Here is a 144,179-nt window from a genome sequence, read left to right on the forward strand (position 1 = left end):
AATTTTCAATGATAACTTTTACCCTTCAAAGGAGAATGTAGTTCTGAACACTCTAAAATTGTTAAGGTCAAGCTACAGAAACTAAACCTTAATTCTTATGTTATACATTCTAGGTTCACAAAGTAACCATATTTTGTACATCTGCAGGAATACTCTGAGTGCCCATGGACATTCAGTGGTGATTCACATATTTATTGTATCACATCCATAATCTGAATTTTCCTAGGAGACTCATCCAGGAAAACAGTAAGTCAAATTTAGAGAAGAATTTTTCAAGTTGGAGTTGAATCACATAAGCAAAGAAGAGCATCAATTAAGCTCATACAATTCAAAATGGAGAATTTACTAAGTTCCTTTGGAGAAACAAAAACAGTACATGTTTTAGTAGCAAAAACTAGAAACAAAGAAAATGTCTCTATAGTTCTGTGCTAGCTTCCAGATCCCAAATAAATATTGAATTGTCTGTTTTATATTTGGCACAAATGTCTAGGGGTGGTTGGCAAGGACCCCTGGAGTGCTCAGAAGTCAGTATAGAAGGGTGAAAACCTGCAAGGTTTTCAATATGGATTTGTCTCATCACCGAACATCTTCTGAAGTAGTCAAATTTATTTACTTTCTTACACTTTGTATCATTGTATTACTTCTCTCATGATAATGAAATTATTTAAAAATACCAATACCTTTCTTCTTTCCAAAACTTCAGCATCTAAAACACCTGTAGCCATATTTTTATCATTGGTAAACACTGGTTGACAAATTACTGCTTTAAAGAGAGCTGACTTTGCAAGTGCACAGGCCCCTGGGCTTGCATGACCTCACAGCATCCTGCACTGCATGTGCTACATCAGTGTGGAGGGGGCAGAGCCTGCTTGAAAGCTCATTATCTATGAATAAGTAGAGTACAGAAAGCCAGTGAAGGTGAGTAGTCAGTGAACAAAGTCACCAGGAATTAGTTCACTAACCACTGGGCAGGAAGTCATGCACTTGCTACTAAAAGGAGAAAAGTGTGAATGATACAATGTTCAAAGTCAAGGAATTTGTACTAGTGTTTTGACTGATGAATACATACTTATTTAGTGAAGGGTAGTATGATGCACTGTTTCTAACATTACGTAAAAGTGGGAAAAATTTAAATTGTACAGAGTTCCCAGAGAAAAATCATCATTTGAGTCTCCTTTCTAGCCCAATACATAGTCATGGAGAAAATCAAATCAGCATGTCAAGTAGAAAACAGGCTGAGTCCCAAAGTCCAAGGAGCATGCTGTGAACAAGGATGTCACTCAGGTGTGAGCTTCAGGTTTGTGTCAGGGAGGAATCAGGCTGGGGAGAAACAGATTGCAGGTAGACTGAATGGGACCACTGGAAATTCACCCCCACTGTGAAATTAACACCAACTTACCTGTGTCCGCACACCAACCCTTTAACCTTGGGGACACATTTATTACCAGTGGAGCCCAAGCAGGCTCAACAGGAAGATGGCTTTTCTAAGGGTGAGTGTAGTTAAACTGGCAAGTTGCTGAGGAGAACCCAGGTTTTCAGAGGTCAGAGGAAATTACAATGTAGGAGACTCAATATTGAACTGTTGGAGCTACTGAAGAAGTGTTTTAACTACGAGCAAAAACTTCCTTTAGGAAATGTAGTCAGTATAATTGTGTACAATTATGATGTCTTTGAGAAGAAAGGAATATAATGGAAGGTGTTAAGAAGAAGTAAGCAAACTATTATATAGGAAAAGAAATCTTTAACTTCATGGTACTGAACACAGAGTAAAAACATATTAAGGTAAAAAATGGAAGTTTAGGAGAATGTAGGCTGGGCTGGAACCAGGAGACTTTAAAGACATCACACTGATGTGTTGACAAAGAAAAGAGAGCCCCAGTGGGAGCTGGGACAGGTCCTTGTCTGAAGGCATGAGGCTGTGAGACAGCCCTGTCCATGTCCTGGGGAAGCAGCAGGGAGAGTGGGGAACAGCAGGAGAGTACAAGGTCAGTCAGGTCACCCCAGTTTTCCACAAAATGGTCCAGTGAGCCTGAGGGGAAAGTTTGAATTCTTGAGATGGTTTTCCGTGAGTAAATGTTTTTCATGTTCCTGGTGTTAAGTACTTCAATGTTATGGTCATGTTCCAATGTAGAAATGTTAAAAAATAATTATAATTTGAATAGTTATTCATGATTTGAATTGTTAAAAATTGATAAAATGGCAAAATAATGTTAGAAATGTGTTTATGGAAGAGAATGAAAGCAACTAATTTATTAAAGAGAACATTAAATAACACATGGTCACACAGATGGCCATGCAGGAGAGGAGTTGGGCAACCCAAGAAGTGCTCTGCATGGAGTCTCAGGAGGTCAGGGAAGGCCTGATGGGGAGCTGAGGACAAGCCCTGCAGGTCACACCCAGACCCTGGGCTGCAGACCTCCACACCTGCACTTGGAGGTGCACTCTGCTCAGAAATGAGTAAACATATCAGAAAACCAAGAGTTACCTTCCTCTCCAGGAAAAGCTACTACAAAATACAAGAAAACACTCTGGACATGAATATTATTGTATTATTCATTATAATTGTATTATTCATGCTTTTCCGTTCCTCCATCTTCTCTCTTTATCTTCTCAGACAACCATAATTTCCAGTAAATGGCCAATGCTACCATGGTAACTGAATTTCTCCTCCTGGGCTATCCTGATGGCTGGAATCTGAGTTTCCTCTATTTCACAATATTCTTGATGACCTACCTGGGGACCTTGTTAGGGAACCTTCTCATCATCACTGTCACCACTGCTGACCAGCACCTGCACACACCCATGTACTTCTTCCTCAGGAACCTGTCCATCTTGGACATGTGCTACATTTCCATCACTGTCCCCAATGCCTGTGTCAACTCTCTCACTGGCAACTGGGTCATTTCAGTGGCTGGCTGTGCAACCCAGATCTTCTTGGTCATTTTCTGCGCATGTGTTGAATATCTGTTTCTCACCATCATGGCCTGGGACCGCTATGTGGCCATCTGCCAGCCACTCCAGTAGCCCCTCATCATGGACGCCCAGTTTTGTGTCCGCATGACTCTAGCTTCCCTGCTCAGTGGTCTGCTGTATGCATGTATGCACACTGGGAATACATTCCGGCTGTCCTTCTGCCAATCAAACGTTGTCCACCAGTTCTTCTGTGATGTCCCCTCTCTGCTGAGGCTCTCTTGCTCTGACACCACCAGCAACATGGTCCTCCTTCTTTTCTCTGCTGTGGTTGTTTGTGGTGGCTGCTTCCTTTTTATTGCTGTGTCATACATTCGCATATTTTCTGCTGTGCTGAAATTTCCCACCAGAGCCCCAGGGAAGGCCTTCTCCAACTGCATCCCTCACATCCTCGTGTTTTCCTTGTTCTTCAGTTCTGGCACAGCTGTGTACCTGAGGTCCTCAGCAACCTCTGACACCCTCCAGGACCTGGTTCTTTCTGCCTTTTACACCATGGTTCCTCCCTTCCTGAATCCTCTCATCTATAGTCTCAGGAACAAGCAGGTAAAGGACGCTGTGAGGAGAGTAATGGTTAGACAATTGTTCTCAGCGAAATGATAAAGCTGTCTTTCAGCATCATCCTAATTTCTCTGAGGTAAGTTCAAGATTAGGCCAAATGCTCTTCATATCTGGGTGACACAAGTTAAACTGCCTACTCTAATGTCACTTTATTTGAATATGAGATTTCTTTATTAATTGATTTTTCATTTACCTATTATTTCATGAATCCTTTATAAAATGTGTAATTTAATCAATGTGTCTTTTAATGAGTAAATATAATTTAATATATTTGTTGAAATCATTTGTGGAAAAATGCATTAAAGATTCACCAAATACATTGCAGTACCTGTATCAAGTACTGTCTCAGAGGAAATATTTACCAATCAAATCTGAAGTAAACTTACACTCACATAATATGCTCTTATTCAGAGAAACATCAAGCAAATTACTAAGCACCATGGTACATAACTGTATCAATTTAACTACTTTGAATATATGCAATAATTAAATCCTATAGAAGTTATAACCAATCTATTTGGAACATGAGAACAGTAATTCCTTGTCCATGAATACATAGAGGGCCATGTTTACCACACCCTGTGTCCCAACAGTCATATACATCCACCAGGAAGAGCACCCAGTGCTTCCTTGGCAGTGGCAGCTGCCAGTCTTTGATTATGTCCATGAGTGACTAGTGTGGGGGACAAAGCCTGGAGCATGAGTTGCAGGTCAGCTCTGATGTTTTACCTCCTATACATGTTACTTCTGTGACATCTATGCTAATGTGTCATGCCTCAAAATTATGACATGGTGAACCATAATATTTTTGCCTAAATTTCTGACTTGGGTCAACTCTTAAATTTCCCCCAGTTTACTGTACTTCTTAAAGTACGTCTGTCTATACTTGTTCACTAAAACTTTATGGCAGTGTATGTTCTCTCTGATTATTATTATTATTATTATTATTATTATTATTATTATTATTATATCATCATAATCATCATCATCATCATCATCATCATTTTCATTCTTATTCTTTTTTTAACCAAAGATTGAACTTAAGGTATCATTCTCAGTCCTTTTTTGTGTGTGTTTTACTTAGAATGGAGACTTGCTAAGTGGCTTCAGGCCTTGCTCCATTACTAATGTTGTCTTGGAACCTCTGATCCTCCTGCCTTAGCCTCCTGAGGCAGTGTGATTGCAGGCTTGCTACACCACACCTGTCTTGTGGCAGTCTTTTATCACCTCCTAAAAGTTATTTCTCCCCAATATTCTAGTGCCCTCACTGGCATATACTTCAATAATTGTCAATAATAACTGACATATGCTGAAGGACAAGTTTATCTAGGTTTACTTATATAAAACAATGAGAAAAAATATTTATATGATATTACATTCAAGATTTTAAATTACAAATTCAGAAAAACAATTTGTTCAACATTACAATAATATGAAAATATGGAGAAAAACATAAATGTACTTATTACATAAGAAAATACAAAATAATAAACATATATGATTAATTGATGAATACACTTATTAAAGATTTTAGGCAAGGGAATTCTTGTGGTAAGAGCAAAAGAGCACCCCAGCACTGACCGCTATAGGAAACCTTAAATTTCTTAACAGGATCCAACCATCCCCTCACTGTGTCCCATGGCTTCCGATTCTCACTGCTTCAATGTTCCTTACTAGAACAGAAAGACCTTCAAAGAACCCCAGATAAGTTCTGTAAATTCTAACTTTATATGCATTTCCTCTACAACTGTAGCTTACTGAATGCTAGTGAGTAGACATTTTACATGGATGAGAGGGCTAGTTAAATTAATTTTAAATTTAATGTAAAAAGTTGGAAAGGTATTAAATTATACACATCAGTTCTTTTTTGTATAGATGGTAATTTTTTTATTTGTCCTAATTAATTAGTTTTACATGGCAGCAGAAGGCATTTTGACACATTGTACATAATTAGAGCACAACTTCTCATCCTCTGGCTGTGCATGAGGCAGAGTCATGTGTGGTGCAATCACACGTGTATATAGAATAAAAATGTCCTCATTCCACTGTCTTCCCACCTCACACTCCCCTACCCTCACTCCCCTCTGTCCAATTTAAAGTTTGTCCATTCTTCCCTAGCCCTCCCACCATTACAGATCAGCATCTGTGTATCAGAGAAAATGGTGGGCCTTTGGTTTTAGGAATTGGCTTATTTCCATCAGCAGGATATCCTGCAGCTTTGTCCAGTTACGTGCAAATTCCATAATTTCATTCTTCTTTAATGCTGAGTCATATTCCATTTATTTATACCACATTTCCTTTATCAATTCTGTTGAAGGGCACCTAGGTTGGTTCCATAGTTTAGCTATTGTGAATTGAGCTGCCATAAATATTGATGTAGCTGTGTCACAATAGTTTGCTGACATTGTCTTTTGGATACAAACCAAAGAGTGGGATAGCTGGGTCAAGTGGTGGTTTGTAGGAGTTCTGTGTTTGAGATTGGGTCTCTGATAACCTTCATGACTGTGGCACTTTGGTGGCTAGAAAGTTTCTGTGCAAAGGTGCAGAATGCCTGGCTGCTGGAAAACTTCCATGTTAAAGACACAGGATGCCTGGCCACTGTAATAATGCTCTTCATGAGGGTTTCCATCTTGATCTTAGGCGCATAGCTCCTGGGAATAGAAAAATTTGTTGGCTAGATAACTACCATGTTTCATCAAGCTTTGGTGCTCCTGGAGCTGCCCACCTAATAGTAACTTCAGAAAATGGACTTTCTTGAGAACTGCACAAAGCTCCTTACGTCGCATATTGTAACTGTGAAATGAAACTACAGAATAAGCAACTTTCCTGATACTCTAAACAATAATGTGGTTATGGTACTAATGACCTAATGTAACCTATTGTTATAAATAAATGTGGCTGCTTGGAAAAGGAGCCACTCTGCCTCCTTCCCTGCTTCTGCACCTTGTTTCTATGTCTCCTTTCTTTGAGATTATTTACAGTGGTTCCATTCTAATTTTTCTGTGGAATCTCCATACTGTTTTCTAGAATGTTTGCACCAATTTTCAGTCCTACCTGCAATGTATGAGTGCATCTTTTTACCCACCTTCTTGCCAATGCTTATTTGTATTCTTGATAATTTCCATTCTGATTGGAGTAAGATAAAATCTTAGAGTAATTTTAATTTACATTTCTCTAATAGCTGCAGTTGTTGAACATTTTTCATATATTTGTTGATCAATTGTATTTCTTCTTCTTTACAGTGTCTGTTCAGATAATTAGCCTATTTGTTGATTGGGTTATTTGGGGGATTTTTCCTCTCATTTTTTAAAGTTTTTTGAGTTTTTTATATATCCTGGAGATTAGTGCTCTACCTGAGTTGCATGTGGTAAAGATTATCTCTCGTTCTATAGGATGTCTCTTCATGTTATACTTTGTTTCTTTTCTGAGAAAAAGCTTTTTAGTTTGACTCCATTCTAAAAGTCTGACCAAATTTTTATCATGTCAGCTTAGCACTGGACTTACTTAACAAGACTCATAAAGCTCAAAAAAGAAAATGAAGAATCAACAATTGGCATGGATTCAAACTAAGAAGCAAACACTTGTTGTATTGAAAGGTGTCCGTCTTGATAAAAACTGTTGGATATTTAACACCTATTTTAAGATATTTTGTATCATAAGATCTGGTAGCAAAAGATACGAAAAATGGAAACATTGGTATAAGAACTTTGTGACATCTCAAATCTTTTGTCAAATAACACAAAACCCTGCAGGTGCATGAGAATGCTATAAAATTTCTGCAGAATTTACAAAACCATTTTCTTTGTGTATTAGTCATGAACAAAGAAATAGGTTTTTTATAGTAATATAAATTATGTGAAAGATATCTACTGAAAAGTGAGCTCTTCTGAAATATTAACTCTACCCTTTAAGGAAACAATATTTAAGAGTACTTGTTACAAACTTTATTGTGATTATGTTTTTCAGTGCTTTGTAGAATCAAAACTTCAGAAGACAAAAGACTTGGAACAACACATAGTTAGAAATTTGATGAGAGTTTAGCAACCAATAAGAAGATGTAGTAACTTATTCTATAGTGTGTCTTATGGTAATATTCATGACGAGACTATTATGCCAGAATATTCAGACTTTTCTAAGTTTTATAAAGACTTTAGAATTATTTAAATTAATACCAGAGATATATTGAATTGTAAAAAAAACAGTTGTTATATTAGTAGAGTTAAAAAACAAATTGGATCAGAGTTTTAAAGGGATTGTTTAACAAACTAGGGCCAAGGAAGATGTAATTGTAATAGATACCAGCACCTAAAGAGATGCTAAGCATTTCACACAGAGACATCAGGAAAGTGGCTGAGAGCATCTAAGGAATTTTATTTTTCTTTTTGCAGTACTGGGGATTGAACTGAGGATCATTCAACCACCAAGGCATATCCCCAGCCCTATTTTGTATTTTAGTTAGAGATAGGGTCTCTGAGTTTCTTAGTACTTTGCTGTTGCTGAGACTGGCTTTGAACTCGCAAATCACCTGCCTCAGCCTCAGGAGCTGTTGGGATGATATTCATGTGCCACAGTGCCTGGCTGTTTTTTGTTTTTGTTCAGGTATTTTTGTCACAGCAATGCAAAGCTCACCAAAAGGTTCTAAACATAATCGGAGAGAGTGTAGAGTGTTTACCAGAGAAGTCAAATACAGCAAAATATAAGATAACCAAACATTCAGTCAAATTATACTAGAGAATGAAAAATATGTCCACAAATAGATATATTGATTAAAATATTTCTGGCATATGCAAATAATTATTTGTCATTCATCTTTCAGAAATGAACAAATGATACATGCTACAAGTGGACTAATTTCAATGATGTTACGCTCACTTCAGCCAGAATACACATCATATACTGAGTGACTTATTTATATGCAATTTCACAAATATGTAAATTCAAAGATACAGAATACATTTAGTGTTCTCCAGTGACTGAAGTCAGGGATAATATGGAAAATGTGTGGAATGGATAAGGTGGCCAATTTAAAGTAAAAAAGTATTTTGGAAAAACATGCAGCTGGAAATTGTACAATTATTCAGTGTGGTAACTCACACTGACTTGAGAACCATAAACTATTACAAAGGTTAATTTTAAATCATGTGGATTTCATCTTAATGATAAGAAACTTTTGCTGCTGAACTGGAGGTAGTTTTAGATGTTTCCCTCTTAAAGTTTGGTGAATGAGTTAGAGCTGCCCACCACACTTAATGTTAACTAATCCATACAAACACCTACTGCTAATTCACACTGAGGTGAAGGAGGGCAGAGATGAAAACACACCCAATGAGCACCAACAGTCTCTCCTCAGTGTCATTAGTTTATCAATAATGACTAAAGTCAATGCCCAGCAGAGGAGTTCCCATGTGTCATCCACTGTCCATGCTGGCACGTGGCCAGGTCCTCTCTCCTGGGCTCTGCAGATTCCACTGCCTGGTGGTGGCTCAGGCCTCCTTCTGCCTCTGCAGGCTGAGCTCTGGGCTCCCTGGGGCCCTACTCCCACTGGCTAGGTACCATGCTCACATAAAACAATGGTGACTGAGCTCCACACAACCCATATGGCACTGGGTTGACTGGACAGATCCACCCTGGCTGCAGACACAGTGGATGGGAGAAGCCAAGGGGAGATGTAGTACTGCACCTATCATGGAGAACAGGTGACACTCAGGAGTGAGTACTTGGCATTTAGAGTCCAAATGCATCTAAGATTCATAATTATTCTGCTCTGCAAATTGCAATTTCATCCAAAGAGTCAGCTAGCCCAGGAAGAGTTTGGTGAATTCTGAGAAGAACACAGGTAGCACAGAGAGTCTTTATAACTGCATTATGTTGTTATGTGATTGCAACTGCTGCAATAGTAACGCAGGGATTTGGGGGACATCTGCATGGTGTATGGAAGTTAAGTGTGTAATAGTCCCTCATGTTGCTTCTTATTGGTTTAAAATTTTTTTCTTCAGATTACTTTAACTTTTACTTAGATAACACCCAGTTAGTTTGCACAGAAATTCCATAGAATACTAATAAATACATTCACATTTAGACAACAAGAATAAAATGCAAAACATGGTATAGGATATGTAGGTAGATAGGAATGATATTATATAACTGATACACATGCACATAAGTCAATTACTGTGGGAAATATATTTAATGAGGTAGGAAAGATTCATTGAAATATTTTTAATATTATCTCCTTTCTTTGTTTTGTTCAAAAATACATGTTTCAATTATTCCATTGTTTGTTTGGTGTCAGGGATTAAACCGAGGGCTGCTCAATTATTGAGCAACATTCCACCCCTTTTGAATATTTATTCTGAAATAGGGTCTTGACAGGTTGCTGAAGCTAGCTTTGAACTTGAAATCTTTCTGTCTCAGCCTCTTAAGCTGCTGGGATTATAGGCATACACCACCATGCCCAAGTTTTCAATTAAATCCTTAAGTTTTTATGCTAAATATATGTTATGTATGACTAAGAGGATGTGTGTGTCCAGTGGTGTAAATATAAAAATAAAGTTGTGCAACACTTGGAAGCATATTTTTATTTTCAGAATATATGTGCCTCAGCATTTTAATGGCTTATCAAAGACACTAATCGATAATTCCTAATATGGAAAATATAATTTAGAAAATACTTTATTTTGTGTCTTCCAAACCAAATAATATTTGCAGTTTTGAAGTGCTCTATTTATTATATAAATAATTATTTGAAACACTATCAAGAGAAATTAAAAAGAGAAAACTCTCAGCTTTTACCACTTACAAAGACTTGGGTAGTCCCTCTTCATGTTCCTGGAGTTAAAACATGCTAGTTCTCCTCACACACATTTTGCTGACACTCACTTCTACCAACCCTTTCTGTTATTTATACCTTCATCTTATTGTCTTTATGTCATCTTATTGTCTTATAGGCATTTTTGCCCCTTAAATAAGAAGGTAGTATTAAATCACACCAAAATATTAAGGTCAATCTATACAACATAAGCCATACTTTTATTTTTAAAATCCAAGTTTAGAAAGTCATCCTATCTTTAGAATTTACTGAAATAATCTGAGGCCTTCTGTAAAAAATAGGTGGTGATTTGTACATGTATTTTATTGTATTTATACATGACTTTGGATTGGTGCTCCATAAATGGAAGTATTTGAAGACTGATACATGAAAAATTAAAGTCAAATTCAGAAGAATTTATCAAACCATAGCTAAATCACACAAAGTAGGACATCAAGTAAGTTAATGTAACTCAAACTGGTTTGTGGAGAATTTGCTACATTCTATTGAAGAAGGAAAGGCAGTATTTGGCTTAGTGTAAAAAATAATAATAATGAAAGAAAATGTCTCTGTAGTCATATGTACCTTCTAGATTTGAACCCATGTTGACATCCCATCTGTATGTGACAGGATGTCCTGGGGTGATCAACAGGAGCTCCTGTAGCTCCTGGAATCCAGGTTAAAGGTTAAAAAGTCTGGCAGATTTCCTTATTAGTTAGTGTCATCATATATCACATTCAGAATTATTCATATTAATTTGAATTTTTATATATGTACAATTTTATTTTTTTCCTTCATAGTACTCAAATCATGCTTTAAAAAAAACAATCTTTTACTAAAACTCAGTATCTGTAGCAGATTTTCCCATATTATAAATCATTAGTAAATATTTGTCAAGACCTGATTTGAAACAATCTTTCTTTCTGCACAGAAGTGGGGTATGTTATTTCAAAGGAACACACACTGTATTTCTTACAGAAGTGAAGAAAGGACATCACTGACTTAGACGGTACTCACTTGTAAATTAGTGGAATCAAGAAACTTAGATCATGTTAGCAGTTAGTCAATTGTGTTACATTGCATTTTTTATTAACTACTATGCATGAAGTCAGTTACTTGCTACTAAGAGAATAAAAAGATGAATGATACAAGGTCCAAAATCAAAGAATTTCTATACCAGTGATTTGGGGTATTAGTACATATAGATTTACTAAAAGGTAAAATAACATGTCAACTTCTAACACTAACGGAAAAGTATAAGTAAAATTAGAGGCTAAGAAAGGGTTTCAGAGAAAAATTGCATTTCAGCCTCTTTAAAGTGCAGTGTATACTAATGGGAAAAATTAAATCAATTATGTCTATAGAAAAGGGGCTCTGTCAACAAGATCCAGGATATAGTGTGAACAAGGAGGTCACTGAAATGTGAGTACAGGTTCGTGTCAGGGAGGAATGGGGGATGGGGCTAGCAAAAGATTTCAGGTAGATTAAGTAGCACCCCTTAAACTTCACCCACACTGTGAAATTAACAGTAATGTTCATGAGTCTGGTGACCCAACAATGTCCTTGGGGGACATTCACATTTTCAGTGGAGCCCAGGCAGGCTCATCAGGTAGATTTCTTTTCTAAGGGTGAGTGTGTTTAACTTGGCAAGGTGCTATGGCGGACCCAGGTTGCAGAGGGCTGAGGAGATAATGATTTTGGTGACAAAGGATTGAACCAGTCTGAGGTGCTGCAGGAGTGCTATAACTATGAGCAAAACATTCCTTTTAGGGAATGCAGTCAGTATCTTTTTGTACACTTATGATAACTTTAAGAAGAATGGGATATAAGGGAAAGTGTCAAAAAGAAAAGGATCAATGATTGTCTAGACAAAGGAATCTTCAACTTCATCGTGCTGAGCACTGAATATAAACATATTAAGGTAAAAAAGTAGAAGTTTAGTAGAATCTTATTCTCTAAAGAACTTACACTGATCTGCTGGAGAGCAGAATAGCCCCTGAGGGAGCTGAATAAGGTCTGGCTGAGCATGTGTGTGTTTTTCATGTTCATGATGATAATGACTCTGACACCATTCCTACAAAAATATTTATAAATTATAATTTGAATTACTTAGTGTTTATAAAAAGGCAAAAAAGTGATGAAATTGCATTTATGGAAGACAATGAGGTAATAAAATTACAGAATTAGAGAACACACTGTCACACAGTTGCTCAAGAAGGAGAGAAGGTGAATGATGACTGCTAGTGCTCTGTATGGGAGTCTCAGGAGGTCAGATGAGGCCTAATGGGAAACTGAGGACAAGCTCTGAAGGCCACATGCAGACCATGGGCTGCAGACCTCCACACCTGCACTGGGAGGTGCACTATGCTTAAAAATGTTTAAAAATATCAGAAAAACAAGAGTGACCTTTCCTATACAGGGAAAGCTAATGCAAACTACAAGAAAACACTCTGGACATAAATATGTAAAATAATTGTATGAATTATTTTTCGCTTCCTCTCTCATCTATTTATCTTACCAGGCAACCAGAATATCCAACATATGACCAATGCCACCGTGGTAACTGAATTTCTCCTCCTGGGCTCTCCTGAGGGCTGGGATCCGAGTTTCCTCTATTTCACAGTATTCCCAATGACCTACCTGGGTACCTTGTTAGGGATCCTTCTCATCATCATTATCACCACTGCTGACCAAATTCTGCATATTCCCATGTACTTCTTCCTCAGGAACCTGTCCATCTTGGACATATGCTTCATTTCCATCACTGTCCCCAATGCCTGTGACAACTCTTTCACTCTCAACTGGGTCATTTCAGTGACGTTGTGCAACACAGATCTTCTTGGTCTCTTTGTGCATACTTAGAGATTTGATTCTCTCCATCATGGCCTGGGACCTCTATGTGGCCATCTGCCAGCCCCTCCAATACCCCCTCATCATGAACCCTCAGATTTGTGTCCGCATGACCCTGGCCATCGTGCTCAGTGGTCTGCTCTATGCAGGTGTGAACAAGGGAACACATTCTGGCTGTCTATCTGCCAGTCAAACGTGGTCCCTCAGTTCTTCTGTGATGTCCCCTCTCTGCTGGGGCTCTCCTGTTCTGACACCACCAGCAACAAAGTCCTTATTCTTGTCCCTGCTGTGGTCATTTATGGTGGTTGCTTCCTTTTTATTGCCATGTCATGTATTTGCATATTTTCTGATGTGCTGAAATTTCCCGCCAGAGCCCCAGGGAAGGCCTTCTCCACCTGCACCCCTCACATCCTCATGGTGTCCCTCTTCCTCAGTTCCGTCACAGGTATGTACCTGAGGTCCTCAGCAACCTCTGACACACTCGAAATCCTGGATCTCTCTGCCTGTTACACCATGGTTCCTCCCTTCCTGAATCCTCCCATCTACAGTCTCAGGAACAAACAGGTAAAGGAAACTGTGAAGAGAGTAACGGGAAAAGAGTTGTTCTCAGGGAAATTATGAAGATGCCTTTCAGCTTCATCCTAATTTCATGGATCATGGTTCTTAATTAGATACATACTCTTCATGTTTGAACTTTACAAGTTACACTGTCTACTTTTGTATTACATCATTAGAAGCTGAGTTATTTCATAAGATATATTTCTGTGACTTACCATATTGTTTCCATGCACCCATAATAGAATGTGTAATTTCATCAATGCATCTTTTAACAATTAAATATAATTTAATATATTTGCTGAAATCAGTCATGGTTATATATTTTAAAGAATCATCCCATATGTCAATTACCTATATCAAATACTGACACCAAAGAAAACTCTACCTATCAAATCTGGAGATAGCTTATTCTTATATTATTTGCTGTTATTCAGAACAGTGTAGAACCTACTTGTAAACACTGTGATCCATAATTGTGTCAATTTATTTACTTTAAAAATATATATAAAAATCAAATCCTAAAGAAGTTATAGCCAAAATGTAGAGAATTTAACAGTAATATTTTTCTCCATCTGGACCAGGCAAGAAGAAGAGACTCCTTTCTGTGAAGTAAAGAGAGTGCAATGGTTAATGCACCCTGTGTCCCAACCTTCACAACTTTCCACAGGGAACAGCAGCTTGTGCTTCTTTGGCCATGACAGGGACCAGTCTTTGATTATGTTCATGAATTGATGTCAGCTTTCTGATGGTTTGTCTTCCACACATATTACTCCTGTAGTGTTTGTGATAATTATTTAGTCCTAATAATCATTGGAGAAATGGACCATAGTTGTCTGGCAATGTGCCTGGGCCATACCAACGATTACATTTCTCTCACTTTTCTTAAATTTGTAATGTAAACCTCTATATTTGTGATAGTAATTTTGCTGTTTTTGTTGTTGGTAGAGTTTTATTTATATATTTTTTTAAAATTTTTGTTTGTTATATATGACAGCAGAATGCATTATGATCTATACTACACATATAGAGCACATTTTTTCATATCTCTGGTTGTATATAAAGTATATTCACACCAATTCATGTCTTCATACATGTACTTTGGATAATGATGTCCATCACATTCCACCGTCCTTGCTAACACTCTGCTCCCTCCCTTCCCCTCCCATCCATCTGTCCTATCTTTGCTAGTCCCCTGGCCCTCCCTTTTCCTCCTATCCCTCTTCCCTATCTAGAGTTCATCTATTCCTCCCATACACCCCCTCCCTACCCACTATGAGTCAGTCTCCTTATGTCAGAGAAAACATTCCACATTTTTGGGGGGCGGGGGGGATTGGCTAACTTCACTTAGCATTATCTTCTCCAATGCCATCTATTTACTTGCAAATGCCATGATTTTATTCTCATTTACTGCTGAGTTATATTCCATTGTGTGTACATGCCACTTTTTTTTTTATACCTTAATCTACTGAAGGGCATCTAGCCTGGTTCTACAGTTTTGCTATTGTGAATTGTGCTGCTATAAACATTGATGTGGCTGTTTTGCTGCAGTATACTATTTTTAAGTCCTTTGGGTATAGACTGAAAAGAAGGATAGCTGGGTCAAATGGTGGTTCCATTCCAAGTTTTCCAAAGAATCTCCATACTGCTTTCCATATTGGCTTCACCAATTTGCAGCCCCACCATCAATGTATGACTGTGCCTTTTCCCCCACATCCTCACCAATTCTTATGTGGTTTGTCTTCATAATAGATAGAGAGATGAAATCTTAGAGTAGTTGTGATTTGTATTTTTCTAATTGCTAGCAATGTTGTACATTTTTTTCATAAATGTGTTCATTGATTGTATGTCCTCTTCTGAGAAGTCTCTGTTCAGGTCCTTGGACCAATTATTGATTGGATTATTTGCTTTTTAGTGTTTAGCTTTTTGAGTTCTTTATATACGCTAGAGATTAATGCTCTATCTGATGTATGAGGGGTAAAAATTTGCTCCCAAGATGTAGTCTCTCTATTCACCTCACAGATTGTTTCTTTTGCTGAGAAGAATCTCTTTAGTTTGAATCCATCCAATTTATTGATTCTTAGTTTTAATCCTTGCACTATAGAAGTCTTACTAAGGAAATTGGGGCCTAATCCCAAGTGATGAAGATTAGGGACTACTTTTTCTTCTATTAGGCTCAGGGTCTCTGGTTTATTTCCTATTTATTTTTATCATTAGATGCTGAGTTCTTGATCCACTTTGAGTTGAAATTTTGAACATGTTGATAAATAGGGGTTTAATTTCATTTTGTTGTGTATGAATTTCCAGTTTTCCCAGCACCATTTTTTGAATAGGCTATGTTTTCTGCAATGCATGTTTTTGGCACCTTTGTCTAATAGAATTGTAATTTTGTGGGTTAGTCTTTGTGTCCTCTATTCTATACCATTGGTCTACAAGTCTGTTTTGGTGCCAATACCATTTTTTTATTACTATTGCTCTGTAGTATAGTTCAAGTTCTGCTAGAGTGATGCCACCTGCTTCACTCTTCCTGCTAAGGATTTCTCTAGCTATTCTGAGTCTCTTATTTTTCCAGATGAATTTCATGATTACTTTTTCTATTTTTATGAAGAGTACCATTGGGATTTTGATTGGAATTGCATTAAATCTGTATAGTGTTTTTGGTAGTATGGTTATTTTGATATTAATTCTGCCTATCCAAGAGCAAAGTAGATATTTCCATATTCTAAGGTCTTCGTTGATTTCTCTATTTAGGGTTCTGTAGTTTTCATTGTATAGATCTTTCACCTCTTTTGTTAAGTTGATTCCCAAGTATCTTTTTTCTTTTTTTGAGGTTATTGTGAATGGGGTAGTTTTCCTCATTTTCTTCTCAGAGGATTTTTCACTGATATACAGAAATGCCTTTGATATATGGGTGTTGATTTCATATCCTGCTACTTTTCTGAATGCATTTACTAATTCTAGAAATTTTCTGGTGGAGCTTTTTGCATCTTCTAGGTATAGAATCATATTATCAGCAAATAGTGCCAATTTGAGTTTTTATTTTCCTATGTGTATCCCTTTAATTTCTTTTATCTGTCTAATTGCTCTGGCCAGTATTTCAAGAACTATGTTAAATAGAAGTGGAGAAAGAAAACATCCCTGTCTTTTTCCAGTTTTTAGAGGGAATGCCTTCAATTTTCTCCATTTAGAATGATGTTGGCCTGGGGCTTAGTGTAGATAGCCTTTATGATGTCGAGATATGCTCCTGTTATTTCTAGTTTTCCTGGTGTTTTGAACATGAAGGAGGTGTATTTTTTTAAATTCTTTTTCTGCATCTCTTGAGATAATCCTATGATTTTTATTTTTAAGTCTATTGATGTGATGAATTACATTTATTGATTTTCGTATGTTGAACCAAACTTACATCCCTGGGATGAATCCCACTTGATCTTGGTGTATGATCTTTTTGATATGATTTTGTATTTGATCTGCCAGGATTTTACTGAGAATTTTTTCATCTATGTTCATTAGAGATATTGGTCTGAAGTTTTCTTTCTTTGATGTGTCTTTGCCTTGTTTTGGAATCAGGATGATATTGGCTTCATAGAATGAGTTTGGGAATGCTGTCTCTTTTTCTATTTACTGAAATAAATTGAAGACTATTGGTGTTACTTCTTCTTTAAAAGTCTTGTAGAATTTGGCTGTGTATCCATACAGTCCTGGGCTTTTCTTGGTTGGTAATAGAATTCTGATGGTGTCTTCCATTCATCACTTGATATTTGTTCAAATTTTGTATATCATCCTAGTTTATTCTGGGCAAATTGTATGACTTAAGAATTTGTCAATGCCTTCAAATCCTCTACTTTTTTGGAGTGTATGTTTTCAAACTTATTTCTAATTATCCTCTGTATTTCTGTAGTATCTGTTGTGATATTACCTTTTTCATCACATATACTGATAATTTGAGTTTTCTCTCTCCTTCTCTTCATTGGCATGGCTAAAGGTTTGTCAATTTTATTTATTTTTTCAAAGAACCAAATTTTTGTTTTGTCAGTTTTTTTGAGTTGTTTCTTTTGCATTGATTTCATTGAATTCAGCTCTAATTTTGGTTATTTCTTGTCTTCTATTGCTTTTGGTGTTGATTTGTTCTTCTTTTTCTAGGGCTTTGAGATGTAGTGTGAGTTCATTCATTTGTTGACTTTTTCTTCTTTTAAGGAATGAACTCCATGCAATGAAATTTCCTCTTAGTACCGCTTTCATAGTTTCCCAGAGATTTCAATATGTTGTGTCTATGTTCTCATTTACCACTAGGAATTTTTCCATTTCCTCCTTGATATCTTCTGTAACCCATTGTTCATTCAGTAGCATATTGTATAGTCTCCAGGTGTTGAAGTAATTTTTACTTTTTTATTTTGTAATTGATTTTCAATTATCATCTGATAAAATGTAGGGTATTATCTCTTTTGTATTTGCTAAGAGTTGCTTTGTGGCTTATTTTATGGTCTATTTTAGAGAAGGATGCATGTGTTGCTGAGAAGAAGGTGTATCCACTTGATGCTAGTTGAAGTATTCTCTATATGTCAGTTAAGTCAAAGTTATTAATTGTATTATTGAGATCTCTAGTTTTTTTAATTCAATTTTTGTTTGGAAGATCTATCCAGTGTGAGAGTAGTGTGCTAAGTCATCCAAGATTATTATGTTTTGGTCAATTTGACTCTTGAACTAGAGAAAAATTTGATGAACATAGCTGCTCCATTGTTTGTGAAATACATATTTATGATTGTGGGGAATATATATTTATGGTTTTTATGGCTTGTTGGTATGGTTTCCTTGAGCAGTATGTAATTTTCATCTTTTTCTCTTTTGATTAACTTTGGCTTGAAGTCTACTTTATTTGATACGAGGATGGAAACCCATGCTTACTTCCTCAGTCCATGTGAGTGGTATTATTTTTCCCAACCTTTCATCTTTAGTCTGTGTATATCTTTTTCTATCAGATGAGTCTCCTGGAGGCAGCATATTGCTGATTTTTTTAATCCAATCTGTTAGCCTAAGTCTTTTGATTTGTGAATTTAAGCCATTAACATTCAGGGTATTTAATTTTTTAGCTTAGAGTCTGTGTTTAAAAATCTGCTGTTATTCTAATTGGTTTTTCCCTATTTGTAATTTGATTCTTACTTCTCATGGCTTTTAAAATTCTCTCCTTATTCTGTATGTTGGGCATTTTTATTATAATGTGCCTTGGTGTGACTCTTTTGTGATTTTGTCCACTTCAGGGTATAGTGCTCCTTTCACTCCGTGGCCTGCACGGGGATCAGTACTGTGACCACTGGACTCCTAGAGGGCTCCAAGAAGCTGATGCCCATTTGTTAGGGTTTGAATGTGGTGTCCCCTGAGAGCTAAGTTGTGAGACAATGTAAGAAGATTCCAAGTAGAAGTGATTGGGTTGTAAGGGTCTTAACCAATCAGTGATTTAATCCTCTGATGAGGATTAACTGAGTGGTAACTGAAGTGGTGGGGTGTGGCTCGGGGAGGTGGGAATTAGACCATGGATTTGGTGTCTATATTTGTATGTGGAGAGTGGAGTCTCTCTCTGCCTCCTGATCACTGTGATGTGAGCGTCTTCCCTCCACCACACTCTCACAACATGTTTAGCCTCACCTCAGGCCCTGAGGATTGACCCTGGCCTTATATAGACTAAAAGCTCTGAACTGTGAGCCCTCAAATAAACTTTTCCTCTTCTATAATTGTGTGTGGTTTAGTCCTTTAAGCACAGCCAAAAATGAAAGAAAGAAAGAAAGAAAGAAAGAAAGAAAGAAAGAAAGAAAGAAAGAAAGAAAGAAACTGACTAAAACACTATTCTTAATTATTCATAACTTTCTTTCCTGATTCCCTAATCATTCCTTTTCATAGATATAAAAACCAGAGGTGTGCTTTTTATCTTGGATCCCTCACCTGGGAGAACACAGATAGACATGAAGGGAAGGTGACCACCCATGTCTCCCTTTCTCCATGAAACTTAAACTTTCTCCATTAAGCTGTCTCTAGACAGTTGACTTGATTTTATTTCATAACACTTTTTACATTCTTGTACGCATGCCCCAGATATTCAGAAAAGGTTATTCTAGAAGTGGAAATATAAATTTATAAATAAATAAAAGAAAAAAACAAAGACCAGTAACCATAAGATTGTTTTTTGTTTTTACAAGCTACATTGTTCTGAACACCAGTGCCAGGTCCTGCTCTCCACATATCAGGTGGGATATTCATAAGGCATGGAGGCTGCTGGCTTTGGCCCAGGTTTTGCTAAAGACCATGAATGAGACAGGGGATCGATGCTCTCTGATCACTCTCTGACTGTCCTTCAGCGGTCTTACCTCTGTGGCTCATCATACTCAGAGTTCCTTCTATGTTCTCCGTCCTCGGCCTCAGACAGTGTGGTCTGTACACCTACAATTATAATAGGTAAAACATACCTTAGTTACTTTTTAGGATATCTGTTAATCATTCCACCAGTGGCCAAGTCAAATACTGACTTCTATTCCTGGACATTTTCCATCTTTTCATAGTCCATGGGTGTTCAAGTCAAATAACCCTGTAGACATAGTAATTAATGTTGTCACCATTGCAGTGAAGTCCTTAACATTGCACTATTTTACTAGCCTGTGAACACCCTGGGTCCATCCAGTGACATGCCTGCTCATTTAGTTCTCCAATCTTACAGACATTGTGGCCTCAAGACAAGGTGAATATCATTCTTGGTGTCTGTAGAGACAGGATCTTTGTACTTTGTCTATTTGGCTTGTTTAACACACATTTTTTTTTTTCTTTAAAATAGGTACAAGGTATGGGGTTAGTAGCTAAAGACAATGAAGAAAATGCCAGAACAAGAAAAGTAGAGCTCAATACAATATTCCTGACAAGAACATAGCAAACCTTCTCAACAAAATCTAGCCAAAAAATTCCACAGGACAACAAGACCAGAATAGACCATATTCGTATGTATCAATCCCAGCATACAATAAGCATGTACAGAAAATCACCAACAAATCCTACAGTGGGTTAACAGAACAAAGGGAAATCATCTATCAATAGGTCGATATTGAAAATGCTGATGTATACATATAATGGAACCTAATTCATCCATTCAAGAAATAAAATAGTGATAAATGCTACAATGTGGACTTTCTTTGAAAACACCAGGCTGATTCAAATCATAAAAAATAGCACATATTTAATAATTCTAGTCATACAAAATAATCAGAACATATATATTCAAACATGGTGATTATACTTAGTGGTTTCCAAAGTAAAGATAAACAGGGACTATGTGTAATGGATTAGATGGTTCATTTAAAAATTTTTGGATATTTGGGAACAAGAGATAGTTGAAAGTTGTACAGTTTTGCCATGTGGTAAATAATATGGAATTGATAACCACAAACTGTTACAAATTTAACTTCATGACACATGTATTTCATCTCAATGATAAGAAATTTTGCTACTGAACTGCAGACAGCCTTAGATGTTTCCCACTTACAGGTTGAGGAGTGAGTGAGTGTTGCCCATCACCCTCAGTGTTAACTGATCACCATAAACACCCCTAACTCACACTGAGGTGAAGGAGGACAGAGATGAAAACACACAGTGAGCATCACCAGTTTCTCCTTAGTGTTACTGGATTCTCAATGTGACTAAGCATGATGTCCAGCACAGAAGTTCCACTGTGCCATCCACTGTCCATGTGGGAGAATTAGCACACATTTCCTTATTGTAAGCACTACCAAGAGAACTACCAAATGCGAAAACTCCCAGCTTCCCCACTTGCAGAGGAATGTGCTTGCGGCAGCCCTTCTTGAAATAATTGCCATTAAAAATATGATAACTCTTCCTCAAACTTATTTTTCTGAACTTCATGCTACCTGATCATGGTTTTATTTTGATTCCAAACTTTTGTTTTTATACCAAATTCTACATATGCATTTGCACTCCTTACAGGACAATGTAGTTCTGAACACTCTAAAATTATTGAGGTCAAACAATAAAAGCTAAAGCTTATTTCTTACTTTAAAAAATCCAGATTCATAAAGAAATCACATTTTGTAGATCTGCAGGAACACTCTGATGATCTATGCAAGTTAGGCCATGATTCATATATTTTATCACATCCAAAATCTGAAGTTTCATGAGACTGATCCATGAAAAAAATAAAGTCAAATTTGGAGAAGTGTTCAAGTTGTAGTTAAAGCAATAAGCAAAAATGACATAAATTAAGCTCATGTGATTAAACTCCTTACTGGAGAATTTACTAAATTCTTCTGAAGAAACTAAAACAGTACATTGTTTAGTAGGAAAAAGAGAACAGAAATGAAGGAAATATATCTGTAGTTCTATGCCAGCTTCCAGATCTTGAAAACATGTTTATTTTTCCATCTTATATTTGACACAAGTGTTTAGGGGATGATAGCAAGGACCCCTGGAGTGCCTGGAAGACAGAATTGAAGAATGAGAAGCTGCATGATTTTCCATATGGATTTGTCTCATGACCCATCACCTTCTAAATTTGTCAAATTGTATTTTTTTATAATTTCTATCATGGTAAACAAATTACCTAAAAATACCAATATATTTCTTCTTTCCAAAATGTCACCATGTGAAACAACTGTGGCCCTATTGGTGTCATCAGTAATGTTTGTTGACAGATTACTGCTGTAAATAGATCTTACCTTTCAAGTGTACAGGGCAGTGCACTTGCATGACCTCCCACCAGACTGCACTGTGTGTGCTAAGGAAGTGTAGAAAGTGCAGAGCCTGTTTGGAAGAGACTTCTTTGTAAACCAGTATTATACAGAAAGCCAGTTCACGTGAGTGGTCATTCAACAAAGCCACCAGCTTCATTTGCATCTAAAAAAATACAAATATGACTGATACAAGGTCCCAGCTTAACAAATTTCCACAGACTGATCTCTAATGCTACACAAAATGGGGGAAAAATTAAGATTATTCAGCAGTTTCCAGAGAAAAGATTGCATTTGAACCTCCTCTAAAGACCAGTACAAAGTAAATGGGTAAAATTAAACCATTATGTCACAGTAGAAAAGGGCTATGTCAGCAAGTTCCAGGATATTCTGTGAACAAGAACATCACTCAGGCTTGAGCTTCAGGTTTGTGTCATGGAGAAATGGGGGATATGACAAGAAACAGATTGCAGGTAGACTGAGTAGGACCTCTTGAACTTCACCCACACTGTGCAACTAGCTGCACCCTACCTGTGTCTGGTCACCCACCATCTCCCTGGGAGACACACTTTTCCAGAGGAGCCCAGGAAGGCTCACCAGGAAGGTCATTTTACTAAGGGTGAGTGTGTTTAACCTGTCAAGGTGCTGAGGAGGACCCAGGATGACAGAGCCCTGAGGAGATTATGGTGGAGGTGACCTGGGATTGAAGTGGTCTGAGCTGTTACAGAAGTGTTGAACTATGAGCAAAATCTTTCTTTCAGTGTATTTGTTCAGTATCTTTTTGTATAATCATGATATTGTGAAGAAAGAAATATAGGAATGGGGTTGTGATTCAGTGACAGAGTGCTTGCCTTGCACATGTGAGGCACTGGGTTCAATCTCAGCAACACATAAAAAGGAATAAACAAAATAAAAATATTGAAAATAAAAATAAAGAAAGAAATATAATAGAAGATGTCAAGAAGAGTAAGGCAAATTAATTTTTAGACAGAGTAATCTTTAACTTCATGGTGCTGAACATGAAATAAAAACACAACAGGGTAAAAGTAGAAGTTTAGGACAATGTCATCTGGAGGCTATGAGGACCTTACTCTGATCTGTTGAAGAAGAAAATAGAGTCCCTGTGGGAATAGGAACAGGTGCCTGTCTGATGGTGTGTGACCATGAGACAGCACCACTCATGTCCTGGGGAGCAGCAGGGAGAGTAGGGGACTGCAGAGAAGCCAGGTGCAGTCAGGTCACCTCAGTTTACTGTAACACCAGAGCTGAGATCTTGGAATGGGAAAGTTTGGTGGATAACTTTCCTCATGAGAATTTTTTTTCATGTTCATGAGAATAAATACTCCAACATTATGAATCATTTATTACATAAAACAATTTTTAAAAATTTTTATTTGAATTATCTATGTAGAAAAAAAATGAGAAAATACTTTGGACAGTAACATTAATGAAATAAAATGAAGGTGACTAAAATGGAGAACAAAAGAAATGCATGGTGACCCACATGGTCATGGAGAAGAGGAAGTAGGCCACTCTAGAAGTGCTCAGTGGGGAGTCTCAGGAAGTCAGGGAGGCCTGATGGGGAGGTGAGGACAAGTTCTGCAGGTCACACCCAGACCCTGGGCTGCAGACCTCCACACCTGCACTTGGAGGTACACTCTGCTCAGAAATGAGTAAACAAATCAGAAAACCAAGAGTGACCTTCCTCTGCAGGGAAAGCTACTGAAAAGTACAAAAAAAAAAAACATGTTGGACATGAATGTGTAAACTAACTGTATTATTTTTCAAATATATATTCAGTTATCCATGAACATTAATATTTTATTTATTTATTTTTTTAATTTATGTACATGCTAAGAATCGATCTCAGTGACTCACACATGCTATCCAAGTGCTCTACCACTGAGCTATAGACCCAGGACCAGGTATTTGTATTAATCATATTTTGGCTTCCCATCTCTTGTCTCTTTATCTTCACAGACAACTAGAATTTCCACTAAATGGCTAATGCCACCATGGTTGCTGAATTTCTCCCACTGGGCTCTCCTGATATCTGTAATCTGAGTTTCATTTATTTTACAGTATTCCCATTGACCAACCTGGGTATCTTGTTAGGGAAACTATTTCCATCAATGTCCCCAATGCCTGTATCAACTCTCTCAGTGCCAATAGGGATATTTCAGTGGCTGGTTGTGCAACCCAGATCTTCTTGGTAATTTTCTGTACATGTGTTGAACTTCTGTTTCTCTCCATCTTGGCCTGGGACCGCTATGTAGACATCTGCCAGCCCCTCCAATACCCCCTCATCATGAACCCTCAGTTTTGTTTCTGCATGACCCTGGCTTCCCTGCTCAGTGGTCTGCTGTATGCAGGTGTGCACAGGGAACACATTCAGGCTGTCCTTCTGCCAGTCAAATGTGGTCCACCAGTTCTTCTGTGAAATCTCCTCTCTGCTGAGGCTCTCCTGCTCTGACATTACCAGCAACATGGTCCTTCTTGTCTCTACTGCGGCAGTGGGTGGTGGTTGCTTTACTCTTATTGCCATGTCATATATTCACATATTTTCTTTTGTGCTGAAATTTCCCATAGAAGGTCGGGGAGGGCTGCTCCACCTGCACCCCTCATATCCTTGTGGTTTCAGTTTTCCTCAGTCCTATCATGTGCGTCTACAGATGGCTTTCAGTGACCTCTGACAGTCCAGGACACTGGTCTCTGCCTTTTACACCATATTTCTCTCTTCTTGAATCACCTTACATGAAGAATCCGGTACAAACAGGTAAAGGAAACTGTGAGAGAGTGATGCAAAGATAGTTGTTCTCAGGGAAATGATAAAGATACTTTTCAGCATTATCCTCATTTCACTGAGTGGAGTTAAATGAGGTCAAATACTTTTTTAATATGGGCTTCACATGTTACCCTGCCTACCCTATTATCTCCTTACTAGAATCTCAGTTATTTTATAGCATATTTTCTTTGTTATTTACCATGGATCCTTCATAAAACCTTAATTTTTTCAATCCATTTTAATATATAAATATGATACAATATATTTTCTTCAATCATTTCTGGTGATATACATTAAAGTTTCATCAGGTACTGTCACAGAGAAAATCTTTACAAATAAAACATGAAGATAATGTACAGTTACATAATCTGCTATCAAACTGTGATACAAAATTGTGTCAATTTTTGAAAATATATGAAAATCAAATCGTTAAGGCTTTATAATAATAAATGTAGAGAGAATCACAATGATACTTTTCTCCATTTAACATATACAGAGAAAGGAAGATACTCCTTTGACATGAAGAAAAGAGAGAGCAAAGGTTACATCCATCATGAACCCACAGCACAATCCATCCACTGTGGAAGAGCACCTTGGGCTCCCCTGGCTATTATGGCTGCCAATCTTTTATTAAGTCTATGAGTGGTCTAGTTTGGGGGACACAAACTCCGGGCTGAGTTGCAGATCAGCTTTCTAAGGGTTTTCCTCCAACACATGGTACTTCTGTAAAAACTATGATAATGAGTCATACCTGATCACTATGAAAAAGTGGCCAGGAATTGTCTGGCCTCACTGTATGACCTGTGTAAACTTGAAAATTTCTCTCAGGTTTTTTTTTTTTTTTGTAAAGTAAACCTCTAGGAGCATTTCTGGCCATCTTTTTGGTTGTTGCTGTTGTTGTATTTATCAGGACTGAACCAAGGCTGCATCCCTAAACCTTTTTTTTCTGTTTTTGTTGTGGGACAAATTATATATGCTTTGACCAGACAAACTCCATTTTACGCTGTGACTCCATTGCATATGAGAAATGCTTCTCACATGAGAAAACCCTGCATATGTAATCCACTTTCTGCCAAGCACACCCTGTATGGCAACATATAAGGCTAAAAAATGTTTCAATTATTCTTTCTCAGTGTATTATTAGGAACTACATATGTAAGTTGTTCTCATTTTAATTCCTATTTTTCTTGGGCTGCTTACTGTACTCTGGGTAATTCTGACCCACTCCCCATGTTACTATGGTTTTTACTTATTGGTATCTTGTAGTTTGGGGCTATAAAAATGTACCCTACCTTCTGCAAAAGGTTGAAGGATGCAGAGCCCACTATCTATTTGCCATTCCTACCCACCATCTAATAAACATAATGTCCTACTTCAAGACTCACCCATTGATTTATTTCTAATGTGCCACATTGTATCACAGAAAATAGGGTCTTGCTAAGTTGCTTAGGGACTCCAGGAGTTTCTGAGGCTGGCTTCAAACCTGTGATCAATGTTCATCAGCCTCCTCATGTGTGGGATGGCAGGTGTGCACCCCTGTGCCCAGTTTGTGGCAGCTCATCATCTCACATGAGTTATTTCTCTCCAAACATTTTAATGTCCTCATTGGCATGTGCTTTGTTAATTGTTAATTATGACTGACATAGGCTCAATATCAAGTTACCTAGGAGTACTAATATAACAAAATGAGAATAAAATATTTATACCAAAAAACAATCAGTGTATTCAATTCCAAATTCTAAACAATCAATTTTGTTCACCAAAACACTAATAGGAAAATGTGGATTAAAAATAAAAATGAATTTATTACCTAGGGCAATATAAAAGCCTATATGTATGACTGACATAGGCTCAATATCAAGTTACCTAGGAGTACTGATATAACAAAATGAGGAAAAAATACTTACACAAAAACAGTCAGCATATTCAATTGCAAAATCTAAACAATCAATTTTGTTCACCAATACACTAATAGGAAAATGGGGAGGAAAATAAAAAAATGTATTTATTACCTAGGAAAATATGAAAGCCTAAATATATGTGATTATTAATAAAGGCATTTCTTAAGTTTTCAGACCAGGGGATACTTGCAGTAGAAGCCAATGAGCACCTCAGGGCTGCCTGATGCGGAAGGCTTGACTTACTCTGACATGATCCACCACAGTTGAGGCTCCACCCAAACTATGTCCATGGCTTTTGGTTCTCACTTCTCCAATGTTTCCTGCTAGAGCAAAGAACCTTTGGAGAACCCCAGATAAATTCTGCAAACTTCACCTTTACATGCATTTCCTCTTCAATTATGGTTTACTGAATCTAAATTTATGAGTTTTTAATGAGTTGAGGTGGCCACATAAATGAAGTTTAAATTTCACAGATAAATTTCTTTGGAAAGAAATTTAATTTCAACCACCAGTACTATTGAGAGGTGTCCTTTGGGGTACATTTTTGGATATTTCACTTATATTTTATTTGAAAGACCTTGAGTCAAAGGAGATGAAGAAAGAAATATTGATATAAGGACTTCATTATAACTCACATTGTGTGTCAAATAATGAAAAGCCCTTTCAATTGGTGTGATATGGAACATATGCAGAAGTTGGCAAAACAATTACTTTGTATATTGTCATGAGCCTAGTAATGTATTTTTTATAGTAATATCAATTATGTCAAAGATATATTTTGGATAGCCAGCTTTTCTGAAATATTAGGTCTCTTTAGATATCCAGTTTTCATAAAATATTAGGTTTACTCCTATAAGGACACAATATTTAAGAGTACTTGTTAGAGCCTTTTGTGAGAATATGTCCTGCCACCTGCATAGACATTAATTCAGATACCAGACAGGGATTACCAGAGATTTAAAAAAATACACAAAAACCTTTAGATAATGCCAGGATCAGGTGGGACATTCATCTCTGATTGAGATTAGTGACCCAGAGCTGGCTCAGCACATTTATTTTATAGGTTTTGTCACCAAAAGGTTATTTGTGGGAAAGTTTCAACAAAGCAGGCAGGTGTGAAGCTCCCACCACCAATGAGACATTGTGGTTTTTGTTATCTTTCTGTGTACAGAATCCCCTATCCTTGGGAGATATTATCTCAGTTTCAAGGTTCAGACTGATAACTCTGAGCCTTTGGCCTGATTTTTCACAGGCCAGGTGTCATCATAGCAACTGGGGGATCTTCAACTGTGTATTTGCTCAGGGGGTTCCCAATGCAGCAGCACACCACAACCATGAGGCAATCACAAACCTGATACACATCACCATCACCCAAGGTTATCTCTCTCAGAGTCTGTGGGATGAAAGCTACAAAAGACAAAAACTTAGCCCAGTACAGAGTTAGAAGTATGATGAAAGTTTAGCAATCAACAAGGCAATGTAGTAACTTATTCTATAGAGACTTTTAAGATAATATTCCTGACTGAGAATATTATGCCAGAACCATCAGATTTTTCCCAGCTTCATAAAGTCGTTAGGATATTTATGTTGAATGCTTTTAGAATACTATATCAATGGCAAGAATACAGTTGTTTGTATCAGTAGAGTTAAAAGCCAGATTTGATCAGAGTTTTAAAGAGATCATTTTAAAAACTGGGTCCAAAGAATGAGTGGTTATAAACAGATGGCAGGCCCTAAAGAGTGGCTAAGTAGTTCATACCTCTTCAATAGGAAAGGAGCTGAGAGCATCTAATAAATTTGTAGGACCATACCTATTGCACACTCAAGGATGTAGAAAGGAAAATTCCCTTGAGAAGTGTCTTGTGGCCACCCTGCTTGCACAGAGGGCACAGGAAGTTGTTTTACCATGCTAAGCAAGGAAGACATTCAGAAACCACCATTGTATTAATTTGGGGGACCCAACTATGTTGTGAGGTGACATCAGACTTTAGCATCATTTACATTTTGCCATCTCTCAAGGAATTTAGAGTGCCCAAATTAATGGGTCATGATGCCTTCCACCATCCATTCAAAGAAAGGCTTGGTAGCCCAAGTGAACTGTAGCATAGTCTGAGGCCCTGAAGGCTCCCCAGGGTGAACAGGTGAAGCTGTGAATGTGAAGACAAAGTTGGCATGGAATCCCAAGAAATTAATAGTTACCAATAGCATAAACTCTCTGCCAAGGAAAGGCAAAGAGAGCCCCAGCCCCTGTGTTCTGCAACTGGCAAGGCCAAAGGGCAGGAATTACCCAGTTCTTTTGGAAATAGTGTCTTACAGTCAAGAGTCCTAGCTGCTACATGAGGAATTACAGATGGAGTTGTTTTCTCAGATGGTTTTATTTTTCCTCTACACCATCCATTCTTTCCACAGCCCTACTAAATCCTTTTGGAATAAGAAGGCTTATGTTCTACAGTGAATATTGATGCATGTAACTTGCTTTTGATTTTCATGGGGGCTCACAACCAAGATTTTACCTTCAATTTTAGGTGAGATTTTTGTCTCAAATTTTAGGATAAAGCTGGAATTTATTAGACTATCAGACACTTGGAGATGGACTAAATTTAGTTTGCATTGTGAAATGGACATGAGTTTTGGAGATCTGGGGTTGAAACATTATGAATGGGATGTGAGGTGTGTCAAAAAGTTCCTGAATTGAGGCAGGAATTTTTTATTCTTTTTTATTTCTTTTTTAATTTGCATTCCTGCGTGTTTTTATCAGAGATATAAAACCTTGATTTTTTTAATCAAATGGGGTATAATATCTCATTTTTCTAAGTGTACAGGTTGCAGAATCACATTGGTTATACAGACATGTATATACATTCAGCAATACTAGTGTCTATTTTATTCTGCTGCCCTTCCTATCAGGCAGGAATTTTCAAAGGTAGAATGGTTGAATTATGAGAGCTGCAACCTAATCAATCCATCTTCATTTGAACGAATTGACTGGGTGTTTGCTTTAGGCATTTGGGACATTGCTGAAGGAGGTGACCCACTGGGGTTAATCCCTGATCGCTTTCCTCTAACCCTAACCCTAACGCTAACCCTCTTTCCCCTTCCCTATCTTTGCCTACTTGGAGCCATATTCTGAGCATCTTCCCTCTGCTGTGGTGGTCCTCAGTGTGCCCCCACTATGGGCACAAAGTCATGAAATTGGATGAAAATAGACTAAATCTCTGAACACCTGAGACAATATGATTTCCCAAATTGGAGTTAGTTTTTGTTTATTGTGCATGTTTTTTTTTAAACCACGTATTTTGGTCACAGCAATGCATATCTGACACAGTTATTCATCATAATCAAATAGAGTGCAGAGTGTATACCAGAGATGACCAAATGGACAAAATTATGATAAACAATAAATCAGCCACATTATATTACCAGACTAAGGAGAAATAAGTCTACAGATGGATGTGCTGATTTAAAGATCTGTGGAATATACATGTAACAGAATGACATTCATCCTAAGGAATGAACATATGATGCCTGTACAAGGTGGACTGATTTTGAAAAAATTATAGTAAGTCAAGTCAGAACGTATATTGAATGATTTTATTTATATGAAATTTTAAAAATATATAATTTCAAAGGTACAAAATATACTTAGAGTTTTCTAGTGTCTGAAAGACCATGTGTAACAGATTAGATGGTTCATTTGAAGTAATAAAAGTATCTGGAAACAAGTTTAGTTGGATGTTCTACAACTTGGTAATGTAGTAAATATCACTACATTTATAAGCATGAACTGTCACAAAGGTAAACTTTTTGTCACGTGAATTTCATGTCAATGATAAGAAATTTTTCTGCTGAACTGCAGATAGTGTGAGATGTTTCTGATTTACAAGTGAGAGTTGAAAACACACAGGGAGAGCCATCAATTTTTTCAGTGTTACTCACTTCTAAGTAATGACTTACTGTCATGTGTGGCAGAGCAGTTCCACTGTCCATGCTGGCACGTGGCCAGGTCCTCTCTTCTGGGCTCTGGAGTTGCTGCTGCCTGGTGGTATGCTCAGGCCTCTTATTGTCTCTGCAGGCTGAGCTCTGGGCTCCTGGGGGCCCAGCTCACACTGGCCAGGCACCAGGTTCACATAAAGCAGAGGTGACTGAGCTCCTCACATCCGACATGGCACTAGGCTGACTGGACAGATTCACCCTGGCTGCAGACACCATTGATTGGAGAAGCAAGGGGAAACACGGTTCTGTTCCATGTTGACAACAAGTGAGACTCAGGAGTAAGTAATAAGCAGTTAGAATTTAAATGCATCTGAGCTTCACTTTTATTCTGTTCAGAAAATTACAGTGTCATCCAAAGAGTCAGCTAGAACAGGAAAAGGATTCTTAATTCTGAGAAGAACACAGCAAGCACGGAGTGTCCTTAAAACTGCACTGGTTTTTGGGGTGATTGCCACTGCTGCAATAAAAAGGGACCTTGGGGAGGTCTGTACTGTATATGCTAGTATAGTGTGTGAAAAATTTTTATGCTGATTCTGGATAGTTTAAAATTCTTTTCTTCAGATTACTATTACTTATAATATACTTGCAAAATTCTCAAAATTCCAGAGAAAAATAAACACATTCACATTAACAAAACAAGAACAAAATGCAAAATATGGTATTGGATACGTAGGTAGACAGGAATGTTTTTATACAACTGATAAACATGCACATATGTCAATATCTGTGGGAAATAAGATATTTAATGTAGAATAGAATTTTCATTGGAATATCTTGAACATGAATCTCACCCCTTTATTTTGATCACAAATACATTTTTTCATATTTTCAGTTTGATACTTTTTGTTTTTTGGGTTTCAGGGATTGAACCCAGGGGTACTTAACCACTGAGCCATATCGCAGCACATTTGATTATTTATTCTGAGATACAGTCTTGACAAGTTGGGAGGCTAGCTTTGAATTTACCATCCTCCTCTTTCAGCCTCCTGAGCTGCTGGATTACAAGCATGTGTCACTGTGCCCAAATTTTCAATTGTATTCTTAACATTTTACTGAGTATGTATTAAGTATGACTATAAGGATGTGTGTGTCTAGTGGTATCAATATAAGTATCAAGTTGTGCATCATTTTGGAAGTATATTTTGATTTTCAGATTATATGTACCTCAGCATTCCTCAATGGTTTACAAAGACACTAATCAATTTCCTAACATGGGAAATGTATTTTAGAAATAATTAATTATTGGATCTTTCAAACCAAATAATTTTTAGCAGTTTTGAAATGATCTATTTATCATATACTTAATTATTTAAAACACTATCAAGATAATTGCAAAAAAATAAAAAAAAACTCCTGGCTTTTCACTTCCAGAGAAACCACCTGGGCAGTTCCACTTTATGTTCCTGGAGTTGAAACATGCTAGCTTTTCCTCACACACACTGTCCTGACTCTCACTTCTACCAACCCTTTCTGTTATTTATACCTTCATCTTATTGTCTTTAAGAGGGAATTTTCTATAGGTATTTTTTGCCCCTTAAATGAGGATGTCATACTGAACCATACTAAAATTTTAAGGCCAGTCTATGCAATTTAAAGCCATATTTTTATTTTAAAAATCCAGGTTCAAAAAGTCACCATATCTTTAGAATCTACTGAAATTGTGTCAGGGCCTATGTGAAAATAGGTGGTGCTTTGAACATTTATCTTATTGTATTTATAAATGACTTTACATCAATTCTCCATAATTGGAAGTTTCCTAATATTGACTAGCATATGAAAAAAGCAAGTTGAATTCTGAAGAAGTTATCAAACTATAACAAAATCACACAAGGAAAAGAGGAAATGAAGTAAGTTCATATAATTCAAACTAGTTGTGGAGAATTTTCTAAGTTCTATTGGAGAAAGAAAAGCAGGAAGTGGTTTTGTGTTAAAAACTATAGTAAAGAAAGAGCACTAGGGACATATCACAGTTGATGGAGTGCTGGCCTCGCATGCACCAGACTCTGGGTTCAACACTCAGCTCCACATACACAAAAAATTAAAACATTTTTAAAAAGAAAGAAAATGTCTCTATAGTTCTATGCAACTTTTAGATTTAAACCCATGTTTATATCCCATCTGTATGTGACAGGATGTTTTGCGGTGGTCAACAAAAACTCCTGGAGATCCCAGAATCCAGGATAAAAGGTGAAAAACCTGGCAGATTTCCATAGAGAAACCTGATTAGTCTCATATCACTTTCAAAAATTCATGTTTATTTGACTTTTTACATATGTACCACTTTATTTTTCCTTCACAGCACTCAAATTATGTTTTAAAGATGATAATTTACTTCTTTTAGTAAAACCCAGTATCTATAGCAGATTTTGCCATGTTATGAATCATTAATAAATAATTTTGGAAAGATTACCTAATTTGAAAAGATCTTATGCTCACAGGCAAGGGTGAGTTATTTCAAAAGAAGGTACACTGTATTTCTTATAGATGTGAAGAAAGGGCTTCACCAATTTAGGAATTACTCATTTTTAAAAAAGTCAAATAAAAAGTTAGTTCATGTTAGCAGATAGATTATTATGCTACATTGCATTTTTTATTAACTATTATGCATGAAGTCATGCACTTGCTACAAAGAGAATAAAAATATTGAGCAATACATGGCCAAAAATCAAGGAATTTGCAACAGTAATTTGGGGGATAAATGCATCCTGATTTACTGAAAGGTAGAATAACATGTCGATTTCTAATATTACAGAGAAATAGAAGAATAATTAGAAGCTATGAAGAGGGTTTCTGAGGAAAAGTTGCATTTGAGCCTCCTTTAAAGCTGAGTACGTAGTAATGGGAAAGGGGAATCATTATGTCACAGTAGAAAAGGGCCTCAGTCAGCAAGTTGTAGGGCATGCTGTGAACAAGGGGGTCACTGAGGTGTGAGATTCAGGTTGTGTCAGTGAGAAATGGGGAATAGGGCTAGCAAGAGATTGCAGCTAGACTGAGTAGGGGTCCTTGAAATTAACTGTGAAATTAACACCAACATACCTGTGTCTAGACACACACCCTTGACACTGGAGGACACAAATTTTAAGTAAAGGCCAGACAAACTCATGAGGGAGATCACTTTTCTAAGGGTGAGTGTGGTTAATCTGGCAAAGTGCTGAGGTGGACCCAGGTTTTCAGAGGGCTGAAGAAATGACAATTTTGGTGATTTGGGATTGAACCAGTCTGAGATGCTTCAGAAGTGCTATAAGTATGAGTAAAATCTTCCTTTTAGGGTAGACAGCCAGGATCACTTTGTATAATCATGACATTTGGAGGAAAGGATTAAAATGGAAGGTGTCAACAAGAAAATGATAAATTATTGTCTAGACAAAGGAATCTTCAACTTCATGGTTCTGAACACAGAGTAAAAACACATTAAGGCAAAAAATAAAAGTTTAAAAGAATGTCATCTGGGCTAGAATCTGGAGCTTTAAACAACTCACACTGATCTGTTGGAGAGAAAAAGAGTCCCAGTGGGAAAAGGAACATATTCCTATCTGAGATTCTGTGGCCTGCATACAGTATCACCCCATCCTGAGGAGCAGCAGGGAGAGTGGGGGATGGCAGGAGAGTCTAGGTCTAGTCCAGTTAGATCCCCTCATTTTACCACAGCACTGGACCTGCAGCCTGGTATGGAAAAGTTTGAATTCTTGAGAGGCTTTCCTCGTGAGTAAAAATTTTCGTGTTCATGGAGATAAATACTCCTATATTATGAATAGTTTCCTATTTAAAAATATTTGAAAATTAATTAAAATTGGAATTATTAATAATACTTTGAATTATTTAGTGTGGAAAAATGGCAAAATAATGTTGCAATTATATTCATGGAAGAGAGTGAATGTAACTATATTATAGATCATTTAAAAAAACCACATTGTCACATGCTCTGCATGGAGTTTCAGTAGGTGAGGGGAGGCCTGATGAGAACCTGAGGACAAGCCTTGCATGTCACGCCCAGACCCTGTGCTGCAGACCTCCACACCTGAACTGGTGTGGAGGTGCACTCTGCTCAGAAATGAGTAAACATTTGAGAAAAACAAGAGTGACTTTCCTCTACAGGGAAAGCAACTGCAAAATACAAGTAAACATGGTGCATACGAATATATAAAATAATTGCATTAACTCTGTTTTCTTTCCACTTTTATCTCTTTATCATCCCAGTCAACCTGAATTTTCAATAAATGGATAATTCCACCATGGTAACTGAATTTCTCCTCCTGGGCTCTCCTGATGGCTGGGATCTGAGTTTCCTCTATTTCACAGTATTCCCAATGACCTACCTGGGTACCTTGTTAGGGAACCTTCTCATCGTCACTGTCACCACTGCTGACCAGAACCTGCACACACCCATGTACTTCTTCCTCAGGAATCTGTCCATCTTGGACATGTGCTTCATTTCCATCACTGTCCCCAATGCCTGTGTCAACTCTCTCACTGGCAACAGGGCCATTTCAGTGGCTGGTTGTGCAACCCAGATCTTCCTGGTCATTTTTTGTGCAAGTGTTGAATTTCTGTTTCTCACCATCATGGCCTGGGACCGCTATGTGGCCATCTGCCAGCCCCTCCAGTACCCCCTCATCATGAACCCTCAATTTTGTGTCCGCATGACCCTGGCTTCCCTGCTCAGTGGTCTGCTGTATGCAGGTGCACACAGGGAACACATTTCGGCTGTCCTTCTGCCAGTCAAATGTGGTCCATCAGTTCTTCTGTGATGTCCCCTCTCTGCTGAGGCTCTCCTGCTCTGACACCACCAGCAACAAGGTCCTTATTCTTGTCTCTGCTGTGGTCATTTGTGGTGGTTGCTTCCTTCTTATTGTCGTGTCATATTTTCGCATATTTTCTGCTGTGCTGAAATTTCCCACCAGAGCCCCAGGGAAGGCCTTCTCCACCTGCACCCCTCACATCCTTGTGGTGTCCGTCTTCCTATCACAGGTGTGTACCTGAGGTCCTCAGCAACCTCTGACACCCTCCAGGACATGGTTCTCTCTGCCTTTTACACCATGGTTCCTCCCTTCCTGAATCCTCTCCTCTACAGTCTCAGGAACACACAGGTAAAGGACTCTGTGAGGAGATTAATGGGAAGACAGTTGTTCTCAGGGAAATGATAAAGATGCTTTTCAGTACTATTCTTATTTTACTGTTTGAGGTTCTTAATTAGAGATCATGCTCTTCATAGCTGGGGTTCAGAAGTCATACTGCTTACTCTAATGTCACCTTATTGGGTCCTGGGTTCTTCAACTTGTAAAATAATTTTTGTTTCAATTTTTTTACCATCATTTCTATTTATTCTTCATAAAATGTATAATGTTAGCAAATGCATCTTTAATTAATGAATATAATTCAAGTTGTGTGCTATAATCATTTGAGATTATATCTGTTTATGATTCACCAAATACTTTGTAGTTCTTCTATCAAGTAAAGTCACAGATGCAAACCTTACAAATCAATCATGAGAACAACCTGATATCATTTGATCATATTTTGTGATCTCATTTAGTGATGTGTGAAATAAATCTGGAAGGTCTCTGGTACACAATTGTGTCAATTTAAATACATTGGAAATACACAAAAATCAAATCCTAAAGAAGTTATAACCCAAAGTGTAGAGGGAATCATAGTAACATTTCTCTCCTTCTGGAACATAGAAAAATAGGATAATCCTTGTCCATGAAGTAAACAGAGGGCCATGGTTACCAACCCCTGTGTCCTGACAGTCAAATCCATCCCCTGGGGAAGCCACATTGCCTTCCTAGGCCGTGTTGGATGCCAGTCTTTTTATGTTCATGATTGACCCAGAGATGGGGACCAAACCCTGGGGCTAAGTTGCAAGTGAGCATTCAGATGGTTGTCTCCCTCATGAAACTTAATGTAATATTTAAGATATCTGTCATGTCTTATAATAATGAAATGACAGACAATAATAATCTGACCTAAGTGTCTTCCCTATGTCAACTGTAAGTATGTAATGTAAGCCTGTATCTGCACCTGTCCTTTAATGCCTTTTGCAGGCTTTCATCCTCTCACACAGGTTATCTGTTTCATATTTTGGTGGCCTAACTGGTATGTGTTTTGCTACTTATTAATTGCAACTCACATATTCTCACTGTCAATGTATCTAGAAATTTTAATATAACAAAATAAGAAGAAAACAGTTCATACAAATTGCAGGCAATGCATCAAACTTCAAATTCTGAGAACAGTTTTTTTTTTTTTTTTTTACCAGTTCACTAATAAGAAAATAATGGACAAAAATATAAATGTACATATTACCTAGGAAAACACAGAAGTCTAAATATAGGTGATTAATGAATAACAGCATCTCTTAATGTTTGCAGACAAGGGAATACTTGTAGTGGGAATCAATGAGCACCCAGATAATCAGCAGGAAGCCTTGAACTGCTGTCACATGTTCCAACCAAAACACAGGCTCCATCCACTGTGTCCATGAGGACTGGGTATCACTGCTACAATATCCTTGCTAGAGCAGAATGACCTTCAGAGCACCACAGATGAATTCTGCGACCTCCAACTTTTCATGCATTTCCTCGCCAACTATAACCATGAATCCTAATGAGTGGCATTCAAAATGTTGCATGATTTGAGGTGACAAGCAAATTAAGTTTAACTTTAATATATAAAGTTGGGAAAAAGTAAATAGCATACACCAGTCCTATTGAGATACATCCATCTTGGTGAAAGTCATTAGATTTTTAACTTGTGTTTTAAGATGTTTTATACCCAAAAATCTTGGTTGCAGAGGAGATGCAAATAACTAAATATTGGTACAAAGACTATATGGAATCCCATATCTGATTTCAAATTATTCAAAGCCCTGAAGATAACTTCCTGAGAACAAAAAAAGGAGAACATCAATTAAAAATAGATAATAGCAGCAGCTAATTATTAAGATATTTCTTTCACACATAAAATAAGGTATTGTTTTAATCTATTTTCTGTGGTTATTCTCTGGGATTACAAAACTATTCAGAATACATTAAAGAAGATGAAAATATGAAATATTATTTTGTGCTCAAATTCAGTCTAATGTTCTGAAAAGGGACCATGCCATGAAATATGAATTCCAATTTCAGTATCTGCACATCATATTTCAACCTAGTTATGTTAATTTTAACAGAATAAAACATTTGTGTGTACATATCTAAATCTGTATCAGAGTTTTCTCAGGTATATTAAACAGCTTATACTTTATTGCTTCATTTAATACCTAGGTTAAATCTGATATTAAAATAATCAATGTTAATGAAAAGATTTTCACTTTTAAATTAATCTTTTTAAAAATCATTTCTCTCTCATATACATGGCCTGTGAATTAAAAACAAAAACATAGCATTTCTCAGGGCAACTCCTTTAAAATTCTTTTAGTTCACTGTCAATAGCCTTGCATCACTATGCATTAAATACGGATGGGCGTTAATGATTCATTATCAATTTACTACTTCTTAAGAAACATGCTGTCTTACCTCACAAGTCAGCAGGTAGTCACATGTGATCATGTTATTTATTAAATTATCTGCATCAAGAGACAATATCACCTTTACAGACATGGATATGGAAGAAGTTCCTAACTATGTGATTTAGTGGAGTCTACCGTTAAATGATTTAAAATAGAATGATAAGTAACGTCATTGTGACTTGGTGAAATTGGCTATGTGAAGGCTCAGACTGGAGATGAAGGAGGCACAGGTACTGAGTTTGGACTCTTAGGTGCAAGGGGGAAGTCTCAGCAGCATGGCTTGATGAGCCAGTTCCTAGGAGCAGACTGACAACTGATGAGCTCACAATGGGCCTCAACTTACTGGATCTTATGAGTTTCCTTAGAAAATGCTCAAGTTACTCTGGTTTTTTGATTCTGCTTTCTTTCTTTTTTTAAATATTTATTTATTTATTTATTTATTAGAATTGTAGTTGCACTCAATACCGTTATTTATATGTGGCCCTGTGGATCGAAACCAGGGCCTCCGCTCATGCTAGACGAGCGCTCTTCCACTGAGCCCCAGCCCCAGACCTTTGATTCTGCTTTCTCAGTAAGAACTTACAGGACCCCGTGGATTGTTAGTGCATCTGGTGATGCAAAACTGGAGTGTAGAATATACCCAGGGATGGAAGGGACCAATTAGATGTGCACCAGTATTGGCTGAATCATCTGTGCAGATCGATAATTACATCAAGATCAATTCAAAGTTTTAGATGTTCTTCTAATTTTTGTAATTTTATGGATGCAAACATAGTTGTTCAACATTTTAAAGATCAGAGATTCACACCAAAAGCAGAGAAGTAGAATCAGAGTCTGTGGTGCATCTCTACCTGGTCCAGCAGCCAATCATGCTTGCTTCAAAGACAGAAAAGTTCCTTTCTAATGTACCAACAAAAAATGGATTTCCTATGAGGAAAATTGCTTCCACTTTGATTTCAAGATACTGGTTCCAATGCAATGGCACAAAAGGCCACAGACTTCTGTAGGACATAAGATTCCCATTAAGACAGGATGTTCTTCCATCTTAGGAATCCTGTGTCATGTCCAGATTTGTGCTGTCAAACTAACATGTGTCCAGCTCAGTCTACTCATCAGGGTGCATATTTTATGGTGTTTGGGGCATCAGTAGCACTTTCCCCCAATTTAGCAAGCCTTATTTAAACTTGGAATTGTATAGGATCTAGGATAAAAGGTGGGGTGCAGAACTTCCTTTCAGAAGTTAAATTGTTGATTTTTAAACTGGAAGTGAGCTTTTATCCTACCTTAGTCACATCTCTTATGATAACAGTGGAAAATGCAGACAGTATCAGTCCTGCATGTTTTAAGGGTTGATGTGAATGTAAGAAGCAATCCCTGCAAACAACCCTGCCTGGCCCAGGAGCAGGAAGCAACATTTTCTCAGTGGCTGGGACCACATACCAGTCCCTGTGGAAATGCAAATAATTTATTTTTGGTAAAATACCTCTTTGGAATTGTCTATTAGCACAGTATGGGCCTCACTTCTCAGCACTGGTGTATTACTAGGTGGAGAGACCTCAAGAAGAAAGATCAGCAAACTGAACTAAAGATAAGCAGTAAACTCCAACTAATGAGGTTACTGTGAGGTTCTCAGATGGAAGATTTGAATTTTGTACACTGACATCCACAGTCCTTCCCTAAGCTCCATTTTTGTGAAAATCTGGAGAAGTGCTTCTATCCTGCGACTCACGCTAGCTTCATGAAAAAAGGTTTGAGTTGTGAGAAAATGCTGGGAAGTTTTAAATTAAAGAGACAAGACTCTAATTACCTTTAAAACCAGCTCCAGGATGGCTCCTCCCAGCTCCAGCCTCAAGCCATCGAATGTGGTAATGAGGTTTACTGAAGAGGCTAGTGAGAGAGAGAACACACCAGGTAGTGGACTTTTATTGGGGAACAAGAAATTCTGGGGAAAATTCCATTCAATAAAAAATAAAGAAAAGAAAAAAAAGATTAAAGGGGGAAGCATCCCAACATCAGGGGTGATGATTGGGTCTTCAGGGCAGTTGCCAGACATGCCTCTGCATGGACTAGCCCTCAGACCTGGAGAAGGGTGGGGAAAGCTCTGACACAGCTATGTCTAAGTGCCTCTCACCCAGCCAGAGAGCTACTCAAATCAAGTGCAAGGATCGCCTCCCACAATGGCTAAAGTCTACAAAAGGCCCACATCTTATTTCAGCAGTCACAATCCATTCTGGCTTTTACTTACTGGGCCTCATGGATTTTTGGTCCCTTCCACTTGGGGTATTTTCATCTAAAATGCTATCTCATGTTTGAATGGAGTCAGTTAGGAAAATAAATAAATCACCACCAAATCTTAGTAACAAGTGGATCTTGGTGGTACTCAAAGAGAAATATGGACCAGCACAACATTGGCTTGACAGTTTTAGGCAGATCCTGAGTCAAATCAAACCACATGTGTCTTTTTCATGGAGAAAGTAGGAACATTAAGAATAAGATGACAAGAGTGACAAGAAAGAAGAGCTCCAGTTGGTAAAAACACTGTAATGCATCCAGAGTCTTAAAGAGGAGGGCAGCAAAGCAAAGAACTCAGACATGAGAAAGAGCAATCAGCCAAGGAACTGTGATGGGCAACTTCAGCTGGACAGGGGCTGCCTGGTGTCCCAGGAACCTGGGAAGGCTTCCCTCTGCATGACAGTGAACACTGGCTCTGCAATGTCCTTTACAGAGTCCAGATTTAATTCTCCTCTTTGGCAGCCTGTAGTCATTTCCAGGATGACTGCTTAGTTTTAAGTCTGAAGGAGGAGTCCACAGGGCACACTGTCAGGATCTCACTGACAGGCTAGCTAACCACAATTGATGAAGGCTCTTTTCAAATGGATGCAAAGTCCATGTTTCTCTGTAGCCTCTTCTAAAACTCTATAGTCTCTTATCTGTGGGGAGCATTTGTCATTGTCAACAGGTTTAAAACCATCATATCTGAGCTCCTTAATGTCTAATAGCCATTCACTCTAAGAGCCATTCACTCTCTTCTTTTTGGTGCTAACTATGAGCAAGCAAAAAAAAAAATAAGTGCCATCTTGAACAGTGATGTGGGAGACTCCCTGGGAGGATCCCCTGTTCCACTTTCCATGTCACTTCAGGAAACACATGGCCAAGCTCACGGCCACAGCAGAAGTACCATCCACCTTGTGTCTTCATATACCTGGGTGGCATCCTCACGGGGAAGCAGGAGGCTGTGTCAATGAACCCACCTTCACTCACAGGCTGCACCCAACAAACTCTGACCTCAGAAACACTGCCCTGTGTTAGGTTGGCTCCTGCTGTCCTTGTGTCAGTATCCGCCCATCAGTACCAACTCACAATCATGAGCCCTGACTGAGGGAACAAGTCTCCATGGAACCATGAAACCCCAGAGTCCCAGCTTTCCAGCACATTCCTCAACTGAGCGAGGGTGAAAACCTTAACTCCCAGTGAATCTTAAGATGGGTTTTATTAGAAAAAGCCATTGAAGTCCTGCTAAAGCTGCACAGGAACTGTTAAATGTTGGTAGCCATCTGGGAAAGACTACAGTCTTCTCCCAGAGTGACTGTGCACCAAGAAAAATAAAATAATGAGAACTTTTTGGGCTCTCTGACACGGGCAGTTGATTTTTCCCAGTATAATTTAGTACAGGCTACTGGAAGCACACTTCTTTCACCGGGTAAGTCCAAAAACACACCCTCAGTGTCCTAATCAGGTACATATCCACATTTTAGCCTTACATCATGATTTTTAGCAGAGACTTTGACAACCTGCACCATCTCCAGGAGTAGCAATGGGTCGATTGTGCAATACTGATTGGACAAACCAAGCAAGAAGCAGAAACTGCTCTTGGCTGGCTTGCAATAATTTGTGTGTCAGAAACTGGATAAAAACAATAAAAGCTCAGGGGTCTCACATGTCAGCAAAACAGCTGAAATATCATGGTCTGGGTCATGAGATTTGCCCTATTATGTGAAGTATAAGTCATTCTATCTTGTCTCTTCTACAACTGAAGAGTCACGCTGGATAGAGAACTTCTCTGAATTTTCAAGACATCCTACTAGTTGCATGGGTGTGCTACTGCAGCCCATTGATCAGGTGGCCATGAAGCCTCTGACTCTCAGTGGGAAAGAGAAGAAGAGATGGCTCTGTGGCAAGTCCAACCTGGCATGCAAAGTTCTCAGTCACTTGAGCCCTAGGCTCCAGCAGAACCAGACATATCTGAAATGACAGTGCCTTCCAGTGACACTGCTCAGAGCATTTGATAGGTCCCTATAGGTTATGCACAATTCAGACACTTCAGATTTTGTAGCAGATTCTTGCCATATTCTGTGAATACATTTCTTCATTTTAATTGGTATATATTAATTAATTTAAAATGGAGCTTTGTAGAGACACAAAGCACTACAGGAAACCAGCATGAAGAAATGCATGCTGAGCAGCAGAGGAGTAGTCCTGGAATGAGGAAAAGAATCTTAAGTTCATGCACCTTCCACAGGCCAGGGGAGAAGAACTACAACCTCTGTTCAGACCAGTAATGTACAAAGTGAAGGTATCTGTGGGAAGTTATGAAACAGGCATGAAAGCATCTTCCTGAAACTTCTACTCAGCAAGGAAGACTTCAGGACAAGCAGGTGAGATAGAGCAAGAGCATGCATCCAATAGAATAGGAAGAAGAGAAATTGTCATTGTCATTGTCTGTTACATAGAATTCACATGCGCATGTGCAAAGATACACAGATAAATAATAATAGCAAAATTGATAGCATATTTGAAATAAAATTTTATTTTATTTACTCTGGATTGGGGTGGTGTGATATCTTTTAACCACTATTGTCAGTCACATGTATCCCTGGTGCAGAAAGAAAGTTAAATATAGATGGAGACCTTCATCATCTTTAGATCTGCATCATAAGTAAACATAATGTTTGAATTGCTTAAGTTTAGGAAGATAAATTTAATAGATAGCATCTGCTTTTTATCTCCAATATTTTACCAGGAGAAATTTTTCAAAATTATAGTTGTATACAAGAGTAACTTTATTGATCAATGTAGACTTTAGATATTTTAAAGAATATGAAGAAAGAATTAAAGTTGAAGAAAATATGCTTCCTCCTTACTAATCATTTCCTGTCTAGTGTAAACTTCTGGTGCCACTCATTGGCATCATCAGTGTGGCCCATCCTGGCCAGCAGCTGGTCTCATGATGCATGGTCCAAGACATCTCCTTTCTATCTTCTTTCTCTAAAAATCTGAAAAATTTCCTCTAAATAATCTATAAAAAATTCCATTTATAACACATTGCATAATCCTCATTCTTTTTGAATCAATCCATTTCATGACACCAATATGAAACTTTGATTTTGCATGCATCTCAACACTGATTTTGATATAGACTATCATGTTAATTTGAAGTCTACTCATGAAAAGTCAGATGAAAAAATAGACACTTGATCTTTTGATTTGTTATACTAACATCTTTTCCCATGTTGCAAAAATTTCTCTTAAATGACTGGAATTTCATTTGCTTTTTGGAAATCATTTTTAATATTAATGCATGCTATAATTTAACTACCTACACAATGTCTAGCATATAAAGATTGCAGTGAATATGTTGATCTAAGAAAATGAAACAGATAAATGCTTTTAACTTCAAATTTAATTTTGACTCATTTTTATTTTTATTTTTTAGTTGAGATGTAGTGTCTGTGTTAGACAGAACACCATGTTAATGTGATACCCCTCTCAAACATGTGACAATCAAAGCTGAGCAACCTCCTTAGACCTTGGCCTTCCTGTGTGCTGGGCATGTCATCCTCCTCTTCTCCAGTCCTTCTGAGATCTCGCCCCACCTGCTCTCTCCAGTACCTTCCAACTGCCCTAGAGCAGGGCCAGTGCCCAGTTCCCTCCTCTCCCTGGTGGGGTGGCCACCCTGACACTTCTTTATGTCCTCACTTTCCCTGGCCTTCCATTTCTTTAATGACACCATCCCATTCTCTTCTTCCCTCAGACATGCTTTTCAGCTTTCACAAATGAGTGAGAGTATGCAGAGCAGGAATAAAATAACAGCCAACTTGGAGATTGTGAGAAAGAGAAATTTTTAGATATGATTATATCCCTAAAATTTATGTTTTTAAGAAACCAAAAAGATTTAAAAACTATAGGATAGTTTGAGGGATGTCTCCCATAGCTAAGCTTTCCTGGAAATTCTGTTGAAACTGAGGTGTGTTGTCATATGAAGGCACGTGGGGACTGCAAGGAGGGCAGGATTTGAAAATCATCTGTTTGTGAATTAAGACTTATTAAGAGGGTTTGGAAGAAACACATTGTATTAAGTTTTTGTTAAGGTCAGGGGAAGGTGTTTGCTGCCTGAGCCTGTCCTACAGCACACATCTGGGAAATGGCATGGAGACACACATGACCTGAAAACAAGTGGCTTCAATAAAGCAAAGTTAATCAGGAAATGGTTAATGATCATGTGTGGAATAGGAGATACAAGGAAGTACCTTTCTTCTATAGGGATAGTGTAAACACTCTGGGTTTGCATTGATTGTCAGAAAGAAGAACATGCACACTTGCTAGTGTTACAGTAGTGAAAATAATGTCTTCATATATTTCTACATTAATCAGTCATAACTTTTGTGGTTAACTTGAATGTGCTAACACATAGATATTTTCCATCTTCAGATAGCCATTTGTTTTAATTCTCTTTTTTTACTAGATTCAAATTTTAAGCAATTAAGGAATTATATCTGTCAATTAATTCATTGTGGTGTTTATTTTGTTAAGCAGACCATGTTAACGTCACATAATACACATTCTGCATCACTGTCATTTTATAAATAATGATGAGCATGTGTATCCTGAATTCAAATGATTTAGAATTGGTTTGCCTAGAAAATTTGAAGAAAAGCAGAAGACCTATCCCGGAATATTCTCAAACTTGCATCAACCAAGGTCTCGCAACCCACTGACAAGGATGAGGAGCTGCCCCTTTCCATGGGAAAGCGCACACCCTGACGGTGAACACAAGAGGGCGCAATCACTTGGCATTGGCCTCGACATTCCCCTGCCCCATCCCTTTCCCTCTGACCCCTCTTCTCTATCTACAGTTCATCTATTCCTCCCATGCTCTCCCTCCCTACCCACTATGAGTCAGCCTCCTTATATCACAGAAAACATTAGGTATTTTGGTGGGAAGATTGGCTAACTTCACTTAGAATTATCTTCTCCAACACCATCCATTTACCTGTAAATGCCATGATTTTATTCTCTTTGAATGCTGAGTAAAATTCCACTGTGTATATATGCCACATTTTTTATCCATTCATCCACTGAAGGGCATCTAGGTTGGCACAGTTTAGCCTTTGTGAATTGTGCTGCTATAATCATCAAAGTGGCTCCACCAGAAAACTTCTAGAACTAGTAAATGAATTCAGAAAAGTAGAAGAATATAAAATCAACACCCATAAATCAAAGGCATTTCTGTAAATCAGTGACAAATTCTCTGAGAAGGAAATGACGAAAACTATCTCATTCACAATAACCTAAAAAATAATAATAAGATACTTGGGAATCAATTTAACAAAAGAAGTGAAATATCTATACCATGAAAACTAGAGAACCCTAAGGAGAGAACTCATAGAAGACCTTAGAAGATGGAAAGATCTACCTTGCTCTTGGATAGGCAGAATTAATATTATCAAAACAACCATACTACCAAAAGCACTAAACTGATTTAATGCAAATCTGATCAAAATCTCAATGGCATTCCTCATAGAAATAGAAAAAAAGCAATAAGAAAATTCATCTGGAAAAATAAGATACCTAGAATAGCTAAAGCCATCCTTGGGAGGAAGAGTGAAGCATGTGGCATTGGTATATCAGACCTTCAAATATACTATAGAGCCATAGTAAAAAAAAAAAAAAGAACATGCTATTGGCACCAAAACAGACTGGTAGACCAATGGTACAGAATAGAGGACACAGAGACTAACACCAAAAATTACAATTATCCTATATTAGACAAAGGTGCCAAAAACATGCACTGGAAAAGAGAGAGCATCTTCAACAAATGGTGGTGGGAAAAATGGATATCCATATGCAACAAAATGAAATTAAACCTCTATCTCTCACCATGCACAAAACTTCACTCAAAAATGGATCAAGGACCTAGGAATTAATAGGAGAAAAAGTAGATCCTAATCTCTATCATGCGAGACTAGGACCCAACTTCCTTAATAAGACACCTATAGCACAAGAATTAAAACCAAGAATCAATAAATGGGATGGAATCAAACTAAAAAGTTTCTTCTCAGCAAAAGAAACAATCTGTGAGGTGAACAGAAAGCCTACATCCTGGGAGAAAATTTTTACCCCTCACACATCAGATAGAGCACTAATCTCTAGGATATATAAGGAACTCAAACAGCTAAGCACTGATAAAACAAATAACCCAATCAATAAATGGGCCAAGGACCTGAACAGACACTTCTCAGAAGATGATGTACAAGTATATGAAAAAATGGCCTAGACCCTCTTGACTGTCCAAATCTCCACTGAGCAAGTTTCTAAGCAGTGACTTGAGACTGTGCAGGTTACTTGATTTTATAGGTGTCACCACTTATCTTTGGCCTCTCATTTTACCCAGAGGACCAAGTGACCAGTTCATGCCCCAGTGTTTAGAAAAGAGCAAGCACAGTGTCTCTATAAATCTTATATCAAAAAATGCAAATGCCAGGAAGGGGCCCCCAGCAAATGCTGTTGGTCACCCCTCAACTGTCACTGATGGAGGACCTTCTGCTGTGCAGACACTGCAGCTGAAGCCATCATCACACTGAATAGTTTTATGCAGATTCTACTCTGGGTGCTCAGTGTGATTTTAACTAATGTCTTCCCACATAATCTTCCTGAGCAGAAAATAATAACTAAAGAAAAGTAGGAGCCCCTGGAGCACTCCTGTGAGAAAGCATGGTCCCAGCGAGCAGAGGAAGGTGAGGCCCAATGCTGGGTGTCGTGCCCTCTACAGGCTGGCCTTAAGCAGGCTGGCTTCCTGTGCCTGAGTGATCAGGACTCTATTTTCACATATGGCCCAATCGTTAACTATATATTCCACTTGACATTTATGTTTATATTTTCAAACAGTGAAATAAATATGGAAAAATCAAATATTTCAAATGACAGAATTTTATACACTTAAAGAATGTGCAATTATATTAAATATTACCTTTGCAAAAATACAAAGGACTAATGGAAAATTATAGGACTGATGGAAAATAAATGAAGAAAACATGTAACCAAAGAGTAGAGATAATAATTCATAGAAGAAAACTACAAAAATATTCAGGCAAACACATTTTTGTAAACTATATTTTTATTGGAAAAATCCATCTGTGCAACAACAAATGTAAACAGGAGAAACAGCAACTGAAAATGATGACTGATAGCCAGAAGTATCCCACATCCTAAGTCCATGGCTCCATTCCAGCAATGATAGAGCTTCATCAAATGCTTTTCCTTCAAAATACAGGCACTAGATGAGTTTTTGCACATGACAGTAAATTGAAAGCTTTCTTCACACATTAAATGTGACTATAAAACCTTGATATCCAAATGAGACCAGATGACATCCAATATAAAAAAAGTATACAGGGAAGAAACTCACGAGCATCAGTAAAACATTCTACCATATACAGACAAATGACTCATATACAGACAAACACACACACACACATACAACACAACACAGCATATTGGAGATTAATCTGCAAAAATAAGAGGTGGTTGAATACAGAGCCCAATACAATGTGTGTCTTGGCTTTGAAGAAAGTGCCTGCCGTCTACATGCCCGGTGTCCCAGGACTGGAACAGCAATCTCTCTTTATCCCGAGAATGGCATCACCAGGAATTACTAAGGGCAAATACTGAGAGAGGTACAATCTCAATTGAACTTCCAGCTCCTTTAAACATATATGTATGAATTCCAGAAAAAAAAACATTTAGATATTGCATTCAGAAGATGTGTTTCAGGAAGTTGTGGGAACAACCAGGAAGCAGAATCAAAGCTCAGACTACAGTCTCAGGTTAACTTCTTCATATTCACTTGCTTTACCTGCTACACACCACAATGACCCTTGTTTAATATTCAATAATGCATAAGTAAAACTCTTGTGTGGAATTTAATGTTTTTTTTAATGAAAGATGATGGGTTTGACTGGTGCATATAAAATATCATCTACATTGCTGTTACTTTTCATTCATTTCCATATTATAATTAAAAACAAATAATGCTCTGTTTTGAATGTATTTTTAGTATTTCCTTTAAGGTTTTATGTGCCAGAGAAGGTCCCCAGTTTAACAGTATGGGTGGTGCTTACCCAAAATCATTAAAGTCAGCATACTGTACTGATACATGCATACCCATGTTCATAGCAGCACAATTCACATTAGCCAAACTATGCAAACAGCCCAGATGTCTGTCCTTGGATGAATGGAAACAGAGTATGTGGTAATATACATTTTTTTTTACTCAGCCATAAAGAAGCATGAAATTATGTCATCTGTTGGAAAATGAACGGAGTTTGAGAAAATTAGATGGAGCAAAATAAGCCAAACTCATAAAGTCCAGGGTCATATATATGATCTCAGATGTGGAAGCTAGAAAGGACAAAAATGAGTGTGGAGTGGACCTCAGGAAATCACAGGGAGATAGTAGAGTATAAGAAAGTGTCCAGTGGAGAGAGGAGGACAGGGGAAGTGGAAAAGTGGGGAGCGATGGGGGTGAATTACATTGTCATATGTGCACAGGTATGAATATGTAACAATGAGTCTCATTATTTGCCACTCTAATGCACCAACAAAAATTATGGGACAAGAACAGTCCTGAGGTGATGAGGCCTGGAGTGATTCCACCCGGGAGCAGCACCATCTGAGAGACTAGTGCAGCTCTGATAGGACTAGATCTGTTCCTGTCACACCTGGTTGTTGCAAAGTGTGACCAAGGATTTTCTCCCTGTCCTCATGGCTCCTGGCTCACGTGGTGCCCCTTCTTCAAAAGGCCAGTTCTCTTTTTGATTCTCCATTGTTTTCCCATATTCAGTGGTGGTACCATGATGTTTGCACTTTCCAGCCATCAAAATGGTCAGACAACTCTTCTTCTTTCTTTAGACATTACACAAAATTAGGTATTCTTTTATGGCAACATAAACACCAGGAAAATTCTCTTTTAGGTAAAATTATAGGAAGTCCGCATGATTGTTGGCTAGGCAGTAACAAACCATCAATCCCCATGGATATATTGAAAATCTATAGATTGGCTAAAATAGCCTTTTAAGAACTGTTGACACTCTTCAATGACCCATATGAACCCTCTGGATGTCCAATCCTCAAAAACTCACATCCAGTTAGTAGGGAAATTTGTAGTCTTTTCATATTCTTTTTTTTCTTTTAAATATTTATCACATTTATACATCATGACATACAAGAGGAAGTAGTAATAATCTCAGTTTCCTCCCTTGGGATGGAGGGAAAGGACAGAATTTGTTGCAGTCTGTCCTATCTGTGGGACATCATAGTAGCTATTTCTGTATCACTTGACTCATATTTCAAAGACAATAGCAGCAAAACTATTTCCCAAAGTTGGAAATTGCCAATTTCTGTGGCAGACACCATGGGAATGGAAGATCAAAAGAGGGAGACCTGCAGGTATGTGGGGGCAAGATATTTTAGGCCAAAGAACATAAAAGAACATTCAGTCACTAAGAACTTCAGTCACTAAGAAAAAGAATAGATAAGAATCACAGAAAAGTGAAGACATATAAAAGCATCCATGACTTTGGGAGGATTGTGGGGAGACACATGCACAGGGAAGGGAAGAAACAGGCTGAGAAAAGATGCCTCTCAGTGAGCCTTCAGATCAATGATGTTTCTAGCACACACAGAATCAGCCTTGAATGACAGAATATAGTTGATGTCTTATAAAAATCCCCCTTGTCAATAAAAGATCATACAACGCATAAAGAAACACGGAAGTGTCTAGTTAAAGGAACAATATGAATCTACAAATACTAAAGACACCAGCTCCAGATTTACTAGACAAAGATTTAATATCCATTGTTTTAAATACATTCAAAAAGCTAAAGGAAAATACTAAGAAAGAGTAAAAGCAAAACAGAAAATTATACCTGAAAAAAGTGAAATTACCAATAATTTCATTAAAATTGTAAAGTAAAAGATATGGAAAAATTCTGGAGCCACAAGTCAGAAATGAATTGAAAAATGTACTTAAATGTTCAATATCAAATTCAAACTCACCAAAAGAAGAATCAAGAAACTGTAAGACATTTAAATTGCAATTATCATGTCTGAAAAAAGAAAATGAAAAAAAGTAAATATTCTTAGATACTTACAAGATGATATCAGATTGTAGAGAAAGATTTGGGACCTTTGGTAAAAACATACAAAAACTATATATACTTAAATAAATATATATGTAAATATATCTGCAAATCCAAGATGTTCAATGTACTCCCAATAAAATAAATCCAAAGAGTTGAAGACCAAGTGTCATTATTATCAAAGCGTCTAAATCAAAGGCAAAGAAAATATTAAAAAGCACAAGAGAAAAGAAACTCATCACATAAAACTAATCCTCTAGAATATTATTGGTCACTCTCTCAGTAGAAACTTTGCATGCTACAGAACATTGGTTTGATATATTTAGCACTGGGAAAGAAAAACTAACAGCTGAGAATTTTATATATGGCAAAACTACTCTTTAAAATAAGAGAGAAATAATGATATTCCAGAAACAATAAAAAGTAAGCAAGTTAATTAGCAATATACATGTCCCACAAGAAATGGTTAAATTAAAATAAAAATGACACTAGAGAGTAATATGTCTTCATACAAAAGTAAAGTTCTCTGATAAAGGAAAATATAAAAGCTATTACTATTGTTATTTCAGTTGACTTCTCCACATTTAATTTTTCTTAGTTTAGGAAAAAAAAAAACATCCAAATCATTTTAGGTTTGTTATTTGGTAGATAACATATTAATATGTCATTTGTGAAATTGTTAATGTAGTAACATCAAATCTAAGAAAGTAGAAATTTTGTTTATGATCAAAATTAAGTTAATGACTTTTTAAAACAGAGTGTTATGAACCAAGATAAACTTAGATTGATAGATATCATTCCCAAGTTAACCAGACATGCACACACTCACACACACACACACACACTATATATATATATATATATATATATATATTAATGCAAAGGAGAAGTGAATCAAAACATACCACTACAGATAACAATCAAACACAAAGGACATCAATAAATAAATGAATAAAAATGAAGAGGTCCAAGACACATAGAAAACAACAAGTGACAAGAAGAAGTCCTCTGACATTAACATCATTAAATGTAACTGGATTCAATTTTCCAATCAAAATGCACACATCAGCAAATTGAATTTTTAAATTTTTATTTTGGTCCTGAGGATTGAGCACAGGGGGACTCAACACTGAGCCACATCCCTAGCCCAATTTTGTATGTGATTTAGAAACAGGGTCAGAGTGAGTTGCATAGTGCTTCACTTTTGCTGAAGCTAGTTTTGATCTCGAGATCCTCCTGTCTCTATCTATCAAACAGCTGGAATTACAGGAGAGTGTCACTGCACTTGGTGAGCAAATTGGATCTTAAAAATCATATAAACATTTTATGTCTCTTGGAGTATCAACTCAGATTTTAGTACACACAAAGGCTATAATAAACAAGATAAAGAAATGCATTCCATTTAAGAAGCAACTGAAAGAGACCAGGGTGCTATAATAATATCATAAAGCAAATTAATTCAAAGTCAAAAACTTGTAAAAACACAATGGCCATTATATAATGATAAAATATTATGCACATGTGGGATTAACAATCATGAGCATATATTCACCACATATCAGAGCTTCATAACAATTTGAGAAAAAAATGGCAGAAATGAAAGGGAGAGACAGCTCTGAACTCCTATTCATATACTACAATATCCAACTGAATTTAACTAGTAGCTACAACAGAGAACAGCTAGGAATATAGAACACTAAAACAATACCACATGTCACCTGGACCTAACAGACCTCTATATAGCACTCCACTCAGTGATAGGAAAGGGATAAACTGGAAATACGCCTTGCAACTACATAGCAAAGACAGAAGAAAAATGATAAATACATAAATGTATGTAAATTAACTTTGTCTCATGAGAAAACAGGCAGTCAAAGAAGAAATTGCCATCCCTATCAGAAAATTTCTGTATAAAAATGAAAATAAAAGCACAACACACAAAAACTGGAAGGATGCCAAGAGACCAGTGGGAAAAGGCAATTTGAATTTGAAAATACTCAGATTCAAAAAAGAAAGACTTCACAACAGTCACTTAACTTTGCACATTGAATATGCAGCACAAGCAAAACAAATTAGACGCAACCTTAGGAAAGAATATAGTAATAGAGATTGAAAAAAAAAAAGGAAAAACTAAATAGAACATCACAAAGAAAAATCAATGCAACTTGTACTTCTTTCTTCAAATTTTTAAAAGATTGATGCTAAACTCAGCAAAACAGCAAGACTTTGTTTCAAAATAAAATGAAAATTACAGACCTGGGGATGGAGCTCAGAGATAAAGTTCCTGGGTTCAAATCCCAGTACCACAAAAAATAACTTTTACAAAACTCTTATATGATAAAAGGCTGAAAGTATACCCTAACTCATTTTTTTTGAGACTAGCATTACTTCACAAAACCAAAGATAAAAATAGAATATTAAACACAAAACAGATATCCCTGGTGAGTATTTTTAAACTCATACTCCTTGGTATTGATCAGCATACTACAGGGAAGTGGACTCATCAATGTTTACAGCAGAGCAATTCACTCTGGCCAGTCATCTTCTAGCCCAGAAGCCTGTTAGTAGATGATGGACTAAGAAAATGTGGTACAAAAACACATTGGGGTTTGACTCAGCCATAAAGAGGAATGAAATCATGGCCCTTTCAGGTAAATGGATAGAACTGGTGAACATCATGCTAAGTGAAGAAGACAGACTCAGAAATCAAGGATTGAGTGCTTTCCCTCATGTGTGGAAGAGCAAAATTAGAAAAAAGGGGGAAATCCCATCAAAAAAGCAGGGAAGTCTGTGGAATAGAGGAAGGGAACTGAGAAAAAGGGAATAAGGATGGGAGAAGAGAGGAATGGTGGAATGAATTTATCAAATTGTGCTATCTACATATTGAGTATATCACAGAGTTTGTACCTTTATGGGTATCTATGGAGATCAATTTAAAAGATTTATAAACAGAAGGAGCATCAGAAGAGCAGAGGAAGTGGAACTAGGGAGGGAGGAGAGGAGGGAAAGAGGAGGCACTGGGGACTGGATTAGAGTAAATTATGTTCCATGCTTGTACGACTATGTCATAATAAACCCCAACATATGAATAACTGGATTGTACTAATAAAACATTGAAATGTACTATCTAACAGAGTTTAACAGCACACTGAAAGTGTTACACAGCATAAATAACTGGCACTTATCCCAAAAAGCAAGAGAGTTTCAATGCCCACACACAAACATAATCTATCATGTCACAATACACAATAGCAGGAATAAGGGAGAAAAATCACTGATGATCCTCTCCCCTGGTGGAGAAGAGGCACTCTGTAAAACTCAGTATAGTTTCATGATAGGTTATTAAACTGGAAATTGAAGGAAATGGGAATCCACTTAGGGAAACCGTAGGAACAGGGACAGAATTTGAATAGCAAGAATAATAAGAAGGATACTACTTCTGAACAGTCAGAGTCTTACAGTAAATTTCAAAGCAAAGATAATGACCAATGATGAATGTCTGAAATTTCCTTTCTAAGATCAGAACAAGAAAAATTTCCTACTTTAACAACTTTCATTTAATGAAGAACTGTATGTCACAGCCAGAATAATGAATTAAATAAAAATAAATAAAATACCTCTAACAAAATAACTGACAAAATTATCTTAATTTTCCAATAGCATGATCTTATCTGTTTAAAAAATCCTGAAGTTCTTCCAATAAACTGCTATAATTAATAAATGAGTGCAGCTAAGATGCAGAATACAAACCATAGAAAAAGACAGTGATTTCTATAACATAACCATGAGTAATTGGAAGAAATAAAGAAAAAATTCTTAATAGTAGCAACAAAAAGAATAAACATGATTGTCTTTTGCCTTGATTTCCTTCCAATATGGATTTCAGGTCTCTCTCTTGACAGTGGCCAGAGGCCAAGGTGGGCACTCCCTGGAGGAGCTCTAACTGGAGAACATCATGTTTAGGTGTGTCAGAGCGCAGAGGAGGAGAAATGTACTTCCCTCCTTTGCTCATGTTCCATGGGTGTCAGAGGTGACAACTGAGAGTCGGAGGTGACAGGGAGAAAGAGTTAAGTTTGGGGAGAGAAACCATGGGACTATTCCTTCATCTAGATCCACGAGCATTATCTGTATGCTTTCTCAGGGAACTAGCTAATGTAAAGAAAACACAGCAAAGGGGGCACTTGTATACTTCACCGTGGTGCTAGACAGCTGGCCAGCAGCTGCAGGGTTGTTGGATTTGTGCTCAGTGAGATGGGAAACCAGCTGCCTCATCTCCAAAGTGACATGAGAAAGGCTCACTTCATTGAGGCCAAAGGCAGTGGGTACAGCTGGGCTTCAAAACACTTAGGTGTGTTCTGTAAATGGACCCCAAGGAAGCAACACTATTAATCAAGGGCACAACAATAAAACATTCAGGAATTAACTAGGAAAAGGAGGTGATAGGCTCATGTACAGAAAATTACAAAATATGGCAGAAAGAAGTCACAGTAGGCACGGATGAATGGAAAGGTATTCCACACATAGGCAGTTGAAGACTTGAGCATTCAGAAACCAGATAGAGATGTTCAAGTGACCTAAAGACATTCCTGTAGGTGAGATACACAGAGGAATCATGCAGAGTTCAAATAATAATAAATGTTGGAGAGGAAGTGGGGAAAGGAACACTTTTACACTGTTGTTGGGACTGTAAATTAGTACAACAAATATGGGAGTCAGAATGGAGGTTCCATGAAAGACTGGGCATGGAGCCACCATTTGACCCAGCTATACCACTCCTCAGGATTTATAAAGAATTAAAGTCCTCAGACTACAGGGATACATGCAGACCCATGTTTATAGCAGCACAATTCAAAACAGCTTCCAACTATGAAACCAGCCTAGGTGTCCATCCATAGATGAACAGATAAAGAAAATGTGTTGTATGTATACAATGAGGTTTTAGTCAGCCAGGAAGAACAATGAAATTGTGTCATTTGCAGGAAAATGAATGAAACTTGAGATCATTATGTTAAGTAAAATAAGTCAAACTCAGAAGGTCAAGTGTATAAGTGGAAGTAGACAGAAAAAAAGAAAGAAAAGATGGAAAGTCTCCTAAAAATAGAAATGAGATCAGTAAAGTTTTTATGAGGAGGGAGGAGGGGAGGAAAAAGGGAAGTACTGAGGAATGATATTGGCCAATTACATTGTTATAGTGTGTGCATGTGTGAATATGTAACAGAGTCCCACTAGTACACAAAACTATAATGCACAAAAATATACATACAAAAGAAGAATAAATAATATATTATAAAGTATAACATATATATTATAAAGTCAAACACAATCCTAATATAAAAAAGCATATTTAAAACCCCTTATAAACAAATGGATTAATATATTATTTTAAATATAAAATATTCTTTGGTCTTATTTGAGAGAAGACATATATCATAAGGAAATAGGTAAAGAGGACATCAGGGCTACACAAGCCTAAAGTGAATGAACATTAAAAAAACAGAATAATATTATACATGTAGAAATATGTGAAAGGACACATTTTGTATTAATAGAAAGTGAAATGCATGTCAGCATTCAAAACATTTTTTTTTCTTTCAGGGACTGTGGTATAGCTCTGTAGATTAAGTGTTTGCCTTACATGCACAAGGCCCTTGGTTCAATCCCCAGCACCACTATAAACAAAACAAAACAAACAAACAAACCAAAACCCCTTTTAAAAATGCAGTTATAATACACAGAAGTTCTGAAATATTAGTATGAGGATTAAGAGTGGTATATGGACAACCAGATTTCTACATGCAGAATAGCACTGAAAACTCCCAGCACTTCCTTGATGTACCAACTCAAATGTGTTAAAGACTTTAACATAAGGCTGAATTCTGCATTACAGCACAGGGAATCCCACTCTCACAGCTCTACCTCCCAGTACTGGAAGTACAAGGAAGAAAAGAAAAAGGAAAAGGAACTTTTATCAGAAAAGAAAAAGGAATCAAAGTCATCCCAAACAAAAAGGAAGATATAAAATGATTTCTGTTTGTGGATAACATAATTTATATGTAGAACATTTCAAAGGCACCACAAAGATTTAGAACTAATAAATAAATTAAGGAAAGTGCATGATACAAAATCAACATACCATGGTAGAATGAGATGGACATCATTACCCTAGGTACATGTATGAAGACATGAATGGTGTGACTTTATGTACCATCAAAGAAATGAAGAATTGTGCTCCATTTGTGGACTATGAACTGATATGCATTCTGCTGTTATGTGTAACAATTTAGAACATATTAATTAATTAATTTTAAAAATCTAGAAAAAATCAGCATACAAAATTCAGTAGTACTTCTCTGCACAAATAATTACCTAGGAGAAAAGGAAATCAAGAGAATAACCGCACTTCTGATTGCATAAAAATAACTCTATAATTCAATTAAGCAAGAAGTGAATGATTTATACACTCAAAACTAAGCATTGGTGAAAAAAAGTAAAGAAGAAATAAATAAATGGAAATATATCATATGTTCATGGATATTATATGGAATTTATATGGTTAAAATATCCAAGCTACCTGAATAAATGTAGATTTGATGGAGTCTTTATTAAATCTCAGAAACATTCTTCACACAAAAAATGGAAAAAAAATTATGGAGACACAAAAATTTGAAATGTTCATAGAGACGCTGAGAAAGAAAAACAAATTTGGAGGCATTACACTTTCTAATTTAAGATATTTTTACAAAGCCATAGCAATCTACAGTACAACACAGGCACAAAAATAGAAACCTAAATAAATGGAACAGAGTAGAGAGCTAAGAAATAAGCCAAATATATGTGGTCAGGTAGAAAAAATTTCAACAAGGGCACCAAGAAGACACATTGTGAAAGAGGAGTCTCTTCCAGACATTGCTGAGGAAAAAAGGAATACCCACAGTGAAAGAATGACACCGTCCTCTTTTCTTACATCACATGTATAATCATCTTGAAATGCATCAGTGACATAAAACTAAGGCCTGAAACTATCAAACTTCTGGAGAGGAGCTTAAGGGAAAATATTTTCAACACTGGTCTTCATGGTGAGATTTTTGAATTGCAGGCCTGGAAAGTTGCAGATATCCTTCACTCAGAGCAAGCACTTCTAACCCCTCTGGGTATAGTTAGAGGGCCACACAGGACAGAAGCACAATAATGAGCAAAACACAGAGACAAGCAAAGGCTGGAATAATGAGGGAAAGTTTTAGAATCTGGTAAATGAAGTTTTTGAAGGATACTCATGAGACTCATTAAGCTAAGGAGATGGCAGATAACCTCTGGGAGCTCATCTTCAGAGTTCTGCCTACTGAGCATCCCCCCCCCCACACACATGAACCCTGGTGCACCTAGCAGGCAACACCCAGAGGAATCTGATGTAAGCCTCAGGTGTCTGATGCAGGCAGTATCTTTGGAGAAATTAAGTGGCCAAAAGAACTGAGAAAATTAGTGCCCCAAAGCATGTTGCAAGAGCAATGTGCCAAGAAAGAAGAGAGAGTACTGAAGATGTTGGGCTAATTGTGCTGCCAGAGGGAGAACTCAGCTCCTGGCATGAAGAGGCAGCACTTCACATGCTTCTGTGAGAGAATTCTGCTTACCTTAACATGATTTTTTTTTCAAATCATGTGAAACTAAAACTTTGATAGTTTGATCTTTTAGAAAGATGTTTTTGATTGGCAAATCTTCCCTTTGAAAAATTAAACTAGAGAGATGACTTATTAGATAATTCTAGAAAACATTTCAAGAGTTTAAAGCAATCTTTCTCAAACTCTTTTGAAGAACTGAAGAGAAAGTAGCCCTCCCAAAATTCATTCTGAGAGGGCAATCATTACCCTGAAACCACAAGGAAGGACATAACAAGAAAATAAAAATTAAAGAGCCATATCCCCAAGGAACTAGTAATACAAAAATCCTGGAAAAAATAAAGCAAATTGAATTGGACAGCACATTTTTAAAAAGTCATACTCCTGAGCCAGTGGGCTTTATAAATTGGATGCAAGGGTGGTTCAACTTACATCAATCAATCAGTGTAATACATCAAATTAACCAAATGAAGTACAAATTACATGATCAATGGAGAGACTGAAATCAGTGCATCTAAGATCAGGAATAAGGCAAGGTACCCTCTCTCAGCACTACTGCTCAACAGAACACTCGGACATTCCATTCTATCCAGAGGACAGAGATATGAAGAAGCAGCAGGAGACATTCAGACACATTAGCACGTTTACAACTTCACATATTTATCATTATTTTTTTATGTCTGTGGTGAGAAAATTTAGGATCTGCCTTCTGCAGCCATCAAGTATATAATGCCCTGGAGTGCAATCTTCATGCTGGGCAGTAGCTGACCAGAAGTTATTTACCCCAGCCAACCTCACTCCATTTATGTTCCACTTAATTCTGTGGGCTCAAAATTTCCAGAGTTCACATTCTAAGAGCTTTATTATGATTATCATTTTGTTTGTAGTACACATATTCCTCCTATATACCTGAAATATATATATTTATATATATATATTATTTATATATATTAAATATATATATATGTATATCATCATACAAAGTAAATGTAAACAAATTTTGTTGTTTCATTATACCTCTATAATATGGAAATAAATACCACTCTGAATATTCTTTTTAATAGAACTCTTTGTTTTTCTTTATTTCTGCTTATTGAACCCAGGGAATTTAACTAAACTATGTTCATAGCTATTTTAATTTTTTAACTTGAGGCATGGTCTTTCTACATTGCCCAGGCTGGCTTAGAACTTGAGATTCTTCTGCCTTGGACTCCTTGTGATGAATCCAGCCTAATTCCATGTTAAGATTGGGAGCCATCTCGTCACAAAGTCATGAAAAGTTAATTTTTGTTTTACTATAAATTACTGCAATTTCTAAACTTATGTGGAATTTCTGCCTGTGCCTTGAACTCACCCATGCCTGGCTTTCCCTGACCAGATAACAACCCTCTTTGAAACATCAGTGGTACCTCATAAATTCTGATGTTGGGATCTAAACTTATTCCCTACCTTTAAATGTTAAGCCATGTAGATCATTAACTTTCTATCTTCTTTTGTATTATGCTTGTGAAAATCCTGTTATGTGTAAGTTCTCACAACCCACCTTTGAAACTTTTTGTGCTATAAAACTGTGTTCCTAGAGAACTAGGGTGCTACTTTCTAGCCGGGGTTTTTGGGAGAGATAGTCCTGGCCACTTCCTGTATATACAAAGATAAGCTTGCTTTAATTTGATTCACAATTTGAATTGATGGTCTTTTCTTTGCATCATGGTTTAACACTGGGTCCCTGGGATTATAGGTGTACACCACCAAACCAGGCCTCAACTACACCCTCAAAGAGAAACAAACTATTGTAACTCCTCACAGTTGATATGTTCTCTAATGAAACTGCAAATGCTGAATTAGGAAATACTGTCTCTTTGCTCTCATGAGAAATGCAGTTAGGCCCCAACAACCCTGATCAAAACTGATCACAGCCTTTTCACAAACCACACAGACCTTGTTCTGGGAACAGAGGTATTATTCAATGCACCCTGTGGGTTCATTCAACAGCACTGAGATCATCACCATCAACACTGTGACACAAGCCACTCAAAGCTCCTCACACATGTGTATTCTCCTAGTAAGATATTTCAGAACTCAAGGCTTGTCAGGTACACTGGACAGCACCTAACACCTCACCTAGGTGGCATTTTGAACAGCAAAGCACCAAGAGCAGAATAATGACAGCATTGAGACAGGACCTTGACAGAGAAAAGGACATTAGTGTATGAACTGAGAGCCCAAACAAGAAGGCAGAGTCTTGCTCCATCCTTCCTAAACTAGGAGTGTGCACTGCGGGGTAACTCAGATAGTTCACTGTTCTTGCATTTAGGAGTGGTCCTTAAGGGCTGCAAGTACAGAGTCTGGAGTCACATTTGTGGGAAAATCACAATGAGCAAGCTCACAAACGCAGAATCTGAGGAGAAGAAAATTCACCTGTATGTGGTCTGATTTAAAGGAGTCTGATAAATAAAATTACGAATCTATGACAGGAAATTGTCTCAAATGAACTAACAGGATAAATTAGGGAAATTACATACACCACAAATGTGCCATTAAAAATTCACCTTTAATTTAAAAATAAATAAAACAGAGATTGAAATAAAAAAAGAATTTATACAGCACAGTATTTTACATGTAAAGTACCCTAAAACTCACCAAAACATCTGTTAGAACTAACAGCTAATTTAAAGAAGTTGGAGGATACAAAATCAACACTCAAATTTTATCATTTGCACTAACAATGACTAATCAAAAATGGAAACCAAGAAAGTGATTTCACTGAATTTTGTATTGTTACAGTTAAAGTGTCGTCCCAGGTTTTCATGAACTGACTTCCAGACCACTCACATATAATCGAATCAAGGCTTTATTGCAGCACACCTGTGGTGGCTGACCAGAACATAAAGTTGTTCCCCTGATCAGCCCCGAACAATTGCAAGGGCACTCCTTATAAGCCTGAAAACTGCAAAAGGGATATTTGGGGGATCTAGCCAATGCAAGCAAGCCAGATTACAATTGCAAGGGCACTCCTTATATGCCTGAAAACTGCAAAAGGGATGTTTGTGGGGTCTAGCCAATGTAAGCAAGCCAGGTTACAATTGCAAGGGCACTCCTTATAAGCCTGAAAACTGCAAAAGGGATGTTCGGGGGGTCTAGCCAATGCAAGCAAGCCAGGTTACAGAAGCAGGACAGTGCAGTCAAGCAGAGGGAAGCCTAACCAATCACAGTTAGCCCAGTCACCCAAGTTACAGAAACAGAGCCCCGTTACCCTAGTTACAGAAACAATGCCCCATTAGGTAGTTCCGTGTTCTTAAAGGTTTCTATAGAAAAAGGAAAAGAACATCTTGCTCCAGTCATGACTCTTCTACTTGGAATGGTTGTTTTACAGGATGAAGTCATAAAACAAAATGGAGTCACATTTGCTCCTACTACCACATTCCCCACTGGTTTTAGTAGGTTTGATGTCAATCTTGCACATCATTAGGCCTCAGGTTTTTGTTTTTGTTTTTGTTTTTGTTGTTGTTGTTGTTGTTTTTTCATCCTTCTGTGTCTAAGGGACTATACTGGGCTCCCAAGACCATAAGCCTGACCTCACCTACATTCTTTTGTATATGGTTTAGGAGGGTTTTTAAGAAGCTGGGTCCTAATCCCAATCAGGAGAAGGACTAGGGGCCCAACTATGGCTGAAATGATGGTAGTCAACCAAGGGGACCATGAGAATAGGTTTTGAAACCAATTGCCTGAAGTTTCTAGTGCTTCATCTCTTTCCTTTAACCTGTTTCTCACAAGCGCCAAACTGTTCTTTATTATCCCAGAATGGTTTGCAGAGAAACAGGTTTCTCCTGGAGCCATACAAAGTCCTCCTTGTTTTAGAAAGAGACAATCTAGACCTCATCTGTTTTGTAAGACTATTTCTGTCAGAGAATCTAGTGAAACCTTTACTTTGGAGATTGACCGTTCTAGTTTTTTTCTAAATTTATATCTATTTGATGGCTGAAGGACTTCCCAAACCAGCCAGGAGGGGAACTAAAATAGGGGCATGTCAGACAGTCTATGTTGATAAATCAGTGGGCCCTGGCCTTTTAATAAGTCCAGGTGTTCTGTTCCTTTTACTCCATCAAAATAGTAGGTTATATAGTTCAGAGTTATTGACAGTTTGGAGATATAGGCAGGGAGTTCAAAGTGGGACCTGGGAAACACAATTTTTGGTGAATGGGGAGTTGTCCCACTTATAAGTTGGGTTGTGGAAGCAAGTGTCTCTTTATGGGAGATCACCCAGGGTGATCTTGGGAATGGTTTCCCAGGTACATCTTCCTGAGCTAGATATATTGGCGAATATCTATGTTGACCGTAATTTTTCCTCTAATATTAGGGACCTCCAACTGCCGTAAAGGAAAAGGGCGATGACCGTTCTTGCTACTTCCAGCTGAAAGGGGGTGATGTGCAGTGGGCAAGCAATTTGGAGTCCCTTTTTAGAAACTGAGTGGGTCAAGGAGTCCATGGTAAAAGTATGGTGTGAGGGTAGGGAAGAAATGGATCCAGGGTGAGCCCTCAAATGTTATGGTTAAAGCTTCGTCCCAGGGTTTCATGAACTGACTTCCAGACCACTCATGTATAATCGAATCAAACCTTTATTGAAGCACACCCGTGGTGGCTGACCAGAACATAAAGCTGTTCCCCTGATCAGCCCAGAACAATTGCAAGGGCACTCCTTAGAAGCCTGAAAACCACAAAAGGGATGTTTGGGGGGTCTAGCCAATGCAAGCAAGCCAGGTTACAGAAGCGGGACAGTGCAGTCAAGCAGAGGGAAGCCTAACCATCACAGTTAGCCCAGTACCCCAGTTACAGAAACAATGCCCCATTATGTAGTTCTGTGTTCTTAACGGTTTCTATAGCAAAAGGAAAAGAACATCTTGCTCCAGTCATGACTCTTCTACTTGGCATAGTTGTTTTACAGCATGAAGTCATAAAACAAAAGGGAGTCACATTTGCTCCTACTACCACAGTATCAAAAAATATAAAATACATTTAATCAAAAGCTTATAGATTCTTACATGAAAATATAACAAAAATAATGTCAAAATAAAAAAAAATATGATAAGTAAGCAGAATGATGTTTTGTGTCTAGCATAAGAAGTCTTAATATTATTAAAAATATAGATCTTTAAATGTTCTATAGCTTCAATGCAATCATTGTCAAAAATTTTAGCCTTCTTTTCCTTTCAGAAAAAAAGTATTGTAAAATTTATTTAGAATGAAGCTGTGCTGAAAAGCTAAAAATAGTCTTGAAAAGAACTGACCAAAATTAAAGGCCTCACACTCTGTTTTCCAAGACAGGACCTTGACAGAGAAGAGGACACTAGGTTATAAATTGAGTGTATAATTGAGGTTCTGGAATTGGCTGAATTGTTTAGACCTAAAGTTACCAATTCTCCTACTGGTACTATGGAGAGTACTGATAATCCTTGGTGTGAATGGTTTAAAGAGATTTGTGAAGTAAATGAATTTGATGTACCCAATTTGCCAGTTGTAAAAATCAAGGCGTGGGGCTGAGGATGTGGCTCAAGTGGTAGCGTCCTCATCTGGCATGCGAGGGGCACGGGGTTCGATCCTCAGCGCCACATAAAAATAAAGATGTTGTGTCAACCAAAAACTAAAAAATAAATATTAAAAATTTCTCTCTCTCTCTCTCTCTCTCTCTCTAAAAAAAAAATCAAGGTGTTCAGTGACTCTATATGTGATACCTTTGAACAGTTCTGAAAACCTAAGAAATATGATGATGTAGATTGGTTGATTCTGGCTTCCCTGGGCGAACTAAGAAGAAGAATTATCATCTCAAAAATTCAGTTTCTTAGCTGCAGTCATGTGTAAATGATCTGAAAGCTGCTAAGTGTTTTCTGAAGGAGACTCTCTGTCTTGTAGTCATAGGGCTGAGGTTGCTGAAAACCAAACACAAACCCTAATCCTGCAATTGGCTGAATTAAGCAGAAGTTTAACTCTCAGCCTTGGAAGGTGTCTGCAGTTAAAGTGAGGGCACTGCTTGGAAAAGAATGGGACCCTGCAAATTTAGATGGTGATATATGGGAGGAGGCTGAAGTGGCTGGGGTTACTCATCTCCCATACTCTGATGGGTTTACTTTACCAGAAGTTGTTGAGCCCCCACTTTAGCCATGACTGAGACATCCCTACCCACACCCTGTGTGGCATTGGTTTCTCCACCCTTACTGGAGGGAACTAGACCTGCTTTGCTTCTGGAAACAGTAAAAACCTTCTGTGATTTAGTTGCTCAGCATGAAGATATTCATACTCCTTAGGACCCACATTCACCACCCACTTTTGCCTCATGGCCTATAACTGGATCCAAATCTAAGCAGCCCCTAGAGGTGAGGTACAGAGTGTGACCCCCAAGGAGGTACCCCACGCTCTGAAGGAACTTCTTGGGTTTTCTAATTCATACAAGTAGGGGTCTGGGGAACATGTGTGGGAATGGATTATAAGAGTGTGGGATAATGGTGGGAGGAACATAAACTTTGGTCAGGATGAGTCTATTGATATTGGCCCATTAAGCAGAGATTCTAGATTTAATGTAATAGCTTGCATTGTTTAAAAGGGTACTATTATTTTTTTGGATGATCAGCTGATGTATGTGTCCAAAGATGACCTACTATAAATGATCTGGAAATGACTGACATCCTTGTATTGGCATCAGATCAATATTGGCATTGGAATAACCATTTTAGGTCAGGAGCCATTTTATCTAGAGGTTCCAAAGTTCTGATTCTGAGGCAATGCTGCTTAACTTTCCATAAGAACATGTACCTATGTTGTGATGGAAAAAACGTGAGAGTTAAGCAGTCCAAGGGGAGAAATAAAGAATGTCCACATGCTTCTGCCCTAGTCAATGCTTTATTTACTCAAATCACTCAATAAAATTTTTCTCTATAGGTTCTTAATCAAGAAAACCACAACTCTTAATGCTAAGCACACCAATAGACATAATCAATTCAGAACAAACAGTTCTAGATTAATTCTAAGCACTGCAAACACACTTAATCATGACAGGCTCATGACAGATATTCCCTCTGCATGCTAAGCTCAGATGTCAGATCAAAAGTCTCCAGCCTTAGGTTTTAAGTCCAGGAGATGCACACTCTCTCAGACCATGGTGATCAGGTCAGGAACCAAGGCAGGCTTCTCTTGGGATGGTGCTGATAGTCGGTGGAGAAAATGAAGGAGAGGGTCATAGGGGAGAAGTTGTGGCTCTCAGTAGGTTCAAGATGTTGCAGTAGAGTCTGAGAGTGGCGAGGAAAATGCAGAGGATCAGCAAATGGTGAAAAGTTTTGGGATGTCTGTCCAGGTCCTCATCACGCTCTCAGAGTGAGGGCATCAGCTGACTGAATATCTGTTCATTTGCTCCATTATTTATACCAAATTTTAGGGCTTTTGACTCCCCTTTAATGCCACCAGGGCCTCTCAGTGACATCACTTACCCTGGGTTAGAACATCTGGTCGGTGGTCAGAGCCTGAACTTTTCATCTTTCCCTCTTATTAAGTGAGGACAGCCTGCCAGAGGCTTCACTCTGAGTTTGTCAGGGTGGAGGAAGTGACTTGTTGGTGCCTGAGGGACACACTGCAGGGCTCCATAGGTGTGCCTGGTGAGACTGCAAGTTTCAAACTGGAGTTTTTAAAATGGAGTTGCTTAGACTCAGACCTGAGGCCATCCTCACAGCCTGCAAAAGGATCAACCCCAATCCATCTTGGAAGACAACTCCTACATAGCATATGAAATTCTTCTTGTGGGCTGTAAAGCTGCTCTGTGAATGCAGACAGGCTGCTATTCTCCTCAGAGGAACAACCTTGTTGGTGTGCTACTGACAATAAATCTCTTGTGTGAGATTCCAGTGAGAGGCATGTTCTTTAGACTTTGTGTCAACTCTGCAAATATCCTTTCTCCTTGTTTTTTCTATTGATGAGGGAATTCAGAGTCTCAAAGAGATTGGAATGCTGGAGGGGATCAGTCATGTGCCACCTTCTCCTCCATACCTGAGCAGTTCAGAACATGTGTGCTTCACCAAAAGTATAAGAAACACATTTATGAGGGGAGCAACAGCATCCCTGAAGGGCTCTGTCATTGCTCTTCTCTGCATGCCAGTCTTTACTGTGGGAGCTGGGGTCAATCAATGGAAGACTTCAATGTGATGGGCATGATTGAATCTCAGGTAGAAAGAGGTCAAGTGGCCTTCTTCGTGACAAAGTGCCTCTTTGGTGACAAAGATGGTGTGGTAATAGTTATCATAATGGGCAGCAAACGGTAAGAAATGAACACAATGGCCTGACACTCGTGATCTCTGGTGTTGGATAATTAATCATGGTGTTTCTAGAAGCCAAATAAATGGGAAACCCACCAAATTCTTACTTGACTTATATTAACAGAAAATTTCCAGGACAAATTGTACAAAAGTCTGCCCCAAATCATAACACCATAGAATCACAGCTCCTCAATCACTTCCCAATTTTGAGACAATTTACAGATCTAGAACCCGTTGAATGAAGGTGAGGACAGGTCCCATTGAGGGAGGACCTGGGTACAATATCAAAAATCTTTATTGTTAATCTTTCTCCCATCCTTCCCCAAAGGGACCTAAGTCCTTTTACCAGAGTAACTGTACACTGGGGAAAAGGCAATGATCAGACTTTTGTGGACAACTAGACACACTCTCTGAACTGATATTGATTCTGGGAGGTCCGAAACGTCATTATACCCTTCCAGTAAGTATAGGGGCTTATGGAGGTCAGGTGATTAGTGAAGTTTTGGCCAAGGTCCAACTCACAGTGGGTCCAGTGGGCCCCCCAATATATCCTGTAGTTATTTCTGAGTTTCAAAACATATAATCAGAATAGATAGACTTCACACTTTGGAAATCTCACACATTGGCTCTGTAATCTGTGGAGTGAGGGCTATTATGATGGGAAAGTCTAAAGGGAAGACTCTGGAATTGCCTATACCTGGGAAAACAGTGAATCAACAGCAATAGCGCATCCCTGGAGGGATTGTAGAGATTTATGCCAACATCAAGGACTTGAAGGATGCAGGGGTGGTGATTCCCATGACAGCCCCATTTAACTCTCCTATCTGGTCTGAGCAGAAGACAGATGGTTCTTGGAGAATGGAAGTTTATTATCATAAGATTATTCAGGTGGTGACTCCTGGTACTTGGTATGTGGCTATTGATTTGGCAAATGCTTTTTTTTTCCTATCCAGAAACAATTTGCTCTCAACTGACAAGGCCAGCAGTGTACCTTCATTGTCCTTCCTCAGAGGTACAAAAACTTTCCAGGTTCTGTCAATTTTGGACATGTGCTTTATTTCCATCACTGTCCCCAATGCCTTTGTCAACTCTCTCACTATCAACTGGGTCATTTCAGTGACTGGTTGTGCAACACAGATCTTCTTGGTCCTTTTTTGTGCATATGTAGAGATTTTGATTCTCTCTATCATGGCCTGGGTCCGCTATGTGGCTATCTGCCAGCCCCTCCAGTACCCCCTCATCATGAACCCTCAATTTTGTGTCCGCATGACCCTGGCTTCCCTTCTCAGTGGTCTGCTGTATGCAGGGGTGCACACTGGGAACACATTCCGGCTGTCTTTCTGCCAGTCAAACGTGGTACACCAGTTCTTCTGTGACATCCCCTCTCTGCTGAGGCTCTCCTGCTCTGACATCACCAGCAACATGGTCCTTCTTCTTGTCTCTGTTGTGGTCATTTGCGGTGGCTGCTTCCTTTTTATTGCCCTGTCATACATTCACATATTTTCTGCTGTGCTGAAATTTCCCACCAGAGCTCCAGGGAAGGCCTTCTCCACCTGCACACCTCACATCCTCGTGGTGTCCGTCTTCATCAGTTCTGGCTCAGGTGTGTACCTGAGGTCCTCAGCAACCTCTGACACCCTCCAGGACATGGTTCTCTCTGCCTTTTACACCATGATTCCTCCCTTCCTGAATCCTCTTATCTACAGTCTCAGGAATAAACAGGTAAAGGAAGCTGTGAGCAGAGTAATTCAAAGACAGTTATTGTCAGGGAAATAATAAAGATAACATTTCAACATCATGCTAATTTCATTGATCTTGGTTCTTAATTAGATACAATACTCTTCATATTTATGCTTTACAAGTTACATTGTCTACCTTTCTATTACCTTATTAGAAGCTGAGTTATTTCATAAGCTATTTTTCTGTGTCTTACCATATCATTTCCATGAACATATTATAGAAGGTGTAATTTCATCAATGCATCTTTTAATGATTAAATATAATTCAATATATTTGCTGAAATCATTTGTGGTTATGTATTTTAAAGAATTATCCCATATGTCAATTACCTATATCAAATTCTGACACCAACGAAAACTCTAGGAGAGAATTTATTCTCATATAATTTGCTCTTATTCCAAACAATGTAGAACCTACTTGTAAACACTGTAATACATAATTTGTCAATTTATTTAGTCATAAAATATATAAAAAATCAAATCCTAAAGAAATTGTAGCCAAAATGTAAAGAATTTTTTTTTTGTATGTTCAAACAGCAACTCTTTATTCCCAAACTCTCACTGGCACTCTACACACACTTCCCGGGAATCCACTCCCTCTACCGGGCTCCATGCACCAATTCTCAAAATGTAAATAATTTAACAGTAATATTTTTCTCCATCTGTACCAGGCATAAGAAGAGACTCCTTTCTGTGAAGTAAAGAGAGGGCAATGGTTAATGCACCCTGTGTCCCAACAATCACATCTTTCCACAGGGAACAGAAGCCTGTGATTCTTTGGACATGACAGGGGCCAGTCTTTGATTATGTCCATGAATTGATGTCAGTTTTCTGATGGTTTGTCTTCCACATGTCTTACTCCTGTAGTGTTGTGCTAATGACTTAGTCCTAATAATAATGTAGAAATGGACCATAGTTGTCTGGCACATATGTCTGGGCCATGCCAACTCTTACATTTCCCCTCACTTTTCTTGAATTTGTAATGTAAACTTATATCTTTTATTGTGATAGTCATTGTGTTGTTTTTGTTGCTGGTAGTGTTTTATTTATTTATTTTTTAAATTTTAATTTGTTATATACGACAGCAGAATTCATTATAATTTATACTGCACATATAGAGCAAATTTTTTTTTTATTTTTTTTTAAATAAATGACAGCAGAATGCATTTTCTTTCTTATTACACATATAGAGCACATTTTTTTATATCTCTTTGTATATAAAGTATGTTTGCACCAATTCATGTTTTCATACATGTACTTTGGATACTGATGTCCTTCATATTCTGCCAACATTGCTAACATCCTCCTCCCTCCCTTCCCCTCCCATCCCTCTGTCCTATCCTTGCTAATCCCCTGCCCCCTCCCTTCCCCTCATATCCCTCTTCCCTATGTAGAGTACATCTATTCCTCCCATGCTCTCCCTCCCTACCCACTATGATTCAGTCTCCTTATGTCAGAGAAAACATTTGGCATTTGTTTTTTGGGATTGGCTAACTTCACTTAGCATTATCTTCTCCAATGCCATCCATTTACTTGCAAATGCCATGATTTTGTTCTCATTTACTGCTGAGTTATATTCCATTGTGTGTACATGCCACTTTTTTTTTTTTATACCTTAATCTACTGAAGGGCATCTAGCCTGGTTCCACAGTTTTGCTATTGTGAACTGTGCTGCTATAAACAATGATGTGGCTGTTTCTCTGCAGTATGCTATTTTTAAGTCCTTTGGGTATAGACTGAAAAGAAGGATAGCTGGGTCAAATGGTGGTTCCATTCCAAGTTTTCCAAAGAATCTCCATACTGCTTTCCATATTGGCTGCACCAATTTTCAGTACCACCATCCATGTATGAGTGTGCCTTTTTCCTCACATTTTTGCCAACTCTTATTGTTGTTTGTCTTCATAATAGCTCGCATTCTTAAAGGAGAGAGATGAAATCTTAGAGTAGTTTTTATTTGATTTTCTATAATTGCTAGCGTGATGAACTTTTTTTTTCATAAATGTGTTCATTGATTGTATATCCTTTTCTGAGAAGTGTCTGTTCAGGTCCTTGGCCTAAATATTGATTGGATTATTTCAATTTTGGTGTTTAACTTTTTGAGTTCTTTATATGCCCTAGAGATTAGTGCTCTATCTGATGTATGAGGGGTGAAAATTTGCTCCCAAGATGTAGGCTCTCTATTCACCTCACAGATTGTTTCTTTTACTGAGAAGAAACTCTTCATTTTGAATCCATCCCATTTATTGATTCTTAGTTTTAATTCTTGCACTATAGGAGTCTTATTAAGGAAGTTGGGGCCTAATCCCACGTGATGAAGATTAGGGCCTACTTTTTCTTCTATTAGGCTCAGGGTCTCTGGTTTAATTCCTAGGTCCTTGATCCACTTTGAGTTGAAGTTTTCTGCATGGTGAGAGATAGAATTTTAGTTTAATTTTGTTGTGTATGAATTTCCAGTTTTCCCAGCACCATTTTTTGAAGAGGCTATCTTTTTTTCAATGCATGGTTTTGGTAACTTTGTCTAACATAATTGTAATTTTGTGGGTTACTCTCTATGTCCTCTATTTTGTACCATTGTTCTCCCAGTCTGTTTTGGTGCCAATACCATGCTGTTTTTTGTTACTATTGTTTAAATTTACATTCTAGTACAGTGATGCCACCTGCTTCACTCTTCCTGCTAAGGATTGCTTTAGCTATTCTGGGTCTCTTTATTTCAGATTAATTTCATGAACGTTTTTTAAATTTTTATGAGGAATACCATTGGGATGTTGATTGGAATTTCATTAAATCTGTATAGTGCTTTTGGTAATATGGTTATTTTGATATTAATTCTGCCTATCAAAGAGCAAGTTAGAAGTTTCCATATTCTAATATCTTCTTTGATTGCTCATTTTAAGGTTCTGTCATTTTCATTGTATAGTTGTTTCACCTTTTTCATTAAGTTGACTCCCAAGTATCTTTTTTTTTTTTTTGAGGTTATCATGTATGGGGTAATTTTTCTCATTCCCTTCTCAGAGGATTTGTCACGGATATACAGAAATTCCTTTGATTTATGGGTGTTGATTTTATATCCTGCTACTTTTCTGAATTCATTTACTAGTTCTAGAAATTTTCTGGTGGAGCTTTTTGTATCTTCTAGGTATAGAATCATATTGTCAGCCAATAGTGCCAATTTGAGTTTTTGTTTTCCCATGTATCTCTTTAATTTCTTTCATCTGTCTAATTGCTCTGGCCGGTGCTTCAAGAACAATGTTAAATAGAAGTGGTGAAAGAGGGCATCCCTGTCTCCTTCCAGTTTTTAGAGGGAATGCCTTAAATTTCCTCCATTTAGAATGATGTTGGCCTGGGGCTTAGCATTGATAGCCTTTATGATGTTGAGATATGTTCCTGTTATCCCTAGTTTTCCTGGTGTTTTGAACATGAAGGAGGTGTATTTTGTCAAATGCTTTTTCTGCATCTATTGAGATGATCATATGATTTTTGTCTTTAAGTCTATTGATGTGATGAATTACATTTATTGATTTTCATATGTTGAACCAACCTTACATCTCTGGGATGAATCCCACTTGATTTTGGTGCATGATCTTTTTGATATGTTTATGTATTTTATTTGCCAGAATTTTATTGAGAAATTTTGTATCTATGTTCATTAGAGATATTGGTCTGAAGTTTTCTTTCTTTGATGTGTCTCTGCCTGTTTTTCAGGATGATATTGACCTCATAGAATAAGTTTGGGAGTGCTCTCTCTTTTTCTATTTACTGAAATAAATTGAAGACTATTGGTGTTACTTCTTCTTTAAAGGTCTTATAGAATTTGGATTTGTATCCATCCGGTCCTGAGCTTTTCTTGTTTGGTAGTAGACTTCTGATGGTGTCTTCCATTTCATCACTTGATATTGGTCTGTTCAAATTGTATATATCATCCTACTTCATCCTGGGAAAATTGTATGACTTAAGCATTTGTCAATGCCTTCAATATCCTCTACTTTATTGGAGTGTATGTTTTCAAAATAATTTCTAATTATCCTCTGTATTTTTGTAGTATCTCTTTTGATAGTACCTTTTTTATCACATATGCTGATAATTTGATTTTTCTCTCTCCTTTTCCTCATTAGCATGGCTAAGTATCTGTCAATTTTTTTAAATTTTTCAAAGAACCAATTTTTGTTTTGTCAGATTTTGCAGTTTTTTTTTTTTGCTTCAATGTCACCTCTAATTTTGATTATTTCTTGTCTTCTACTGCTGTTGGTATTGATTTGTTCTTCTTTTTCTAGAGCTTTCAGATGTAGTGTGAGGTCATTCATTTGTTGACTTTTTCTTCTTTTAAGTAATGAACTCCATGCAATGAACTTTCCTCTTAGTACCACTGTCATAGTTTCCCAGAGATTTCAATATGTTGTGTCTATGTTCTCATTTACCTCTAGGAATTTTTCAATTTCCTCCTTGATATCTTCTGAAACCCATTGTTCATTCAGTAACATATTCTTCAGTCTCCAGGTGTTGGAGTAATTTTTATTTTTTATTTTGTCATTGATTTCAAATTTCATTCCATTATGATCTGATGAAATGCAGGGTAGTATCTCTACTCTTTTGTATTTGCTAAGAATTGCTCTGTGGCAATTTATATGGTCTATTTTAGAGAAGGATCCATGTGCTGCTGAAAAGAAGGTGTAGCCACTTGATGCTGGTTGTTATATTCTATATATGTCTGTTAAGTCAAAGTTATTAATTGCATTATTGAGATCTATAGTTCTTTTTTTTTATTCAATTTTTGCTTGGAAGATCTATCAAGGTGTGAGAGAGGTATGTTAAAGTCATCCAAGATTATTGTGTTTTGGTCTATTTAACTGTTGAACATGAGAAAAATTTGATTAACATAGCTGCTCAATTGTTTGGGGAATATATATATATATATATATATATATGATTGTTATAGCTTGTTGGTATGGTTCCCTTGAGCAGTATATAATTTCCATCTTTTTCCCTTTTGATTAACTTTGGCTTGAAGTCTACTTTACTGACATGAGGATCGAAACCCCTGCTTACTTCCACAGTCCATGTGAGTGGAATGATTTTTCCCAACCTTTCATTATCAGTCTGTGTATGTCTTTTACTAACAGATGAGTCTCCTGGAGGCAGCATATTGCTGATTTTTTAATCCAATCTGCTGGCTTATGTTTTTTGATATATGAGTTTAAGCCATTGATATTCAGGGTTATTATTGAGACATGTTTTGCATGTCCAGTCATATTTATTTACTTTTGTTATTTAACTTGACTTGATTTTCTTCTTTGATTAGTTTTTTTAGGGTACTACCTCCCTCTGCTGATTTCATTGTTGTTTTTTGTTTCCTCTTCATGGAATATGTTTCCAAGGATGTATTGTAGTGCCAGTTGTCTAGCTAAAAATTCTTCTAACTTTTGTTTATCATGAAATGTTTTTATCTCTTCATCAAATCTAAAGCTTAACTTTTTTAAAGAGAGAGTGAGAGACACACACAGAGAGAGAGAGAGAGAGAGAGAGAGAATTTTTTAATATTTATTTTTTATTTTTCTGCGGACACAACATCTTTGTTTGTATGTGGTGCTACGGATCGAACCCAGGGTGCACATATGCCAGGCAAGCACGCTACCACTTGAGCCACATCCCCAGCCCCTAAAGAGGAGACTAAAGAGGACCCAGGATGACAGAGGCCTGAGGAGATTATGATGGAGGTGACCTGGGATTGAAGTGGTCTGAGCTGTTATGGAAGTATTCAACCATGAAAAAATCTTCCTTTCAGTGTATTCAGTCAGTATTTTTTTGTACGATTATGAAACTGTGAAGAAAAAATATAGGGCTGTGGTTGTGACTCTGTGGAAGTGTGTTTGCCTCACATATGTGAGGCACTGGGTTCAATCTCAGCAACACATGAAAATGAATAAACAAAATGAAGATATTGAAATTAAAAAGAAAGAAAGAAACACAATAGAAGATGTCAAGAAGACTAAAGCAATTTAATTTTTAGGCAAAGGAATCTTTAACTTCATGGTGCTTTTTGGGAGTTGCCCCAGCTCAAAAGACTAACTTCCCCATCCCCCAAGAAGAGCCATCCAATGGTGAGCCCTGCTGGCTCACATGATCCTGCCATCCAATGGTGAGCCCTGCTGGCTCACATGATCCTGCTATCTAATGGTGAGTGCTGCTTGCTCACATGATCCTTACCCACCAATCAGACTAGCCCTGCTGGTTCACATGATCCTTATTCACTAATCAGACCAACCCTTCTGGCTCACATGATCCTTACCCACCAATTAGATTAGCCCTGCTGGCTCGCATGATCCTTACTCACCAATCAAACTAGCCCTGCTGACACATATGATCCTTACCGCCCCAATCAGAAAGCACCCCATGTCAATTGTAAAACCCTTCAGCCATGAATCTGTCATAACTGTCAAACCACCCCCAGCTCTATAAATATGGAGAGCTGTTCCTCAATAAATGGGCATTTTCTCCGACAATGAGCCTTGTTCTTTCTTTCAGTGCTGAACATGAAATATAAACACAACAGGGTAAAAATAGAAGTTTAGGAGAATGTCAGCTGTGTGTATGAAGACCTTACTCTGATCTGTTGAAGAAGAAAAGAGAGCCCCAGTGAGAACAGGAAAAGATGCCTGTTTGATGGTGTGTGACCATGAGACAGCACCGCTCATGTCCTGGGGAGCAGCAGGAGAGTAGCCAAGTGTAGTTAGGACACCTCAGTTTACTGTAACACCAGATGCTCTCTGACTGTCCTTCAGTGGTCTTACCTCTGTGTTCCTTCTATGTTCTGGGTCCTCGGCCTCAGACAGTGTGGTCTGTACACCTACAATTATAATAGGTAAAATATACCTTAGTTAATTTTTAGGATATCCGTTATTCTATCCACCAGTGGCCAAGTCAAATACTGACTTCTATTCCTGGACATTTTCCATCTTTTCACAGTCCATGAGAGTTCAAGTCAAATAACCCTGTTGAAATAGTCATTAATGTTGTCTCCATTGCAGTGAAGTAGTTCCCATTGCACTCTTTTACTAGCATGTGAACACCCTGGGTCCATCCAGTGACATGCCTGCTCATTTAGTTCTCCAATCTTACAGACATTGTGGCCTCAAGACAAGGTGAGTATCATTCTTGGTGACTGTAGAGACAGGGTCTTCGTACTTTGTATATTTGGCTGCTTTAATACACATTTTTTTTCTTTAAACTAGGTACAAGGTATGGGGTTAGTAGCTAAAGACAATGAAGAAAATTCCAGAACAAGAAAAGAAGACCTCAATACAATATCCCTGACAAGAACATAGCAAACCTTCTCAACAAAATGTAGCCAAAAAATTCCACAGAACACCAAAATCAGAATACACCATATTCATATGGTATCAATCCCAGCATGCAATAAAGCACCTACAGAAAATCACCAACAAATCCTACAGTGGGTTAACAGAACAAAGGGCAATTCATCCATCAATAGGTCGATTTTGAAAATGTTGGTGTATACATGTAATGGAGCTTAATTCATCCATTCAAGAAATAAAATAGTGATAAATGCTACAATGTGGACTTTCTTTGAAAATATCAGGCTGATTCAAATCATGAAAAATAGCACATATTTAATAATTTTAGTCATACAAAATAATCAGAACATATATATTCAAACATGGTGATTACACTTAGTGGTTTCCAAAGTAAAGATAAACAGGGACTATGTGCAATGGATTAGATGGTTCATTTAAAAAATTACAAATACTTGGGAACAAGAGGTAGTTGAAAGTCATACAGTTTTGTCATGTGGTAAATAATATGGAATTGGTAACCACAAACTGTTACAAATTTAACTTCATGACACATGAATTTCATCTCAATGATAAGAAATTTTGCTGCTGAACTGCAGACAGCCTTAGATGTTTCCCACTTACAGGTTGAGGTGTGAGTGAGAGTTGCCCCTAACCCTCAGTGTTAACTGATCACCATAAACAACCCTAACTCACACTGAGGTGAAGGAGGGCAGAGATGAAAACACACTGTGAGCAACACCAGTCTTTCCTCAGTGTTACTAGATTCTCAACGTGACTAAGCATGATGTCCAGCACAGAAGTTCCACTTTGCCATACACTGTCCACGTGGAAAAATTAGCACACATTTCCTTATTTTAAGTACTACCAAGAGAACTACCAAATGTGAAAACTCCCAGCTTCCCCACTTCCAGAGGAAAGTACTTGTGGCAGCCCTTCTTCAAATAATTTCCATTAAAAATATGATAACTCTTCCTCATACTTGTTTTTCTGAACTTCATGCTACCTGATTGTGGTTTTATTTTGGTTCCAAATTTTTGTTTTTATACCAAATTCTACATATGCATTTGCACTCCTTAAAGGACAATGTAGTTCTGAACACTCTAAAGTTATTGAGGTCAAACAATAGAAGCTAAAGCTTATTTCTTACTTTACAAAAATCCAGGTTCCTAAAGTAATCATATTTTGTAAATCTGCAGGAACACTCTGAGGATCTATGCAAGTTAGGTGGTGATTCATATATTTTATCACATCCAAAATTTAAAGTTTCATGAGACTAATCCATGAAAAAAATCAAGTCAAATTTGGAGAAGTGTTCAAGTTGTAGTTAAAGCAATATGCAAAAATGAAATAAATTAAGCTCATGTAATTTAAACTACTTACTGGAGAATTTACTAAATTCTTCTGAAGAAACTAAAAGAGTACATTGTTTAGTAGGAAAAAGAGAACAGAAATGAAGAAAATATATCTGTAGTTCTATGCCAGCTTCCAGATCTTGAACACATGTTTATTTTTCCATCTTATATTTGACACAAGTGTTTAAGGGTTGTCAGCAAGGACCCCTGGAGTGGCTGGAAGACAGAATTGAAGAGTGAGAAGCTGCATGATTTTCCATATGGATTTGTCTCATGACCCATCACCTTCTAAATTTGTCAAATTGTATTATTTTATGATTTCTATCATGGTAAACTGATTACTTAAAATACCAATATATTTCTTCTTTCCAAAACATCACCATCTGAAACAACTGAGGCCCTATTGGTGTCATCAGTAATGTTTGTTGACAGATTACTGCTGCAAAGAGATCTTACCTTTCAAGTGCACAGGGCAGTGGGCTTGCATGACCTCCCACCAGACTGCATTGTGTGTGCTAAGGAAGTGTAGAAAGGGCAGTGACTGTTTGGGAGCGACTTCTTTGTAAACCAGTATTAAAAAGAAAGCCAGTTCATGTGAGTGTTCAGTCAACAAAGCCACCAGGTTTATTAACCATTGTGCAGGAAGTCATGCATTTGCACATAAAAAATACAAAGATGAATGATACAAGGTCCCAAATTAACAAATTTCCACAGACTGATCTCCATTCTACACAAAAGTAGGGAAAAAATTAAGATTATTCAGCAGTTTCCAGAGAAAAGATTGCATTTGAACCTCCTCTAAAGACCAGTACAAAGTAAATGGATAAAATTAAACCATTATGTCACAGTAGAAAAGGGCTCTATCAACAAGTTCCAGGATATATTGTGAACAAGAACATCACTCAGGCTTGAGCTTTAGGTTTGTGTCATGGAGAAATGGGGGATATGACAAGAAACAGATTGCAGGTAGACTGAGTAGGACCTCTTGAACTTCACCCACACTGTGAAATTAGCTGCACCTTACCTGTGTCTGGCCACCCACCATCTCTCTGGGAGACACACAAATTTCCAGAGGAGCCCAGGAAGGCTCAGCAGGATGGTCATTTTACTAAGGGTGTGTTTAACTTGTCAAGGTGCTGAGGAGGACCCAGGATGACAGAACCCTGAGGAGATTATGATGGAGGTGACCTTGGATTGAAGTGTTCTGAGCTCTTACAGAAATGTTGAACTATGAGCAAAATCTTTCTTTCAGTGTATTTGTTCAGTATCTTTTTGTGTAATCATGATATTGTGAAGAAAAAATATAGGACTGGATTTGTGATTCAGTGACAGAGTGCTTGCCTTGCACATGTGAGGCACTGGGTTAAATCTCAGCAAAACATAAAAAGGAATAAACAAAATAAAAATATTGAAAATAAAAGGAAGTAAGAAATATAATAGAAGATGTCAACAAGACTAAGGCAAATTTATTTTTAGAGAGAGTAATCTTTAACTTCATGGTTAACGATTACAACGGTAAAAATAGAAGTTTAGGACAATGTCATCTGGAGGCTATGAGGACCTTACTCTCATCTGTTGAAGAAGAAAATAGAGTCCCTGTGGGAATAGGAACAGGTGCCTGTCTGATGGTGTGTGACCATGAGACAGCACCACTCATGTTCTGGGGAGTGAGCAGGGAGAGAAGGGGACAGCAGAGAAGCCAGGTGCAGTCAGGTCACATCAGTTTACTGTAACTCCAGACCTGAGATCTCAGAATGGGAAAGTTTGGTGGATAACTTTCCTCATGAGAAATTGTTTTTTTCATGTTCATGAGAATAAATACTCCAACATTATGAATCATTTCCTACCTAATTTTTAAAATTTTGATTTGAGTTATTAATGTAGAAAAAATGAGAAAATACTTTGGACGGTAACATTAATTAAATAAAATGAAGGTGACTAAAATGGAGAACAAAAGGAATGCATGGTGACCCACATGGTCATGGAGAAGAGGAGGTAGGCCACCCTAGAAGTGCTCTGCATGGAGTAAAGAGAGCCCCTGTGTTCTGCAACTGGCAAGGCCAAAGGGAAGGAATTACTAGTCCTTTTGGAAATATTGTTTTACAGTCAAGAGTCCTAGCTGCTACATGAGGAATTCCAGATGGAGTTGTTTTCTCAGCTAGTTTTATATTTCCTCTACACCATCCATTCTTTCGACAGCCCTACTAAGTCCTTTTAGAATAAGAAGGTTTATGATTATACAGTTGATATTGATGCATGTAACTTGCTTTTGATTTTTATGGGGGCTCACAATGAAGATTTTACCCTCAGTTTTAGGTGAGATTTTTGGCTCAAACTTTAGGATAAAGCTGGAATTTATTAGACTATCAGACACTTGGAGATGGGCTAAATTCATTTTGCATTGTGAAATGAACATGAGTTTTGGAGATCTGTGGTTGAAACATTATGAATGGTATGTGAGGTGTCTAATGTTCCTGAATTGAGGCAGGAATTTTCTTTCTTTCTTTCTTTCTTTCTTTCTTTCTTTCTTTCTTTCTTTCTTTCTTTCTTTCTTTCTCTTTCTTTCTTTTGTTTTTTCTTCCTTCCTTCCTTCCTTCTTTTCTTTCTTTCTTTGACTTTTTGCATTCCTGAGTGTTTTTATCAGAGATATAAAATCTTGTTTTCACACAAGATTTTTTTAAACAAATGGGGTATAATATCTCCTTTTTCCAAGTGTACAGAATCACATTGATTATATAGACATGTATATACATTCAGCAATACTAGGGTCTATTTATTCTGCTGCCCTTTCTATCAGGCAGGAATTTTTAAAGGTAGAATGATTGGATTATGAGAGCTGCAACCTAATCAACCCACCTTAATTTGAACAAATTGACTGGGTGTTAGCTTTAGGCATTCGGACATTGTTAGAGGAGGTGGACAACTGGGATTAATCCCTGATAGCTTTTGTATAACCCTAACCCTAACCCTCTTTCCTCTTCCCTGTCTTTGCCTACCTGGAGCCATATTCTGAGCATCTTTCCTCTGCTGTGGTGGTCCTCAGTGTGCCCCCACCATGGGCACAAAATCATGAAATTGGACAAAGATAGACTAGATCTCTGAACCCCTGAGAAAAAATATGCTTTCCCAAATCTGGGAAAGATTTTCTTTTATTGTGGGTGTGTTGTTTTTAAAACCACATATTTTGGTCACAGCCATGCAAATCTGACACAGTTATTCATCATAATCACATAGAGTGCAGAGTGTACACCAGAGATGACCAAATGGCCAAAATTATGATAAACAATAAATCAGCCACATTATATTACCAGAATGAGGAGACAGATGGACTTTCCGATTTAAAGATCTGTGGAATATACATGTAATAGAATGACGTTCATCCTAAGGAATGAACATATGATGCCTGTACACGGTGGAATGATTTTGAAAAAGTTAGGGTAAGTCAAGTCAGAACATATATTGAACGATTTTATTTATATGAAATTTCACAAATATATAATTTCAAAAGTACAGAATATACTTAGAGTTTTCTAGTGTCTGAAAGACCATGTGTAACAGATTAGATGGTTCATTTGAAGTAATAAAAGTATCTGGGAACAAATTTAGTTGGATGTTCTACAACTTGGTAATGTAGTAAATATCACTACATCTATAAGCATGAACTGTCACAAAGGTAAACTTTGTGTCATATGAATTTCATGTCAATGACAAGAAACTTTTCTGCTGAACTGCAGATAGTGTGAGATGTTTCCGACTTACAAGTGAGAGTTGCTCAATTGCCTTAAAGTTGCCTGTTCCATACAAGCACCCTTAATTCATAATGAGGAGAGGAGGGCAGATGAAAACACACAGGGAGAACCATCAGTCTTTTCAGTGTTACTCACTTCTCAGTAATGACTTACTGTCATGTGTGGCAGAGCAGTTCCACTGTCCATGCTGGCACGTGGCCAGGTCCTCTCTCCTGGGCTCTGGAGGTGCTGTTACCTGGTGGTGTGCTCAGGTCTCCTGCTGTCTCTGCAGGCTGAGCTCTGTGCTCCTGGGGGCCCCGTTCTCACTGGCCATGCCCCAGATTCACATAAAGCAGAGGTGACTGAGCTCCCCACCTCCCACATGGCACTGTGCTGACTGGACCGATGCACCCTGGCTGCAGACACCATTGATGGGGGAAGCAAAGGGAGACACTGTTCTGTTCCATGTTGACAAGTGACACTCAGAAGTGAGTAATAAGCAGTTAGAGTTTAAAGGCATCTGAACTTCACTTTTATTCTGTTCAGCAAATTATAATGTTATCCAAAGTGTCAGCTAGTCCAGGAAAAGGTTTCTTAATTCTGAGAAGAACACAGCAAGTGTGGAGAGTCCTTAAGACTGCACTGTGGTTTTGGGTGATTGCCACTGCTCCAATAGGAACACAGGGATCTTGGGGACATCTGAACTGTGTATGCTAATATAGTGTGTGAAAATTTTTCATCTGATTCTGGATGGTTTAAAATTCATTTCTTCAGATTACTATTACTTATAGTATACTTGCAAAGTTCACAAAATTTCAGAGAAAAACAAACACATTGACATTAAGATAACAAGAACAAAATGCAAAATATGGTATAGGATATGTAGGTAGATAGGAATGCTTTTATACAACTGATAAACATGCACATATGTCAATAACTGTGGGAAATAAGATATTTAATGTATAATACAATTTCATTGGAATATTCTAAACATTAATCTCACCCCTTTCTTTTGATCACAAATACATTTTTTTCACTTATTCAGTTTGTTACATTTGTTTTTTTGGGTTTAAGGGATTGAACCCAGGGGTGCTTAACCACTGAACCACATCCCAGCACTTTTGATTATTTATTCTGAGACACAGTCTTGACAAGTTAGGAGGCTAGCTTTGAGTTTACCATCCTCCTCTCTCAGCCTCCTGAGCTGCTGGATTGCAAGCATGTGTCACTGTGCCCAAATTTTAAGTTGTAGTCTTAATATTTTTTTATTGATTATATATTAAGTATGACTATAAGGATGTGCATGTCTAGTGATATCAATATAAATATTAAGTTGTGCAACATTTTGGAAGCATATTGTGATTTTCATATTATATATACCTCAGCATTCCTCAATGGTTTATGAAAGACATTAATCAATTTCCTAATATGGAAATGTAATTTAGAAATAATTAATTCTTGGATCTTTCAAACCAAATGATTTTTAGCAGTTTTGAAATGATCTATTTATCATATATTTAATTATTTGAAACACTATCAAGAGAAATGCAAAAAATAAAAACTCCTGACTTTTCACTTCCAGAGAAAGCACTTGGGCAGTCCCTCTTCATGTTCCTGGAGTTAAAACATGCTAGTTCTCTTCACACACATTGTCCTGATTCTCACTTCTACCAACCCTTTCTGTTATTTATACCTTCATCTTATTGTCTTTAAGAGAGAATTTTCTATGGGTATTTTTTCCCTTTCTTAAAAAAGGAAGTCATACTGAACCATACTAAAATTTTAAGGTAAGTCTATGCAATTTGAAGCCATATTTTTATTTTAAAAATCCAGGTTCAAAAAGTCACCATATCTTTATAATCCACTGAAATTGTCTCAGGCCCTATGTAAAAAATACATGGTGCTTTGTACATTTGTTTTATTGTATTTATACATGAATTTGCATCAGTTCTCCATAATTTGAAGTTTCCTGATATTTACTGGCATAAGAAAAAATAAAGTTGAAATGAGAAGAATTTATCAAACTACACCTAAATCAAACAAGGAAAAGAGGACATGAAGTAAGTTCCTATAATTCAAAATAGTTGTGGAGAATTTTCTAAGTTCTATTGGAGAAAGAAAAACAGGAGGTGGTTTAGTGTTAAAAACTATAATAAAGAAAGAGCACTAGGAACATATCACGGTTGATGGAATGCTTGCCTCCGATGCACCAGACTCTGGGTTCAAAACTCAGCACCATACACACAAAAAAATTAAAACATTTTTAAAAAGAAAGAAAATGTCTCCATAGTTCTGTGCAACTTCTAGATTTAAACCCATGTTTATATCCCATCTGTATGTGACAGGATGTCCTGGGATGATCAACCAAAACTCCTGAAGATCCCAGAATCCAGGATAAAAGGTGAAAAACCTGGCAGATTTCCATAAAGAAACCTGATTAGTCTCATCATACATCCTTTCAGAATTTTTCATGTTTATTTGAATTTTTACATATGTACCATTTTATTTTTCCTTCACAGTACTCAAAGTATGTTTTAAAGATGATAATTTACTTCTTTTAGTAAAACCCAGTATCCGGAGCAGATTTTGCAATGTTATGAATCATTAGTAAATATTTGTGGAAAGATTACCTAATTTGAAAATATTTTTCTTTATGCCCACAGGCAAGGGTGAGTTATGGCAAAAGAAGGTACACTGTATTTCTTATAGATGTGAAGAGAGGGCTTCACGAATTTAGGAGTTACTCATTTGTAAATAAGTCAAATAAAAACTGATTTCATGTTAGTAGTTAGTCGATTATGATACATTGCATTTTTTACTAACTACTACACATGAAGTCATGCACTTCCTACTAACAGAATAAAAACATGAAGGAATACATGGTCAAAAATCAAGGAATTTGCAAGAGCAAATAAATATATATTGATTTCCTGAAAGGTAGAATAACATGTTGATTTCTTTTTTTTAACTACTTATTTTTTAGTTGGACACAATATCCTCTTTCTTTCTTTCTTTCTTCTTTCTTTCTGTCTTTCTTTCTTTCTTTAATGCAGTGGTAAGGATTGAACCCAGGGCCTCACACATGCTAGATGAGTGCTCTTCCGCTGAGCTACAACCTCAGCCCTAACATGTTGATTTCTAACACTAGAGAGAAATAGAAGAATAATTAGAAGCTACAAAGAGGGTTTCTGAGGAAAAGTTACATTTGTGCCTCCTTTAAAGCTGAGTACATAGTAATGAGGAAAATGGAATCATTATGTCACAGTAGAAAAGGCCCTCTGTCAGCAAGTTCTAGGGCATGCTGTGAACAAGGGGGTCACTGAGGCATGAGATTCAGATTTGTGTCAGGGAGAAATGGGGAATAGGACAAGCAAGAGATTGCAGTTAGACTGAGTAGGGGTCCTTGAAATTAACTGTGAAATTAACACCAACCTACCTGTGTCTGGGCACACACCCCTGACCCTGGGGGACACAAATTTTAAGTAAAGGCCAGACAAACTCATGAGGAAGATTGCTCTTCTAAGGGTGAGTGTGGTTAACCTGGCATAGTGCTGAGGTGGACCCAGGTTTTCAGAAAGCTGAAGAAATGACAATTTTGGTGATTTGAGGTTGAACCAGCCTGAGCTGCTTCAGAAGGTGCTATAAATATGAGTAAAATCTTTCTTTTAGGGTATACAGTCAGTATCACTTTGTATAATCATGACATTTGGAGGAAAGGATTAAAATGGAAGGTGTCAACAAGAAAATGACAAATTATTGTATAGACAAAGGAATCTTCAAATTCATGGTGCTGAACACAAAGTAAAAACACATTGAGGTAAAAAAAATAAAAGTTTAGGAGAATGTCACTGGGGTGGAATCTGGAGCTTTAAACACCTCACACTGATGTGTTGGAGAGAAAAAGAGAGCCCCCGTGGGAACAGGACCAGATCCCTATCTGAGATTGTGTGGCCTGCATACAGCACCACCCCACCCTGGGGAGCACCAGGGAGAGTGGGGGACTTCAGGAGAGTCCAGGTGCAGTCAGATCCCCTCAGTTTAACACAGCACTCGACCTGCAGCCCTGGAATAGGAAAGTTTGAATACTTGAAATGCTTTTTTCATGAATATATTTTTCATGTTCATGGAGATAAATGCTCCTATATAATGAAGAGTTTCCTTTGAAAAATATTAGAAAATTGGTCTGGGGATGTAGCTCAAGTGGTAGCACGCTCGCCTGGCATGCACAGGGCCCCAGGTTAGATCCTCAGCTCCACATACAAATAAAATAAAGATGGTGTGTACACCAAAATGAAAAAATAAATATTAAAAAAATTCTCTCTCTCTCTTTAAAAAATTGGTAAGTTGTAAATCTTGAGAGACAACACAACAAATATTAGAAAATTAATGACAATAGGAATTATTAATTATACTTTTAATAAATTGTATTCATGGAAGAGAATAAAGGTAACTATATTATAGATCATTAAAAAAAGAAAAAAATTGTCACATGCTCTGCATGGAGTCTCAGTAGGTCAGGGGAGGCCTGATGAGGAGCTCCTGCAGGTCAGGCCCAGACCCTGGGCTGCAGACCTCCACACATGCACTGGTAAGTGCACTCTGCTCAAAAATAAGTAACCATATCAGAAAAATAAGATTGACCTTCCTCTGAAGGGAAACCCACTGCAAAATACAAGAAAACATGGTGTATATCAATATATAAAGTAATTGCATTAATTCTGTTTTTTTTTCCACTTTATCTCTTTATCTTCCCAGACAACCAGAATTTACAGCAAATGACCAATGCCACCATGGTAACTGAATTTCTCCTCCTGGGCTCTCCTGATGGCTGGGATCTGAGTTTCCTCTATTTCACAGTATTCCCAATGACCTACCTGGGTACCTTGTTAGGGAACCTTCTCATCATCACTGTCACCACTGCTGACCAGAACTTGCACACACCCATGTACTTCTTCCTCAGGAACCTGTCCATCTTGGACATGTGCTACATTTCCATCACTGTCCCCAATGCCTGTGTCAATTCTCTCACTGGCAACAGGGCCATTTCAGTGGCTGGCTGTGCAACACAGGTTTTCCTGGTCATTTTCTGTGCATTTGTTGAACTTCTGTTTCTCACCATCATGGCCTGGGACCGCTATGTGGCCATCTGCCAGCCCCTCCAGTACCCCCTCATCTTGACCCCTCAGATTTGTGTCCGCATGACCCTGGCCACCCTGTTCAGTGGACTGCTGTATGCAGGTGTACACACTGGAAACACATTCTGGCAGTCCTTCTGTCACTCAAACGTGGTCCATCTGTTCTTCTGTGATGTCCCCTCTCTGCTGAGGCTGTCCTGCTCTGACACCACCAGCAACATGGTCCTTTTTTTTGTCTCTGCTGTGGCAATTGGTGGTGGCTGCTTTACTCTTATTGCCATGTCATATTTTCACATATTTTCTGCTGTGCTGAAATTTCCCACCAGAGCCTCAGGGAAGGCCTTCTCCACCTGCACCCCTCACATCCTCGTGGTGTCCGTCTTCTTCAGTTCTGGCACAGGTGTGTACCTGAGGTCCTCAGCAACCTCTGACACCCTCCAGGATATGGTTCTCTCTTCCTTTTACACCATGGTTCCTCCCTTCCTGAATCCTCTCATCTACAGTCTCAGGAACCAGCAGGTAAAGGAAGCTGTGAGGAGAGTAATGGGAACACAGTTGTTCTCAGGGAAATGATAAAGATGCATTTCAGCCTTCCCTGTGTGATGATCTTAATTGGAGATCATGCTCTTCATAGCTGGGCTTCAGAAGTCATACTGCTTACTCTAAAGTTACCTTATTGGGTCCTGGGTACCTCAAATTATAAAATAATTTTTATTTTAATTTATGTTATCATTTCTATTTATTCTTCATAAAATGTATAATGTTAGCAAATGCATCTTCAATGAATGAGTATAATTCAAGTTTTTTGCTATAAACATTTGAGATTATATTTGTTTATGATTCATCAAATACTTTCTAGTACTTCTATCAAGTAAACTCACAGATGCAAACCTTACAAGGAATTACCAGGCCTTTTGGAAATATTGTCTTAGAGTCAAGAGTCCTAGCTGCTACATGAGGATTTATAGATGGAGTTGTTTTCTCAGCTGGTTTTATATTTCCTCTATACCATCCATTCTTTCCACAGCCCTACTAAGTCCTTTTGGAATAAGAAGGTTTATGTTGTACATTCGATACTGATGCATGTAACTTGCTTTTGATTTTTATGGGGGCTCACAACCAAGATTTTTACCTTCAGTTTCAGGTGAGATTTTTGAATCAAACTTTAGGATAAAGCTAGAATTGTTTTGACTATCAGACACTTAGAGATGGGCTAAATTAATTTTGCATTGTGAAATGGACATGAGTTTTAGAGATCTGGGGTTGAAACATTATGGATGGGATGTGAGGTATCTCAAAAAGTTCCTGTATTGGGGCAGGAATTTCCTTTTTTTTCTTTTCTTTTATCCATTCCTGGGTGTTTATTTCAGATATATAAAATCTTGTTTTCACACAAGAATTTTTTTAATAAAATGGGGTATAATATCTCATTTTCCAAGTGTACAGGTTGCAGAATCACATTGGTTATACAGACATGTATATACATTCATCAATACTAGTGTCTAATTTTTTCTGTTGCCCTTCCTATCAGGGAGGAATTTTCAAAGGTAGAAAGATTGGATTATGAGAGCTGCAACCTAATCAACCCATGTTAATTTGAACAAATTGACTGGGTGGTAGCTTTAGGCATTTGGGACATTGCTGGAGGAGGTGGCCCACTGGGATTAATCCCTGATAGCTTTCCTCTAACCCTAACCTAACCCCAGTCCTCTTTCCCCTTCCCTATCTTTGCTTACCTAGAGCCATATTCTGAGCATCTTCCCTCTGCTGTGCTGGTCCTCAGTGTGCCCCCACAATGGGCATATAGTCATGAAAATGGCTGAAGATAGACTAAAACTCTGAACCCCTGAGACACAATATGCTATCCCAAATCTGGGTTGGTTTTTGTTTATTGTGGGTGTTTTTTTTTTTTAATAAACTAGTTCTTTTGGTCACAGCCATGCAAATCTGATACAGTTATTCATCATAATCACATAGACTGCAGAATGTATACCAGAGGTGACCAAATGGCCAAACTTATAATAAACAATAAATCAGTCACATCATATTACCAGATGGAGGATAAATAAGTCCACAGATGGATGTGATGATTTAAGGATCTATGGAATATACATGTAACAGAATGTCTTTCTGCTTTGTAAATTTATTTTATTTTATTTATACATGACTTTGCATCAGTTATCCATAATTGGAAGTTTCCTAATATTGACTGGCATATAAAAAAAGAAAGTTGAAGGAGAAGAATTTATCAAACTATACCAAAATCACACAAAGAAAAGAGGAAATGAAGTAAGTTCATATAATTCAAACTAGTTGTGGAGAATTTTCTAAGTTCTATTGGAGAAAGAAAAGCAGGAAGTGGTTTAGTGTTAAAAACTATAATAAAGAAAAAGCACTAGGGACATATAACAGTTGATGGATTGCTGGCCTCACATTCACCAGACTCTGGGTCCAACACTCAGCACCACAAACACAAAAAATTAAAACATTTTTAAAAAGAAAGAAAATGTCTCTATAGTTCTATGCAACTTTTAGATTTAAACCCATGTTTATGTCCCATCTGTATGTGACAGGATGTTTTGGGGTGGTGAACAAAAACTCCTGGAGATCCCAGAATCCAGGATAAAAGGTGAAAAACCTGGAAGATTTCCATAAAGAAACCTGATTAGTCTTATATCACTTTCAAAAATTGTCATGTTTATTTAACTTTTTACATATGTACCATTTTATTTTTCCTTCACAGTACTCAAATTATGTTTTAAAGATGATAATTTACTTCTTTTAGTAAAACCCAGTATCTAGAGCAGATTTTGCCATGTTATGAATCATTAACAAATAATTGTGGAAAGATTACCTAATTTGAAAATATGTTATGCCCACAGGCAAAGGTGAGTTATTTTAAAAGAAGGTACACTGTATTTCTTAGACATGTGAAGAAGGGCTTACCAATTTAGGAGTTACTCATTTGTAAATAAGTCAAATAAAAACTTAGTTCATGTTAGTGGTTAGACAATTATGCTACATTGCATTTTTATTAACTATTACGTATGAAGTCATGCACTTGCAACTAAGAGAATAAAAACTTTAAGCAATATATGGTCAAAAATCAAGGAATTTGCAACAGTAATTTGGGGGATAAATCATACGAAAGGTAGAATAACATGTCGATTTCTAACATTACAGAGAAATAGAAGGATAATTAGAAGCTATGAAGAGGGTTTCTGAGGAAAAGTTGATTTTGAGCCTCCTTTAAAGCTGAGTACATAGTAATGGGAAAAATGGAATCATTATGTCACAGTAGAAAAGGCCCTCTGTCAGCAAGTTCTAGGGCATGCTGTGAACAAGGGGGTCACTGAGGTGTGAGATTCAGGTTTGTGTCAGAGAGAAATGCGAAATAGGGCAAGGAAGAGATTGCAGCTAGACTGAGTAGGGGTCCTTGAAATTAACTGTGAAATTAACACCAACCTACCTGTGTCTGGGCACACACCCCTGACCCTGGGGGACACAAATTTTAAGTAAAGGCCAGACAAACTCATGATGAAGATCCCTTTTCTACGGGTGAGTGTGGTTAACCTGGCAAAGTGCTGAGGTGGACCCAGGTTTTCAGAGGGCTGAAGAAATGACAATTTTGGTGATTTGGGATTGAACCAGTCTGAGTTGCTTCAGAAGTGCTATAAATATGAGCAAAATCTTCCTTATAGGGTATACAGTCAGTATCATTTTGTATAATCATGACATTTGGAGGAAAGGATTAAAATGGAAGTATCAACAAGAAAATGAGAAATTATTGTCTAGACAAAGGAATCAACATCATGGTGCTGTATACACAGTAAAAATACATTAAGGTAAAAAATAAAAGTTTAGGAGAATGTCAGCTGGGCTGGAATCTGGAGCTTTAAACACCTCTTACTGATCTGTTGGAGAGAAAAAGAGAGCCCCATGGGAACAGGACCAGATCCCGATCTGAGATTGTGTGGTCTGCATTAAGCACCACCCCATTCTGGGGAGCAGCAGGGAGAGTGGGGGACTGCAGGAGAATCCAGGTGCAGTCAGATCCCCTCAGTTTACCACAGCACTGACCTGCAGCTCTGGAATGGGAAAGTTTGAATACTTGGGATGCTTTCCTCTTGAGTATAATATTTTCATGTTTATGGAGATAAATACTCCTATATAATGAAGAGTTTCCTATGTAAAAATATTAGAAAATTTGGCTGGGGATGTGACTCAAGCGGTAGCACACTCACCTGGCATGCGCAGGGTCCTGGGTTCAATCCTCAGTACCACACACAAATAAATTAAAGATGTTGTGACCACTGAATACTATAAAGTAAATATTTTTAAGAATTCTTTCTCTCTCTCTCTTTAAAAAAAAACAGTAAGTTGTAAATCTTGAGAGACAATACAAGAAAAATTAGAAAATTACAAGAGGAATTATTAATCATACTTTGAATTATTTACTGTGGAAAAATGGCAAAATAATGTTGAAATTGTATTCATCATTTTAAAAAGAAAAACATTGTCACATGCTCAGCATGGAGTCTCAGGAGGTAAGGGGAGGCCTGATGGGAATCCGAGGACAAGCCCGGCAGGTCATGCCCAGAGCCTGGGCTGAAGAACACCTGCACTGGGAGGTGCATTCTTCTCTGAAATAAGGAATCATATCAGAAAACCAAGGGTGACCTTCCTCTGCAGAGAAACCAATTGCAAAATACAAGAAAACATGGTGTATATGAATATATAAAGTAATTGCATTAATTCTGGTTTTTTTGCACTTTATCTTTTTATCTTCCCAGACAACCAGAATTTCCAGCAAGTGGCCAATCCATCATGGTAACTGAATTTCTCCTCCTGGGCTCTCCTGATGGCTAGGATCTGAGTTTCCTCTATTTCACAGTATCCCCAATGATCTACCTGGGTACCTTGTTAGGAAACCTTCTCATCATCACTGTCACCACTGCTGACCAGAACCTGCACACATGCACACACCCATGTACTTCTTCCTCAGGAAGCTGTCCATGTTGGACAGGTGCTACATTTCCATCACTGTCCCCAATGCCTGTGTCAACTCTATCACATGTAACAGGACCATTTCAGTGGCTGGCTGTGCAACACAAATTTTCCTGGTCATTTTCTGTGCATGTGTTGAACTTCTGTTTCTCACCATCATGGCCTGGGACCACTATGTGGCCATCTGCCAGCCCCTCCAGTACCCACTCATCATGAATCCTCAAATTTGCATCCGAATGACCCTGGCTTCCCTGCTCAGTGGTCTGATGTATGCAGGTGTGTACACTGGGAACACATTCCAGCTGTCCTTCTGCCAGTCAAACGTGGTCCACCAGTTCTTCTGTGATGTCCCCTCTCTGCTGAGGCTCTCCTTCTCTGACACCACAAGCAGCATGGTCCTTTTTTAATCTCTGCTGTGGCAATTGCTGGTGGTTGCTTCACTTTAATTGCCATGTCACATTTTCACATATTTTCTGCTGCGCTGAAATTTCCCACCAGAGCCCCAGGGAAGGCCTTCTCCACCTGCACCCCTCACATCCTTGTGGTGTCCGTCTTCCTCAGTTCCATCACAGGTGTGTACCTGAGGTCCTTAGCAACCTCTGACACCCTCCAGGACATGGTTCTCTCTGCCTTTTACACCATGGTTCCTCCCTTCCTGAATCCTCTCATCTACAGTCTCAGGAACCATCAGGTAAAAGACGCTGTGAGGAGAGTATTGGGAAGACAGTTGTTCTCCGGGAAATGATGCATTTCAGCATTATCCTAATTTCACTGTTCGAGGTTCTTAATCAGAGATCATGCTCTTCATAGCTGGGGTTTAGAAGTCATACTGCTTACTCTAAGGTCACCTTATTGGGTCCTGGGTACTTCAACTTATAAAATAATTTTTGTTTTAATTTATGCCATCATTTCTATTTATTCTTCATAAAATATATAATGTTAGCAAATGCATCTTTAATGAATGAGTACAATTCAATTTGTGTGGTATAATCATTTGAGAATATATCTGTTTATGATTCATCAAATAGTTTGTCATACTTCTATCAAGTAATGTCACAGATGCAAGTCTTACAAATTAATCATGAGAACAATCTGAAATCATTTGATCATATTTCATGATCTCATTTAGTGATGTGTGAAATAAATATGGAAGGTCTCTGGTACACAATTGTGTCAATTTAAATACATTGAAAATACTCAAAAATCAAATCCAAAAGAAGTTACAACTAAAGTGTAAAGGAAATCATAGTAACATTTCTCTCCTTCTGGAGCATAGAACAAGAGGAAAGTCCTTGTCCATGAAGTAAACAGAGGGCTATGTTTACCAACCCCTTTATCCTGACAGTCAAATCCATCCCCTGGGGAAGCCACATTGCCTTCCTGGGCCATGTTGGCTGCCAGTCTGTTTTATGTCCATGATTGACCCAGAGATGTGGACCAAACCTTGGGTCTAGGTTGCAGGTGAGCATTTGGATGATTGCCTCTATAATGTAACTTAATTCTGTAATGTTTAAGACTCTGCCATGTCTGATAAAAATGAAATGACAGGGGCTGGGGATGTGGCTCAAGCGGTAGCACGCTCGCCTGGCATGCGTGAGGCCCGGGTTCGATCCTCAGCACCACATACCAGCAAAGATGTTGTGTCTGCCGAGAACTAAAAAATAAATATTAAAAATTCTCTCTCTCTCTCACACTCTCTGTCCTCTCTCACTCTCTCTTTAAAAAAAAATGAAATGACAGACACTAATTATCTGACCTAAATGTCTCCCCTGTCAAAGTCAACTTTCTATAAGTACGTAATGTAGGCCTGTATCTGTGCATATACTCTAATGCCTTTGTGCAGTCTTTCATCCTGTCACACAGCTTATTTCTTTTGAAATATTTTAGTGGCCTAACTGGTATGTGTTTTGTTAGTTGTTAATTGCAACTGACATATACTCACTGTCAATGTATCTAGAAATTTTAATATAAAAATATAGAAACAAAAGAGTTCATATATATTACAGGCAACGCATCAAACTCCAAATTCTGAGAACAGTTTTTTTTTTCAGCAGTTCACTAATAAGAAAAAGAGGGAAAAATTATAAATATATGTATTACCTAGGAAAATACAAAAGTCTAAATATATATGATTAATGAATAACAGCATCTCTTAAAGTTTGCAGACAAGGGAATACTTGTAGTAGGAACCCATGAGCACCCAGACAATCAGCAGGAAGCCTTGATCTGCTGTCACATGATCCAACCAGAACACAGATTCCATTCCCATTGTCCATGATGACTTGTTCTCCCTGATCCAATGATCCCTGCTAGAGCAGAAGGCCCTTCAGAGCACCACAGATGAATTCTGCAACCTCCACCTTTATATTTTCATTTCCTCTACAACTATAACCTACTGAATATTAATGAGTGTCATTCAAAGACTTACATGAGTTGAGGTGACAAGCAAATTAAGTTTAACTTTAATGTATAAATTTAGAAAAAAATAAATAGCATACACCAGTCCTATTGAGAGACATCCATCTTGGTGAAAGTCGTTGGGTGTTTAATTTGTGTTTTAAGATGTTTTATACCAAAAAAAGCTGATTGCAAACAAGATGCAAATAACAAAATATTGGTACAAAGACTATATGGAATCCCATATCTGATGTTAAAATATGCAAAGCCCTGAAGATAAGTTCCTGGGGAGGAAAAAAAAGAGGTCAGAAGATAAAAATAGATAATAACAGCAGCTAATTGTTAAGATATTTCTTTCACATATAAAATAAGGGATTGTTTTAATCTATTTTCAATGATTCTTCTCTGGGATTACCAAATTATTCAGAATACATTAAAGAAGATGAAAATATGAAATATTATTTTGTGCTGATATTCAGTCTAATGTTCTGAAAACAGGCCATGTCATGAAACATGAATTCCAATTTCAGTATCTGCACATCATATTTCAACCTATTTATGTGAATTTTAACTGAATAAAACATTTGTGTGTACATATCTAAATCTGTATCAGAGTTGTCTCAGGTATATTAAGCAGCTTATACCTTATTGCTTCATTTAATAACTAGGTTAAATCTGATATTAAAATAATCAATGTTAATGAAAAGATTTTCACTTTTAAATTAATTTTTTAAAAAATCATTTCTCTCTCATATACATGGTCTTTAAATCAAAAACAAAAACCTAGCATTTATCACTGCACCTCCTTTAAAATTCTTTTAGTTCACTGCCAACAGCCTTGCATCACTATGCATTAAATAAAGATGGGTGCTTACTGATTCATTATCAATTTACTACTTCTTTTTTATTTAAAGAGAGAGAGAAAACGAGAGAGAGAGAGAAAAAAATTTTAATATTTATATTTAGTTTTTGGTGGACACAACATCTTTATTTTATTTTTATGTGGTGCTGAGGATCGAGCCCAGCGCCCCACATATGCCATGTGAGTGCGCTACCCCTTGAGCCACATCCTCATCCCAATTTACTACGTCTTAACAAACATGCTGTCTTACTTCACAAATCAGCAGGTAATCACATGTGATCATGTTATTTATTAAATTATCTGCATCAAGAGACAATACCACCTTTACAGACATTGATTTGAAAAAAGTTACTAAGCATGTGATTTAGTGGAGCCTACCATTAAATGATTTAAAATAGAATGATAAGTAATGTCATTGTGACTTGGTGAAATTGGCCATGTGAAGGCTCAGACTGGGGATGACAGAGGCACAGGTACTGAGTTTGGACTCTTGGGTGCAAGGGGCAAGTCTCAGCAGCATGGCTTGATGAGCCAGTTCCTAGGAACAGACTGACAGCTGATGAGCTCACAATGGGCCCGGACTTACTGGATCTAATGAGTTTCCAGAGAAAATGCTCAAGTTACTCTGGTTTTTTGATGCAGCTTTTTTTCTTTCTTTCTTTCTTTCTTTATTTTAGTTGTCGTTGCACACAATACCTTTATTTATATGTGGCGCTAAGGATCAAACCCAGAGCTTTGCTCATGCTAGTTGAGCGCTCTACCACTGAGACTCAGACCTAGTCCCTTGATTCTGCTTTCTGATTAAGAACTTACAGGACCCCACAGTTTGTTAGTGCATCTGGTGACGCAAAGCTGGAGTGTAGAATATACCCAGGGATGGAAGGGACCAGTTCAGATGTGCACCGGTGTTCGCTGAATCATCTGTGCAGGTCAATATTTACATAAAGGTCAATACAAAGTTTTAGATGTTCTTCTAATTTTTGTAATTTTATGGATGCAAACATAGTTGCTCAACATTTCAAAAAAAAGAGATACACACCAACAGCAGAGAAGTAGAATCATCTCCACCTGGTCCAGCAGCCAATCATGCTCGTGTCAAAGACAGAAAGGTTCTTTTCTAATGTACCAAACAAAGTTGATTTCCTATGAGGAAAATTGCTCCTGCTTTTTTTGAAGATACTGGTCCCAATGCAGTGGCATGAAAGGCCACAGACTTCTGTAGGACATAAGATTCTCAGTAAGACAGGATGTTCTTCCATCTTAGGAATCCTGCATCATGTCCAGATTTGCTCTGTCAAACTAACATGTGTCCAGCTCAGTCTACTCATCAGGGTAAACATTTTATGGTGTTTGGGGCATCAGTAGCACTTTCTTCCAATTTAGCAAGCCTTATTTAAACTTGAAATTGTATAGGATCTAGGATAAAAGATGGGGTGCAGAATTTCCTTTCAGAAGTCAAATTGTTGATTTTTAAGATGGAAGTGAGCTTTTCTCTTACCTTAGTCACATCTCTTATGATGGAAGTGGAAAATGCCAGGACAGTATCAGTCCTGGATATTTTATGGATTGATGTGAATCTAAGAAGCAATCACTGGGAACTACCCATGCCTGGTCTAGGAGCAGGAAGTAACATTTGCTCAGTGGCTGGGACAACATACCAGTCCCTGTGGAAATGGAAGTAATTTATTTTTGGTAAAAATACCGCTTTAGAATTGTCTAATAGCACAGTGTGAGCCTCACTTTTCAAAGCTGGTATTTAGAAGAGAGACTTCAAGTAGAAAGATCAGAAAACTGAAATAAAAATAAGCATAAAACCCCAATTAATGAGTTTACTTGAGGTTCCCAGATGGAAGATTTGAATTTTGTACACTGACATCCACAGTCCTTCCCTAAGTTCCAATTCTGTGAAAATCTGGAGAAGTGGCTAAAGTCTACAAAAGGCCCACATGTTACTTAAGCAGTCACACTCCATTCTGGCTTTTACTTACTTGGCCTTACAGAATTGTCGTTACTTCCACCTGGGGTATTTTCACCTAAAATGCTGTTTCATGTTTGAATGGAGTCAGGAAAATAAATACATCGCCACCAAATCTTAGTAAGAAGTGGATTTTAGTGGTACTCAAAGAGAAATAAGGACAAGCACAACATTGGCTTGACAGTTTTAGGCAAATCCTGAGTCAAATCAAACCACATGTGTCTTTTTCATGGAGAAAGTAGGAACATTAAGAACAAGATGACAAGAGTGACAGGAAAGAAGAGCTCCAATTGGTAAAAACACCTTGATCCATCCAAAGTATTAAATAGGAGGGCAGCAAAGCAAAGAGCTTACCCATGAGAAAGAGTACTCAGCCAAGGAACCAGGATCAGCAACTACACTTGGGGAGGGGGCCTGCCTGGTGTCCCAAGACCCTGGGAAGGCTTCCCTCTGCATGACAGTGAACACTGGCTCTGCAATGTCCTTTACAGAGTCCAGATTGAGTTTTCCTGCTTGAGCAGCCTGTAGTCTTTTCCAGGATGCCTGCTTAGGTTTAAGTCTGAAGGAGGAGTCCACAGGGCACACTGTCAGGATCTCACTGACACGCTAGCTAACCACAATTGATGAAGGCCCTTTTCAAATGGACCCAAAGTCCACATTTCTCTGCAGCCTCTTCTAAAACTGTAGTCTCTTACCTGTGGGGAACATTTGTCATTGTCAAGAGGTTTAAAACCATCATATCTGAGCTCCTGACTGTCTAACAGCCATTCACTTGGTTTGATTCTCTTCTTTTTGGTGCTAACTATGAGCAAGCAAATAAAAGAATGAGTGCCATCTTGAACAGTGATGTGGGAGTCTCCCTGGGAGGTTCTCCTGTTCCACTTTCTATGTCACTTCAGGAAACCAATGGCCAAGCTCACGGCCACAGCAGGAAAATCACCAACCACCCTCATGTCTCCATGCACCTGGGCGGCAGACTCACGAGGAAGCAGGAGGCTGTGTCAACGAGCACTCCTTCACTCATACGCTGCACCCAACACACCATGACCTCAGAAACACTGCCCTGTCTTGGGTTGGCTCCTGCTGTCCTTGGGTCAGTATCCGCCCATCAGTACCAACTCACAATCATGAGCCCTGACTGAGGGAACAAGTCTCCATGGAACCATGAAACCCCAGAGTCCCAGCTTCCCAGCACATTCCTCACCTGAGCCAAAATGCAAACTTTAACCCCCATGAATCTTAGGCTGGGTTCTGCTGAGAAAGGCCATTGCTGCCCTAACAATGGTGTACAGAAACTGTTAGGTGTTGGCAGCCATCTGGGAAAGACCTATATTCTTCTACCAGGGTGACTGTGCACCAAGGAAAATAAAATAATGAGATCTTTTTGGGCTCTCTGACATGGGAAGTTGTTTTTTCCCAGTATAATTTAGTACAGGCTACTGGAAGCAAACTTCTTTCACCTAGTAAGACCAGAAACACACCCTCAGTGTCTTATTCAAGTACATATCGACATTTCAGCCTTACATCATGATTTTTAGTAGAGACTTTGACAACGTGAACCATTTCCAGAACTAGCAATGGGTCGATTATGCAATACTGATTGGACAAAGCAAGCAAGAAACAGGAACTGCTCTTGGCTGGAAGGCAATAATTTGTGTTCCAGAAACCGAATAAAAACAATAATAGCTTAGGGGTCTCACATATCAGGAAAACAGCTGGGATATCATTGTCTGGGCCATGAGATTTGCCCTCTTATTTGAAGTATAAGTCATTCTGAATGGTCTCTTCTACAACTGAAAAGAGTCATGCTGGGTAGAGAACTGCTCTGAATTTTCAAGACATCCTACAAGTTGCATATAGTGTCGGTATGTGTTAGGCAGAACGCCATGTTAATGTGATCCCTCTGTCAAACGTGTGATGATCAAAGCTGAGAAACCTCCTTAGACCTTAGCCTTCCTGTGGCTGGGCATGTCATCCTCCTCTTCTCCAGTCCTTCTGAGACCTCGCCCCACCTGCTCTCTCCAGTAGCTTCCCACTGCCCTATGTACAGCAGGGCCAGTGCCCAGTCCCATCCTCTCACTGGCTATGGCAGGGCCAGTGCCCAGTCCCATCCTCTCACTGGCTGGGTGGCCACCCTGACACTTCTTTCAGTCCTCCTTTCCCAGGCCTCCATGTTTTTAGTGACACCACCCCATTCTCTTCTTCCCTCAGATCTGCTTTTCAAATTGCACAAATGAGTTTGAGTGTGTGGTGTCTGCTTTCTGGGTCCACTTTATCCCACACAATGACCTCCCTTCCACCAGTCTGTGTCCAGCTTCAAGCAACAGCATATCACCATTTTTCACCCTGAATAAAATTCTTTGTGACCATATTCCACATGTTTCTCCATTCATCCACTCAGGGGTATCCAGATGGAGGCCATGCTTCAGCTGCAAGGATTAGACCATCTTGAAACCCTTATTGAGATGTTTCTTGCTAGCCTTTCTCATAGTCAGACTGAATAATGTAAGTAAAACACTGTAATAAAAAGTTCATTAAAAAGTTGCCTTGGCATTTTAAGTTTTTCTAATTCGTTTTCATTATTGTTAACACATAACAATTTTGCCATTAATGAGATTCATTGTGAAAATAAATAGTCTGGTAAATATGAGGCTTACCTACAGTAGGACCCTTCTACAGCTTTCATGTCCTATGTAAATGCAGAAGCAGGAATAAAATAACAGCCGACTTGGATATTGTGAAAAAGAGAACATGCTGTTTTCTCAATCTCTTATTGAAATTTTTAGGTATGAATATATCCCTAAAGTCTATGTTAGGCAGAAACCAAAAAGATTAAAAAATCATAGGCTAGATTCAGGAATGTCGGCCATAGCTAAGCTTTCCTGAAGTCCTGTTGAAACTGAGGTGTGTTGTCATATGAAGGCATGTTGGGACTGCAGGATTTGATAGTCACTGTTTGTTAATTAAGTTTTATTAAGAGGGATGGGAAGGAACACTTTGTCTTAAGGTTTTGTTAAGGTTGGGGGAATGTGTTTGCTGCCTGAGCCTGTCCGAGAGCACACATCTCGGAAAGGGCCTGAAGACACACATGGCCTGAAATCAAATTGCTTCAATAAGGTAAAATTAATCAGGAAATGTTAATGATCATGTATGGAATAGATATACAAGGAAGTACCTTTCTTCTAAAGGGATAGTGTGAACACTCTGGGTTTGCTTTGATTCTCGCACAGAAGAACATGCACACTTACTAGTGTTTCCAGTAGTGAAAATAATGTCTGCATATATTTCTTCATTAATCAGTCATAACTTTTGTGGTTAACTTGAATGTGCTAACACATAGATATTTTTCTTCTTTAGACAGACATGTGTTTTAATTTTCTTTTATTTACCAGACACAAATTTTAAGCAATCAAGGAATTAAATCTGTCAATTAATTCATTCTGGTGTTTATTTTGTTAAGCTAACCAAGTTAACATCACATAATACATATTCTGCATCACTGTCATTTTATAATTAATGATGAGCATGTGTAACCTGAATTCAAATGACTTAGAATTGGTTTACCTAGAAAATTTGAAGAAAAGCAGAAGACCTATCCCTGAATATTCCCAAACCTGCATCAACCAAGGCCCTTCTAACCCACTGACAGGCCTGAGGAGCTGCCCCTCCCCATGGGAACGCACACCCTGATGGTCAATACAAGGGGGCGTAAGCACTTGGCATTGGCCTAGACATTCTTTTGTTTTTCTTTTAAAGTACTATTCTTTTTATTTATTTTTGTTTGTTTGTTTTTAGTTTTATTGATTTTATTTTTTAAATATACAAAAGTGGAATGCATTACAATTCTTATTACACTTATAGGGTACAATTTTTCATATCTTTGTATATAGAGTACATTCACACCAATTCATGCCTTTATACATTACTTTCTTTTTATTTTTGTATTAACATTTTAATACACATATATTCCACAATTTTTTATATCTATGTTTATATATAAAGAATGTTGCCACCCAATTTGAGTCTTCATGCATGTACTTTGGATAATGATGTCCATCACATTCCACCGCTCTTGCTAATCCCCTGCCCACTACCTTTTCCTCCCATCCATCTTCCCTATCTAGAGTGAATCTATTCCTCCCATGCTCTCTCTTCCTACCCCACTATATCAGAGAAAATATTCGGCATGTTTTGGGGGGGATTGGCTAACTTCACTTAGAATTATCTTCTCCAACGCCATCAATTTACCTGCAAATGTATTATTCTCTTCAATGCTGAGTAAAATTCCACTGTGTATATATGCCAAATGTTTTATCCATTCCTCCACTGAAGGGCATCTAGGTTGGCACAGCTTAGCTCTTATGAATAGTGCTGCTATAAACATAAATGGGCTCAACCAGAAAATTTCTAGAACTAGTAAATGAATTCAGAAACGTAGCAGGATATAAAATCAACACCCACAAATCAAAGCCATTTCTGGATATCAATGACAAATCCTCTGAGAAGAAAATGAGGAAAACTACCCCATTCACAATAAACTAAAAAAAAAGAAAATAGTTGACTCAACATGGCTGCGGGTGGGAAGGCAGCGTTTTCAGTACCTTCTCAGCCACGTGGACAGAGAGACACATCAGAACGTTCGGATTCTCCCTGCTGAGAAACTCCCAGCAAAATTCTGCTGAAGTGAGATCTAGGCTTGGAATTTGGGATTATTGGAGGTGACAGCTTGCCCCAGATGGGTGAATCTTGGCCACCCTGCGCGGAGGTGCAGGCCACAACTGTCTGGTGACCAGCACAGAAGGAGGCGTTTCAGCACTTCCAGATACCCTGTGTGGCTTACAAACTGTTTGAAGAGGTTGCTAACCACACCTTCATGAAGCAGTGGACCAAGAACTGAAACCGAGTCTGGGTCAGATCAAAGACAGGCTAGACCCACCCCTTCCATCAGACACTCCGGCAAGGAGTCTGGGGCCCGCCATAGCAGAGAGCTGATGTCACCAGAGTTTGGCGGACAGTATCCCTTCCCAGCAGATTTGGCTTCAGCAGGTGTGTGACTCCCATCCCCACCAGATACATACAGCTGATAAACCTCAAAAATCTCGCCCCAGAGCTCCATGGGTCTGAATGTAGGGGCCGAGGGAAGCAAAGGGGACCCCTGACCTCCAACTCCCCCTACCAACAGCAGTGAGAGCCAAGGCCCTCACTGCCAGCTCCCGGGGATATGGCCACGGAAGGAGTCCAGGCAAATTAAGCTGACGGTTCCCAGATCACCCACTCCACAACCTTGGGTCTGGATGAATGGCAAACAGAGAGAGTGCTCAGTCGTTCAGGAAATAGGGCACTCAGGGGGGCTGCAAGTGTAACTAGATCTGTGGATATCGCCTCTGGTGAGCCAGGCCTGGCTGGGTGGCGGGAGGAAGGGGGGAGGGGCTAGAGAAGAGAGCTCTGAACTAACAGGATTGGAAAGACGCCCAGTAGGGGAAGAGGAGCCGCCTTACAGGGATTGCTGGCAGCACATAGAGGGCAAAAGCTGGGCTCTGAGGGCACAGTTCCACCTAGTGGAAGAGAAGAAAATAAAACTCTAAGACTTCATTTATCATTTTTTTCTTTTACCTTTTCAATTTTTATTGTTCTTTCCATTCTCCTTTATTCTACCTATTTTTCTCTCCCTCTTTCTCTTTAAGGACTTCTTCCTTCCTGTTTCCCCTAACTTTTATCCCAAGGATTACGACTTTCATTAGGTGTAATTTTCTAAATACAAATAGGTGAACGTTCCAAGGCTGTCTATAGGGCTCCTAAGTACCTAGCTATTACCAAATACCCTGATCCATTCACCTGTTAATACCCCCCTTCAGTAGAGCAATCTTCCAAAGTAGCCAAGACATACTAACCTTCATACCATCATAGCACCCAACCTAAACATAAAGTCCTAAGATGAAACAACAGATCACTATATGCCTACAGAATACATAAGCCTTTTATGAAATGAATGAATCAGCTTTAAATTACAATAAAGCCCAACATCTCTAGACATAGTATCCCACGACAAAGGAGAGACCACAGAGATATACAAAACCAAAACAAATTTATAGGAGAAAACAGAAACACAGCAGTTAAACAGAGTTGGAAAGTTATGTGAACACCATAAAAAAACAAGGGATAAAAGGATTTCAAACAATGCAGGAAAACGTAAATTTACAGGAGAACCTAGAGGCATCAGAAAAATGGACAGAGAAAGAACTCAAGGCATACCTGACTCAGATGGAATGGAATCTTAAAGAAGTCATTAGACAGGAAGTCCAAACAATAGAAGAATACTTTGAAAATGAATTACATAAGCAGATTCAAGAAGCAAAAAATCAACTCTACCAGGAGATTTAGAGATTTTTTTAAAAAATCAAACAGTAATACTAGAAATGCAGGAAACCATAAACCAAACCAAAAACTCAAATGAGAATATTACAAGTAGACTACATCAAATAGAAGTCAGAACATCAGACAATGAAGACAAAGTTTATCAACTCAAAAAGAATATAGTCAATACAGAAAGGCTGGTAAGAAACCACAAGCAAAACATCCAAGAGATATGGGATGCCATAAAAATACTGAACTTAAGAGTCATTGGGATAGAGGAAGGTATATAGGTCCAAACCAAAGGAATGAGCAATCTGTTGAATGAAATAATTTTAGAAAACTTTCCAGACATGAAAGATGGAATGGATTGCCAAATCCTGGAAGCCTACAGGACCCCAAACATACAAAAGCGTAATAGACCAACTCCAAGACACATTATTATAAAGATATCCAACATACAGAACAAGTAGAGAATATTAAAAGCTACAAGAGAAAGGAGGCAGATTGCATTCAGGGGTAAACCAATTAGGTTAACGGCTGATTTTTCATCACAGACATTGAAAGCAAGAAGATCCTGGAACAATGTATTTCAATTGCTGGAAAATAATTGATTCCAACTCAGAATATTGTACCCAGCAAAATTAAACTTCAGGTTTGACAATGAAATTAAAATATTTCACGATAAACAAAAATTAAAAGAATTTGCAGCCAGAAAACCAGCACTGCAAAGAATTTTCAGCAAAACACTACAAGAAGAGGAAATGAAAAATAGCACCCAAAACCAACAGTGGGAGGTGACTCAGTAAAGGGGGGTTAAAAAAAATCAAAGAGAAAAAGCAAGCCAAATTAAAATAAATAAATAAATACATAAACATGACTGGAAGTACAAACCATATATCAATAGTAACCCCAAACGTTAATAGCTTAACCTCACCAATCAAGTGACATAGGCTAGTACTTTGGATTAAAAAAAAAAAAAAACAGATCCAACAATATGCTGCCTTCAGGAGACTCATATGATAGGAAAAAGACATACACAGGCTGAAGGTAAAATGTTGGGAAAAATCATACCACTCACATGGCCCTCAGAAGCAAGTAGGAGTGGCCATACTCATATCAAATAAAATCAAATTCAAACCTAAGTTAATCCAAAGCAATAAAGAAGGACACTACATACTGTTAAAAGGAACCATTCGCCAACAAGACATAACAATTATCAATATGTATTCACCAAATAATGGTGCTGCAACGTTCATAAAACAAACTCTCCTCAAGTTCAATAATCAAGTAGACTGCAACACAATAATTATGGATGACTTCAACACACCTCTCTCACCATTGGACAGATCCTCCAAACAAAAGTTGAATAAAAAAATTATAGAACTCAATAACACAATCAATAACCTCAATAACCTAGGCTTAACTGACATATATAGAATATGTAAACAATCATCAAGTGGATATAGGTTTTATTTTCAGCAGCACATGGATCCTTCTCAAAGATAGACCATGTATTATGCCATAGGGCAACCCTTAGTAAATATAAAGGTGTGGAGATAATACCATGCATCTTATCTGATCATAATGGAATGAAACTGGGAATCAATGATAAAAGAAGGAAGGAAAAATCCTTCATAAACTGGAAAATGACAATATGTTACTGAATGATCAATGGGTTACAGAAGACATAAAGGAGGAAATAAAAAAATTCTTAGAGATAAATGAAAATACAGACACAACATATTGGAAACTATGGGACACAATGAAAGCAGTTTTAAGAGGGAAATTCATTGCCTGGAGTTCATTACTCAAAAAAGAAAAAACAAACAAATAAATTAGCTCACACTTCATCTCAAAAACCTAGAAAAGGAAGAGCAAAACAAAAGCAAATATAGCAGAAGGCAAGAAATAATTAAAATCAGAGCGGAAATCAACGAAATTAAAACAAAAGAAACCATTGAAAAAATTGACAAAACTAAAAGTTTGTTCTTCAAAAAAATGTATAAGATCAACAGACCCTTAGCCATTCTAATGAAGAGAAAAAGAGAGAGAACTCAAATTACTAACATACGGGATGAAAAAGGCCAATATCACAACAGACACTACAGAAATACAGAAGATAATTAGAAATTATTTTGAAACTCTATATTCCAATAAAATAGAAGATAGTGAAGATATTGATAAATTTCTTAAGTCATATGATTTGCCCAGATTGAGTCAGGAAAAGCCCTGGACCAGATGGATATACAGCAGAGTTTTACAAAACCTTTAAAGAAGAATTAATACCAATACTTTTCAAGTTATTTCAGGAAATAGAAAAACAGGAGCTCTTCAAATTCATTCTATGAGGCCAACATCACCCTGATCCCGAAACCAGACAAAGACACATCAAAGAAAGAAAACTACAGACCAATATCTCTAATGAACCTAGATGCAAAAATCCTCAACAAAATTCTGGCAACTCAGATACAAAAACATATCAAAAAAATTGTGCACCATGATCAAGTAGGATTCATCCCTGGGATGCAAAACTGGTTCAATATACGGAAATCAATAAATGTTATTCACCACATCAATAGACTTAAAGATAAGAACCATATGATCATCTCAATAGACACAGAAAAAGCATTTGACAAAGTACAGCATCCCTTTATGTTCAAAACACTAGAAAAACTAGGGATAACAGGAACTGACCTCAACATTGTAAAAGCAATCTATGCTAAGCCTCAGGCTAGCATCATTCTAAATGGAGAAAAACTGAAGGCATTCCATCTAAAATCTGGAAGAAGACAGGGATGCCCTCTCTCACCACTTCTATTCAATAGTTCTCAAAATATTGGCCAGAGCAATTAGACAGATGAAAGAAATTAAAGGCATAAAAATAGGAAAAGAAGAACTTAAATTATCACTATTTGCCGATGACATGAATCTATACATAGCAGACCCAAAAGGGTCTACAAAGAAACTACTAGAGCTAATAAATGTATTCATTCAGCAAAGTGGCAGGATATAAAATCAACACGCATAAATCAAAGGCATTCCTGTATATCAGCGACAAATCTTCTGAAATGGAAATGAGGACAACCACCCCATTCACAATATCCTTAAAAAAAATACCTGGGAATCAACCTAACAAAAGAGGTGAAAGATTTATACAATGAAAACTACAGAACCCTAAAAAGAGAAATAGAAGAATATCTTATAAGATGGAAAAATATACCCTGTTCATGGATGGACAGAACTAACATCATCAAAATGGTGATTTTATCAAAAGTTCTCTATAGGTTTAATGCAATGCCAATCAAAATCCCAACGGCATTTCTTGTAGAAATAGATAAAGCAATCATGAAATTCATATGGAAAAATAAAAGACCCAGAATAGCAGAAGCCATTCTTAGAAGGAAGAGTGAATCAGGTGGTATAGCGATACCAGACTTCAAACTATACTACAGAGCAATAGTAACAAAAATAGCATGGTACTGGTACCAAAACAGGGAGGTGGACCAATGATACAGAATAGAGGACACAGAGACCAATCCACAAAATTACAACTATCAGATTTTTGACAAAGGGGCTAAATGCATGCAATGGAGGAAGGATAGCATCTTCAGCAAATGGTGCTGGGAAAACTGGAAATCCATATGCAACAAAATGAATCTGAATCCCTTTCTCTCACCATGCACAACAGTTAACTCAAAATGTATCAAGGAGCTTGATACCAAAACAGAGACTCTGCATCTGATTGAAGAAAAATGTTGGATCCAATCTACATACTGTGGGGTTGGGATCCAAATTCCTTAATAGGACACCCATAGCACAAGAGTTAAAAACAACAATCAACAAATGGGACTCACTCAAACTAAAAAGTTTTGTCTCAACAAGAGAAACAATAAGAGAGGAAAATAGGGAGCCTACATTCTGGGAACAAATTTTTACTCCTCAAACTTCAGATAGAGCCCTAATATCCAGAGTATACAAAGAACTCAAACAATTGAACAATAAGAAAACAAATAACCCAATCAATAAATGGTCCAAGGACCTGAACAGACACTTCTCAGAGGAGGACATACAAACAATCAACAAGTACATGAAAAAATGCTCACCATCTCTACCAGCCAGAGAAATGCAAATCAAAACCACCCTAAGATACCATCTCACTCCAGTAAGATTGGCAGCCATTATGAAGTCAAACAACAGCAAGTGATGGTGAGGATGTGGGGAAAAGGGTACACTTGTACATTGCTGGTGGGACTGCAAATTGGTGTGGCCTATTTGGAAAGTAGAACGGAGAGTCCATGGAAAGCCTGGAAGGGAACCACCATTTGACCCAGCAATTTCCCTTCTCGGACTATTCCCTAAAGACCTTAAAAGAGCGTACTATAGATATTGCTACATCAATGTACATAGCAGCACAATTCACAATAGCTAGTCTGTGTAACCAACCTAGATGCCCTTCAATAGATGAATGGATTAAAAAGTGGCATTTATACACAATGGAGTATTACTCAGCACTAAAAAATAACAAAATCATGGTATTTGCAGGGAAATGGCGCTAGAGCAGATTATGCTAAGTGAAGCTAGCCAATCCCTAAAAAACAAATGCCAAATGTCTTCTTTGCTATAAGGAGAGCAATTAAGAACAGAGCAGGGAGGAAGAGCATGAGAAGAAGATCAACATTAAACAGGGTCGAGAGGGGGGAGGGAAAGGGAGAGAGAAGGGAAATTGCATGGAAATAGAAGGAGACCCCCAGGGTTATACAAAATTACATATAAGAGGAATTGAGGGGAAAGGGAAAAAAACAAGGGAGAGAAATGAATTACAGTAGATGGGGTAGATAGAGAAGATGGGAGGGGAGGGGAGGGGGGATAGTAGAGGATAGGAAAGGTAGCAGAATACAACAGACACTAGTATGGCAGTATGTAAAAACATGGACGTGTAACCAATGTGATTCTGCAATCTATATATGGAGAAAAAATGGGAGTTCATAATCCACTTGAATCAAAGGTATGAAATATGATATGTCAAGAGCTTTGTAATGTTTTGAACAACCAATAAAAAAAATATTAAAAAAACTGGAAAGCACCATGAGTCACAACTACACACACACACACACACACACCACGGACACAGCTTTTGTGAGTTGTAAAGCTGTCTAGTTTCATAAACTGAGTCAATTGTGTATGTGTATATTTTTTTGGCATGGTGTGAATGGTTTTAATTATTTAGTATTTTTAATTTTTAGTTTATAATTAACATGCAAAGATTGTATATATTTATGGGGTAAGGTTGGATTGCTCAAAAACAATAAAGGGAAGAGAGAAAGTAAAAGCATTTTTAAAGTTTATTTAGAATAAAAGAAAATATATAAAAAATAACAATGAATGTATACAATACAGATTAATTAAACTACAATTATTGTGGACACATATTCATTCTGGATAAAAATGATACTTTCTGAAATTAATTACCTTTGTTTGACTCTACCAATTTTTATTTTTGAATTTAACTCAATAAAATTAACTTCTCTTAAAAAAATAGTAAGATACTTTGGAATCAACAAAAGAGGTGAAAGATCTATACAATGAAAACTATAGAACCCTAAGGAGAGAAATCAAAGAAGACCTGAGAAGATGGAAAGATCTTCCTTGCGCATGGATAGGCACAATTAATATTATCAATATAACCATACTACCAAAAGCACTATACAAATTTAATGCAATTCTGATACATATCCTAATGACATTCCTCATAGAACTAGAAAAAAAGCAATCATGAAATTCATCTGGAAAAATAAGAGACCCAGAATAGCTAAAGCAATCTTTAGCAGGAAGAGTGAAGTAGGTGGTATCACTATACCAGACCTTAAACTATACTACAGAACAACAGTAACAAAAACAGCATGTTACTGGCACCAAAACTGACTGGTAGACCAATGGTACAGAATAGAAGACACAGAGACTAACCCGAAAATTACAATTATCTTATATTAGAAAAAGGTGCCAAAATCATGCACTGGAGAAAAGAGAGCATCTTCAACAATTGATGCTGGGAAAAATGGAAATCCATATGCAACAAAATGTAATTAAACCTCTATCTCTCAAGATGCACAAAAGATAACTAAAAAATGGATCAAGGACCTAGGAATTAATAGAAGAACAAGTAGACCCTAATCTCTATCATGTGAGATTAGGCCCCAACTTCCATAATAAGATGTCTATAGCACAAGAATTAAAACCAGGAATCAATAAATGGGATGGAATCAAACTAAAACGTTTCTTCTCAGCAAAAGAAACAATTTGTGAGGTGAATAGAGAGCCTACATTCTGGGAGCAAATTTTTACTCTTCACACATCAGATAAACCAATAATCTCTAGGGTATATAAGGATCTCAAACAGCTAAGCACCAAAAAAACAAATAACGCCATCAATAAATGGGCCAAGGACCTGAACAGACACTTCTAGGAAGATGATATACAATCAACTAACAAATATATGAAAAAAATGGCCTAGACATTTTTGACTGTACAAATCTCCAAAGCATGTTCCTAAGCATCTTTGAGACTGTGCAGGTTACTTGATTTTATAAGTGTCACCACTTATTTTTGGCCTCTCATTTTACCCAGAGAATAAAGTGACAAGCTCATACCCCAGTGTTTAGAAACAAGCAAACACAGTGTCTCTGCAAAGCTCTATCAATAATGCATGTGCTGGGAAAGGGCCCTCAGCAAATGCTGTTGATCACCCCTCAACTGGCATTGACCAGGGACCTACTGCTGTGCAGACACTGCAGCTGAAGATCAATAGATTTATGCAGATTCTACTCTGGGTGCTCTGTGATTTTAACTAATGTCTTCCCACATAATCTTCCTGAGCAGAAAATGAAAACTAAAGAAAAATAGGAGCCCCTGGGGCACTACTATGAGAAAACATGGTCCCAGCGAGATGGGGAAGGTGAGGCCCTGTGCTGGGTGTCCTAGGGGGTGACATCCCTCTACAGGACTGGTCTTCAGCAGGCTGGCTTCCTGTGTGGGAGTGATAAAGGCTCTATTTTCACATATGGCCCAGTCATTAACTATATATTCCACTTGCCACTTATGTTTATATTATCAAACAGTGAAATAAATATGGAAAGATGAAATATTTCAAATGAGAGCATTTTATATATTAAAAAATGTGCAATTATATTAAATATTACCTTTGCAAATGTTCGTGAAAATTAAAGGACTAATTGAAATTCAATGGAAAAATATCATGTGTAACCAAAGAGTAGAGATAAAAATTTATAGAAGAAAACTACAAAATTGTTCAGGCAAAGATTTTTAAATAGTAAACTATATTTTCACTGGAAAAAAATCCATCTGTTGCAACAACAAATGAAAACGGGAGAAAACAGCAACTGAAGATAATGACAGATGGTCAGAAGTATCACCCATCCTAAGTCCATGGCTCAATTCCAGAGGTGATAGAGCTTCATCAAATGCATTTCCTTAAAAAAAAAGGCACTAGATGTGTTTTTGCACATGACAGTAAATTGGAAAGATTTCTTTAAACATTAAACGTGACTATAGAAACTTGATATCCCAATGAAACCAGAAGTCACTTAATATATAAAATACACAGGGAAGAAACTCACTTACAAGAATGAGTAGAACATTCTACCAAACTTCTAAATAAAGTGGGGGATCCACAATGACTCATATACATATAAATGACTACACACACACATACACACACACACACACACACACACACACACACACACTGAAGCAAGTTGGAGATTAATTGACAAAAATAAGAGGTGGCTACATTATAGAGCACAAAAATATGTGTACCATGGCTTCTAAGACAGTGCCTGCCCTTCACATGCCCAGTGTCCCTGGACTAGAACACCAATCTCTCTTGACCCTGAGGATGATATCACCAGGAATTACTGGGGGCAAAGACTGAGAAAGGTGGAATCTCAATTCAATTCCCAGTCCCTGTGAACATATATGTTAATTCCATAAAACAAAATTATTTGGATATTGCAATCAAGTAGATGTGTTGTAGGAAGCTATGGGAACATCCAGCAAGCAGAATCAAAGCTCAGACTACAGTCTTCATGTGGATTTATCTCAGGTTAACTTCCTTATATTCTCTTGCTTTACCTGCTACACACCACAATGACCATTCTTTAATATTCCACAATGAACAAGTAAAACTCTTATATGGAACTTGAGTTATTTTTTAAAAATTGAAAGAGGATTGGCATATATATGAAATATAATCTATATTGCTGCTGTTTTCATTCATTTCCATATTATAATTAAAAACAAGTAATGCTCTGTTTTGAATGTGTTTTGAATATTTACTTTAAAGTTTTATGTGCTAGAAGAATGGTCCTCAATTAAACTATACAGGTCGTGTTTATCCTAAAGAATTAAAGTCAGCAAACTGTACTGACACATGCATATCCATGTTCATAGCAGCACAATCCACAATGGCCAAACTATGAAAACAGCCTAGGTGTCTCTCCTTGGACAAATGGATAAAAAGTTTTGTGGCAATATACACAAAAATTTATTCATCCATAAAGAAGCATGGAGTTATGTCATTAGGCAAATGAATGGAGCTTGAAAAAATTACATTAAGTAAAATAACCCAAACTCAGAAAATCAAGGGCGATATATTTTCTCTCAGATGTGAAAGCTGGGAAGGACAAAAAGGTGTGTAGGGGTGGATCTCATGAAAATCAAAGGGAGATCAGTAGAGTAGAGAAAAGGTGCAGTGGAGGAAGGAGGAGAAGGAAAGGGGAAAATTGGGGCATGCTATTGACCAAATTATATTGTTGTAGGTCATATGAATCTATGACCATTTATCCCATCATTATCACTGTAATGCAACTATGAAAAATAGGAAACAAAACAGTCCTGAGGTGGTGAGGCCTTGGGTGATTCCACCGTCTGAGCAGCACCGTCTGACGAGATTGAGGCAGTCTTACAGGAATAGATTCCTTCATGTGAAACCAGGTTTTTATAAAACAGCCAGCTCAGTTCCATCCTGCCCTCATGCCTCCTGGCTCACACAGTGCCCCTTCCTGACCAATTCTCTTTGTGGTTCTTCATTGTTTTGGCATATCCAGTGTGGTACCATGATGTTTGGACCATGATATCTGGACTTCCCAGCCACCAAAATGGTGAGTCAGTTAATTTTGTTTCCTGCTGAGGGCCATTGCCAAGTAGGAATGACGCACCGAAATTTCCTTGCCAGCATACCCCATGTTGCTTAGAGGACATTCGCTGGGACATTGCATGTATGCTTTAGTAAGGTGACCTTGCTCAAGGACCAGGGCAGATCCGGGTTTAGAGCTGATCAGGTTTTAGGGAGTATCCCGTCCTTGGGTTTAGGGAAGTTCCAGGTTTAAGGCGTACCCTGCCGGGGGAATAGGGTGTATCCTGCTGCCTCAGGCACACCGGAACCTTGAGTTCCTGTTGAGTTCTCCTGAGATTCAGAAAGTATTGGAAAAGAAAGCCTCGTGGAGTAGGTGAATTGGGCGGCGGCAGAACTTGGATTTCCCCAGAACGTGTGTGTAGAGGCTGGTGTGAGTTCGGGAATAAAGAATTGCTGTTTGAATCTACAAGGTGTATGGTGGCTCATGATTCTGTGCCCAGCCAAGACTGCGGCAGTTTCCTTTAGATATTACCCAAAGCTGTATACTCTTACAGCAACACAAGCACCAAGAAAAATCTTCTTTAAACAAAATTATGAGAAGTCAGAAAGATCATGGGCTATGAAGTCAGAAACAATCAATCCGCATGGAAATATTGAATATCTATAGATTGACCAAAATAGACTTTTGAGAATTATGGATACTCTTCAATGACCCATATTAACCCAGTGGATGTCCAATCACCAAAAACACACATCAAGTAAGTTGGGAATTTTATAGAGTCTTTATTTCTTTCCTTCTTTTTATTTTTTTTAATCTTTATCACATCATGACACAGACAAGAAGAGGTAGTCCAATTCCCAGTTTCCTCCCTTGGAAGGAAAGGGACAGAATTTGATTCATCCTGTCATGTTTGTGGAATATCACAGGAGTTACTTCTGTATCACTTGGCTCACAGGTCAAATAGTAATAGTGGCAAAGATGGCTGCCAAAGCGAGAAACCTCCAATTGCTGTGACAGGTACCACAGGAATGAAAGATAAAGGACCTGCAGATATGTGAGGGCAAGAGATCTTAGGCCAAGGAACATAAAAGAACAATCAGTTACTGAGAAGAAAAATAGATAAGAATCTCAGAAAAAAAAATGAAGACATTTAAAGCATCCATGAACTTGGGAGGATTGTGGGGAGACACTTGCACAGGGAAGGGAAGACACATGCTGAGAAAAGATGCCCTCAGTGAGCCTTCAATCAAGCAGGTTTCTAGCACACAGAGAGCCAGGCTTCAATGACAGGTGATGTCTTATAGATGATGTCTTATATAAAGCCCATTTGTCAACAAAAGATCACAAGACACACAAAGAAACAGGGAAATGTGTCCCATTAAAAAAACAAAATTAATCTACAAATACTAATATAAAGACACTAACTTCAAATTTAATAGACAAAGACTAAATATCCATTGCTTTAAATAATTCAAAAAGATAAGGGAAAATACTAAGAGAGCATGAAAGCAAAAAAGAAAAATATGCATGAAAAAAATAAGAGTACTAAGAAAATTGTAGAAGTTATAAAGTAAATGGAAAAAATTCTGAAAGCAAAATTAAGAAATGAATTGAAAAGTGTAGTAAAAGTTTCAATGTCAAATTTAAACACATAGGAAGAAGAATCAAGAATTGGAAGACAGTTAAATTGAAATGATCAAGTCTAACAAACAAAAAGAAAAGAAAATGAAAACAGTAAACATTCTTAGAAACTTACAGGATAATATCAAATTGTAGAGAAAGAAGTTACGACCTTCTTTAAAAAAATAAAAAAATTACCTATTCAAAGATATGATATGTACATCTAAGACATTCATGTACTCCAATAAAGCCAGAGATGAAGACTAAGAGTCATAACTATCAAAGCATCTAAAGCCAAAGGTAAAGAGAATATTGAAAGGCATAAGACAAAGGCAGCTCATCACACAAAACTAATCTTCTATAATATTACTGGTCAGTATCTCAGTAGAAACTTTGCACACTAAAGAACAGTGGTTTGATATATTTAGCACAGGAAAATAAAACCCATCAGTATGAATTCCCCAAATGACAAAACTATCGTCTATCTCCTTAAAATAAGAGAGAAACAATGATACTCTATGAAAAAAAGCAATCAACTTAATTAGTACTATACAGATCCAACGAGATATGGTTAAAATAAAAATAAAATGACACTAGATAGTGATCTGTAGCCATATAAAAATAAAATTCTCTGGTAAAGGAAAATATAAAAACTATTAATATTGGTATTTCAGTTTATTACTCCACATTTAACTTTTCTTAGGGATTAGAACAAAAAAGCAATAAAATGATTTTAGGTCTGTTAATTGGTAGACCATATGTGACATCAATAATATAGTGTATAAGGTCAAAACTAAGAGAGTAGAACTTTTGTACATGATCAAAGTTAAGTTGGTATCTGTTTAAAACAGATAGTTATAAACCAAGATAAACTAAGATTGATAGATGTAATTCCCAAAATAAGCACACACACACACACACACACACACACACAAACACACACAAACAAACAATATCTATATGTATTGCTTCAATACAAATGAGAAGTGAATCAAATATCACTACAAAAATAATCAAACACAAAGGACATAAATAAAGGAATATTGAATAAGAATGAAAAGAGCTCCAAGACATACAGAAAACAATAAATGGCAAAAAGAAGTCCTTCCCGTCATTAATGTCATTAAAATTAACTGGATTTGATTGTCTAATCAAATCGCACACATCAGAAAATAGGATTTTAAATATCATACAACCTTGTTCTGTCTCCTAGAGTATTGACTCAGATCAGGATAAGACCAAAAGGATGAAGAATGCATAAACAGCAACCCAAAGAGTCCAGGGTGCTACAACAATAAAAGAATGAAATGAATTCAAAGTCAAAAACTTTTAAAAATATAGTGATCATTACATAATGATAAAAGTGTTAATGTACAGGTGGTATTAACAATCAAGAGAACATACATAACACATATCAGAGCTTCACAATAAATTGAGAAAGATTAGGCAGGAAGAAAAGAGAGAGACAGCTCTGAAATAATATTTATACACTTCAATATCCAAATGTATTTAACTAGTACCTACAACAGACAGAGAAGAAATAGAAACACAGAAACTAGAAGAGCACCCCAGTCCTACATACCCCACTCCACCCAGTGGTGGGGAAGGCATGGACTTTGGTTCACAATGTATTGCAACTACATAGCGAAGACAGAATGGTAAAATATGGTAAATATACAAATATGTGTAAATTAACATTGTCTCCTACGAAAATAAGAGGTCAGAAGGGAAGTTGCCTTCTCTACCAGAAAATCTCCTTATAAAAATGAAGTAAAAGCACAACACACTGAAATTGAAAGGATGCAGAGAGAACAGTGGGAAAGGGAGATTTGTATTTGAAAATACTCAGACTCATAAAAGAAAGATTTCATATCAGTCACTTAACTTTACACACTGAAGACATAGAACAAGAGAAACAAATTAGACACAAAGTTAGTAGCAAGTGGAGTAATAGAGATAAAATAAAAGGAAAATAAAATACAAAAGCCTCAAGAAAAATCAATAAAACTTAGATTATTGATTCTTCAAAACAAAGATTTAAAGGAATGACACCAATCTTAGCAAATCAGCATGATTCTCTCTCAAAAATGATAAAAAATAAAAACATTGAAAAGGCCTGTGAATGGAGCTCAGTGTTAGGGAGTCTTGGGTTCAATTCCTAGTACCACTAAAAAGAACTTTTATAAAACTCATACAAAAATAAAAGGCAGAATATATATCCTAACTCATTTTTTGAGACTAGTATTACCTCATAGAAAGCCAAAGTCAAATTAAGAAAATTAAACCCAAAACAGATAGCCCTGATGAGTATTTTTAAAATCATACACCTTGGTACTTATCCAAAATAACTAAAACCAGCATACTACAATGAAACAGGCTCATCAATGTATACAGCAGAGCAATTCACTCTGGCCAGTCAAGGACCCACCCAGAAGCCTACCAACAGATGACTGGATTAAGAAAATGTGGTACAAACACACAATGGGGTTTGACTCAGCCACAAAGAGGAAGGAGATCATGGCCCTTTCAGGTGAATGGACGGAATTGGTCAACATCATGCTAAGTGAAGAAGACAGACTCAGAAGTCAAGGGTTGAGTGCTTTCCCTAATGTGTGGAAGAGCAAAATTAGTAAAGAAGTGAGGATGCCATGAATGTAGAAGGAAATCCATGGAATAAAGGTCAGGAGTTGAGGGGAGTGAGGAAGGATGGGAAAAAGATCAAACTATTGTATGTTCATATGTGAATACATCCTAGTGGATTCCACCTTCAAAACATCAAATGAAAAAAAAAATGAATTGAAGGAATATCAGAAGAGCAGATGAAAGGGAACATGGGGAGGGAGGAGAGGAGAGGAAGAGGAGACACTAAGGACTGGATTAGAAGAAACTATGTCCCGTGCTTGTATGACTGTGCCATTATAATCCCCAATATTATGAATAACTAGACTGCACTAATAAAATATTGAAATATGATATCAAAGAGAGTTTAAAAGCACAATGAAAGTGTTACACAGCAAAAATAAGTGGTGTTTATCCCTAAATGCAAGAGAGTTTCAATACACACACACACACACACACACACACACACACACACACACACACAAATCTATCAATGTCACAAACAGGCTAGGAGTCATAAGGGAGAAAAATCACTCATGCTCCACTGGTTGAGAAGAAGCACTCTGTAAAACTCAGTATTTTCATGATCAGATATTAAACTGGAAATTGAAGGAAATAGGAATCCACAAAGAGAAACAATAGGAATAGAGAAAGAATGTGAATCCTAAGAAGTAAACACTAAGAACAAAACTACCTCCAAATAGTCAGAGTCTCATAGTAAATACCACAGCAAAGACAATGACCAACTCTGAGGATCTGGGAGGTTCTTTAACACAAGAATAAGACAAATTTCCTGTTTTCACTATTTTCACTTAATGAAGTACTGTATGTCAAAAGCAGAATTATGAATTAAATAAAAATAAATAAACGACATCAGACAAAGTAACTGACAGAGTAAAATTATCTTATTTTTCCACCATAATGTGATCTTTAGTGTTTAAAAAAAAAACAGTTTCCACAACAAACTGTAAGAATTACTAAATCAGTGCAGCTAAGATGCAGAATACAAAACTAATAGAAACAGACATTTATCTCTATAACACAACCATGAGCAATCAGAGGAAATAAAGAATCCCATTGTAGTAGCACCCAAAAGAATAAACATGATCTTCTTTTGCTCTGATTTCCTTCCAGTGTTGACTTGAGGTCTCTCCCTTGACAGTGGCCAGAGGCCAAGGTGGGCACTCCCTGGAGGCGCTCTGACTGACATCAGGTTCAAGTGTGTCAGACAGAGGGCAGAGGAGGAAGAGAAAGTCCAGCCCATGACACAGAAGAATTGTACTGCTCTCCTACACTCATGTCCCAGAGGTGTTATAGGTGCCCACTGAGAGTTGGAAATGACCGGGAGCTGGAGTCAAGTTCTGAGGGAGACACCATGGGATTCTGCCTTTACCAAGGTCAATGGGCAATATCCATAGGCTTCCCCAGGGAACTGGCTAATTAAAAAAATAATAATAATAACACATTCGAATGGCGACATTTGTTCACCTAACTGTGGTGCTGGCCAGTAGGTTGGCAGTTGCAAGAGTGTTGAGTTTGGGCTCAGTGTGATGGGAAACCAGCTGCCTCATCTCCACGACAACATGAGGAAAGCTTGTTTCACTCAGGGCAAAGGTAGGGTGCACCTGGGCTTCAAAGAGTTTAAAAAATTAAAAAAATGCACACCAAGGCAGCAACTGTACTCAGCAAGTGCACAATAATAAAACATTCAGGAATTAACTTGAACAAGGAGGTTACAGTCTCATGTACAGAAATCTCCAAAATGCTACAGAAAGTAGTCACAGTAGACCTGGATGAATGGAAATGTATTCCACACTCATGTAGTTGAAGACTTGAACAACAACTTTGATAGAAATGTTCAACTTTGATAGAAATTCAGAGAACTTTGATAGAAGTGTTCAAATGACCTAAAGATATTTTTCTAGATAGATAAACAAATGGATTATGATGAGTTCAAATTATAATAAATGCTGAAGAGGATATGGGTAAAGGGAACACTTCACACTGTTGGTGGAACTGTAATTTAGGACAACTACTATGGAAATCTGTATGGAGGTTCCACAAAAGACTGGGCATGGAATCACCATTTGACCCAGGAATACCACTCAGTATTTGCCCTAAAGAATTAAATTAATCACAATACAGGGATACATGCAGACCCATATTTATAGCAGCACAATCCATAGCAGCCAAACTATGGAACCAAGCCTAGGTGTCAAACCATGGATGAATGGATTAAAGAAAATGTGGTGCATGTACATGATGGAGATTTAGTTAACCATGAAGAAAAATGAGATTATGTCATTTGCAGGAAAATGGATGGAACTGGAGATCATTGTGCTGAAGGAAATAAGCCAAACTCAGAAGGTCAAGGGTATGTTTATCTCATGAGTGGAAGAAGAAAGAAAGAAAGAAAGAAAGAAAGAAAGAAAGAAAGAAAGAAAGAAAGAAAGAAGAGAGAAGAGAGAGAGAGAGAAAGAGAGAGAGAGAAAGAGAGAGAGAGAGAGAGGGAGGAAGGAAGGAAGGAAGGAAGGAAGGAAGGAAGGAAGGAAGGAAGGAAGAAAGAAAGAAAGAAAGAAAGAAAGAAAGAAAGAAAGAAAGAAAGAAAGAAAACAAATGTGAGGGAATCTCCTGAATATAGAAGGAAGATCAGTAGAGCAGAGCCAATGCCATGAGGGTGAGGAGGAGGAAAAGGGAAATACTGAGGAATGATATTTACCAACTTATACTGTTATATTGTGTGCATGTGTGAAAATGTAACAATGAAATCCACTAGTATGTAAAACTATAATGCACTAATAAAAACACATACAAAAGAAGATTAAATAATATATTATACAAACTCAATCCCAATTTACAAAATTATATTTAAAATTCTTTATCATGACAAAGATTGATTTATTATTTCAAAACATCAAATGTTGTTTGGTCTTATTTGAGAAGAGACATGTATCATAAGACCTTAGGGCTTCACAAGTCTAAAGTTGAAGAAGCATCAAAAACAATAATAGAAGACTGTTTCCCAATTAGCATAATACTAAGAACCTAGACAAACTGAACAGAGTAGACAGGTCAGAAATATTCTAAACATATGTAACCAGGTGGATTTCAACAAGGACACCAAGAAGACACAGTGAGGAAAGAGGAGTCTATTCCATACACATTGCTAAGAAAAATATGAATTTCCAGAAGTAAAAGAATGAAATTGGGTGCTTATCTAACTTCACATGTAAAATCAGCTTAAAATGGATAAGTGACATAAAAGTAAGGCCTGGAACTATAAAACTTCTGGACAGGAACAAAAGGGAAAAATATCTCAATGCTGATCTTCACAGTGATTTTTTTCTTATTCCAGCCCTGGAATCTTACAAACAGCCTGAACTCAGAAAAAGCACTCCCAGCCCTCTCTGGGTACAGTTAGAGGGCCACACAGGACAGAGGCAGAATAATGAGCAAAACACGGAGATAATCATTGGCTGGAATCATGAGGGGAAGTTTGGAATCGGACAAATGAAATTTTGAAGAATCGTCATGGGACTCATTAAGCTAACAAGATAGAAGATAACCTCTGGGAGCTAATCAGAGCTCTGTTTCCTAAGCATCCCTCCCACATGAACCCTGGTGCCTCTAACAGACAACACACAGAGGCATGCCATGTGACCCTCAGGTGTCTGATGCAAGCAGGGATCTTAGGGAAAACTAAGGAGTCAAAAGGACTGAGAAAATTAGTGCCCCAAAGCATGTTGAAAAGTAAATTGCCAAGAAAGAAGAGAGAGGACTGAAATGCTGGGCTAATTATGCTGTTAGAGGAGCACTCGGCTCCTAGCATGAACAGGCAGGACTTTCCATGTTTCTGTGAGAGAATAGTGTTTACCTTTCTATCATATTTTTTCAAATAATGTGAAAATAAAACATTGATAGTTTATATTTTTAGAAGGATGATTTTGATTGGCAATTCTTTCCTTTGAGAAATGAGATAGAGAGGTGAGGTGATTTACTAGATAATTCTAACAAATATTTGAAGACTTTACAGCAATCTTTCTCAAACTCTTTTGAAGAATTGAAGAGAAGGTAACACTCTCACTTCATGCTGAGAGGCAAATCATTTCCCTGAAACCACAACCAAGGAAATTACAAGAAAAGAAAACAAAAGAGCAATATCCCCAAGTGACCAGTAACTCAAAATCCTGAAGAAGAAAAAAAAACTAGCAGATTGAATTGGACAGCACATTAAAAAAAAAAAAAAAGCGATACTCCTGAGCAGATGGGATTTATACATGGCATGCAAGGATGGTTTAATCTATGTCAATCAATGTAATACAGCAAATTAACAAAATGAATACAAAAACTATGATCATTAAAATTGATGTAGAAACATTTAACAAAATTGAACAAGATAAAAATGTATATTAATTTAGGAATAGGAGGAAAATACATCAATATAGTAAAAGGCAGGCATAAAAAGCCCACAGATAACACCAAATTCAATGGCGAGATGAAATCTGTGCATCTAAGATCAGGAATAAGGCAAGGTCCCCTCTCTCAGCACTACTGCATAACAGAACATAGGATGTTACATTCTACCCAGAGGACACAGATACGAAGAAGCAGCAGGAGGCATTCAGTTTCATTAGCACACTTACCACTTCACATAGTTATCATTAATTTTGTCTGTGGTGAGAACATTTAGGATCTGCTTCAACTATCAAGTACACAGTGCCCTGAGTACAGTCGTCATGCTGGGGAGTTGCTGACCAGAACTTACTGACCCCACATAACATCACTCCATTTCAGCATCACATACTTATGTGGGCTCAAAACTTTCAGATATCACATACAAAAAGTTTTATTATAATTATCATTTTGTGCATATTACACATATGCTTCATAAGTACCTGAAACAGGTATATCTTACAAATGTCTATATGACATACACATGTAATATATGTATGTAATAAAACATAAAAAAAATTTCTGAAAATTTGTATGAAATCACAAAACTTTACATGTTCACAGACATAATGGGAAAGAAAAACAAAATTGAAGGCATTTCACTTTATCATTTAAGGTATTTTTACAAAGCCATTGCAATCTACAGGATAGCACTGGCATAAAACCAGTAATCCAAGCAAATGGAACAGAGTAGACAGGTCAGAAATAATCTAAATATATGTAATCAGGTTGGCAAATTTTCAACAAGGGCATATTTATATAGTAAATGTAAGCAAATTTTGTTGTTTCATTATACCTCTATTAGATGGAAAAAATACCACTCTGAATATTCTTTTTAGAAGTACTCTTTTTGTTTCCTTTTTCCTACAGCTCAACCCAGGTGTGTTTCACCACTGAACTACATTCACTGCCATTTTAATTTTTGAACTTGAGGCAGGGTCTTGCTCCATTGCCAGGCTGGCCTAGAACTTTTGATTGTCCTGCATTAGGCTCTCAAGTCACTGGGATCACAGGCGTGCACCACCACACCAGGCCTCAACTACACCCTCAAAGAGAAACAATCAATTCTAACTCCTCACAGTTCTACAAAATCACTGCAAATGCTGGATTCATAAACACTGCCCCTTTGCTACCATGAGAAATGCAGTTTAGGCTCTGAGAACTATGATTGCAACTGATCACAGCCTTTTCACCAACTGACTACACACATACCCTGTTCTGTGCATGTTTCCGGGAGAGGACCTGCTGTTCAATGCACCTCATCACTGTCAGCACTGTGATGCAGGCCACACAAAGCTCATCCGATTGTAAGGCACATCAGAACCTAGTGGTGCTCAGGGACACTGGAAAGTAGCTCAGCACCACACATGGGTGGTCTTCTGGACAACAAAGCACCAAGAGCATAGTAACTAGAGCAGAGAGGCAGGACCTTGACAGAGAGAGAGGACACTGGTGTACGAATTGAAAGCCCAAAAAAGAAGAAGAAGGCAGAGTCCTGCTGCATCCTTCCTAAACCAGGAGTGTGCATTGGGGTAACTAAAATAATGCACTGTGCTTGCATTTTAGGAGTGGTCCTTAAGGGCTGCAAGTACAGAGTCTGGGGTCACATTTGTGGGAAAATCACAACAAGCAAGCTCACAAACACAGAATCTGAGAAGAAAGTTCAACTGTATGTGGTTTGATATAAAGAAGTCTGATAAATAAAATTATGAACCTATGACAAGAAATTCCCTCAAATGAAGAAACAACAAAAATTAGGGAAATTGTTTGCATATATCACAAATGTGCCACTAAAAAGTTACCTTTAATTTATATATATATATATATATATATATATATATATATATATATATATATATATATATATATATATCAGGTGTAAGGATTGAAATTTAAAAAAGAACTTAAAATATGTTTAGAGATGACAACATTTTACATGTAGAAAACCCTGAAAATTTACCAAAAAATTTGTTGGAACTAACAATTAATTCCAAGAAGTCTAAAGATACAAACTCAACACTCAAAATTTTATAATTTGCATTAACAATAACAAATCACAAAAGGAAATTAAAAAAGTCATCCCATTCAATTATGTATCAAGAAGGATAAAATACATTTAATCAAAATCTTAATGATTCTTACATGAAAGTATAATAAAATCATTGTCCAAATAAATTAAAGTTATACATAAATATTTAATGTTCCATGCCTGTGGATAAGAAGTCTTAATGTTATTAAAATAACTTTAGTTTCTAAAATACTTTAAAGATTCAATGAAATCATTATCAAAATTTTTTATTCATCTTTTTCTTTCAGAAACAAAAAAAGTATCATATAATTCATATAGAATGAAACTATCCTGAAAAGATAAAATAGTCTTGAAAAGAAATGAGCAAAATTAAAGGTCTCACACTGAGGTTTCCAAACATACAAGAGGGAGATTATTTATGACAGCACCTGCATCCCTCACACAGTGCAAACAGCAGAAGGTGGAGCCTCACAGCAGCCCTTCCACTCTGGGCCTGGAGATTTTAAACAAGGGTGCTGAGATTACCCAATAGGGAGTCATGGTACAGGGTCCTCCGCAAAAGGGTGACTTGGGCCTCTATACCACACCTGATCTTAGCTCCAAATGCACAAAGGCCTAACTGTGAGCCTTAAATCCATTGAACTCCTACAAGAAAGACCTGTGATAAAGCTCCAGGACTCAGGACATGATCACAGTTTCATGAATCTGAACCTAAATGCAGAGGAAAAAAAATGAAAAATAAACAAATGAAAACTACATCAAACTTAAAAACCCTCTGCATATAAAAAATATTGTAAGATTGGAAAGGCAACCTGCCTGTGGGATGGGAAAGATAAATCTGCATCTGATACAGAATTTTATTCTAGATGTAAGTGACTTCTATATTCAATCACAATGAGCCTGATTAAAAATGGGCAAGTGACAGATATTTTCTCCAGAGATAAAGCAAAGCACATCCCTGTGTGGGTGAACATGCACATGTGTGTGAGCGTGCATGGGGATGTCCATCACTGGGACATTTCCCAGCACCACTGCTCCCTCCACATGGTTGCTTATGAAATAGAAACAACCCACCCTACTCTGCAAAGTGTAGAACACATAGCACATGGCAGTTTTGTTCACAAAAATACAAAATGAACAGGAAGTTCCTCTCCTCTCAATGACCTTTGCCTTGGTAAATAAAAAGTGTTCGAGTGAGTCAATAACTCTAATTTATTTTCTCAGAAACTTTTTTCTAAAATTACTCACCAATTCACAATTTCCCAGTTTTTATGGGGTTTTATAAAATTACAATAATAGAATACTTCTATCCCAGCTACTTACGCTATCTTTTGTGATATCTTTCCTCCAGGCTCCAGGAGGAAAGATTGTGCTGTTTACTTCTCTGTTCTAACTGGAGCAACTAGAATTGCACGTGGATGAAATACAAACATACCAAATAAAGTAATGAGTGCTCCCTCTCTTCACCCCAGAACATGGAGTGGGTGCTACCCATTGTTATCATGGTGGACAGAGTTTGGCATAGCTACTCACATGTGGGAAGTGAAACTTCCACAACCTCAGCCCCTCAACTCTGGGGTAGAATGAAGCCAGTCACAGAGGCCTTGCAGATGGAGAGGGAGGAGAACCAGCCATCTCCACATAGCATAGTAGTCACAGCTGTGACACTGCCATGCATAATGTTTCTTCACTCTTTTCCATTAGATGAAGTAACCCCGATGTAGACAACACCATTTGACCTCAGGTGGTGAGGCATGAACCAGCTAAATCCAGAGCACTGGGAGCGGTCATCTCTTCAGGGGCCTCCCTTCTTCCTGGACATTAGTGCTGCAGAACCTCACAAAAGGAAGGAAATCTCACCAACAACAAGGTAAAATTATGAACCTGAATTTTTTGATGTATTTGAGAACTTAAGGTGCATGGCACGGATTATATTTTTTTTTCCAGTACAATTTTTGAATGTCGTCCCAAATTAGCAAACCATGTAATCTTTTTAATTTTTTTAGTTTGTCCTCAAACACAATGAATTTAATTAGTTTTTTACTGAGAAACCTGTTTCATATTGACCAAAATGGTAAACAGAAGATAGGAGATAGAGAAAATATAAAGCAGCCTGCGTACATTTCTATGAACACCTCCATGTAACTAATTAGGTGTCTCCATTTCCTTCCACATGCCTAGTATACAGGTAATATGCAGATATAGCTCTTTTATCTACATGTGCACAAACTGTTATGAGGAAGACCACTCAGAAAACATAACAAGTCCATTTTGTTCAAATTGGAGAGTCTTTATTTACCTGGCCAGCCAGCAAGTGCTCCCTACAGCACCCATAAATTTTTCTGCAAGGAACAGCCCCAAGCCTGAGCATTTCAAGTTCTTTAAAGGCAAAAACTGGCAAAACTACATCTCAGTTGATGTAGCTGCAAGCAAGCAGGAGCACAGAAGGTACATTGAGCAGTTAGCAAGACAATGCAATGGGTACATTGGTATTTCCCATGGGACTTTCCAGGTTGGCATAGCAGCAAGCACAAGGGAAGTGGTTCAAAATTACCCTAGTTGAGTACAATTTAGAGAATGGTTACTAATGTCTAGACAATCAATCTCTGACAGGGTACACTGCCCATGAAAAATGGGAACCAAAGAGAGAACAATTTCAAATTGTATAAGAATTGCCAATTTATGTTGCAAACTTGCTATGCTAAGCAACTATTGATAGGTACAGAGGCATAGTATTTCCATGGGAGATGCATTTCTTACATGAAATGGAGCCTTAGGGTAAAATGGAGTCTGTTTGGTCATTTCCCATATAGCCTGACCCATAACACAAACAAAAAGACACTGAGCTCTATATTTCCTTTAGCATATTTACAAGTAAATAAAGAAACTTCTTTGTCATTTGTAATTCATTTTAAATAGTTATTACATTACAGTTTCTAAATATGCATCAACTTCATTGGAACAATTATATATCTTACTGGATCCTAACTTATCAAATTCCTCCACTGTTGATTGTTATAAAAATTACTTTCAGATTTCACTACAATAACTGCAATTTACAAAGCCCACACTTTTTACTTGTTGGTTATTTTCTAAGTTTCTAAAAGTGGAATTTAAATCAATATTGTGATAACCTACTTACACATGTTGCTTGACTTCTTAAAAATTGTGCCAACTTGTGTTCTAGCTAATATGACATGGATTGTTAATTTCATGATGTCTTAAATCCTCAATAATCTTCGTATTAACTGATTTTCAATTGAAAAGCACATGGTTTTGTTCATTATGAAACAAAAATGTAGAGCAAAATAATGACAAAAATAATAATGTCCCTGTTTTAGTACATCCTAATTCCTGGGCATTCTATATTTATGAATCAACTGATTATTTACTAGGACAGACAAGTAAGAATGCTGCTTACTATTAATTTAGTAATAAGATATATAGAATATGCATATTGAGAGTGTGATTCATCCGATTCTCCTACTCTGAAGGCACAGGCATGAACTAAGCAAGCTGAAGAAACAATGTCACCAACAAGCAGAAGCTTATTCCAAGGGCTCCCCCAGACTACCCTATATACTTTCACTCTCATATAACTATTTAATTAGACCAATATATTACATGGTATTTGTACACAGACTTCCCAAACATGGAAATGGAAGTACTGAAAACTCTAGTAACATTCTAATGCAAACTTCTAAGATAATCAAATGGTTCCTTGGGTAGTGCAATGTTCACCTGAACTTTGTGTTATCTTTTTAGCTGTTGTGAGAGATCTCTGGACCCAATGGACTCTGGAGGTTCCTGGTGTTGTCATCTAGGGCTCCTGCATTCACTGGAAGCTCTATGTCAAGTCCTGTTGACCCCATCAAAATTGATAAAGGTAAACTGAGACCAGTATAATGTAACAAAGTTTATTGCAGAGAGAAAAAGGTCCTAGCACTGGCCAGTATTCCACACAGAAGGACATTGCTAATGTGCCCCAGGCCTCACAACCAGGAAGACAGGAAATGGCATGCAGGGAATACCCAGTGGATGAAGCCTGACCTTGGCCTCATTTCCTCATCACTGGACAGGCTTCGGCCTAGGATTGGCTGAGGCTCAGTTGCTTAGATATAAGGACACACTGATGGGTCATGTTATACCCTGCTTGGAACCCAGCTAGGTGGTAGTTCACTATGTATGGAGGCTGGTACATGCTTACTCATCATGAACACAGAGGCTTCCCTGATCTCCAGTTCTGCAAGATGGGAGGTATTCCCCTGTGTTACGGCAGGAAGCTGTGAAATTATTGGATCAGGAGAGCTGAGACCTAATCAGACCATCCTAGTTTGAATGGAAAGATATATCTTCCCTGCAGACCCTTCCCCCTCACTCCCTCTGCTATCTGGCTGCCATGAGCTGAGCAGCTTTTATCCACCACACCCTGTGACCATGGCCTAAAGCATAGAACTGGTCCACCATGTACTGAAACTCTAAAACCAGAGACCAAACTGAACATTACCCTCTCTAACTTATTCTTGTTGGGTATTTTGGTCACAGCAATGAAAAACTGACTAACACACCACTTTTTGGTCATCCCCTCAAATAATGACAGATTTAACAAAACTACAGATGTGGACAGTGACAGCACCTACTGCCACCATCACAGGCAAGCTGCCTGATGCCTGTGCAGCTTATGTCACAAAGGCATTCCAATTAGGTGACTGTTATACTCTCTTTTATTATGCTAATCACAATACACCATGACACATGAGAGATAACTGCCTCCAGGTGTTCAACACCTCTGGGTGACTACAACACAACCCAATATCCAGAGAAAAAAGACTGAAAAATACACACTTCCTCATTAAGGGGAGTCTCCATGATGCAAGCCAGTCAATTTTCAAATACCTTTTCATTACAGCCTTTTCCTGTTTCAATGTTAAATTTCTCTAAAAAGGAAGAAAACTGGCATCAAAAATATCATTCCAAAAAGAGAAGAAAAGCAAATCTGCTTCCGCAGCTGGACAGTTGCTTGATGTCAACTGCACTGGCCAACCAGGCCCCTGGAGAACCTCTCAGGTTTAAGGCTCAGAATCTCTCTTCATGCCAATCCACACTCAGTCTTCAGAAATTCATCAGCATTGTCCTGTAAGTGTGCCACAGTTTATGGGCCCAGCAGCTTTGCACCAGGCAGCTGCTCTTGGCTGCCCATCTACCCTCCCCTATTGTAACCTCCATAGCCAAGGGAGGGGCAGCAGCTCTGCAGCCTTTAAACAAAAAACTCAGGAAACTCCATCAGAAGCAAGTGACAGATGTGCACACAGTTTCAGTGATTTAGCATTTGACAAAACTCTGAATAAAGACAAGGCAAGCTTCCGGTGGACACTCTCCTCACCTGCAGAAGGCTGCCTGGGTCTGTGGTGTCTCTCATGAGCACTTTTGGTTTTTCTCCTTGTCTTCTCATTGTTGATGTGTTTCTACAGGTAACTCAGAATTTGTTGGTTACAAACACCATCATTGGTCAGTGATCGGGTGGTACTGGCTCTCCATAGTCACGAAGCCATCCTTACCCTGATGTAACTTCATTTACAGTTATAATCAAAATTTGGGAGGACTTTGGGGCTCTGAAAAGAGTGGCGTTTGTGATTTTCTCTGCACAATTTCCAGATCTACTGGAGCATTTGTTAGACCAAGTTCAGGAGTCCCATCACCAGGTGGAATAGGGAGGAAGACGCCGCCAGAGCTTTTGGAAAACCTAGATGGGGAGACTTGGTTTCCTTCCCTCCAGGCCATGGCAGTCTAATATGGCCAGGATGGGGCCACACCCTCACTCCCCCCACCCCAGCACCGCCCATGCCCTTCAGGCCATGCCCACGCCCTTAGTAGGCTGGCCTCTCTGCTGTAGATACAGGGCTAGGATTCAGACCCATCTGAGCCACCTAAAGTTGTGGTTCAGTAGCTACCAAACAGTACTCTACCCAGGTGCAGCCCAATAAGGATTCTTGTGTTGTGAAAGGGAATTTTACAGTTTTTGTCAATGCCTGATCCACAACAGACTTCTGATTATGTAAGTGAGGGATTGACCGATACTGTGAACTCATGCCGAAATGGGATTGCTAGGAAGATAGGGACTGATAGGAACTCACATTATGGGTCAATAGGAGATAAATCTAATACAGAGGAGTTAGGATTAGTAAACCTGAAGGGAGGAATTTGCAAGGGAGGAGTAGCCTGGCTCATTCTGAAAAGCTAGGAGGAGGAGAAGTAGGGAGCTGGATTTTGATTGACACCGAGCTGTGTATCCATTTGTATCTCGTCAGGAAGAGAGAAATGGACTTTAAGCATTTTATCCAAGATAATTTAATATTGAGACTTGTTTCCAGGTCAATAAGGATTGCAAACAATTGAAAGAGTCCCTGGTCATTCTTCAGGTATACTTCCAGGCTCCTGTACTGTTCTCAGGAAGCCCAGGTTTCTCTGCTGTGCTGGAAGATCCATGTGGAGAATGCTGGGTCCTGACAGGGAGGAAATTAGGGGCTGGAAGTGGTTGGGACACTTTAAGTTCACAATGAAGAGATCTTGCTGCCCAGCAATACTCAAAACCCAGTCAAGTATCAGCAAATCTCACTCCACACATGAACTAGGCTCACCACAGCCTCAGAAATGCTTCCTAACATTGAATACAGCGGAAAACAACAACAATGGTCTGGGCACAAAGAAACAGAGAAGAAACGTAGGTCCAAATCCTGGACATTGACTCCTTCAGCAAAGACAGAGAGAGGTCCCTAGAACCAAAATGATAACTACTCACAAAGGACACACATTTAACAAAGGAAGGAGTCCAAGTTAACTGAAGTGCACATTCCAGACCTTCAAAATCTTGAGGAAACATGCAAGAGAACCTCCTCCCAAACTCACAACACACCAACAAAGGATCCCACAGATAAATGGAATTCCAGAGAAAGATTATAAAAATCTGATTATTAAAATATTCAATAACTTAAAAGAAGATCAAAGTAATTGGGAGGGCACCTATGAGATATAAAAGACCATTTAGGCCTTTAAAGAAGAAGCAGGATTAGTCTTTATCAAATTATTTCATGAAATTGAAGAGTGGGAAAACTCTGATTCCAAAACCAGACAAAGATATTTCAAGGAAGGAAATTTACAGACCAATGTCCCTGATGAACATAGATGCAAAAATTCCTAATCTTTTTCAGAAAACACATTTAAAAATACATGAAGAAGATAATAAACCATGATGAAGTTATTTTATCCCAGGGATACATGGGATAAATAAATAAATAAATAATAAATAATAAATACAAATTAGTAAATGCAATACATCACATAAATAGAATAAATGGATTTAGAGCTATGGTAACAAAAAGGGCATGGTTATGGCACTAAAATAGACATGAAGTCCAATGGAATTGAAAGTAGATACAGAGACAAACCCATGCACAGTCATCTGACTCTTGACAAAGGGACCAAAAATATATGTTGGAGAAATAATCGCTTTGAAAACATGGTGCTGAGAAAACTGAATATCCACATATACAAGAATAAAATTAGGTCCTTATATCCCACCCTGCACAACAGTAAGATCAAAATGGATTGAAGATGTAGAAATCCAGCCAGAAAGGGCAACTTCTAGAAGAAAGCATAGGGTCAGCATGTAGCGGTGCATCCACTGACTTCCTTAGCAAGACCCCTGAAGCTCAAGGAATAAAAACAATGATCAATGAGGTATCATTAAATTAAAAAGCTTCTGCATAGCCAAGGAAATGATAGAGAGGGTGAAGAGAGAACAAATTCAGAGTGAGAGAAAATCCGTGTCAGTTATTCTTCTGACAAGAAATTTATATCAAGAATATATAAAGAAGTAAACAATCTGAACACCAAAAATATCAAATAACCCAATAAAAATTAAAAGAACTAAACAGATATTTATTTTAAAAAGAAATACAAATGGCCACCAAATATATGAAAAAATGTTCAACATCTCTAGCAATCAAGGAAATGCAAGTCAAAATTACATAGAGATTTCATCTCATACTAGTCAGAATGGCAACTGTCAAGAATACAAATAATGAATGTGGGCAGGTATATGGGGAGGAAAGGACCCTAGTAAATTGTTGGTGGGACTGCAAATTAATACAAACATTCTAGGAAGCAGTATGGAAATTCTAGGAATGGGATCATCATATAACTCACCTTTACCATTTCTTGGTATTTATCCAAAAGAACTAAAATCAATGTACTATGGAGATACAGCCATATCAATGTTTATGGAAGCACAGTTCACAATAGGCAGTTATGGGACTAGCTCAGATGGTTGTCAACACATTCATGAATAAAGAAAATGTGATATACGTACACAGTAAATTTTATTCATTCAAAAGGAATAATTAAATTTGGCATTTTCTGGTTAATGGATGAAAGAATATAACACCATGCTAAGTAAAATAACACAGACTCAGAAAGTCAAGGATCAAAAGTTTTCTCTCAAATGCAGAATCTAGAGTAAAGTAAAGGGGAAAATGGAGTTGGATATCATAAAGATATATGGAAGACCAGTGGAATTGAGGAAGGAGATCCAGAGAAAGGGAGAGGGATCGGAAATGGTCATGTGCATGTATAAATATACAACAGTGGATTCCAACTGTATGTGGATCTATAAAGTACTAATTATTAATTTAATATAAACATTGATTAAAAATAAATAAGTATAAGGCAGACCAGTCGAACAGAAGAAGGGGAATCAGGGGAGGAAGAAGAGGAGAGAAAGGACAGGAAGCAAGAACTATAATGCACTAAATTAAGTTCAATGTATGTATGATTACGTTACAATGAGTCTTTATGGACAACTATAAACACTAATAAAAGAAAATAAGTAAATAAAATAAAAAGTGTTCCCATAAAGTAATTCTGAGATAAGCAGTTACTACCTTTGGAAATGTAGCGCATCAGATAAATGCTGGGGAAGAGGGGAGAGATGACCCCCTCAAATCTGCAGAAGAGACCTCTGAAAGAAGGGTCTGCCTAGTGAACTTGGCATTGGGGGTTCTGAGCTGGATCTAGCAGTACCAGGATGTGAACTTCTGGTAGGGAACGGTGCCTGTCCAATGTAGGTATCACAGAAGAGTTCAATGAGGCTGGTTCTCAATATGACTTGAGTTAAAGCAGTAGAACCCATGACTCATATTAACCACTGTTCATCACACACAAGGGAAACTATAGGAAGAGAATCTCAAATATAATCACTTCTCAGAAATTAATGGGGAAACATATAGAGGATTGATATTCATTGAATTACAGAAGAGGTTGAGATAGAGGAGAAATTTTTATGCTGGTGAATTTGCCTACATTGGCATTTCTGTTCATTATAATGTACTATCAAAATTCAATTAAGAAAAATCATATTTACATTAGCATCAAAATGATGTATACACTTCACAATACTGTGATCCTGATTAGAATAAGATATATTCCATGTTTGTAGAAATATGTTCTAAATATACTCTACTGAAATGTAAAATGAAAGAAAAATAAACACTTAAAATAAGCAGCAACATTTAACCTAAGAGTGAACTATCTTGGTCCTAAAACTATACAATATTGATGAGTGAAATTGAGAAAGAAAAAATAAATGGACTCAGGCCTCTGGACCAGGTGGTATGAGCTGCTGTGAGCATAGCTTGGCCAGGCACTGAGGGCAAAGGGCCACCCAGGCTTGAGTGGCAGCACCCTTGTCTATTTAGGGACACTGAGCAAGGCAGAGAAAAGTTGTAGACAGAGCAAAAGAGACAGTGGAGGAGATCAGATCCCAGAAGACATGAAACATAGTAGATTGGCTATTCCTGCCTTCATACCCATTGTGAGGACTCCCAGTGTAAGGGGAGTCTCTGAGCAACTATGAAGAGAGAGGTACATCCCCTCAAGGTTTGTGACTGAAGGTGTGGGATACATCAAATAAAAAATAAAAGACAGTAAAATGATATTGACTAGCCATATACTTAGGTCAGTTGGTGAAACTCTTGTAGCTATAGTTGAGAGAAATCAGTGTACTCACATATTGCTGACAAGAACAAAATTAACTTAACATAACATGCACAAATCTGTCCACCAAATATTGGCATAAGTGCATCCTGAAAACAACCCACATAAATGCTGCCTGAACTGGGTACTTTGTATGTATTTGGTTTGTGGAAAATATGTGTCATTTTATATATGGTCATAGTCTATTGATTGATCATTCTTCGATACTTGTGAAGTTGTGAAAATTTTTGTTTATGGACTTTTTTCCTAATGTTCAAATTCCTTTTCAAAACTAAAAAGTAAACTAACTTTAAATGAGAGATATTTGAAGACACCAGAAAACATTCCTTTTACTAAGACTATTAATGAAAATGGAACCATAACATAGCAAATCCTATGACATTCATGAAGCACTACTAAGGAAAAGGGTGTAACACTAAATGCCTACATCGAAAAAGCAGAAAGACTAAGAACAGATCCTACAATGACAGTAGAAAAGCAAACACAAACCACACTTAAAATAAGCAGTTGAAAAAGCAATGATAGATATTGGAGAAGAAATAAATTAACACTAAATAACAATACAAAAATATCAATGAAAGCAAAAGTTGTTTATGAAAATACAAACAAAATCAACAGACCTTTAGCTACCCTAACAATAAAAAAGCCAAAGGTAAATAAAATATCAGAGAATAAAAGAAACTTTATAACTGATGTCACAGAAATGCCAAAACCATTAACAAGTCTTATGAAAAACCACATCTCAACATATTGGAAAATATACAAGAAAGGGATAAATTTGGGACAAATATAACATGCTACATCTGAATTATGAGAAAATATATGACCTGGACATATATAATGACCAAGAAATTTGAATCATTAATAAAATACTTCTAAGTAAAACAAACAAACAAAAACAAAAACATAAAATCCTCCAGCAGCTCATGGCTTCACTACTGTTCTACCAAACATTCAAAGAAAGGTGAGACCACGTCTCCTGAACCCACTCCAGGGAACTGAAGTGAACTTCAACTCCTCAAGTCACATTCCACAAAAAACATCATTTCCCTAGTATAAGATCCAGAAAATTACACACAAAATAAGAGGATTACAGACCCATATCCTTCATCAAGACACATGCAAGCATTCTCAGCAAAACCTAGAAAATGAAATCCAACAGCACATCAAAAAGACAGCACCCTGTGTAAATACGGAATCTATCTCAAAAGACGAGAAGCCCAAAGACAATGACTGGCAATTCCACACTATGATAACAGAACAAAGGACCAACTGCTTATAGAAAGATATATAGGCTTTTTAAGTTGCTGGTATACATATATAAAGGAATAGTATTCATTCTCTAAAAGAATAAACTTGTGACAAATACTACAATGTGGATTAATTTGAAAAACATGTGACTGACCCAAGTCATAAAAAAGAACCCATACTGAATGATTCTACTCAACCAAACATGCAAGACATAAATTTAAACATGGAGATTATACTTAGAGTCTTCAAGTGACTTAAGTAAAGATACATAGGGACAATGTGTAGTGTTTCACTGAAAGTGATAAAAATATCTGGGAAGAAGATATATTTGGAAGTTGCACAATTTTGTAATGTGGTAGTTAACACTGAATTGATAACCATGAACTGTTATAAAGGTTAACATAATGTCATGTGAATTTTATCTCAATGATAAGAAATTTTTGCAGCAAAACTGCAGATAGTGTTAGAAGTTTCCCATTTACAGGTTGGTGAGTGAATGAGAGTTGCCCAGCACCCTTAATATTATCTGACACCAAAATACCCCTAATTCACACTGAGATGAAGGAGGGCAAGATGGAAACACACAGTGAGAACCATCAGTCTCTCCTTAGTGTTACTCATTTCTCTACAGATGTCCAGCAAAGGAATTCCACTGCTTCATCCACTGTCCATGCTGGCATGTGGCCAGGTCCTCTCTCCTGGTCTCTCTGCCTGGTGGTGTGCTCAGGCCTCTGGCTGTCTCTGCAGGCTGAGCTCTGGGCTCCCTGGGGTCCTGCTCCCACTGGCCAGGCACCAGGTTCATATAAAGCAGAGGTGACTGAGCCTCCCACATCCCACATAGCACTGTGCTGACTGCACAGATGCACCCTGGTTGCAGACAGATTTGATGGGAAAAACCAAGGAGAGACGCAGTTGTGCTCCCCCCCCCCCCTGGAGAACAGGAAACACTCAGGAGGGAGTACTTGGCAGTTAGAGTCCAGGCACTTCTGAGCCTCATTTTTATTCTGCTCAACAAACTGGAGCTTCATCCAGATTGTCAGCCACCCCAGGAAAAAATGGTTAACTGTTCAAAGAATTATAGTAACAATGAAGACTTGTAAACACGATACTATTTTCTGATTTCCAGTGCTTCAGTAGTATTATACCTGGAGCGTGGTGGATATCTGCACAGTGTTTGCAAGTAACATGTGATAATTCTTCATGTTACCTCTTATTGGTTTAAAATTCTTCTATTCAAATAGTTTTTACTTACCACACACGTAGAAAATGCACAAAATTATCTGCACAGTTTTGATGGCTGACAAAGAAATATATTCATATTAAGGCAACAGAAACAAAATGCCAAATACATTGCAGGTGGCAGGGAGGTAGATATGAATTCATTTATATAAATTACATTCATTCATATTTTTCAGTAGCTGTTGAAAATAAAAACATCCAATATGGTATACAATTTTCATAGAAGCATTTTGAATTCATCAACGTCACCTTTTTGTCCTAATCACAAATATGTTTGCATTTTCAATAATTGTTCACATTTTAGACTAAAAGCATATCATGTGTAATGAAGATGTGTGTCTAGTGGTAAAAATATAATAATAGGGTCATGCAGTCTTTAGAAGCACATTAGGGTCAGATGTGCTAAAGTATTCCTCAGCATCCCTCAATGACTGATCAATAACACTAAACCATAATTGCTAATATGTAAAAATGTAATTTAGAAAATAATTAAAACCTGTATTTTACAACATAAACAATCCACTGCATTTTTTAATGCAATCTACTTACTTGATAGTAAAGAACTGTCAGAGAAATACCAAAAGAGAAAACTCCCAGCTTTCTCCACTAACACACAAAAGTATTTGCAGAAGCCCTTCTTCAAATTACTGGCATTAAAAATATGCTAATTTCTCTTTATGATTCTATTCTTGACCTTCTTGTTACCTGAACTTTGTTTTATTTATAACACCAACTTTTGGTGTTTATGGGAATTTTCAATAAGCATTTTCATTAGAGGACAATGTAGTTGTCTACATTGCTAAAATTGTGAGGTCAAATTAGAAAATTTGAAGACTTATTTCTTATTTTTTAAAAAAATCTAGGTGAAGAAACTAATCACATTTTTGAGATCTACAAGAATACTTGGAGGACCCCAGGAAATCAGGTAGTGGTCCTATATTTATTTTGTCATATCCATAATCTGAAGTTTCCTGTGAGACTGATCCATGAAAAAAGTAAGTCAAATATAGATGAGAATTTTTCAAGAAGTAGTTAAACACATAAGCAATGAAGGACAACAATTAAATTCATATGATTCAAACTGCTTACTGGACAATTTACTAAGTTTAATTGGAAAACTAAAAATAGTACATGGTTTAGTATAAAAAGTGGAAACAAAAAAATGTCTCTGTAGTTCTGTGCCAACTTCCAGATCCTGTGTACATATATGTTTATCTTATATTTGACACAAATGTCTAGGGGTGGTAAGCAGGACTCCTGTAGTGCCTGGAAGTCAGTATAAAAAGTTGAAAACCTGCAAAGTTTTTAAAATGCATTTGTCTCATCACCCATCACCTTCTGAATTTGTCATGTGCATTTATATTTTTACATAATGTATTATTGTATTATTTCTCTCATGGTAATCAATTTACTTGAAAATATCAATATTTTTCTTCTTTCCAAAACGTAACCATCAGTAATCGTTGTAGCCATACTTGTTTCATCGTTATGCTTGTTGAGCAATTACTGCTATAAAGTGGAAATGTACACATTTGCAAGTGCACAGGGCACCTGCGCTTGCATGACCTCCCACCATCCTGCACTGTGTGTGCTATAGCAGTGTAGAAGGGGCAGAGCATGCGTGAGAGCTCTTCATCTGTAAGTCAGCAGCATAAAGAAATCCAGTCGAGGGGAGTGATCAGTCAACAAAGCCACCAGGCATTAGTTCCATACCACTGTGAAGGAAGTCATGCAGTTGATACTAAAAAGATGAACAATACAAGGTCCCAAATCAAGGAATTTGCACCAGTGATCTGAGTGTTGAATACATGCTGATTTAATCAAAGGCAATATAATATGTCTATTTCTAACACTACACAGAAGGGGGAAAAGTTTAAGATTGTAAAGCAGTTTCCAGAGGAAAAGTTTCATTTGAGCCTTCTTTAAAGCCCAATACACATTAATGGAGAAAATTATATCACTAGGTCACAGTTAGGAAAGGCTTGTGTCAGCAAGTTCCAGAGTATTCTATAAACAAGGGGGTCTCTCGGGAGTGAGCCTCAGGTTTGTATCAGGGAAGAATTGGGGATGGGGCAAGACAGTGTTCAGGTAGACAGAGTAGGACCCCTTGAACTTCACCCTCACTGTGAAATTAACACCAACCTACCTGTGTCTGGCTACCCACCCCTGACCCAGGGGAACACACATTTCCAGAGGAACCCAGGGAGGCTCACCAGGAAGATCACTTTTCTAAGGGTAAGTGTGGTTAACCTAGAAGGTGCTGAGAAGGACCAGGTTTGCAGAGGGCAGAGGAAATGACAATATGGGTGATTCTGGATTGAGTCACCTATGGGTGGTCTAACCTGCTGTAGAAGTATTGTAACCATGGGAAAAATATTCTTTTAGCACATACATTCAGTATCTTTTTGTATAATTATGATGCCATTAAAAAGAAAGAAAAATAATGGAAGGTTCCACAAGGAAAATATAAATTATTGTCTAGACAAAGGGAACTTCAACTTCATGGTGGTGAACACAGAGAGAGAACATTTAAAGGTACAAAGTAGAAGTTGAGGAGAGTGTCAGCTGCTCGGGGCCTGAGGCTCTGAAGACCTTACCCTGATAACCTGGAGAGGAATAGAGAGCCCAGCAGGAGCAGGGACAGGCTGGTTGAGGGTGTGTGTCCAGGAGACAGCACCACCCCCATCCTGGGGAGCACCAGGGAGAGTGAGAGACTTCAGCAGAGTTAAGGGGCACTCAGGTCACCTCAGTTTTCCACAACACTGGGCCTGTGATGCTGGAATGGAAAAATTTGAATTATTGAGATGGTTTTCTCATAAGTCAAATGTTTTCATGTTCATAGTGATCAGTACTCCAACATGATATATATAGATCTTTACATAAAAATGTAAAAAATATTACAATTTGCTTTATAATTTGAGTTATTAGGTGTGGAGGTAATGGCAAAATAATATTGAATTGTATTTATGGAGGAGGATGAAGGTAAGTAAACTACAGAGCATTAAACAATGAACTGTCACACAGGTGGGTATGCAGGTGAGGAGTTGGGCAACCCTGGAAGTGCTCTGCATGGAGTCTCAGGAGGTCAGGGGAGGTCTGATGGGGAGCTGAGGACAAGCCCTGAAGGTCAAACTCAGATGTTGGGCTGCAGACCTCCACACCAGCACTGGGGGGTGTACTCTGATCAGAAATGATTAAACATATCAGAAAACCAAGAATACCTTCCTCTGCAGGCAAAGTGTCTACAAAATATAAGAAAACTATTTGGACATGAATGTGTGAACTAATTGTATTAATGATGTTTTTTACTTCCTCTTTTTAACTCTTCATCTTCTCAAATAACCAGAATTTCAAGTAAATGGCCAATGTCACCATGGTAACTGAATTTCTCCTCCTGGGCTCTCCTGATGGCTGGAATCTGAGTTTCCTCTATTCCACAGCATTCCCAATGACCTACCTGGGTACCTTGTTAGGGAACCTTCTCATTGTTACAGTCACGACTGCTAACCAGCACCTGTACAAACCCATGTACTTCTTCCTCAGGAACCTGTCCATCTTAGACATGTGCTTCATTTCTGTCACTGTCCTCAATACCTGTGTCAAATCTCTTACTGGCAACAGGGTCATTTCAGTAGCTGATTGTGCAATACATATCTTCTTGGTCATTTTTTGTGCATATGTGGAGATGCTATTTCTCACAATCATGGCCTGGGACCGCTATGTGGCCATCTGCCAGCCCCTCCAGTACCTCTTCATTATGAACCCCAGATTTGTGTCTGCATGACCCTGGCTTCCCTGCTCAGTGGTCTGCTGTATGCAGGTGTGCACACTGGGAACACATTACAGCTGTCCTTCAGCCAGTAAAACGTGGTCCATCAGTTCTTCTGTGATGTCCCCTCTCTGCTGAGGCTCTCCTGCTCTGACACCACCAGCAACATGGTCCTTCTTCTTGTCTCTATTATAATCATTGGTGGTGGCTGCTTGGCTATAATAATAATGTCATATATTCACATATTTGCTGCTGTGCTGAAATTTCCCACCAGAGCCCCAGGGAAGGCCTTCTCCACCTGCACCCCTCACATCCTTGTTGTGTCAGTCTTCCTCAGTTCCATCACAAGTTTGTACCTGAGACCATCAGCAACCTCTGACACCCTCCAGGATATGGTTCTCTCTGCCTTTTACACCATGGTTCCTCCCTTCCTGAATCCTCTCATCTACAGTCTCAGGAACAAGCAGGTAAAGGAAGCTGTGAGGAGAGTAATGTAAAGACAGTTGTTTTCAGAGAAATGATAAAATTGCATTTCAGGATTGTCCTCATTTCCCTGTTTGTGGTTCTTAGATAAAGCTCTTCACATCTGAGATTTCCATCTAACCCTGCCTACACTGGGATCACATCATTAGGAGATGATTTATTTTATTTTATAAGATATCTTTTTTGTGATTTACCATATTTTTCCATGGACACATCATAAAATTTGTAATTTTATCATTGTATACATTTTTATTTTTAATTATTTGTTCTAATTAGTTACACATGACAGCAGAACGCATTTTAACTCATTATTCTAAATGGAGTATAATTTCTTATTTCTCTGGTGGTACATGATACAGAGTTTTACGGTTTGTGCAACCATAAGTGTATGTACACAGGTTAATAATGACTGCCTCATTTTGACAGCCTTCTCCCCCACATCCTTCCTTCCCCTCACTCCCTTTTGCACAATCTAAAGTTCCTCCATGCTTCCCTATGTTCCCCCAGTTAATGGATCAAAACTGCATATCAAATGAAACAGTTTGCCTTTGGTGTTTGGGGATTGGCTAATTTCACTTAGCAGGATATTCTCCAACACCATCTGTTACCCAAAAATGCCATAATTTTATATTTTTAAGGCTGAGTAATACTCCATTGTGTACATATACTACATTTTCTTTATCCATTCATTTGTTGAAGGGCACCTAATTTGGGTCTAGGGTTTAGGATTGTGACTTGAGCTGCTATAAACATTGATGTGGCTGTGTCATATAGTATGCTGTATTTAAGTTCTTTGGGTATAAAACAAGAAGTGAGATAGCTGGGTTATATATGGTGGTTCCATTCCAAGTTTTCTAAGAAATATCCATACTGCTTTCCAGAGTGGTTGCACCAATTTTTGGTCCCACCAGCAATGTATGAGTGTACCTTTTCCCCCACATCCTAACCAACAGGTAATGTTGCTTTTATTGTTGATAATTTCCATTCTTACTGGAGTGAGATGAAATATCAGAGTAGTTTTGGTTTGCATTTCTCTAATTGCTAGAGATGTTGAAAACTTTTTCATATATTTGTTGATCAACAGTATATCCTCCTCTGTGAAGTGTCTGTTCAGTTTCTAACAGATTGGTTATTTGTTTCTTTGGTGTTAAGTTTTTTGGATATATTTCTTTCATGTACATGTGGTAAAGACTTTCTCCTATTCTGTAGGCTCTCTCTTTATGTTCTTGATTTTTTCCTTTGTTGTGAAGAAGTTTTTTAGTTGATATCATCCCACTTATTGATCTTTGATTTTATTTTTTGTGCTGTACAAATCTTTTTAAGGAAATATGTCCTAAGCCAACATGATGAAGATGTGGTTCTACTTTTTATTCTAGTAGGCACAATGTCTTGGGTCTAATGCCTAGGTCTTTGATCCATTTTAAGTTGAGTTTTGTGCAGGGTGAGAGATAGGGATTTAGTTTCATTTTGCTACATATGGATTTCCAGTTTTTCCAGCTCTATTTGTTAAAGAAGCTATTTTTTCTTTGATGTATTTTTGGCACCATTGTTTAGTATGTGATAACTGTATTTATGTGGGTTTGTCTCTATGTCTTGTATTCTGTACCATTGGTCTACAAGTGTATTTTCGTGCAAAAACCATGCCATTTTTGTTACTATGACTCTGTAGTATAGTTTAAATTTCTATATTGTGATGCTTCCTGCTTTACTCTTTTTGCTAAGGATTGCTTTCGCTATTCTGGATCTCTTATTTTTCCAAATGCATTTCAAAATTACTTTTTTCTATTTCTATGAAGAATGACAGTGGGATTTGATAGGAATTGCATTAAATGTGTATAATGATTTTGGTAGCATGGTCATTTTGACAACATTAATTCTGCCTATCCAAGATCATGGGAGGTTTTCCATTTTCTAAGGACATCTTCAAATTCCTTCTTTGTATTGTTGTTTTCATTGTAGAGGTCTTTTTACTTCTTTTGTTACATTGGTTCCCACTTATTTTTATCAATGCATAATTTAGTGAATAAATATAGTTCAACATATTTGCTAAAATTCTTTGAGGTTATATATATATAAAACCTCAAAGAATTTTAGGATATATATATATATAAAAGATTCATCCAATATGTCCTCTTACCTATATGAAGAGCATCTAGTTTGGTTCTATAGTTTAGCTATTGTGACTTGAGCTCCTATAAACATTGATGTGATCAAATACTGTGACAGAGAAAATTTTACCAATTTAATCTAGAGATAACTTACACTCCATAATCTATTCTTACTCAGAGCCAGTGTCAAATATGCAAGAACTGTGATATATAATTTTGTCAATTAATTATTTGAAAATATACAAAAATCAAATCCTAAAGAAGTTGTGACCAAAAATCCAGAGAGAAGCACAATAATATCCCTCTCCATCTAGAACATGAAAAAAAGAGAAGAGTTTCTTTTTCCAAGAAGTAAATGGGGGGGGGGCATTTTTACCACCCCTTGTGTCCTGACAATAAACCCAACTTCTGGGGAAGAAACCCCACCTTCCTTAGCTGTTCATGAGTGACCCAGTGTCAGGAACCAAACCCCAAGGCTGAAATGCAGGTCATCTTTTGGACTGTTTTCCTCCCACACTGTAATTGTCTGGCCTCAGTGTCTGATGATGTGAACACTTAAAATCATCTCACTTTACTGAACTTTTAAACATCTATCTGTACTTGTTTCCTAAAACCTTGTGGCAGTTTATTTTTTTTCCTGAACAGCGATTGAATCCAGGGGAGCATCCCCAGACTTTTATGTGTTTAATATAAAAACAGGGTCTTAGTAAGTTGTTTACTGTCTCACTAAGTTGCTGATGCCAGCTTGGAAACTCTTATTCTCCTGCCTTAGCTCCTGATGCACTGGAATTGCAGGGGTGTGCCACTTCCCCAGTCTTGTGGCAATCTTTCATCATCTCACAAACGTTATTTCTCTCCAAACATTCTAGTGTCCTCATTGACATATGCTTTGCCAACTATGAATTATAAATGACATATGATCATATCAAGTTACCTAGGAATACTTATATAACAAAAAGAGAAAATATATATATATAATATGAAAATATTACATCAAATTCTAACTTTTGAGAAACAATTTTATTCAACAGTACACTAATAGGAAAAAAAACAATGTAATTATTACCTAGGTAAATTTAAAAGCCTGAACATATTTGATTGATTAGTAAAGGCATTTCTTAAAGTTTGCAGATAGGGGAATGCTTGGGAACCAGTGAGCAGCCCAGCACTGGATGCTACAGGAAGCCTTGACTTGCTTAACAGGATCCAAACAGAACACAAGCTCCATCCACACACTGTGTCTATAGTTTCTGGTTCTCACTGCTCCAGTGTTCCCTGCTAGAGCAGAAAGACCTTCAAAGAATCCCAGATGAATTCTGCAAACTCCATATTTACATGCATTTCCTCCAGAAATATAGCTTATTGAACATCTATGGGTGACTTGTATCAACAATTTTTGAGTTAAGTTAGGTGGGTAAAGATCATACTTATTATGAATTAAGAATGAAATTAAATTGCAAAACCATCCCTAATGATATGTATCTATCTTGACGAAGACTTTGGATGTTTACCTTATGTTATAAGATATTTTATATTGAAAGAATTGGTGATGAAGGAAAGCAAAAAAGAAAATATTGATATAAGAACTTCATGATATTTCACAGCTTGTGTCAAATTACACAAAAACACTATTGGTATGTGGGTATAATATGATATTTCTTCAGAATTTAGAAAAACTTTACTTTGTGTGCTAGTTTAGTACAAAGAAACACATTTTTATAGTAAGATAAATTGTGTGGTAATATCTATTGTAAAGAGAGCCACCAACAAGACATTATGGTAACATAATCTACTGAGTGCTTTCAGGTAATATTCATGACTGACAATATTATGCCATAACCATTACATTTTTTCATGTTTTAAATAGCCTTTCCAATATTCATATCAATACCAGAGACATTTAGCATTGTAAGAAAGCAGTTGCTTATTTTAGTAGAGTTAAAATCCATATTTGATAAGATTTTTAACATGATCATTGAGATAATGGCCAAGGAAGGTGTGGTGGTAGACATTGCAGTCCCTTAAGAGATGTCAAGTATTTCAAACTGACACTATATAGAAGAGGCTGAGGACATGTAAGGAATTTGCAAGACCACCACTGTTGTACACTCATGGATGTAGAAGACAAATTCCCTTCCAAATTGTCTTGGGGCCACCCCACTAGCACAGGGGCCCAGAAAGTGAGTTTTCCCTGCTCAGCAAGGAAGACATTCAGAAATCATCACAGCAGTAATTTCAGGAACCCAACTGAAGCACAAGCTGACAACAGACTTTGCCACTATTTACACTGTGCTGGCTCTGCAGGAATGCAGGGTGCTCAAGTTAAGGGGTCAGGCTGCCTTTCACCACCATCTCAAAAAAAGGCTTCATATGCCAATCAAACTGTAGCAGGGTCTGAGGCCCTGCAGGCTTCCCCTGACCAGGTGATAGGTGAAGCTCTGAAGGTGAAGCCAAAGTTTGAATGGGATTTCCAGAAATTAGAGGTTACCAAAAGCATGAACTGAAGGCCAAGAAAAGCTGCTGGCTACAGAGATAGCTAAAGGAAAAGAGAGCATTTGCCTGTGCTCTGCAAATGGCA

The 144,179-nt window shown here is 37.7% G+C and overlaps 2 protein-coding genes and 4 pseudogenes across 6 annotated transcripts; all 6 read left to right on the plus strand.

Moving 5' to 3' along the window:
- The first annotated feature begins 2,634 nt into the window (after positions 1 to 2,634).
- Positions 2,635 to 3,567, plus strand: LOC308642723 (olfactory receptor 14C36-like; annotated as a pseudogene). The gene has a single exon. The product of its transcript is annotated as an olfactory receptor 14C36-like (transcript).
- Positions 3,568 to 12,877: 9,310 nt separating this feature from the next.
- LOC308642772 (olfactory receptor 14C36-like) lies at positions 12,878 to 13,807 on the plus strand (annotated as a pseudogene). The gene has a single exon. The product of its transcript is annotated as an olfactory receptor 14C36-like (transcript).
- A 21,547-nt stretch (positions 13,808 to 35,354) lies between these two features.
- Positions 35,355 to 68,746, plus strand: LOC308642830 (olfactory receptor 14C36-like; the record flags this gene model as incomplete). Its single annotated transcript, XM_081282199.1, has 2 exons — positions 35,355 to 35,817; positions 68,277 to 68,746. The coding sequence occupies 2 exons, from the start codon at positions 35,355 to 35,357 to the stop codon at positions 68,744 to 68,746; spliced, it is 933 nt and encodes a 310-aa protein (XP_081138325.1).
- A 17,128-nt stretch (positions 68,747 to 85,874) lies between these two features.
- On the plus strand, positions 85,875 to 86,807 carry LOC308642916 (olfactory receptor 14C36-like; the record flags this gene model as incomplete). The annotated part of the gene is made up of 1 exon (XM_081282300.1): positions 85,875 to 86,807. One exon carries the CDS (start codon positions 85,875 to 85,877, stop codon positions 86,805 to 86,807), a length of 933 nt encoding a protein of 310 aa, XP_081138426.1.
- Positions 86,808 to 91,136: 4,329 nt separating this feature from the next.
- LOC308642966 (olfactory receptor 14C36-like) lies at positions 91,137 to 91,986 on the plus strand (annotated as a pseudogene). Its single transcript has one exon. The product of its transcript is annotated as an olfactory receptor 14C36-like (transcript).
- Positions 91,987 to 138,599: 46,613 nt separating this feature from the next.
- LOC308657143 (olfactory receptor 14C36-like) lies at positions 138,600 to 139,507 on the plus strand (annotated as a pseudogene). The gene has a single exon. The product of its transcript is annotated as an olfactory receptor 14C36-like (transcript).
- Positions 139,508 to 144,179: the final 4,672 nt, after the last annotated feature.

This window comes from Spermophilus citellus (assembly GCF_964194105.1).
Source record: "Spermophilus citellus genome assembly, chromosome: 1".
Lineage (NCBI taxonomy): Eukaryota > Metazoa > Chordata > Mammalia > Rodentia > Sciuridae > Spermophilus > Spermophilus citellus.